This window comes from Anastrepha ludens, chromosome X, assembly GCF_028408465.1.
Source record: "Anastrepha ludens isolate Willacy chromosome X, idAnaLude1.1, whole genome shotgun sequence".
Classification (NCBI taxonomy): Eukaryota; Metazoa; Arthropoda; class Insecta; order Diptera; family Tephritidae; genus Anastrepha; species Anastrepha ludens.
The window spans coordinates 9,031,147-9,175,325 of NC_071503.1; the positions used below are offsets into that span (position 1 = coordinate 9,031,147).

General features: G+C 39.4%; 1 protein-coding gene across 2 annotated transcripts; it reads left to right on the forward strand.

Annotated features, from left to right (window-relative positions):
* The first annotated feature begins 4,575 nt into the window (after positions 1-4,575).
* On the forward strand, positions 4,576-119,243 carry LOC128869398 (inactive rhomboid protein 1-like). Of its 2 annotated transcripts, none has more exons than XM_054111948.1 (4): positions 4,576-4,817; positions 86,811-90,645; positions 97,693-98,034; positions 118,829-119,243. In XM_054111948.1, the coding sequence occupies exons 2-4, from the start codon at positions 86,905-86,907 to the stop codon at positions 118,829-118,831; spliced, it is 4,086 nt and encodes a 1,361-aa protein (XP_053967923.1). In that variant the 5' UTR covers positions 4,576-4,817; positions 86,811-86,904; the 3' UTR covers positions 118,832-119,243. The 2 variants fall into 2 exon arrangements, with proteins under 2 accessions (XP_053967923.1, XP_053967924.1); XM_054111949.1 differs by lacking the exon at positions 4,576-4,817 and adding an exon at positions 13,917-13,983.
* The last annotated feature ends 24,936 nt before the right edge of the window (positions 119,244-144,179 follow it).

The following is a 144,179-nucleotide window of genomic DNA, read 5'->3' on the forward strand; positions in this document are numbered from 1 at the left end:
TTTATTATTTAGAAAAAAAATACGGCGGCCGCCGTAGCCAAATGATTTTGGTGCGTGACTACCATTCGGAGTACGTATGTTCGAAGCTCCGTGCTGGAAACACCAAAATGAAAAAAAAGTTTTTTCTAATACCGGTCGCCCTCGGCAGGTAATGGCAAACTTTCGAGTATATTTCAAGAGCTAACAGAAGTGTACGCACCAATTACTTATTATTTTTTGTTTTTTTATGATACGAGGGCGGGTCAATAAGTCCGTGACCTTTTGTATTTTTGACCTCTTTACTGAAAAACAAATACTGCTCCTGTCAACAGGCATCTGTCAGTTGACTCCTGTAAAAATTTGAACGTGCTGCGTCAGTTAGTTTGTGTTTTACAGCTACCTTCATCAGACTACCCAGTAATTCACAGTCGACCACAAACGCAATCGTGTAACAACTCCACAGGAAGGTTTGGCGTTGTTTAATCGCAATATCCTCCTCGCCGTTTTGTAACCGTGGACGAAACATGGATCCATCACCACACACCAGAGACCAAACAACAGTCGAAACAGTGGGTTTCTAAGGGTGAATCGGCTTAATAAGCACACGAAATTCAGTTTTTTCCATTTTCTCCTCCTGACCCGCCCTCGTATAATATAAAGTGGATATATTTGAAAGAGATTTTACTTCACTAAATTCTAATGCTTCAATCATATTGACGTAGGACATACCTAGCTTTTCAAAATATGTTCTTGTTATATAATATTTATCTCATAGTTTGATAGTATAAATGAATTAACTTTACCCGATTTTGCCCATTGTGCTGCATAGTAAAGCATTTGTATTAAATGTATGTATAATATTATTCACTTTCTATTTAACTGCTTTATATAGAATTTCGCAAGATTGTACTACAGTAAAATTACAATTATATATATATATATATACATACATAATTGGCGCGTACACCCTTTTTGGGTGTTTGGCCGAGCTTCTCCTAATATTTGTGGTGTGCATCTTCATGTTGATCCACAAATGGAGGAACCTGCAGTTTCAAGCCGACTCCGAACGACAGATATTTTTTATGAGGAGCTTTTTCATGACAGAAATACACTCGGAGGTTTGCCATTGCCTGCCGAGGGGCGACCGCTATTAGAAACAACTTTTTCTTAATTTTGATTTTTCACCGCGATTCGAACCGACGTTCTCTCTGAATTCCGAATGGTAGTCACGCACCAATCATTCGGCCACGGCGGCCGCCAATTGCAATTACTATAAATTATTAGTAATTTTTGAAATTCCCTCTAGTCTCTGAATCGTCATATATTATTACTTGTTTGTTATAGTTTTTATGTTTATTTGATTGTCCTGTCGTCTATATATTTCCAATGGGTTCCTAATATGTTTAAAGATGTTTTTATATTTTTTCGTTTAAGTACGTATAGAATGTCTTTTATTTGGTCAATAGTATGCGCCAAGAAGGAGTAACTGCTATTTTTTTATGATATATAATACTATTTGATTTTGTGACATAATGTTTGTTTTTATTGATTATATTATTTCTGTCATAGTGTCGAGATTAATTACGTGTACTAATTGCAAAGTTCCGTCTTGTAGTCTTCCAGTTCCCATTTTTATGGCTATTATTTGTGAGTTGGTATAGTCCAAAATTCGTGTATCCGTAAGAGAAGTCCAAAGCTGCGCTCATCGCCTTAGACAGCCCTCCAACCACTTCAAGGGTAATTGAGTTCTGTGAATCCAGGCTGAACTATATCGGTCGGTATGATACCCTGATACAAACATGGTTCCCCAGACACGTGGGTATCGCGGGTAATTGTATCTCTGACTCTTTAACTAGGATGTGGACCTCAGAGCCCGTTCTGACATTCCCTTCTGCAGCTAACAAAGCCACGGCTAGCAAACGGGTCACTTTAACCCACAAGCGAGCCTTGCAGGCTGAGAGAGGCTGCAGATGGACAAAACTTATGTTACTTGTCATGTCCGATCGACTGTCGCAGATCCGTCTGTCATTAAACAGAGGGAACTGTACACAGCTGGTTGGACTGATGACGGGCCCCTTTCTATGAGCGAAGCACATGGGGAAGGTAGGCATCTCAGACATTGCATTCTGCCCAGCATGTGGGGAGGAGGATGTTATGTTTTTTTATATAATATTATATTATTTCCTTATGAGCCCTTTGTGAACAATACTACCAGATCTTGCCGTAACAGTATCTTTTTTCATTTTCTGCTTTTATTTCTTCTTTATATCTGTTTGACAGCTTCTTTCCTATCTTCTAGTTGGTTTTGACAATTTAGTGCCTCCTGGGTTATAATTTTTGAAAGTGTGTATATTTTTATTATGACGATTAGGGGAGTTGTATGGGGACCTGGATAGTCCGTAACGTGAATATTCCCTAATTTGGTTTTTTTAAGCACATTGGGTAAGGATAGCTTTTCGAATACACGGTATTATCTGAGTTTGTTCGGATTTCTCCTTTAAATATTGTTACGGATAACGGTCTTGTAGATTGTAATTGAATCTTGGTTGGAAGGGTTGACTATGGGTGAAGATAATTTGCTAATGGCTCATTCTGCGTGGTGGCAAAATTGAATTTGCTTAATGGATTTTCTTGGGTTATGTCCATAAGCAAAATTATTAAGATAAGTTCGGTGTTCTAATTTGAGATGCTTGGGGCAAATCTGTCGGCCGAGAGGTTTAGGCAAATCTTCATTTAAGCCTCTGACGAAAGTGTTGAATGCTTTATTTCGATAGGTTTGTTTCAATAAGTGCCACGATAATGTGTTCACAAACAGCGTGAAATCGCACTTCAATTCTGCGAAGTGTTATAGGACGCTTACCCTATAATGCCATACAATTTAGGCGATTCACGGATCGGCTGGTAAATTTGTATGATCCCTTCAACACATTTTTTCCAGGATCCAAATTTACTTGGTTGGCTTGAAAACTCACGTAAATTCCTCACCACTGTAAAACTTTCATGGACGTGTATCGGACAGCAGAAAATATATATTTTTGAGCATGCAGAAACCAGAAAAAGATTTAAAGAGCGACCCCTTGTATAAGAATAGTTTAGTTTTATCAGTATTAGCGCTGAGTATGTTTTACTTTGGGTAGTCGTTGCCACGCTGTTAGTTGCACCTGCATTTTGCATGCATCCGTTTTGAGTTCAAGAAACTCAAGGCGTACACTATCATCAACTGACTTTCTCGGACTCCCAATAGCAGTTAATCTTTTTTTTTTTTTAATTGGTTATTTATTTTTGGCCAAAGACCTCGCTTAACATCGACGATGGTGTGGCCAAGATCAGACCGTTAACCGGCTACCAGCCAATTTGAAATATTCAGCCGATTAGCTGAGGTCACATGGGTCATCACAGGGGTTTGCTTGCAAGAAAACGGAGATTGGGTTAATAATATACCAAAGAAATCAACGCAGTCTTAACTCATTTTGCTTCGCTGCCGTCCGAGCAACCATGGTGAAAGGATTTTTAAAGGTGTGGCAAAGATCATTCATCGTTAATCGGCTCTCAGCGAATTTGAAAGATTCAGCTGACTGGCTGACGTCGCATTGGTCATCCTAGCGGTTTGTTTACGAAAAGCTGAGAATTGTGATATGCGAAAGAAACCAGCACAGTCTTAGCCCATGTCGCTTCGCTGCCGTTAATAATTATTTTCGACAAATTGCCATGAATGCCAGGGGAAAATAGCTTGCATAGCTTCCATTTTATCGCAAAACAAATTGCATATAAAAAGGAACAGCTGACTTGCGGTATTACTATTTTACGCAGTAAGCATCAAATATCAGTAGTTTGCTCTTTCTGAGAATAATGTCGACAACCATGAAAATAAGAGCGAAATTGCAAAAACAACAATAGAACTTATATGTCGCAAACTAACGGATATTATTGCATACTTCGTGAAACAGCAATGTCGCCAGTGAGATGTTCCTTTTTATATGCAATTTTTTTGCGATTAAACGAAAACTATCCTGGCCTTTTGTCAGTGTCATTCATGGCAATTTGTCGCCATTTGTAACATTAGTAATTGGTACTTCCGTACCTAAATTCCACGTTCAGCGTTTCGCTTGTATGCTTTTCTCGCTCAAGCTCACGAAAGTTATATACGCCTTGCCATGGGTGCGCCCATTTAATCGTAATAGCAACTTTGTAACTTTCCCTTTATTCCATAAATACCACGTTAAATGGATACCGTGATTATGTCAGCAACTGCAACTACGGGCCAAATAAAGTTAAATTCAGACGCAGTAAAGCCGATGGCATTTTCAACCACCAAAAATCTTGCAGTTTTGATAAATCTTTGATAAATTTGATAATCTATGTTTGGTGTTATGCAAACTTTTTGATTAAAGAGAATCAGAAAACATGCCACAGGAATCAGTTAGCAATTACCAATGTTTGTTGAATGCAATTTACTAGTTGGAGTGTAGGACTGTATACTAAAACACATTGGGCACTCTTTCCCAAAAGTATTACACACGTTTAGTGGTTTTCAATGTCTTGGCAGCCCTGCTGATGCTGTTGTGAGCTTGAATGCATATTTTTTTGGTCAAAAGCTAATGTGTTTGCTGACAGTGGAATCTGTGAAAAATCTGAAAAGTGAAAATAAGCTTTTCTAAGACTAAAGACAAATAAACATAATCCAAATCAAATATATTACTGGAAAATGCAATAAATGTGTGAAAAATAGTTAGTTATAGTGAGTGAAGCAAGAAAAGTGCGAAAAAATAATCAATACTAACGCTCATACTCAACCACCCTGCTTTCTGTACATACGGAAATTTAGGCTGAAAATATAGGTATGTCCCACCAAACATACAGACATACATATTCCTTCAACATATGTACACTAAACTAATTTTGGCCTTATAAAGTGGAGTAATTGGTACATAAATGTACGAGCAAAGATTACCAAAGGGCCCATTTCTGTTTAGGAACAATCTGAAACCAAATGAAACAAAGAAATTTCACGCAATTGCAGCGGTTACACTCTATGTATAAGTTTTTTGATTGAAGAATGATAGAATACAATCACTCAAAACAGCCGATTCTGTAAAATTCGCCAAGAACAAAGTAGTGGTGCTGGGATAGCGTCACCTTTGTTTTCCCTTCATTGTGATATCGAACTTGGTCATATTCGATGACGGATTCGGCGATAGTGACTATTTACGCCAATGCCTATTAATGTATCTGTTTCGGCGAACGGTTGCCACTTTGTTTGTTCTTATCCAAAATTCGTTTTTTTTATTTTAATTTAACATAGAAGCAAAAATTAATACCAAATGCACTAAAATCAAATCGACTAATTGGAAATTATTGTTTTTCTAAAGCAATCGTTTCAAGTTTAGAAAACGGTAAAGAGTATATCTATAAAACGGATTGGGATAATGTTGTTGTACTAATTATTGTACCTTCCGCACTGCTCAGCAACAGCCGAAAAGAAATTGCAAAAGTTTATTAAAATTTTTTTTTTGCAATTTGGAAGTTCCACGATAGATTTGGATGGGGGCGTGTCACCGCGCGCCATGCCCAATAAAAAGAGCAAGGTCATACCATTATAACGATGGAAGAAAAGGTTGTATTATCGTAATTAGAGCTGTGATAGACATGCAAATGCATGTTGTATGCATATTTTGCATGTTTCGTCCATAAAAGCATATTTCGATTTAAAATGCATGCTTGCATATTTTTTGAGTAATTTTAAGAAATGTAAATCATTCTTCTAACCAAAACATAAAGAAAAACAATTCGCAGCTAAACTTTCGTTTCTGTTTCAAAATTTTTTTTATTGGCTTTCTCCAATGAGGCGACAAATTTGTTTATAAAAATGAGACTCGAAAATTTCCACGAAATGAGTTTGGAGCAATTATTGGTTACTATGATTTCTGAAGAGAGCACAACGACAAGTGCTTTGCGTCACGTATTAGTATGAAATGCATAGTAAAATCAGTCCCCGCAGTCCCTTACCGTGCACAAAAACTCACCCCCGAGAACAACTGCGTTCTTTTAATTACATATTTACACAATACATCGGTTTGTGTGTGTATGTGTTTGGTTGTATCTACACAATGTTGCCGTCACACATCCGCGTTATCAGTTAAAATTTTTCATTGTTTAATAAACCAAAGCCAAAAACCAACAAATGCAAATAGTTCATTTATCTATAATTAGCATTAATGAACAGTATTTTTAAGCTATTTTAACAAAAACTATCATTTTTCTAGGTTTATTTTGTAATATATGAATAAGTTCGTGCGGTTTTTTTTCGAAATTTGAAACTTTATTGACGTAAAATGGTTACAAATTTAATATTCAAAATATTGTCCATCGCTTACTACTACTTTTTCCCATCTTTCTGGCAATTCACGGATTCCCTTTGTGAAAAATTCGGTCGGTTTTGCCGCAATCCACGAATCGATCCATTTTTTGACTTCATCGTAATTACGGAAGTGCTGGTCAGCCAGGCCATGTTGCATCGATCGGAAGAGATAGTAATCGGATGGCGCAAGGTCTGGACTATACGGCGGGTGGGGTAGGACATCCCATTTGAGCGTTTCTAAGTATGTTTTGACCACTTGTGCAACATGTGGCCGAGCATTGTCATGTTGCAAAATAACTTTGTCGTGTCTATCGGCGTATTGCGGCCGTTTTTCTCGCAGTGCTCGGCTCAAACGCATCAATTGTCGTCGGTAGACATCCCCCGTAATCGTTTCATTCGGTTTCAGTAGCTCATAATACACAACACCCAGCTGGTCCCACCAGATACACAGCATAACCTTCAGGCCATGAATATTCTGCGCCGACGTCGATGTTGAAGCATGGCCAGGGTATCCATACGTTGCCCGACGTTTTGGATTGTCGTAATGGACCCACTTTTCATCGCCAGTCACAATTCGATGCAAAAAACCCTTTCTTTTGTGCCGTTGAAGCAGTTGTTCGCATGCCATAAAACGGCGTTCAACGTCTCTTGGCTTCAATTCATACGGCACCCAATGGCTTACCTTTCGGATCATTCCCATGGCTTTTAAACGTTTGGAAATGGTTGATTGATCAACTCCCAAAGTTTTTGCAACCTCTTCTTGCGTTTGAGCCGGATCTTGATCGAGCAATTCCTCCAATTCGGTATCCATGAACTTTGGCGGCGCACCCTCGCGTTCTTCGTCTTCCAAGCCAAAATCACCACTTTTAAAGCGTGCAAACCACTTCTGGCACGTTCGCTCAGATAGAGCATGCTCACCATAAACTTCCACCAAGATACGATGACTTTCGGCTGCTTTTTCTTCATATTAAAATAATGAAGAAGAATTCCCCGCAAAAACACATTATTTGGCACGAAATTCGACATTTTCAAGTGTGGTAAAAATATTGTTGTTTACGCTTCAAATAAAAAACTTATATTGACGTTTGTGCCTTACGACAGTAGCTCTCCAATGAATGTTTGGAAATGTGGATCGATGGAATAATAATCAAGTTACGCCATCTGTTGTAAAACCGAAACGAACTTATTCATAGTCCTATTAAATGATTTCGATATGTACTGCTTGGCAACACTGTGTGGTGAGAGAGCAATCAATTGAGTCGGTATTACGGGATTTTTTTTAATAATCGTGAAATAAAATCTACGGTACAACGATGCGGAAGGAAGGAACTTTTCGTTTACATGGGGTTCTCATTAGTTTGATCGGAACAGCTGAGTCGGGACTGCGTTTACGGTGTTCACTGTTTTCAGCATAAGTTCCATTATATTCTTCTCAGTTATTGCATGAAGTAATCGGTTGATTGAAAATTGGGTTAAGATGCCAAAAGATGGAAAATAAACGCCGGGTGAATTTACTGTGCATATGAAAAACCAATTTCCCAATGTTTTTCGGTCGGACAAATCAGTTTTATTTTGTTCACAATGCAATTTTTTGATCAAAGTACACTTCTTCGTAATTATGTGCGTTTAAAAGCTGATGGAAAATATATTTGGGTTACTCTGGCTGAAACAACCGATATTGAAAAAAGATCAGTTGCGAAGTTTGTTTTTGGCATATTGGATGATGAAAATGATCGCGGAAAATCTTATTTTTTGAACAATTAAGAATTAGACAAATGCAACGCTAAAACGATAGCAACATTTTTTACCGAATCATTGTTACTTTTATGGCCTAAAGGTATGTAAGTGTTTACCTTAACACCTTTTTTTTTTGCGTTTCTTTTGTATTGAAGGAATTCAATATGAAAATCTTATGCCCGTTACTATCCATGCCGCTGCATATATGATTTCGGTAAAGAAGTCTCTTTAAGTTTTATTTCCAAAAATGCTACACGTTACATGTTTTGCCCATGGATTGTATCGATTGATAGAATTTATTCGTTCAGAGTTCCATGAAGTAAATGTGTTGACATCAAAAGTAAAGCCTACCTTCGTCAAAGTACGTACTGCCATTTTTATCTATAGTTCAAATTCTTATATGAAAACAACCATTAAATTCCTTTACAGTCAGCAGCTCGACGACAGCTGTTTAAGCAAGCGAATCCGAACATTCCTTGGCTACAAGCATGTGATTACTATGCTGACAATATTAGATAAGATTTGGCATTTGGTTTTAGAATCGAAAGGACTTGATTGAAAAAGTGTATAGAACTGTATGAAGAAGTTCATTCTATCTTAGGCACAATGATCGACGACCGTTTTTTGAAGAAGTTCGAAGAGGTGTTATCTCGGAATGTTAGATATAGTTCTTTGCTTGAAATTAATGATATTTTGAATGGAGATTCACGAGCTAGCTCATCAAATGAATATATAACTGCATTGACACCATGTGAAATAACATTTTTTTAAATTTCCTGTAGCCCAGGAGAAAAATCTACATTTTTTGCATTTTTCGTATTTTTTGAGAGATTTCGGAATAAATTTTATAAAATATTTTGTTTTTTTTAACATGTATGTATTTGGAAATAAAAATTCGGAATAAAAATCCCGCGATTTTTAGTATTTGTAAGAATATATATTTAAAATTAAAAAAGCGCCATTTTATAAAAATTTTCTTTTTTTGCAACAAGTATGTACATTTCAAACAAAAAAGCGTCGGAGGCGAAAATTTTGACTAAAAATCGCGCGATTTTTATTCCAAAGTTTCAGTATTTGTAAAAATATGTATTTAAAATTAAAGAAGCGACTTTTTACAAATTTGTTTTTGTAGCATGTATATATGAATATTTTTTATAATTTACTAATTTTTTTGGGTGTTTGGCCGAGCTCCTGCTCCTATTTGTGGTGTGCGTCTTGATGTTGTTCCATATATGAAGGGGCCTACAGTTTCAAGCCGACTCCGAACGGCAGATACTTTTTATGAGGAGCTTTTTCATGGCAGAAATACACTCGCAGGTTTGTCCTTGCCTGCCGAGGGGCGATCGCTATTAGAAAAATGTATTTCTTAATTTTTGGTGCTTCACCGAGATTCAAACCTACGTTCTCTCTGTGAATTCCGAATGGTAGTTACGCACCAACCCATTCGGCTACGTCGGCCGCATCTATGATATATACATATGCACATTTTTAAACAAAAAAGCGCCGCAGGCTAAAAAATCGCGCGTTTAGAAGAACATTTGTAATAATATAATTTTCATAAAATTCGTGGTATTATTGAGTAAAAATAGCTTTAACTCAAATCTTGAATTAGTAAAGAATGTTTACGAGCATAAGTGAATATTATTTCTTTTCTGTGTTTGTATTTAAATAAAAAAAGCGTCTGTAATACGGCATTTTTCACGATTTTGCATTTTCGCAAAAGCATTTTTAACGTTAAATATTGCTACTAATTCTTAACGATAATTTATAAAAAGTACTGTAAATCAAAAGGCTGATATAGTGACTGCATTTGTTTGTTATAACTTTCAAATTCGGTCCACGCACTTAGCCATTATAAGTAAATTTATCATGTTAGCAATGGAAAGCCAACCCCGAAGATTTACCATTCATATGAAAATTTATTGGGTTGGCTTTGCAGTACTATCACGAAAGTTTTGCTACTAATGACTAAATCCGTGGACCTAATTTAAAAACTATTGCACATAAATGTAGTCAATATATCAGCTTTTTGATTTATGATACTTTTTACGAATTATCGTTAAGAATCAATAGGAATATTTTACGTTAAAAATGTTTATTTTTGCTCGAGCTATCGTGCGCGTGGACAGATGGACGAACATACAGGGGTAAATCGACTCCTCTATGTCTACCTCCAATCGTTTTGGGCTGTTACCTACAACTGATATGTAAACAAAATTAGAATGCCATTGTGTAAATTACAGTTTCTCTTATTAAAAGTGAGTAAAAAAATATTTTTTAAGTAGGTTGAACTACTGATTTGGTTTATTGCTCAGATGCAACTCTACATAAAGACTACAATTATTAAAAAAAAAAACATAATTCTAGCTGCAAGAGAGCTGCGTAGGTGCTTCTCACGAGAAATCTCTTTAAGGTAATTTAACCACATCAATTTACTGGTTTAATAATTGATATATTACTATAGTCTTACAACTATTCCTAAGTCCTAGTATTTTCTCATTGCAAAATAAAATATATTCATATGACAATTTTATGTTCGTATATCTATTTTGGTTTAAGATTTCATTAATATTTTCTTGGATAAATTTTTTTATTTAGCAAAGATATACGGCGGCCGCCGTAGCCAAATGATTTGGGTGCGTGACTACCATTCGGAGTACGTAGGTTCGAAGCTCCGTGCTGGAAAGAGCAAAATGAAAGGATAGACCTCTCTACTCCAGCCAGGACCTGTCTTGCCTGCTGTCTTGGTCCTACAATTTTCGCCATTATTCTAACCAGGACTGCTGTCGCAGTCGCACCTTTGTTGCTAGCGTACTCCAAGTGCTCTCGGAAGCTAATTCGGTGGTCTACCAAGACGCCTAAACTTTGACTCGATAATGCTGTCCCCAACTTTAGTGTTGACCTTTTTAACTCTCTTTCGGCTGCTGATGAGTACGGCTTCTGTTTTATGCGTAGCGAGCTTTAAACCGTTCGCGCCTAGCCATCCCTGAGCCGCACCTATAGCGTGTTACGCGATATTTACAATTCCCGCGAGCGTTTTCGCGGTTACAACGATTGATATATCGTCCGCGAAGCCAACGAATGATGCTCTCTTGTGTACCTTTAACCGCAAAATGCCGTCGGACATAATGTTCCACAGGAGATGCCCTAGTACGGATCCTTGTGGCACACCAGCTCTGACCTTGTAGTCAACGATTCCGGCGTCGCTGTCGTAACGTAACACCCTATCAGACGGATAGCTGGATATGATATGCTGTAGATAGGTAGGCGCTCACATCTCGCGGAGGGCGTGTAGTATGTCTATCCATCTGGCACTGTTGAACGCATTTTTGACATCTAATGTTACTACCAGGCAATATTCTGTTGCGCCACCTAACCATCGCTTGCCTTCGCGTCTGTGGTATATCGCTTCCTCCTAAAGCCAAACAATTAAGAATTAGACAAATGCAACGCTAAAACGATGGCAACATTTTTTACCGAATCATTGTTACTTTTATGGCCTAAAGGTATGTAAGTGTTTACCTTAACACCTTTTTTTTTTGCGTTTCTTTTGTATTGAAGGAATTCAATATGAAAATCTTATGCCCGTTACTATCCATGCCGCTGCATATATGATTTCGGTAAAGAAGTCTCTTTAAGTTTTATTTCCAAAAATGCTACACGTTACATGTTTTGCCCATGGATTGTATCGATTGATAGAATTTATTCGTTCAGAGTTCCATGAAGTAAATGTGTTGATATCAAAAGTAAAGCCTACCTTCGTCAAAGTACGTACTGCCATTTTTATCTATAGTTCAAATTCTTATATGAAAAAAACCATTAAATTCCTTTACAGTCAGCAGCTCGACGACAGCTGTTTAAGCAAGCGAATCCGAACATTCCTTGGCTACAAGCATGTGATTACTATGCTGACAAATTTGACGCTTTAAAATCGGTTGTTGATTATTTAAATGATGCAGATTCGGAATGTATTCGAGATGCAAAAAAAGCGTTTAGAGCGTCCAATATTAGATAAGATTTGGCATTTGGTTTCAGAATCGAAAGGACTTGATTGAAAAAGTGTATAGAACTGTATGAAGAAGTTCATTCTATCTTAGGCACAATGATCGACGACCGTTTTTTGAAGAAGTTCGAAGAGGTGTTATCTCGGAATGTTAGATATAGTTCTTTGCTTGAAATTAATGATATTTTGAATGGAGATTCACGAGCTAGCTCATCAAATGAATATATAACTGCATTGACACCATGTGAAATAACATTTTTTTAAATTTCCTGTAGCCCAGGAGAAAAATCTACCTTTTTTGCATTTTTCGTATTTTTTGAGAGATTTCGGAATAAATTTTATAAAATATTTTGTTTTTTTTAACATGTATGTATTTGGAAATAAAAATTCGGAATAAAAATCCCGCGATTTTTAGTATTTGTAAGAATATATATTTAAAATTAAAAAAGCGCCATTTTATAAAAATTTTCTTTTTTTGCAACAAGTATGTACATTTCAAACAAAAAAGCGTCGGAGGCGAAAATTTTGACTAAAAATCGCGCGATTTTTATTCCAAAGTTTCAGTATTTGTAAAAATATGTATTTAAAATTAAAGAAGCGACTTTTTACAAATTTGTTTTTGTAGCATGTATATATGAATATTTTTTATAATTTACTAATTTTTTTGGGTGTTTGGCCGAGCTCCTGCTCCTATTTGTGGTGTGCGTCTTGATGTTGTTCCATATATGAAGGGGCCTACAGTTTCAAGCCGACTCCGAACGGCAGATACTTTTTATGAGGAGCTTTTTCATGGCAGAAATACACTCGCAGGTTTGTCCTTGCCTGCCGAGGGGCGATCGCTATTAGAAAAATGTATTTCTTAATTTTTGGTGCTTCACCGAGATTCAAACCTACGTTCTCTCTGTGAATTCCGAATGGTAGTTACGCACCAACCCATTCGGCTACGTCGGCCGCATCTATGATATATACATATGCACATTTTTAAACAAAAAAGCGCCGCAGGCTAAAAAATCGCGCGTTTAGAAGAACATTTGTAATAATATAATTTTCATAAAATTCGTGGTATTATTGAGTAAAAATAGCTTTAACTCAAATCTTGAATTAGTAAAGAATGTTTACGAGCATAAGTGAATATTATTTCTTTTCTGTGTTTGTATTTAAATAAAAAAAGCGTCTGTAATACGGCATTTTTCACGATTTTGCATTTTCGCAAAAGCATTTTTAACGTTAAATATTGCTACTAATTCTTAACGATAATTTATAAAAAGTACTGTAAATCAAAAGGCTGATATAGTGACTGCATTTGTTTGTTATAACTTTCAAATTCGGTCCACGCACTTAGCCATTATAAGTAAATTTATCATGTTAGCAATGGAAAGCCAACCCCGAAGATTTACCATTCATATGAAAATTTATTGGGTTGGCTTTGCAGTACTATCACGAAAGTTTTGCTACTAATGACTAAATCCGTGGACCTAATTTAAAAACTATTGCACATAAATGTAGTCAATATATCAGCTTTTTGATTTATGATACTTTTTACGAATTATCGTTAAGAATCAATAGGAATATTTTACGTTAAAAATGTTTATTTTTGCTCGAGCTATCGTGCGCGTGGACAGATGGACGAACATACAGGGGTAAATCGACTCCTCTATGTCTACCTCCAATCGTTTTGGGCTGTTACCTACAACTGATATGTAAACAAAATTAGAATGCCATTGTGTAAATTACAGTTTCTCTTATTAAAAGTGAGTAAAAAAATATTTTTTAAGTAGGTTGAACTACTGATTTGGTTTATTGCTCAGATGCAACTCTACATAAAGACTACAATTATTAAAAAAAAAAACATAATTCTAGCTGCAAGAGAGCTGCGTAGGTGCTTCTCACGAGAAATCTCTTTAAGGTAATTTAACCACATCAATTTACTGGTTTAATAATTGATATATTACTATAGTCTTACAACTATTCCTAAGTCCTAGTATTTTCTCATTGCAAAATAAAATATATTCATATGACAATTTTATGTTCGTATATCTATTTTGGTTTAAGATTTCATTAATATTTTCTTGGATAAATTTTTTTATTTAGCAAAGATATACGGCGGCCGCCGTAGCCAAATGATTTGGGTGCGTGACTACCATTCGGAGTACGTAGGTTCGAAGCTCCGTGCTGGAAAGAGCAAAATGAAAGGATAGACCTCTCTACTCCAGCCAGGACCTGTCTTGCCTGCTGTCTTGGTCCTACAATTTTCGCCATTATTCTAACCAGGACTGCTGTCGCAGTCGCACCTTTGTTGCTAGCGTACTCCAAGTGCTCTCGGAAGCTAATTCGGTGGTCTACCAAGACGCCTAAACTTTGACTCGATAATGCTGTCCCCAACTTTAGTGTTGACCTTTTTAACTCTCTTTCGGCTGCTGATGAGTACGGCTTCTGTTTTATGCGTAGCGAGCTTTAAACCGTTCGCGCCTAGCCATCCCTGAGCCGCACCTATAGCGTGTTACGCGATATTTACAATTCCCGCGAGCGTTTTCGCGGTTACAACGATTGATATATCGTCCGCGAAGCCAACGAATGATGCTCTCTTGTGTACCTTTAACCGCAAAATGCCGTCGGACATAATGTTCCACAGGAGATGCCCTAGTACGGATCCTTGTGGCACACCAGCTCTGACCTTGTAGTCAACGATTCCGGCGTCGCTGTCGTAACGTAACACCCTATCAGACGGATAGCTGGATATGATATGCTGTAGATAGGTAGGCGCTCACATCTCGCGGAGGGCGTGTAGTATGTCTATCCATCTGGCACTGTTGAACGCATTTTTGACATCTAATGTTACTACCAGGCAATATTCTGTTGCGCCACCTAACCATCGCTTGCCTTCGCGTCTGTGGTATATCGCTTCCTCCTAAAGCCAAACTGGTAGCTTGGCAGCTGTCCATCTACGTATGTTTCCAGCCGGTTTTTAATCACAATCTCAAACAACTAACCAATGGAGTGCAGCATGCACAGTAGACGGTATTCATTTGGAGAGCAAGTACCTGGCTTTTTTGGTACAAGTACCAATTTTTGTAATTTCCAGATATTTGGAAAGACGCCTTCTTGCAGGTACACATTAAAAACTCTCTCAAACAAGCATGGGTTTTGCGACAATGCTTTTTTCAACGCAATGTTTGGAATTCCATCTGGCCCGGGCGCTTTTCGGGGCGATAAATTGCTACTTAGTTTGATCACTTCGTCTGAATTTACCGCCGGGATGTTGGTGGTTGGTTCGCTACGTAACGTTCTAGCGAAGTCAGGCTGCGAAGGGAAGAGTTCTCGTACAATCTGGTCCAAGAGAGTTGGGCATGTTGCTTGTACCGTCTGCTTCATCTTGCTCAGCACTATTTTATAGGCCGAGCCCGATGGGTTATTATTGACGTCGTCACATAGCTCTTTGAACGTATTGCGCTTTCTATCGCGGATGGCCAGTTTAAGCGCTTTACGCTTAGCTTTGTAGTTAAGCCTGAGTTCTACGGTGTTGGTTACATTCCGTGAGCGCTGACATAGCCTTCTGGCCCGATTGTATTGTGCTCGCAACACCGCAATCTGACCGTTCCCCCAGTATGCTGGCTTACGTGTTTGGCGTTTTCTTTGTCGGACTATCACCTCGGTGTCGTCGAATGATATCTCCAAGCACTCTCAAAGTCTTTTATTGGAATGTTGATATGCCCCTGCATTTCCATCATACTAGCGAGCTCTTTTATTTTTTCTCCCATCACACGTCGCGGCTCACCGTTTGAGTCTCGCTTTGTCGGTTGCTCCCTTTCCTCTTCCTTCTGCTGTTGCGTGTCGCTTTTTTCCATGTCTGAAGTTTTATGCTCGCATTGGTGCTTTTAACCCTGCTACTACGTTAGGGTCTTTTGATGACCCAAATTGCATATAACATCACCGTTTTTCTAACTGGTGGAATATATTTGAAAGTTCTTACTACTCAGTGCATCAATTGTTGAAATATATTGAATTTATTTAGTTTTATCACCATTTTGGGCTTAGAAAATTGTTTATTGCAAGTGCTTACGCATATCATGTTCTTGTCATTTTATGACCCCTATCATATTTGTAAAACGAATAGTAAATATATAATGTAATATCCCCTGTTGCAGAGTCATCGTCTGGAACACCTCTCTGTTGTGAATGCTGGAATGCGTTTCCAGTTATAATTTTTGTATTCAATAACAACGAAACCAAATACTTTCAGTTCTGTGCTAAATATTGTAGTGATCAGTTGCTATTGTAAATCTAAGTTTATAGACGATAGATTTTGATAAAACGTGGAATCTAGACATACTGTAAATATATACATATAAACTATATTTTTTTCTAAATTCGTACTAGTATTTATACGGTAAAATTCCTCGTTGTATTTACTTGGCCATAATGTCAGCGTGGACAAATGACTGAGCATGACATTGGTGCATTCTTGAGTGACCTTGAAGACGATGCAAGTGATGATTGTGATGCTAATTTTGTACATGAGGAAGACGAATGTTTATCTTCAGAACAAACCATTTCCAGTGGCACAGAAGCCTTCATTTCATTGACCGTAACTAATAGCACAGAAGTTTTTGATAAAGATCGGATGATAAAGTGGACAATAATACCTTCTTTGCAATGCCTAAGTCGTGCAGCAAGTGAAAATATTCTTCACGGAAAACCTGGAGTGACTTCTTATGTTATTCATCGTATTTCGAAAATTCGTGATACTTTTGATGTATGCCTTACAGAAGCTATGAAAAGGGATATAATTCACTACAGCAATTTGCAAGGAAGTGCTGTTTTCGAAAATTTTCAAGCTATAGATACTACTGAGTTCGATGCTTACCTGGGACTTCTTATACTTGTTGGTATTTATTTACAATATTTTTTTCCTATTATAATTGTATAACGGACATATTATTCTTTTAGGAGTCTACCGGTCATACGGTGAAAGTCTTAACTCCCTGGACGAGTTTCATGGACGTCCGTTTTTGAGAGCAATCATGTCTTTGGAGCGATTTAGCAATATTTCTCGTGTACTAGCATTTGACGATAGGCAAAGAAGAAGATCAGAACAAAGAGGAGATAAACTTGCTCCTATTCGCACATTTTATGAGCAATGGACTCAAAACTTGCAGCTGCTTTACGTTCCATAACGATTGACGAACAGCTTATTCCGTTCCAATGTAGATGTCCTTTCAAAGTATACATTCCAAGTAAACCTGGGAAATATGGCATGAAAGCGTGGATAGCAGCGGATTCTGACACCGCATTTTGCTTACAGTTCCAAATATACTTGGGCAAAGTAGGAGACAACGCTGAAAGGAATCAAGGCGAACGGGTTGTTTTAGACTTAGTGTCTTCATATCGTGGACGAAATGTGACTACCGATAATTTTTTTACGAGTCATAACCTTGCATTAGAACTGCTAAAGCAGAAAATTACTATTGTTGGCACAGTAAGGAACAACAAACGTTTTCTGCCAGTTCATGCAACATCACAAGAACTGCGTAAGCTTCCAATACACTCAAGTAATTTTTTTTTTCATGAAAAAGAAACTGTAGTTTTGTATGTGCCTAAAAAATACAGAATGATTTATTTGCTTAGCACCCTTCACCATAATAGCAACATTTGGAAGATCATCCGAAAAAAATTCCGGAAATAATTGAATACTACAACTCGACAAAAGGTGGAGTCGCCACATTGGACCAAATGGTTCGTACATATTCGTGCAAAAGGAAAACCAATCGGTGGCCAGTTGCCCTGTTTTCTCATTTATTAGATACTAGCGACCCGCCCCGGCTTCGCACGGGTGCACAGCCGATACTAAATATATCTCTGTTAGAACTAACTAAAGGACCGCCCGCAAAGCGCTAACTAAGTCTTGCTCCCGGCAAAAGTGTTCACTTCTGCCTGCAGTCCCGCAATGCAACCTCTTGTTTTAGGATACATAACTAAATTATTGTAGAGCTTCTCTATAAACAATATTTGACGTTAAATTATTTTCAGCTAACAAAATATACTGATGGACGGGAGCCCCGACCCGTGATAGGGCAACGTAAAGTTGCCCATGCGTAAAACATTCTTTTCGTAAATCAGCGACCCGCCCCGGCTTCGCACGGGTGCACAGCCGATACTAAATTTATCTCTATTAGAACTAACTAAAGGACCGCCCGCAAAGCGCTAACTAAGTCTTGCTCCCGGCAAAAGTGTTCACTTCTGCCTGCAGTCCCGCAGTGCAACCTGTTGTTTTAGGATACATAACTAAATTATTGTAGAGCTTCTCTATAAACAACATTTGACGTTAAATTATTTACAGCTAACAAAATATACTGATGGTCGGGAGCCCCGACCCGTGATAGGGCAACGTAAAGTTGCCCATGCGTAAAACATTCTTTTCGTAAATCAATTCCTACTAATTTGAATGTTTGGCCTTGTGATTTGTTTATCGTTAGTGCGAAAGAAATTTTTACTGGAAATTGGAGCCTTTTGAAAGGTATTGGCAAATCAGTAGGGATCATGGGTATTCTTGGTATATGAGCTAATTCACCAGCTGCAGGGCCGGTGATAATCTTCGCTACTTTTAAATTATCGTTTAGCTCCTTGATAAGAAGTCTCGTACCATTGCACATGTTGGGGGGGCTCAAATTTCTGAGAAGCATTATCGGCGTGCCAACTTTTATCGATAGTTCATGAGGTGGTAGCCCAGCGGGGTTCAGGGAATTTAAAAATTCCTGGGGGTAGTGCACTGCGTCCTCGATGTTAGTGACGGTGCCTATGGATTTATAGCACTTACCTTCTCCCGGTACTTTCTGCATAATTAAATTGTTTATTTCGTTGACTGTTTCATTCCTGGGAGAAACTATTGCTCTACCACACAGCCAACGAAAATCATTTTGATCTAAGTTTTCGATGTCAGGATATATAGCATCTATCAGACTATCTAAATTATGGACTATTTGGCCTAGAGACTCATCCAAAGTAACCGCATAATCGGTGCCCAAATTTAAAGATGGAAAAATTCCTTCTCCAAGTTTCAGCAGCTGTTGTGGAAAGTTGCTATGCATATTTCCATGTAGATGAGCTCTCATATTGGTGCGCAAATTCAAATGTTGTACAGATGTCCAAAGGTGAGATGATTTTAAACATGCCTTCATAATATCTGCTCGCGTACCTCTGTTGACGCATATTGAATTTGAATTTGAAGAGGTCGAGCCAAGGAGCACCAGGAGATTTGGTGGCTCCTAAAACACTCAGGCTAAAAAGCCCATTGTATTTAAAGCTCTGGAAAGGGGGTAGATAGTTAAGGAGGGAGGGAGAAAAGTATCAGAGAAAGAGATAGGAAAGAATAGAGACAGAGATAGAGATAGTTAGTCCTGTGAGAATTTTCCAGATTCTTTGGCGAATCTGTAAATATCCTCCAGTTTTAGAGAACGAATATTACTCATTCCCATGACATCGGAACCCAATACCCGTAGTCGCGCTCTAGCAAAGGCAGGACACTCACAGAGAAAGTGCTCAGTGCTATCCGCCTCCTCCAAACAGGACAGGCATACCGGGTCCTCGATGATTCCAATGGTGGTCATATGCTGACCCCATGGGTTGTGTCCTGTAATGATGCCGACCATCAACCGAATGTCTTTCCTTCTAAGTTTTAGTAGAAAGTTTGACAGTTTTTTGTTCGGACTCGTCACAAAACACTTTGCAGTTCTGCAGCGTTCTAGACCGGACCATCGCTCTTTATGTAGATTGCCTACATAATCGTTGATCCAGTTCTTGATTCCTGCGGGACTGATTCCGATTATTGGCTCTGGCCCCTGTGGGGGCACCGCTGATCCACGGTTGGCCAATTCGTCGGCAATTTCGTTTCCTTGAACACCGGAGTGTCCCGGAACCCATATAAGTACAAGCCTGTTTTGTCTTGCGACAGAATTAAGCTTCTTCTTACATTCTTGAACAATCTTCGAGGTTTGCTTCGCGTTCTCCAGGGCCTTCAATGCAGCCTGACTGTCACTGAAGACTCCAATCTGTTTCCCGCTCCATCTCCTCTCGATTATCCATTCGGCTACTTTTAGGATGGCAAAAACTTCTGTTTGAAAAACAGTTGCCATTCCCCCCATAGCATAGTGATACTTATTACTATCGTTTAAGTACCATCCGGCTCCTGACCCTATTTCAATCTTGGACCCATCGGTAAAGAAAATATCCGTCAAACCTCCCTGCATGCATTCTGGATTGCTCCATTGCTCACGCAATGGAAATCTGACATCAAATTTCCTTCCGAACGAAACTGTGGGTATCAGGTCATCTTTAGGTGCCAAAAACAGTGGATACTGCTCCGACAGCAACTTAAAGATTTCTCTGTGTCCCGAAGTTCCATCTTCGTGCCAGAAACCATATTTATGGAGTCTACACATTGCTTTTATTGCTTCCTGTTGTATCTTAAGATCCAGGGGGAGCAAATTAAGCATAGCATTTAGGGCATCACCAGAGGTTGTACTCATGGCACCCGTGATGCATAAACATACACTTCTTTGCAGCCTGTATAGTTCCCGGATTGTGGACTTAACCATGCTCCGTCGCCACCAGACCACAGAAGCGTAAGTGATGATTGGTCTGATAAGTGCCGTGTATATCCATAGGACCACAGCAGGTTTCAGACCCCAAGTTTTGCCAAAGGCTCTACGGCATTGCTGAAAAATCTTCAATGCACGATTCACCTTCAGTGAAACGTGTGTCTCCCAGGTCAGCTTCTTATCCAAGATTACTCCTAGATATTTAACTTCGTTGGAAAGACCAAGTGTCACACCTTTCAGTGTTGGAAGACTGAGTCCATCCAATTTCCGTTTTCTCGTAAACAAGACTATGGTTGTTTTGTTCGGATTAACGGAAAGACCTTGTCTCATGCACCAATCATCGATTTTGTCAAGGATACTCTGCACTTTCGTGCAAAGCCTCCTTAAGGATGTATCCGATGTTAGCGCACAGACGTCGTCCGCATATGCTTGGACGTGAAAGCCGAGTTCCTGCATCTCCGCTAATAGGGAGTCTACGACGAAGCACCACAGCAGCGGAGAAAGAACACCCCCTTGGGGACATCCTTGCTTGGCCCTGACTGTGATTTGCTCGTCGTCGCTCCCACCAGCGGTTAACAGCCTCTCAGAGAGCATGGAGTATATCCATTTTATAATGGCTTGATTAACTCCGTGTCGCTCGGCAGAAGAACATATCGAGCCGAAAGTGGCATTATCAAAAGCCCCCTCAATGTCCACGAACACGCCCATTGTGTATTCGTCAGCTTCCAGCCCAGCTTCAATCTTGCTAACAAGATCGTGTAAGGCTGATTCACATGATTTTCCACTCTGGTAAGCGTGTTGATTTCTACTAAGTGGACTTCTCGGCAATACCCCCACTCGAATATGTTTCTCCACCACTCGTTCCAGACTTTTCAACATGAACGATGTCAAACTGATTGGTCTGAAACTTTTTGCTAGGGAATAGTCATCTTTTCCTGGTTTTGGAATAAATACTACTCTTACGCGTCGCCATTGGGATGGTATATAACCAAATGCAAGACAGGCTGTGAAGATCCTTTTCAGGGCCTCAATCAGCCTGTCTCCTCCTTTTTTAATCACTGCTGGATATATTCCGTCAGGTCCAGGGGGCTTAAAGTTCCCAAAGGGAGATAAGGAAAACCTTATCGATTCCCTTGTCACTATCCGACTAGCAATATACCAGCTGTACCTAGAGGTTCCACCGTTGCTACCGTTATTGTTCATGCCACTCTCAACTTCAGAGAGAGTTCTACTACCCGGAAAATGGGTTTCGAGTAGAGCATTAAACGGTTTCGATTTGGAAATGGTGTATGAACCATCAGGTTTTCGAACGGAATCCAGCCTTACTGAGTGGTCTAAATGAAGGACCTTACAAAGTCTCGCTGTTCCCCTCATTTCTTCGACGTTACTGCAGAAATTTCTATAGGATTCAAGTTTGGCTTGCCGTACTTTTTTCTTATATTCTCTCTGTGTAAGTCGATGATTGGCCCAGTCCTCTTCTGTTTTGGTCTTCAAGGCCTTATTAAGAAGTTTCCTGGACCGTACACGAAGCTTCGACAGTTCAGGGTTCCACCAAGGAACCGCTTTCCCCTGTCTGCTTTGCCTGAGTGGACACAGTTCCTCAAAGCAGTTGATTAAAGTACCTTCTAATTTCTTAGTAGCATCTTCAATCATTTCTGCTGATTTGAGTTTTTTCAGGTTTGGTAATCGCTCTGTTACAAGCTCACCATACCTGTCCCAGTCCACATTTCGAGGATTCCTACCGGAAGGTATTGATATTGTGTCAATTCCCAGTCGGAATTCGATAAGACGATGATCAGAAAGAGAGTCCTCTTCCAAAACTCGCCATCGGTTGATTTGATTTCCAACTGACCTATTGGTAAGTGTTAAATCAATCACCTCTTGTCTCCTTCTGGTCACAAAAGTTGGTTTGTTACCAGTGTTTTGGATGACCAAATCGGATGACAAGATAAAATCCAGTAATTTGAGACCTCTGGGGTTGCATTTGCTGCTTCCCCACACAATGTTCTGTGAATTTGCGTCACAGCCCACTAATAGCCCCAGATTATTGGATTCTGCGTACTTGACCACTTCTCTTAGCTCCCTCGAAGGAGGTGGCTGTACAGAGTCATAGGGTAGGTAGGCCGAAACTATGATAGCTTCGACACTGTTCCCACTTTTCCAGTACTTTATTTTTGCAGCAACGATATCTCCAGAGCATAGCTCTTTTAACATCGTGTGTTCGATCAACCTCGGCATGATAATACATGCTCGCGGTCTCACATTCCCTTCACAATGAAGTATTTGTCCCCACGACATAGCACTTAGACCACAGATACGCTTGTGACATACCCATGGTTCTTGTATAAGTATTATGAGTGGGTTTGTTTGCAGTTTTGCATGCCTACGGCACAAGAGAGTCGTAGACGCTTTGCTATGCTGCAGATTAATCTGTGTAAATATTACTTCAGTCATGAGACTGAGTATATTTACGCTTTGTCCTCCACCTTATCCTGGACGCGGAACTGGATCCGCCCCAGATGTAGGTGAGGACGGCAACCGTACTTCGACTTAAGCACCTTGAGGGACCCAAGATCGATACCCAGTACCAGGTGGGAACCCGCCTCCGAAGTGGTAGCGGATTTCTGCCTGGTGCACGAGTATACTCTCCAGAGAGTCGTGTCAAGATCCTTATTCTGAACACGGATGCGTTTGAGGAGTTCTGCTGAATTACAGGAAGGACCCGGAATCCAGACACTCGCTCGTACCAGCCTTTCTTTGCTACTCTCAACAAGAATAAACTTGCTGTTTTCGCAGGCTGGAATCTTTGCTATAACTTTTTCTAGCCATTCTCGGGAAAAAGCATTGGAACAGTGCACCTTTACGATGCCGTCTACCACGCTTTTCCCCTCGAACGTCGGCGCGTCTTTCGACTCACCGATAGCTTTCCAAAGATAGCTGTCAAGATAGTCTTGTTGCCCTTTGGACAGTAGACCATCTTGTTTGTCGGTATGTATCTCCACCGTCATTGCCTTTGCTGCCATTCTCGCGAATGATTCGCCAGACGTTGACGGAAGAGTGTCATTCGACATTTGAGGTCCCTTAGACTCTGCCTTGTCAGGCAAAGGTTTGTCTGCCTTGGATTGGGTCGAGGATGCAGGCATTTCCGAATTCCGTCTCTCGACTTTCCTCTTCTTTGCCTTTCTCCTCTTCCCGGTCGTTGACACAGATCCCGTTTCGTTTTCGGAAGAGCGCAGCGCTACAGAGGAATCCTCTGTTCTGCCACGCTTTCCCGTTTCCGTTACAGGTGTCGAAGTTGACGGAGCTTGAGTCCTTGCCTTAGCTAGTGCTTCGGCTTGCCTCGCCTTCTGTCTCCTTCGTTTGATCTGCCTTGCGGTTAGACCAACACCTGCGTTCGAATCTCCAATAACTTCGGTCTTTTTACCGGTACTTACCTGATTCGCACCAGGTTTAACCGTTGTCAAAGGCTTACTCGGTACCAGAGATCCGTCTGAGTCTACTGAGAGATTGTCCGCCATCTCCACATCCTCCACAACTTGTTCAGTTGCTTCAGATCGTTTCGACGGCGGTGTATCACTCACACTCACTCGGCTCTCCATTGGCATAGCCAATGTGCCATGTTTCACCACTAGTAGTTCGCTTCCTCCGGAACCCTGGGTGTCAGTTCCGGTCATAGGGGAGTGTGGGGTTCGGGCCTGCACATCCGATGCCCGAGCCGTCGATTGCTCGACGGGAGGATTTCCCAGAAGTGGGTTACCTCGTGCAGAAAGATCCTTGTTAAGCCTCCACATTGTAAGAAAATGCATTTTATACCTCCTGCCAGGTTGTCGGTACGGTACTCTCCGCATAGTACTTGGGTGGCCACCAATTCCGCCGTTCCGCGGTTGAGTGGATACCCAATTCCTATATGGAGCTGCCCTGTTAGTTCGTGGTAAGTTAGTCTCCATAGAATGGGGTTAACTCGCCACTTAAGCCTCATCCCCGCGGCAAGGAGACCGACATGACAAGGTCCCATATTACCAACGACGCGTCTTGCAGCAACTTACCAAGAGGCCCATTTTTCGTAATAGAGCATGTAGACCGTTGATCTAAAGATACGGATAGCGGGAGTTTAAACGTAGAGTGAGCAGTTTTTCCTTCGTTTAAGAGAGTTGCAGCAATTCCTGACGAAGCAACTGCAATCGCTATCTTCCCTGATTGCCGTATCTTAGCAAGTATCAAATTTGCGAGAAAAGTCTTTCCAGTGCCTCCTGGTGTGTCCAAAAAAAATAATCTCCCCATGTTATTGTTCACGCTGTCCACAATAGTCTCATAAGCATGTCTTTAATCCGGTACTAATTTGGGCACATTGTCATTAACAAACGCTGTTAGATCATTTCTGTTATACTGCTGTACCATTGTGTCAATAGTATTATTCTTGGTACGAACGGGAGAAGGTAATCCAAAATCACTTAAATTCCTCCGATGGTTGACAAAATAAAAGTATGACTACAAACAACTCCCTTAGTTTTTTTGGACACTGTGACAACGAAGCTTCGCTTAAAGTGTTTCCCCAATTGTCATCGTTTTCAAGTAAACCTCGGCCACGGCATGCTGCTTGATACGTCTCTTTGACAATACCGTTTACAGTTTTAAGGTATGCAAATGAGGTCGGACCGCGTACGTGGTGCAGTAGAATCCTAAGATAAAAACACTCTGATTGGGATGGATTTATCCCGTATACTCTACCTAAAGCGGCATCTTTTTTGATCCCCGGATGTCCAACTACATCTTCACCACGCCTCCTTCTAGTGAATTTATTATTTGCCCATGTATAGTATTGCGGGACTTCATGATACAGAAGAGTTTTCGCAAATTCATCTTCATCACAGAGAGAAAAAAATGCCAGTAATGTGCAGCCTGTACGGCAAGGCCCTCGACCGACTCGGCGAGGTATGGCCCGGAGCGAATCTCCAACTCATCAAAAAGAGTGAAATTCCCAACAAACCCCGCATCAGAGCAAGAATACCTGTAGAGCCATCCGATCCGGAAACCATCCTGGAGCTACTGAAGATCGGAAACCCGAACCTACCCACAGAAAACTGGAGGGTAGTTAAGGTGGAAGAGCCTTCAGGAAACTCCAGACATGTCACGCTGCTCCTGGACCAGGAAAGCGTTCAAGCACTGGACGACCGCAAGGGGATTGTGGCATTCGGGTTCACTACCACTACCATTTGGACCTATCAGCCGAAAAATCTCCTCGCACCCAGCGAAGAGAGTACGGCGGCCCCCGAGATGGATGTCGATAAGCCTCTCTCACAAGATTCGACGATTGAGTCCGACTCGGAATCAAACAGCGAACTTGTGGGAAACTTATTTAACATTCAACTCGGGGACGAGGATAGTCTTTTAGATAGCGGTGATGACGCGAACGCCACAGTCATCGAATGTCCGTCTAAAAGTGCTGCAGATTAATCTGCACCACTCTAAGGCTGCCTCGGCAGCCCTCATTCTTCGTCTCTCTGACCTCAGAGAAGACATCATTCTCATCCAAGAACCTTGGATATCAAACAACAAGATATGCGGCCTGAAAGATAGGCACTACACCTTGTTTCAAGGTGAGGCTAATGTTAGATCGCGCTCTTGTATTCTCATTCGAAAACATATTAATGCTTTTCTTCTTCCCTTTAGCAATGCTGACACCACTGCCATAGAGGTTGAAGCAGTCCACGGCCCGATTTGGATTGCGTCGGCTTACATGCCTTACGACGCAGCGGAGACGCCTCCTCCTGAAGCAGTGAGGAGGCTCGTCAATACGGCGCATCTGATCCAGAAACGCGTCATTATTGGAGCAGACGCTAATGCACATAATACTGTTTGGGGCAGTACAAACAACAACACACGAGGTGAGCAACTTTTTGATTATATTCTAGCGAATAAGCTTGATATATGTAATAGAGGTGATGTCCCTACGTTTCTTAACTCGTCTAGAAGAGAGGTACTCGATATTACTCTTGCTAGCGAATCATGTACACAACTGGTGCAGGACTGGAGCGTTGATAAACAGCACTCTTTTTCCGACCACCAATATATAACATTCACTTTAAAAGCCGAAACGGCAAAACCCATGAAATACCTTAACAAAAAGCGTATGAATTGGATCAAATATAAAGAACATCTTGCCAATGGACTTCCTGATATCAGGCAGTTTGAAATGGCAAATAAAAACGATATCGAAAACGCTGTCAACATGATAACGAAGACGTGTCAAAGCGCAGCACGACAATCTTGTCCCCTGACAAAAACAGGAGGTAAGCATAAACCTTTTTGGTGAACTCCAGAAATCTCAGAACTTCGCAATCGAACTCGTAAACTCTTTAACCAATCTAAAATAACAGACGAATGGGAAGAATATCGACAATGTCTCAAAGACTTTAAGAAAGCTGTCAGAAGTGCAAAACGCACATCCTGGCGATCATACACTCAAGAATTAGAAAACACCTCAGAAGTAAGCAGACTACGCAAGATTCTTGCATCAAACCCAGTCTCTCCCAGTTTTATCATGACTCAAGATGGAACTTGGACTACTTCAACTGACCACACTCTTAGAATACTTCTAGAATCTCACTTTCCAGGCTGTGTTGCCAACTTACCTGCACTTCCCAGCACTTTTCAGAGTAATTATGGGAATAGATCAGATCTAATCAGCTCTAATAGCATCTCTACAGCAATACTAAGCTTTAAAAAATTTAAATCACCAGGTCCTGACAACATCATTCCAGCAGAACTTCGAGAAGGACTAGAAATTCTACTGCCTTGGTTAACCAGGATCTTTAACAAGTGTTTAAATCTGTCTTATCTTCCGACAATTTGGAAGAAATCGAAGGTAGTATTCATTCCGAAAACGGGAAAGCCTTCACACTGTAAACCAAACGACTTCCGGCCCATTAGCCTAACCTCTTTTTGCTTAAAGGCTTTTGAAAAAGTCTTAGATGAGCAAATCAAAACCCAACTTGATACTAAGTTGATCTCAGAGGCACAACATGCCTACACTAAAGGGAAATCGACTGAAACGGCACTTCATTCACTGGTGCAAACAGTGGAAACTTCCCTTCACAATAAGGAGTACTCTCTTGTCGCATTTATGGACATAGAAGGTGCTTTTAATAATATTGAACCCAACGCTATTTTGTCTGAAATTGTCAAATTGGGTATTAATTACTCCATCCGAAAGATGATCGAACAAATGCTCCAAAATAGAATAATCACTTCAGAGCTTGGGTTAAGCCGCATGAGAATGTACGCCGTCAAAGGCACACCTCAAGGCGGAGTACTTTCACCCCTTCTCTGGAATCTCGCTGTAAACAGTTTGCTCCGAAATCTCGAAAAAGCAGGCTGCAAGGTTGTAGCCTATGCAGATGATATTGCTCTCTGCGTGTCAGGCAAACACCTGAATACTCTTACTGAGCTCATGCAACGCTCAATCAATATTCTGTCAAAATGGTGCACCGAATGCGGACTAAATGCGAATCCAGCAAAGACAGACCTTGTTCTCTTCAATAGGAAACAACAATCTCCTCCACTGCAAACAATAACCTTAAAAGGGGAATCATTACTCCTATCTGATTCAGCTAAATATCTAGGAGTTATTCTAGATAGGAAGTTGAGTTGGAAATTGAACATCGAAAACAGATGCAAAAAAGCTTTCATAGCTCTTTATACTTGCAAGAAAGCTATAGGCAAAACCTGGGGTTTTTCACCTCGGATCATTTATTGGATATATACCTCGATCATCAAACCGATACTCTTCTACGGTGTGGTTGTATGGTGGACAGCACTCGAAAAACGGTGTAGAGTAGCCACAATTGATCGAGTTCAAAGAACAGCCTGCCTCCTGATAACAGGATGCTTAAGTACAACACCTACTAAGGCTCTAAATACGTTGCTTCACTTGTTCCCTATCGATCTGGCTGGCAAAGCGATTGCAGCGAAAGCAGCGACACGCATGAATGCTATATCGAAATGGAATAAGTATCTTGGCCATTCGGCCATACTGAACAGGAACACTGTTATCTCTTCTGACATAGACTATCATGTAAGTCTTCCATCACCACCCTTGCTATTCTCCTGTTCACTCCCAACTAGGGAAGAATGGAAGACAAATCTAACCGAAATCAATGGCCCTCTGACTATATATACAGATGGTTCAAAACAAGACGGCAAAGTGGGATTTGGAATCTTTTCCAATTCCCCTCACATCAATCTATCATTTAGATTACCCGACTACTGTAGCGTATTCCAAGCGGAAGTATGCGCTATCTGGTATGCTGCGAAAACTCTCTTAGAAAATGGAATATCACTAGAGGATATCCGCTTTTTCACCGACAGTCAAGCGGCCGTTCGAGCACTCAGCTCCTCTTATACCCACTCAGATGTGGTTCGATCCTGTCTCTTATCTCTTAACGAGATAAGTGTTCAGAATTCTGTCCAAGTTATCTGGATACCGGGTCACAGTGGATTCGAAGGTAACTGCAAAGCTGATGAGCTCGCAAGAGCTGGAGCTGCGTAATCAAATGTTAGTAACTTACCCACAATCCACATTCCGCTCTCAACATGTAAATTACTCATTGATCGAGAATTTCACAGCATTGCTGATCGGAGGTGGCGAGTGGAAACTACTTGCGTTACGACCAGACAAATCTGGCCATCCTACAATCTGAAACAGACAAAAACCCTTATAAGTCTTTCGAAACACGAACTAAGGCATATAATATCCCTTATCACCGGCCACTGCCTGTTGGGCACTCACGCACGTCGGCTTGGGGTTCCTCAAAACGACCTGTGCAGATACTGCGAGGACGAAGATGAGGAAGTATCGAGTAGACATTTGCTGAGCAGTTGTCCCGGTCTAGCCAGAAGTCGACTCGCTCTTCTTGGCTCTCCAACAATTGACAATCTTTCAGTACTCTCGAACCTGAAAATCGAATCTCTCATCAAATTCTCGAAACGAATTAATATCTTTGACCAAAATCCACAATAAAAATCTCGGTTAGGTGGGGAAATCATATAACATAATGAGCTCTAGGGCAACACAACGGACCCAACTTGCGGTCTATGTGGCACTCCGATGCGGGGTCACCCTTAAACCAACCAACCAATGTGGTATTGCGTGGGTTTTGGACAATTTGATGAGCTGTCCCTGATGTAAAATACACCCTTTGACCGTTCTCTAGATGAACGGTCAAATGCACTACAGTAGGATGCCGCTCGTGAATAGGAAATTCAAATAAGCGCCAGACAGCTTCAGATGTGCTTATGTACCTTCCATTTAAATAGTTTTCGACCTCATCGTGAGGGTTTCTAAGGCTAAAAGTTGCCTGATCTGAACCTTTATTTATATACTAGCGACCCGCCCCGGCTTCGCATCGGTGCACAGCCGATACTAAATATATCTCTATTAGAACTAACTAAAGGACCGCCCGCAAAGCGCTAACTAAGTCTTGCTCCCGGCAAAAGTGTTCACTTCTGCCTGCAGTCCCGCAGTGCAACCTGTTGTTTTAGGATACATAACTAAATTATTGTAGAGCTTCTCTATAAACAACATTTGACGTTAAATTATTTACAGCTAACAAAATATACTGATGGTCGGGAGCCCCGACCCGTGATAGGGCAACGTAAAGTTGCCCATGCGTAAAACATTCTTTTCGTAAATCAATTCCTACTAATTTGAATGTTTGGCCTTGTGATTTGTTTATCGTTAGTGCGAAAGAAATTTTTACTGGAAATTGGAGCCTTTTGAAAGGTATTGGCAAATCAGTAGGGATCATGGGTATTCTTGGTATATGAGCTAATTCACCAGCTGCAGGGCCGGTGATAATCTTCGCTACTTTTAAATTATCGTTTAGCTCCTTGATAAGAAGTCTCGTACCATTGCACATGTTGGGGGGGCTCAAATTTCTGAGAAGCATTATCGGCGTGCCAACTTTTATCGATAGTTCATGAGGTGGTAGCCCAGCGGGGTTCAGGGAATTTAAAAATTCCTGGGGGTAGCGCACTGCGTCCTCGATGTTAGTGACGGTGCCTATGGATTTATAGCACTTACCTTCTCCCGGTACTTTCTGCATAATTAAATTGTTTATTTCGTTGACTGTTTCATTCCTGGGAGAAACTATTGCTCTACCACACAGCCAACGAAAATCATTTTGATCTAAGTTTTCGATGTCAGGATATATAGCATCTATCAGACTATCTAAATTATGGACTATTTGGCCTAGAGACTCATCCAAAGTAACCGCATAATCGGTGCCCAAATTTAAAGATGGAAAAATTCCTTCTCCAAGTTTCAGCAGCTGTTGTGGAAAGTTGCTATGCATATTTCCATGTAGATGAGCTCTCATATTGGTGCGCAAATTCAAATGTTGTACAGATGTCCAAAGGTGAGATGATTTTAAACATGCCTTCATAATATCTGCTCGCGTACCTCTGTTGACGACTGGAAGTGTTTGTCGGAAATCTCCAGCAAATACAAAAGTGATACCACCCATGACATCAGCAGAGCTTCGGAGGTCTCTTAAAGTACGGTCCACGGCCTCCACATGAGCTCTATGACTCATGGTGCATTCATCCCATATTACCAACGACGCGTCTTGCAGCAACTTACCAAGAGGCCCATTTTTCGTAATAGAGCATGTAGACCGTTGATCTAAAGATACGGATAGCGGGAGTTTAAACGTAGAGTGAGCAGTTTTTCCTTCGTTCAAGAGAGTTTAATTCTAGAAGTTTGTTTTCAATTTCAATTAATCCTTCGTTATAAATGACTTCAGTGAAGGGTAAAGTGTTATCCTGATTCTGTTGTCTGATCCGATGTCTAATATCTTCACAGAACTGATCTTTGAAAGTATCCCATAACTTCAATGGTTCCGATGGTTGACAAAATAAAAGTATGACTACAAAAAACTCCCTTAGTTTTTTGGACACTGTGACAACGAAGCTTCGCTTAAAGTGTTTCCCCAATGGTCATCGTTTTCAAGTAAACCTCGGTCACGGCATGCTGCTTGATACGTCTCTTTGACAATACCGTTTACAGTTTTAAGGTATGCAAATGAGGTCGGACCGCGTACGTGGTGCAGTAGAATCCTAAGATAAAAACACTCTGATTGGGATGGATGTATCCCGTAGACTCTACCTAAAGCGGCATCGTCCTTCTAGTGAATTTATTATTTGCCCATGTATAGTATTGCGGGACTTCATGATACAGAAGAGTTTTCGCAAATTCATCTTCATTACAGAGAGAAAAAAATGCCAGTAATGTGGTATTGCGTGGGTTTTGGACAATTTGATGAGCTGTCCCTGGTGTAAAATATACCCTTTGACCGTTCTCTAGATGAACGGTCAAATGCACTACAGTAGGATGCCGCTCGTGAATAGGAAATTCAAATAAGCGCCAGACACCTTCAGATGTGCTTATGTATATTACCTTCCATTTAAATAGTTTTCGACCTCATCGTGAGGGTTTCTAAGGCTAAAAGTTGCCTGATCTGAACCTTTATTTATATATTTAAATATATATTTAATGGCTTGGACAGAGTGGCAATACTCCACGTTTATATGAGCATTAAAATTCTTACATAGTAGCGGGGAGTATGGAACAATCCACCTATGATCTATCGTCACCATGTTGCCCCTAAGTTGTAACGTAGTGCTCCGACCGCCATTTTCTGTATCGCGCCTACGATAAACTGGATACCCATCCTCTCCGGTCTGGGTGTCGTTAATGAAACGGCGAGGGTATTTTTTTGTGCAGACACCGTTCTTCATGCATGGTGCAGCTAAATTATGTTTTCCGCAGGGTCCATGTACCATATTTTTAGTTATAATGTCGTGTAGTACCGGATCAATTTGTTGATCGAGTAGCTCCGCAACTATGACACTGTCGATCTCATCTGGTTGTATTTTAGTTTCTAGCCAGAACAGCAAATGACAATGAGGTAAACCGCGCTTCTGCCACTCTACACTTGCCATATAACATTTTACTTTACCGAATATCTGTTCTTTGACAAATAATTTGATGAATTTCTTCATTTTTAAATGAAACACACGTGAAATTATGTCATGACGGTCGAAAAACCGTTGTCCTGGTAGCAGCTCTGCTTTAATTTCAGGCCATTCGGGGTTGCATGTTAAAGTGACAAATAAGTCAGGTCTACCATAATTTCGGACGTACGTCATCCCGTCCTGCGTTTTCTCGTGCATGAAACGCGGAGAACCCGTAAATGATGATGGCAATATGACATGTTGACCGATATTTGATGGGTCAACATTTGCGTCATGATTTAGGGCATCTCTGAGATGGATGTTGTCATCAGCCCTCAGTCTTTGTTGATTCCGCGAAATATAATTTAATCTTTCCGATATTATTTTCGCCATCATGTCAACACAATATTGACTAAATAAGTCTCTGTAATAATGTAACGGATTAAAAGAGTTAGTTCTAAACATTAATCTAAATGCATAAAATTGCATACACGAAACAGTTTTATTACGCGCAGGACCCTGCTGAAGAATAGTCAAATAATAACCGTCTTCACCTGTCACAAACATTACAGGATACTGTAGTGGATCATAGGACCGATGTAGCTCAGAAACTCTTTTGAGCTGTCCGTCTCTACCGTGTAAGACTATATCCCTGGGACCTTTGTCTTCATCGACCAAGAGAACGGCTACCTCGTTTACAGTAGGAGCATTGTATCTGCCTCTGTGTGCTGTCTGTGGAGTGCGATCAGAATGAATAATTAGCTTTAAATTATGTGATGAGTTAAGTTCTAAGTTTTGTTTAAAACTTCGTATATACACGTTATGATTATTCAAAGTGGTCTGTAATTCGCGAATTAAATCCATATTTAAGGTTGGTGCGATGCTTGATCGCAATGATAACTGGTCTGCATCCGAAATAAAATATTGTATATTTGCAGGAACTGTGGGTTTTGGCCTGATGATGGTAAAAGGCTACCAATGAGATGATACACCTGTCCTTCAATTTTAAAAGTGGGCATAAAATTTCCGTACGTATTTTTGCTGCTCGTGCTTGAGAACTATGTTTAGAAAGTTGAGACCTGGCTCTCTTAGGCATTTTCAAATTTTTAAGAAAATGTTAATAGCGTGTAATATTCTAGCTCTGAAAAGAACTGTTGGTTAGCCCTGAAAAGAACTATTGTATAGCTCTGAGAAGGACTGATGTTTTGCTCTGTGAAGAACTTTTGCGTAGGTGTGGTTTTAAGAACAAAATCTAAAAAAAATCTCACGAAAATTATTAGACTTCGCGCACGACCGCTGCGTAGGGTGCCGACCTCGCGTGAGCCGCGCGGGTACCTTACTCATAGATCTAAACACCCCTCTCCCGCACGCGCACCCCTGGCCTTGGTGACGCCCACTTCGCAACGGGCCGTGCAGCAGAAATCGTAATATTTCAATTTCACCACAACTTCAAAACCAAACGTCCAATTTTAATCATTCAAAGACCAAATATTATCAACATAAACTGTACTTATTGATGAAACAATTTATTTTGATAAGGATTAATAGCATGAGTAAAATAAACGCGTTTAAATGTAGTCCAAAAAAAATTCCAGATTTTTAAATAAAGATGTGGTTGTTGTGCCTCACTCGACATAGATAGGTATAGTGTGGCGGACTTTTTTGTAGATATTTATAAGATCTACAATTAATTATAACATTTTATGGTTCTATCTTTTGTAGTTTAGGCAGCGTACGCAAAATAACTAACTTCTTTGGTTGATTTTTTTCAGTTTGTGTCCGAAAAATCCAAATATCTTACGGAACCCTATTTTTTCCAAAATAAAATATAGTCTATGATACTCGTGGATAATGTAGCTTTCGAATGGTGAAAGAATTTTTAAAATCGGTCCAGTAGTTTTTGAGCCTATTCATTACAACCTAACAAACAAACAAACCAAGTTTTCCTCTTTATAATATTAGTGTAGATTTCTGCTCTAAACGCTTTTATAATATGGACCGAAATATATCCTGAATGGCAAAAAAATAAATTACACAAAAGGCGCCTATTTTTAGAACAACTCGGTGAAGTTTTAGCTCAAGAACATATCAAGAGGCGTAGTCGGCTTCCTCGCGCAGAAGCCTCTGCATCATTGGTACGAAGAATTCGAGAAGAAGACAGTGCATCACCATCTACGAATTAGCCTTCTCCAAAACGAAAATGCGCTAGTGAACGGAAAAGGTGCAAATTTTGCCCGTCGAAAAAGGAAAAAAAGACCTTTACTGAGAGCATAACTTGCAAAAAACCTGTTTGTCCGTCACACCGACACACAACCACTCTAACGACGACATATTGCATTGATCACAAGCCATAAAAATATTTTTGAACTGTACAAATTTGAATTTTCTCAATAAAAAAAACGTGGGGTCAAAATAAGACCCGAACATAACATGTGTATTTTTTTTCTAACATAGTAGCAGGGTTAAGCGTGCTTTTGCTCAGGAGTGAGTATTTGTTTTTTCACAGGTGAGCGTCTCAGAAACGGATTGATCGTATCGCTCTTTTCCTTCGATTCTTCGCATATGCCCGGAGACTCATTCGGCATGTTGTTGGGTGGTTTGCTAATACCTGTGTGAGTCAGATGTCATTCACCTCTTACCGTAGCTGTCTGAGCAGATGTGCAGATGATAATCAGCTATTCTCTCTCTTCCCATCAACCCTTTGCACCGTTCGCTAAATATCTTCTTAATTTATATATATATATATGCCTATGAATATTTTTTCTTTTATTATTATTACTTTTTTTTGTGTGATTGGAAAAAAAGGAAAGATACGCAGTTGTCTGAGCTGATGTGCTTATAATAAGCAACTGTACTCTCTCATCGGTTTGTGTTTGTATGTGTTTGGTTGTATCTACACAATGTTTCCATTGATATTTTTGCTTACACACTTTTTCACACATCCGCGTTGTCAGTTACAATTTTTCATTCTTTAATAAACTACAGCAAAAAACCAAAAACAAATAGTTAAATTGTCTATAATCAACATTATTCAACATTGTTTTTAAGCTAGTTTAACAAAACTTTAAATTTTTCAAAGTTTATTTTGTAAATGATTTCGAAATATACTGCTTGCCAACACTGTGTGGTGGGAGAGCAATCAGCTGATACGGTTCTACGGGAATTTTCAAAAGTCCTGGGGTAAAATCTACGATACTACGATACGGAAGGGAAGTAATTTCTCATTTACATGGGTCTCTCATTTGTTTGATCGTAACAGCTGACAGGGGACTGCGTTTACGTCGGTGACTGTTTGCAGCATCAATCAGGCACCGACGTACGTAGTCCCTTACCGCAGCCCCTAGAGAGCACATAGTTGAGGAAAACTCATCCCGTAGAGAACAACTGCGTTCTTTTAGTTACATATTTACACAATGCATCGGTTTGTGTGTGTATGTGTTTGGTTGTATCTACACAATGTTGCTAATGATATTTTTGCACTTTTTCACACATCCGCGTTATCAGTTACAATTTTTCATTGTTTAATAAACCAAAGCCAAAAACCAACAAATGCGAATAGTTCATTTATCTATAATTAACATTATTCAACATTGGTTTTAAGTTATTTTGACAAAAATTAAAATTTTTTCAAATTTATTTTGTAAATGATTTCGAAATGTACTGTTTGGCAACACTGTGTGTTGAGAGAGCAATCCTGAGAGGAATTTCGAAAAATCCTGCGAGATCTACGATAGTACGATACGGAAGGGAAGTAATTTTTCATTTACATGGGGCTCTCAGTAGTTTGATCGTAACAGCTGACAGGGGACTACGTTTACGGTGGTGACTGTTTCCAGCACGAGACTTCTCTATGAATTTACGTTCTCTGACTTAAGTTCAACAAGCTGCTAAGTTTCAAAGCTAAATGCTCGGGATTGACAGTGTCGAAAGCTTTAGAGTAACCCAGAAGTGTTAATAAAGTTACGCGATCATTGTCAATGTTGGGTGTGATGTCATTCGATACCCTAATTAGCGCCGTTATACAGATTTGGTTGGATCTAAAACCAGATTGATACCGATTAACCAGCAAATTTCGCCTCAGAAAAAAATTTAACTGGGCATGCATTATGCGCTCAAGTAAATTGGACATAAAAGGTAAAAGTAATCGCAATACGATGGCTCTAAAGTCCCACTTCCAACAGTGAGGAAAAAATATGCAGTTAAAATGCTGTTTAAGACATACCTAAGATACATAAGGCAAAATTTCAGCCAATAAACATTGAAAAAATTTGGGATGAATGCCAATCACATTAGGTTTCACACGGATTTTACAACTACACAGTCATCTATACGACGGGGGTTCAATAAGAACCCGGGTTAGAAATAAAGACACCCTTTTTACAAACAATTTTTTTTATTTTTATCATAATGCCCTTTTAGAAAGATACACTTCTCCCAACGCTGCAGCCATTTTTTCACCCCTCCAAAAAATAGGATTTTTCGCCAAGTGCGGCCATGCCTCCTTCAAGCTTTTGTGAAAGTGGTCCAATAACTCACTGTAGTAGAACGAGATTGCTCTTTTTCCATTTCTGCAAAAATCGCGAAATACGTCTTACTCAAATAGCTGCCAAATCCAAACTAATCTATCAATTAGCTTGAAATTTGTTGCCGTCCTTTGATAGATGGCAGCACACGATGCTAGCCCCAACTTCCCTCAGGAACGCCCTGTCATCAAACACGGGTACTTATTGAACCGCTCTCGTATTAGAGAAGGCATTATCGCGCCCTCCTTCAGTTCCCACCCATTGTTCAGTACGCCTTGTTGAATGGCTGTAGCTTTATGCCCATTAGGGTGGTCACACAAATTCACAAAATACTGTATGTTGTAGCACAAAGTGCAACTCCTGTGGGAACTAGCAATTACACTATATTATGTCCTCTGGACTGCTAATACATAATGTATTTAACAGATCTTCTTTTCCATCAAGTGATGGTTCTAACCTTAACCAACGAAGTTGTAGTGGAACACGTCCAATGGATGGCTGGTCTTAGAACGGAAATCTCTATTTTTCAAGTTTCAAAAGGTTAGAATCCCAGAAAGGCGGACTGTGAAATGTTTGGAATGGTTCTTGAAGCGAGAATACCATATCTCTATAAACTCAAAAATCTCAAATAAATTGAAGAGGCGAGTACGTTGCGGAAGCGAGTATTTTGATTGGTTATTTTGATGAAGTATGTCAGCTAAGAGGAATTAGGCAGGTAAAACCGCTTCCATGAGGTAATGCCGACCTTAACAAACATCGGAAAGGGTCCAGGACACTTCTCAATAAAGCATTAAAGACTCGAAAAATAGAGAATTGGTCAAAATATCTTGCGGCGTAGAGGAAATATAAGAAGTAAATTTGTTCGTCGAAATTAAACTCTTATGGAGAACTACTACCTGTGCAGTAATATTAACAACATAAAAGAGTCTACCAGGCTGTGCAAGGTATTTCAAAAGACCAAACGGTTAGGGTGGATTCTCTCTCTTCTATAGCATCACGGGTGGGGACTGAGGGGTCGGTATCTTTTGATGATTTTAAGTCACTGGGCCTGGATGGTGTGAATCCGAAAATGCGTAAGCGTGGAGTAGACAAGTTTATGTGAGCTTTTATAAGAATTTTTCTGGCTTATCTGCGACTTGGCCATGTTTCCACTATTTTGGAAAGTACGAGTAGTCTTCATTCCGAAACCGGGGAAGGCTAACGAAGTAACGAAACAACTGTAAAAGACTGATTTTCTTGCTAGCTTGCTGACTTTAGGGAAGAATATCAGCCACTGTACTATGGCCAAACAACATTGCTTCATAAACGTGGAAAATAAAACCAATGATTCAATCCAGTGCTTAGGGGCGTGAACCTAAAAGTACGTCCACATATGCAGTGATTAGCAATAAATCCACCAAATTAATCTACCCGTTCACATATGGCCGATTCGCTGTAAAATTGACATGAGTAGGCCAAAGCGTGTATGGACACTCGTATGAAATGGAGAGTGTAGCAGCTTTTTTTACAATATTAAAAAAAAAACAAAAAAAGTAACCTCTCGTGATTGAGCTAACGTGAGAAGGCGAAGCATTCCAAGATAGCTGGTTGTGCGCTGGATTTGGGACCACTTAAAAATCTCCCCCAGTGAAAAGATATACAAAGCCTCGGATGAGAACTTCCTATACTGATGACGACCACTGCAAACTAAATAAGGAAAACGATTTGAGGGCATGCACCTGGAATGTCCGGTCCCTTAATGGGGAAGGTGCCTCTGCCCGGCTGGTTGATGTTCTCGTGAGAGTAAAGGCTGACATCACTGCTATTCAAGAAATGCGATGGACGGACAAGAAAACATAGGACCTTGCGACGTCTACTTCAACTGCTATGTAAAGGAGCGCAAATTCGGTGTCGGATTTATTGTGGGAGAGAGACTTCGTCGCCAAGTACTATCGTTCACGCCGGTGCACAAGCGTCTCGGAATAATCCGCATCAAAGCGTGATTTTTCAACATGTCGGTCATTTGCGCCCACGCCCCGGCGGAAGAGAAGAACGATGCGACCAAAGATTCCTTCTATGAGCGCCTGGACTGTTCCTATGAGCGCTGCCCCCGCCACGACATAAAAATCGTGCTTGGCGACTTCAACGCCAGAGTGGGCAAGGAGAGAATTTTTGGCCCCGCAGTCGGAAAATTCAGCCTCCACATTGAAACATCGGGAAACGGACAGAGGCAGACGACTTCCCCGGACCCGAATGGTCATCTACACCACCATATTCCAGCATGAGAAGATACACCAAGCTACCTGGCTATCTCCTGATCAAAAAACGCGAAACCATATCGATCATGTTGTGAGAGATGGAAGACACGCTTCTAGTGTATTAGATGTACGTACGATCCGAGGACCCAATCATTACCTCGTTGCAGCCAAACTGCGCAAACGTCTGTGTGCACCAAGAAACGTACATCCATCTACCCAAAGGATGCCCAACATCGAAAAGCTGCAATCACAATAAACAAACCGGCATACACGAGCAATGCTGGTAAGGTGCATGCATCTGCTTCTATGCAAAATATGGTCGGATGAAAGCATGCCTGCCGACTGGGACTTAAATGTGGTCTGCCCCATCCATAAGAAGGAAGATCCTGCAATTTGTGCTAATTACCGCGGGATTAGTCTTCTAAATATCGCCTATAGGGTTCTAGCGAGCGTATTGTGTGACAGGCTGAAGCGCACCGTCAACCAACTGATTGGACCTTATCAGTGTGGCTTTAGACCTGGAAAGTCTACCATCGACCAAATATTTACAATACATCAAATCTTGGAAAAGACCCATTAAAGGAGAATCGACACACACCATCTTTTCGTCGATTTCAAAGTTGCATTCGACAGTACGAAGAGGAGTTATCTGTATCCCGCGATGCCTGAATTTGGTATACCCACAAAACTAATACGGCTTTGCAAGATGACGTGGCTCAACACCACCAGCGCCGTCAGAATTGGGAAAGACCTCCCCGAGCCGTTTGATACCAAACGAGGTTTCAGATAGGGTGACTCGCTGTCGTGTGACTTCTTTAACCTGATGTAGGAGAGCATCGTACGAGCCGCAGAACTTAATCGCTCAGGCACAATATTTTATAAGAGCGTACAATTGTTGGCGTATGCCGATGATATTGACATCATAGGCCTTAACAAACGCGCTGTTAGTTCTGCCTTCTCCAAACTGGATAAAGAGGTAAGGCGAATGGGTCTGGTGGTGAGGGAGGACAAAACGAAGTACTTCCTGTCTTCAAACAAACAGTCGGTGCACTCGCGTATCGGCACCCACGTCATTGTTGACAGTTATAATTTTGAGGTTGTAAAAGACTTCGTGTATTTAGGAACCAGCATTAACACCGATAACAATGTCAGCCTTGAAATCCAACGTAGAATCTCTCTTGCCAACAAGTGCTACTTTGGACTAAGTAGGCAACTGAGCAGTAAAGTCCTCTCTCGACGAACAAAACTAACACTCTACAAGGCGCTCATCATGCCCGTCCTAACGTATGGCCAGAAGCCTGGACGATGACCACATCCGATTAAGGGACGCTTGGAGTGTTAGAGAGAAAGATTGTGCGTAAGATTTTTGGACCTTTGCACGTTTGCAACGGCCAATACCGCAGACGATGGAACGATGAGCTGTATGAGCTTTACGACGACATAGACATAGCGCAGCGAATAAAGATCCAGCGAATGGATACAAACGCTCCGGCTTTGAAAGTATTCGATGCGGTACCAGCTGGTGGTGGCCTATTAAGTTTTATTAAGATTTTGCTAATCACACATAACCAAAGAAGAGCAGATAATACTCCCACCTGTGGAGTACCCCCATGGATTCTCTTATTTATGTTGATATTACCCATGCTAGCTTTGATGATCCTGGTTTCTAGCATAGAGATGATCCAATTGCTGATACAATTTTCCACTCCTAAGTCTATTAACGCTCTTTGGATAGCATCAGTGCTAACGTTATTAAATGCGCCTTCTATGTCAAGAAAAGCTGCCATGGTGTACTGTTTGCTTGCTAGAGACCCCTCTATTGTTCGGATTACCTCGTGAAGCGCTGTCTCCGTCGATTTGCCTTTGAGGTAAGCATGTTGTGCAATTGATATACTAGAACTCTCCAGCAAACTTCTAATATGCATAACGAAAAGCCTGACTGGCCTAAAGTTCTTCGCTGATTCATGTCCTCTTCTACCTGCCTTTGGTATGAAGACGACTCTAACAAGTTTCCAGCTGTTTGGAATATAACCTATGTTTAGACACGCTTTGAAAGTTTCCATTAGCCATGGTAGAATACTATGAAGAGTTTCCTGTAACATCATAGGAAAGATTCCATCAGGGCCTGGAGATTTGAAAGGTGAGAATGATTTAATTGCCCATGAAACCTTCTCTTTCGTGGCTATTACATCGACAAGATGCTATGGGTCACATAGGCTCCGCCGGATTCTCCCAACATCTCTGTAATGGGCGATACATCCCGGAAAATGAGTCTCTAAAAGAAGTTCCAGAAACGTTTCTGCCGTAGAAGTCCAACCACCATCTGGACTCTTGACCCAAGAAGCCATTGAATGTTCTAACGTGCTGCCTTACGATATAAATTTGTTCATACAAGTTGCATGAGTACTGCGCTGTGACTTGTAACTACATGTTTTTTTCGTCATTTCATACGTTATTCTTGAGATTATTAGTGCGTAAACATTTCGGTGGAATTATGGAGTGACAAACAAACTATTGTCCTTATCTGGTTGCCTATCAAATAAATGGTGCAAATTACCATCTAATTGACAAGTTCCATCAAGTTAAGTTCAGACCTGTTTTACAATATTCGTCAGGTTAAACTGATTGTTAGTGAAAGTGCAAATCTTGTGATTAGGGGGTGCATCATATATTGAAAAGAAAAACAAGAATTCCAACAAGGGCATTTTCTAACTGCGTAAAGAAACTTGTTGATTTATATCATGTTTGGACAATCACGAAAAATTGTAAGAAACCTCAGGTTATGTTCAAGAGCCGTAAGAACAATTTCAAAATTGATGTTGATAATTTGTTTGGTATTGCTGATGCTTGAGAATCATTGCCTGTTGCATGATCTTGGTCTGAGTAGCGATGATTTCCCTAATAACAAATCCTCGATTCACCGAATTCGTACTGAAACTAGAAAATCAAGGGCAGAAGCAATAAAATCTGACTTCAAAAACGATACATTGTAGTCACAGTCCATTGAGATGGAATACTATTACCCGGGTTGGATGTACAAAGTTCAAAAGAAGAACGCTTGCCAAATACTGATTCTTCTGCAAAACATCAAGCCAAGACCGTCTCAACAGCTCTGTTTGACTGGAACCTTCACAATAAAGTACAAATAATGTGTTGCTACACAACAGCTTCCAAGACTGCCCGTTGCAATAGAGCTTGTGCTTCCTTGGAGCAAACTTTAGGAAGAGAATTGGTACTTTTCGCCTGTCGTAATCATGTTTATGATTAGTCCTTAAAGCTGTTTTTGAAACCAAGATTAAGCAAGTTACTAGTAGTCCAGATATTTTGATGTTCAAAATGTTCAGGGAAATTTGGAAAACATCGATTTTAGTAACATTGAACCATCTCTTAATTTCATAAAAGAACGTGCCGCGGAGACAGACTTTTAGGCTTTGTTAAGGCTCTACAAGATGTTTGCTTATTTGTCGTGTTGTTGTATGTTACAGCTTGACTTTTATGCACAGTGCCGACCAAAGCACTTAACCAAGATTTACGTTTCTTGAAGATGTGAAAGAGTATGAAAAAGTAGACGCAACAATTTCTAATTGCAAGTTTAGTCATCTCTTGTGGTATTTATGTAAAGAGACAGTCATTCTATTACTGTTTGTTGATGAAGCTGATAAATTAACTAACAAGAAAATGATTGCCAACTTCAACACGGGCAAAACCTCAGATTTTATCAAACGTTACGACGCGTCGAAGGAAGAACTGACTCAAAAGTTGTATGGTAAGTTAAATTAACGAGCAAACCACTCTATCCCTAATGCAGATCGACGACAATCTTCTAAAGGTAGATGTATCTTCTTGGGATAATAATGCTGCTTTGCTGGAAGCCAAAAGAAGAATACGTGATTTGAGAGTTGTGAATGATGCTGAAAGGGCTGTTAAACTAATGCAAGATATTAACGGACTTATCTCGGCTGAAGAAGAACACAAACAGTTTTTTCTGTGTGTCCAGGAGTATAAAAAACTGTATCCAGACTGTAAAAAACTACTCTAAAAAGAAGTTACTCTGACTGACTGTTATTACTTTATGTTTTTAATTAAATATTAATGTTTATCTCATTTAATTCTTACTTCTATTCATTTAATTTATTCCATTTATAGTGATTTTATAGCAGAAGGAAATATCAGGACAAAGCACGATTTTTACAAAACTTTAAAGCTCGGTCGGCACTGGCTGCGATTGTGCTGGAATTTTTTTTTTGTCATATAAGGGACGCTCTAATATATATGTATGTGTATGTCGAACTTTTATATCTTGATATAATAAGAATATCGATACCAATATTTCAAGATACCTAAACAAATATTGCTATTGGTATTGTAAAGCCAGATAACGATAGCACTAATAATCATGAGTCAGAATTTTATACAGTTTCGGAAGGAAATCCTCATATTGGTATTAATAGTATCGCCATAAAGTTATTGAATAGCTACATACGCAGTATCACCTCGTGCAATACACGGCCCCTTTCGAGTTTTCTCAACTGCATTTTTATTTATACGAAATCTTTTTAGTTGGAACATTGTAAAATCAAACAAGAAATTTAAAAAAGAAGCCTATTTAACTTTTTTAGCGTATAGAGGCAGCGAATAAGTTGATTTAAGGCATTTTCTTAATTTTTGTCCAATAATCTTCTTTTTTTTGTCGAAAGTGCAATGAGTGCTTTATACCGATGTTTTTTTAATGAAAAGTTATGCGATGAAATATTCACGTAATAAATATATCCGCGATAATTGTTCCGCATTCCATGAAATTCACAGTTCGCTTCCGATAACTCATCGCAAATGGAGATGTGCGGTAAGAATGGAAACCTTTTTCAAAATGGAAAATACACAATTCAGGAAAATAGCAAATTCATCCTCAAACGTTCTTACCTACTAGATGATAATTGCTATGATAGCTAATAGGGTGACGATATGTTACAGAGACATATGTATGTAAGAAATAAGATATTCCTTCTTTAGGTTGAAATTCATAACGTTTATTTATTCGGAACAATATATTGTACAAATGCAGTGTATTTTAATTAAGAGTTAAAAATAGTTTGTGAAAAATAAAGTATCGATGGTGCACACGACTGATCACGACCGCTTCTTCCTCTTTAGTGCCGGTTCGCCGGGGCTGCCTTTTGGATAGAGTTACCACCCTTCACACTCGGTCATCCTGATTATCATCTGACTCAGATGGTTCTTCTTCGTCGACTTCAAAGTGAGCCCATAGCTTTATGTTATCTACGTTGGTGGATGTAACCTGGGGACCTTTAAAGTCCGCTGCTTTTTCGACGTCGTATCTTCCGTTGCGTTTAACTCGTGTACTTTTGTACGGACCGATGAATTTGTTGAACAGTTTTTTGTTCGAAAATTGCGTGAATTTGATTGCAACTAAATCTCCGTGTTGATACCCATAACAACTTTTGCGCTTTTTGTTAAAATTTCTCTTGTAAATTTCTTGTGCTTTCTGAATGTTGACTCTCGCCTCTTCCCTCAACTTAGTACGTTCCTCTTGCAATGCAGTAATCAATTCTTCTTCCAACAGCTTTATAATCTCAGTAATCGACCCGGTTCTCATTCTTACCCCAAACATGGTCTCAAATGGTGTGAATTTCGTAGACGAGTGAACGTGTCCATTTATTGCTTTTTGCACCTGTGCTATATGTTTGTACCATTTGCTTGGTTCGTTCGAAGACAGCTTTGTTAGTATCGAGAGAATAACTCGGTTAACCCTCTCAATTTGTCCATTTCCCCTTGGAACCCCTGTTGTAATTTCAATGTGTTCAATATTGTTTGCTTTGCAAAAATCTTTAAATATATTTGCTACGAACGCCGGCCCCTTGTCGCTAACGATTCGCTGTGGATTTCCGAAAACTACAACCCATGATTCCATATGCTTAAGAATATCATTAGCATCCGTAGACTTTGTTGGGAACAGCCACACAAATTTGGAAAAACCATCAACAATAGGGAAAACATATTTATAATTTTTAGCAGTTGCATCTAAAATACCTAGATGGTCGACGTGTATAGTTACAAGCGGAGAACCACCTTTATCAGTGCAATGTAAAAAATCGTCTTGTTTGCCTAACTTGTGATTATGAATTATACAATCAACACAGTTGGCAATGTGCTCTTTAACTTTCTTTTCTAAATGTGGAATGAAAAAATCTTGACGTATGGCATGCATAGTTTTCATTGCACCCATATGCCCTACATCGTGCGCTTTTCCAATTATTTCTTTTTCCATACTTCTTGGAACTGCTAGTAAGTCTTGACCATTAATTTGTTTAAACAAGACCCCACCTTTCACTACATAATCTGCATACGGTTTTTGCTGAAGAACTGAAGCAACTGCCTTAAGATGGTCATCCTCTTGTTGCGCTTTACAAATACGCGCACGTATTTCTGACGTAACTAACATGACTGGAAAACGACTCAACCCATCTACATGCTTCATTCTTTCGCCTGCACGATGCTCGATGTTGAAAACAAAATCCTGCAAATACATAAGCCATTGAACAACTTCACGTGGAATTTCTTTTTTGGATGCTGTTTGTTTAAAAGCTGCACAGTCGGTAATTAAATCAAATTCAAGGCCCATCAAATAGTGTCGTAGTCTTTTCGTGGCTAAATATGCTGCTTTTACCTCTAAAAAATAACTATGGAGCTTTCCTCTTGAGGTGATGTCTTTTGACTCCAGAAAAACACGGGATGCCACTTACCATCACGTTGTTGCATTAACGTTGCGCCAAATCCAAACTTAGATGCGTCTACATGCAGTTGGGTTTTTGCATTTTGCTTGTATATTCTCAAAACAGGCCCTTTGGTTAATGATGCTTTCAATTCTTTAATTGCTTGCTGATGTTCAACGTCAATTTTAAATTCGACATTTTTTTTTTAATAACTGTGTCAAAGGCTTAGCAATTGTAGCATACCCCTGAATAAATTTTCTAAAATAACCCGTAATGCCTAGAAAAGCTTGCACCCCCTTTATGTTTTTAGGCACTGGAAAATTTTTGACTGCTTTGATTTTATCTGCTCCAGGCCAGACATTGCCATTTTCCACTTCATGGTCCAGAAAACTTATCTTTTCTTTCAAAAATTTGCATTTTGCCCATTTAATTTCAAGACCATAATTTTCAGCTTTCTGCAACACCTTTTTGACGTTCTTTAAACATTCGTCTGCTGTCCGTCCGAAAACCACAATATCGTCCACATATATTTCCATAGTGCCTTCGTTTATCAACTGTTGAAAAATGTATGTTACATACCTCACAAAAATCGCTGGTGAGTTACAAAAACCAAATGGAGCTTTGTTAAACTCATATAAACCCTCCTTGGTTACAAACGCAGTATATTTACGGCTGCTTTCTTCCACGGGAACGTAAAAAAATCCATTCTTAAGATTCATCACCGAAAAGAACTTGGCTGCCTGCATTTTTTCCAAAACTTCATCGATTATTGGTACCAGAAAACGATCTTTTAGCTCGGCCGCATTCAGTTTGCGATAATCGATGCACACTCGGTAACTTCCATCTTTTTTCTTTGCCAAGACTACTTTACTTGCAACGTTTGAAGAAGATTCGCGGATCACGCCCTGCTGCAACCACTCATCCACCTGCCTTTTTACAACAGCTCGTTCCATAGCCGACAATCGAGCTGGATTTCCATTAAAAGCGATGTGTTCTTCTTTCGGAATTACTTTCAGCTGGATAGGATGCTGAGTCGGCGTCTTCGTAGGCTTGTAGCTTTGAATCAATTTATTAATTTCTTGTTTATACTGTGGCATATATCAACTTCACCTTCAACGACGTTGTATAAACAATTGTATTTCTCTTCAGCTTTGGTGAAAAAATAGCCATTCGCATTAAATTCTAATTGAAATTTCTGAATAAAGTCGTAACCAATAATAACCTCAAAACTTATGTCTGCATCTGATACCACGAGTAAAGTGTGCTCTGTCTGCACGTCGTCAACTTTGACATCTGTTATAAGTGTGCCTTTCACTCTTGTCAAAGTGTTGCCCAAACCAAATAATTTCGCTGCACTCTTCTGAAGAGCAATGTTACTGAAATAATTTTTGTAGAAACATTCTCGCATGAGAGAAACGTCTGCTCCAGTGTCAATTAAACAAGTCGCGGCTTTGTTTCCAATGACCCGATTTACACGAGGAGACATCTGGAAAGGAGACACTGGAAATTCTCTTTTCATGTCTCATTCGCGGCCACACGGGCAAAATTGTTTTCGGCAACATTTTGACATTTAATGCTTTAGCATCGTCTGGTTCGGATGTATTCTCGCACGGGCTTACATGTGAAGCGGAAAACGTTCGTCAACAATTTCTTAAATATATGAATGAAAAATGCAAACTGGTTAAATAATAAATAATTTGTTGTTTTTTTATTTAAATCTATATATATAAAAATGAAATGATGTTCGTTTGTACGCATTTTTTTGGGCCGATACAAGGCCAATTTTATTCGTTCTTTTTTTCATATTATAGGGATCCACTAGGGGAAGGTTTTTAGCAAAAAAAATTTCTTTTAAATATTTTCTTCATATAAAAAAAGAAAAAATCAAAATATTGTACAAAACAAAACTTGCTTGATTCTTAGATTAAAGTAAGTTTCGAATCGACATTCATTTTATGTGTACAACTTTTTTTGAATTTTTCGTTATTGTATACAGAAATTTCAAATGATTCGAATGAAATTTTTTTTTTTTTTTTTATTTCTTCCATAAAATATTACACCTGTCGTTAGACAATAAGTAATTTGATTTACAAAAAGATGGAATGAGAGTGATATTGAAGGGCCAATGCCCCCAAGCTCATTTAGAAGAAATATACAATATACATATTATTTAAAAACAAGTGGTTAACAAACAATGACATATACGATTAGTTGACAATTGATTACAAGGATTTTGCAAGATCTGTTGATGTTTGACGGTTAAGCCGACTTTGGGTAGATTTTTCTTTATTTGGTAGCCTTCTCATCATAGGATTTGTATGCGTTAATAGTCTATTTATGTGTCTTCTGCTAGCGCTTTGTATTGTTTCATCAATAGTATCGATGTCAAGGTCGCGATGAATATCTGCGTTAGGTATGTACCAAGGTGCATTAGTTAAGGTCCTAAGTATTTATGAAAATAATGTTTCAATTCAATTGAGCAATATTTTCTTTGACCAATTCTATATGGAAATGAATGCGTTTGCAAACGATGTTTTCTGCTATGAACAAATGTTGGAATCGAATGAAAAAGGAAAGAAACGCGAAATGATAAAACAAATTCTTGGAAAATTTAAAATGAATGGTGCTTCATTGGAAAAATTCAAAGGTAATAAGAACATACACAAGATAAAGTTAGAATTCGAATTTTTAGATTTATTTTGTTTATTTCTCATTTTTTCAGAAGTACACCACACAACAACTCTTTCCAACTCTGATTTTGAAATCCTGTTGGAATTGGTGATCGATAATTTTGTCACTATAATGGAAATTTGCGTGTATCAGACCCTGCATATTATTTACCATATCAACTTTTTATGGAACATATGGGCCAAATGAACACAAAAAAATAATTTAGTTTTGTTTTGATTTTTTGCAACATTTTGGTTTTCAGTTAATACAATAAAAACAATACTGTTTTTTCGTGAACACAAAATTCTAAATTTATTACGTTGTTTGTTTAGAATTTTTTTAGAAAAAAAGTAAATTTTTTGGTTTTGAGGAAATTTGTTTATTGTTGCTATTTGTGAAAGCGTAGATATTTGTAAGTATTTGACTATAATCCTAAAAGTTAGTGGAATACCACTATGACACATAGAAAACATTTTTTCAAAGGGGTGTTTTTCGAAAATTATAAAAAAAATTGTTTTCAAAAATTTTGAAGAAATAATGTAAAATAAAAAAACTTCGAAAGCATGAAATTTTTTCAAAACCAAATTTTCCTCAAAAAGATAAAAGAAATTTCTTCGAAGAGGTGTTTTTCTAAAATTACAAAAAAAAAATTTCAAAAATTTTAAACAAATAAAATAAAATAAAACTTTTTCAAGGGTATGAAATTTTTTCAAAACAAAATTTTCTGAAAACCAAACAAAATTTAAAAAAAAAATGGTGTTTTCAAAGCATTTCATATTCCACTATTAATAGAGAATACATTTTTTCGAGGGGGTGTTTTTCAAAGCGGAAAAAAATCTTTTTCAACAAATCAATTTAAACTTTTACAAAAGTATGAAATTTTTTCAAGAACAAAATTTTCTCAAAAACGTTAAATTAAAAAAAAATAGTTTTTTCAAAATATTTAATTTTCAGCAATTAACTGAGAAGAAATTTGTTAGAGCGAAGTGTTTTTCAAAACTTCAAAAAACACTTTTTAACCAAAAAAAATAAACCTTTTTTCAAAAACAACAGGAATGATAACATTGCCTAACAATTTCTGCACTTTTGCACAGTCTAAAGAGGCATTGATACAGAGTGTATTTCCAAACATAGTTCAACATTACAAAAACCATGATTGACTCAGCGAAAGAGCAATTTTAGCTGGGAAAAATAAGGACGTCAATGATATAAATTCAGCTATTTTAGATCAAATACCTGGTGACATAGTTGCGTATAAGTCAATGGACACTATTACTGATCAAGATGAGGTCGTAAATTATCCAACTGAATTCTTAAACTCACTCGATTTGCCAGGCTTACCACCTCATAATTTACGATTAAAAATTGGAGCACCGATTATTATGCTGCGCAATAGTAATGTGCCCCGACTTTGCAACGGTACCAGACTCGCTGTGAAGAAGCTAATGGGTAACGTTATCGAAGCAACAATTTTGAAAGGAAAGTACAAAGGAGAAGACATTTTGATACCCAGAATTCCACTGATTCCGGCGGATTTACCATTCGATTTCAAACGTTTGCAGTTTCCTATTCGCCTTGCCTTCGCTATGAGAATTAATAAGGCGCAAGGACAGTCTCTACAAATGTGCGGTATTAATTTAGAATACCCAATTTTTTCTCATGGACAACTGTATGTAGCTTGCTCACGAGTTGGCAAACCATCGTCATTATTCACGCGAAAGATGAAAAAACCAAAAACGTTGTCTACCAAAAAGTGTTACAATAAAGTTCGAATGAAATTGTATAAAAGAATTTGCTTTGTTTCGTATTAATTTTATTCTCTTTCAGCAAATCATTGAATTTATCGTCTAGCGAAGCGGGCGAGGGTACGCTAGTATATTTATAAATTGTTGTACTTGAATAAAAAAAATTAAATTAAAAATACTCATACATAAATAATTAACTTAAAATTAACTTGAGTATCTAGAAATGCGGGAAAATTAGAATTCAACATAAACATGCCCCTAATATATTTTAAATTATACCTACTTTACTAGCAAAAATAATCGTGCATTTCCCAAGCAGTGTTCGGATGTTTGTCATCTTTGTTATCTTCCGTTTGCTTGAAAACCAACACATAACTCAGAACCTTCTCCCACAAAAGAAGAAAACAAATGAATCAACTGTCAAAAATTACTTTAAGATTGGAAATACGGATAAGAAGAGCAAAGCGTGTCGCCAGTACAGGAGACAAATTCCCTTCTCTCTTCCACGGCCGTCCTTCACCTCCGAACAAAATGTTTCCCTTCCAGATGTCTCCTCGTGTAAATGGGCACAATCAGCATCTGCTTACTTCGTTTATTGTCTCTAAGACCCGATTTACACACGGAGACATCTGGAAGGGAGACACTGGAAATTCTCTTTTCATGTCTCATTCGCGGCCACACGGGCAAAATTGGTTTCGGCAACATTTTGACATTTAATGCTTTAGCATCGTCTGGTTCGGATGTATTCTCGCATGCGCTTACATGTAAAGCGGAAAACGTTCGTCAACAATTTCTTAAATATATGAATGAAAAATGTAAACTGGCTAAATAATAAATAATTTGTTGTTTTTTTATTGAAATATATTTATAAATTATTGTACTTGAATAAAAAAAATTAAATTTAAAATCTTTCATACATAAATAATTAACTTAAAATTAACTTGAGTATCTAGAAATACGGGAAAAATTAGAATTCAACATAAACATGCCCCTAATATATTTTAAATTATACCTACTTTACTAGCAAAAATAATCGTGCATTTCCCAAGCAGTGTTCGGATGTTTGTCATCTTTGTTATCTTCCGTTTGCTTGAAAACCAACACATAACTCAGAACCTTCTCCCACAAAAGAAAAAAACGAATGAAGCAACTGTCAAAAATTGGAAAGATTGGAAATACGAATAAGAAGAGCAAAGCGTGTCGCCGAGTACGGGAGACAAAATCCCTTCTCTCTTCCCCGACCGTCCTTCGCCCCCGAACAAAATGTTTCCCTTCCAGATGTCTCCTCGTGTAAATCGGGTCTTGTCATAGCAAGTATGCAGCATGACGCTTATCGTGCAGCAGAGCCGTCAAATATCATACGCTTGTAATTTGATTTTTTCAGTGTTAGTATTTTGTTTTTGAATAGTCGACTTCAAGCTCCTTAAAAACATTTTAGGCATTCTGTAAAATGTCTGAAATGTATAATAATTGTAATCATTTGTGTAAGCAGAAGTCAGAAGTTTGTAATCAGCCTCTTGTAACTCCCTCGTGGCAATGAATAATCTGCTGCTTAAGTTATTCCTAATATACGGATGCACCAAGAGAAGATAATACAATAAAATAAATTCCTCTTCATCGCTCGATATATTGACTACTCGTACAGAGATCGTTAATGTATAGAGAAGTCTCAATGACAGGAACGTATGGAATTTCCAGGGGTACTCGTCTCGCGAAGACAATTTCACCATAGATACATTTTTCAACAAAAATTAACAGTGAGGGGCTGAATTATGAAATTTAGCAGCAGTCGATAAGAATTTGTTGGTGATTAGAAGCAAAGAATGTTAGGTAGCTTTTTAATATGACCTATATATTTGAATTTTTCCAAATCATCTAAAATTATATACATACACATAGTAGAAAAAGTCTGCGTTCACCTATACAAATATTCTTTGCATTAGAAAAAGTTCAAAACAATAAATATTTCAGACATTTTTTTTAATGAGTTTTATTTAGTTCACTTAAACGTAACTATCACACATATTTCGCTACCAATAACAAAATCAAATTTAAAATGAGATCACATAAAATTAAAAAGGCCATTCAAACTAAACGGAAAAAGTTTGCGTTCACTTCAATAATAATAAAATAAAAGGCTTAAGATCATAGGAATATTTTAAAATGAATAGCTAGTTGGATATCCACGCCTTTTTATGACTTCTAGAAGGCGTCTTTTCATTGATCCAACTAGTTTGGCTATTATTTCTGGACTTATGGCTTCCCATTCCTCTTTAAGCGCGTTCTTAAGCATTTCCTTGCTAGTTATTATACGCTCTCGTTTTTTTTTCCTAGAACGTCCCATAAGTGCTCAATGGGGTTAAGGTCAGGTGATTGTGGGGGTGTGCGAAGTTGTTTTGGAACATTATACAACAACCACAACCTAACAATCTCTGCTGTGTGTTTCGGGTCGTTGTCCTGTTGGAAAACAAATCTTTCACCGAGTCCCAGTTTGATTGCACTTTCTTTCCAATTCGTTTTTAAAATATCGAGATAATCATGTCTGTTCATTATCGACTCAATAAACTGTATATTTCCAACGCCCGAACTAGCCATACACCCCCATATCCACATTCACACATTGTTCAATCTTATCAGCGGCTGTGCAACAATATTAGACACTATAAAATGTGTAGATCCACGACTTGGTTGAACAATTTAATATGATTTGCAAAATATTTAAGATTTTTCCCACCATTTTTTTCAAAATACTAAATTTTATGAGAATCAACTAATTTTCATTAGTACTAAAATCTTCTCAGAGTGACCTTTTATAACATTCTTTCTTTAATAATACAGTTTTTTTTAACTTACACTTTAGGTAGCTTTAAATTAAACGCAAAAACAAACACGAAACTTCAAAATTTTCGCATTTTCGGTATAAAAAAGCACTAAATTTATTGCGAAGAGCAAATGGTTGGCAATACTGCACAACTCAGCAAACGTGACGTCACGTACGCTCTGATGGGCGCAATCTTGTTTCTATCATTCTTGAGTTCTAAGAGCAAGTACTTTCATTCATAAAACGAGCCGCCCATATGCCAATTTTCTCGACAATTCGAAAATAGTCAATATTGGAATATTTCGCGTAGAATTATTTGCCAATATTTGATAAATCTTCAATTTTTGTCAAGTCGAGTGCCCGCGGCTTCGTACATATGTATGCATCAATATATGTACGTAAATATGTGTATATGTACAATGCTGTGCCTATGAATATGCGCTGCGTCATGAGTGCGCGCTGGATTTCTTGAGAAGTTTACCGTTTTATTTTGAGCTGTCGCTAGTGAGCATACATACACACAGCATATACATATGCGCATATGTACATATATAAATTCACAAATTCACAAATTTACATTTGCATATGCCATCTTACTGTGCGCCTGGTAATGAAGCGTTTTCTATAGAGGATTTTGATTCAGTTGAAGGGATTCAACAAAGTTTTACGGACACCAGACAGACAGACATAACATATGTACATATATAATTTTAGATGATTTGGAAAAATTCAAATATATAGGTCATATTAAAAAGCTACCTAACATTCTTTGCTTCTAATCACCAACAAATTCTTATCGACTGCTGCTAAATTTACATAATTCAGCCCCTCACTGTTAATTTTTGTTGAAAAATGTGTCTATGGTGAAATTGTCTTCGCGAGACGAGTACCCCTCGAAATTCCATACGTTCCTGTCATTGAGACTTCTCTATACATTAACGTTCTCTGGAATCTGCCTTAATACTATTATTAAAGATATTCAGGTGTCAATTTCCTAGAAAGAGTTCACAGTGGACAATTTGTTTGGCAGCCTGCCATTTCGCCTCTCGCCCGTTCATCATCTAAGAGTTTCGCATCTTATTATCTATAGTCTCTACTGATTTGATGCATGTATAAGTATGTTTATGAGTACATATGTAGGCATACATGGTGAAACGATTTTTATGGTGTGGCCAATTTCAGACCGTTAGTCGGCTCTCAGCGAATTTGACAAAATCAGCGGATGGGCTGACGTAGCAAGAATTATAAATCGGTTCGTTTACGAAAAATCTAGGAATGTGTTAGTGATATACGAAAAAAATGAATACAATGGCACTTCGCTACTGTCTGATTAACGACAGATTTGACGAGCGTGTGAAATTATCATGCAAATTTAAGATGCCAATAAGATTGTGTTAGTGGTATCTGAATAAAAATCAACATAGGCTTTGCTCCTGTTGCATCGTCGCTATCTGAACAACGACTGATTGAACGAGTGTGTGAAATTATCGTGCAGATTTCGGCTGGCGAATCACCCCCGTTACGCGGCAGCCAAAGTTCCCTTTACAATTTTCTTTTTCACCATAACCGAATAATCTATCATCCTTGGTAACCATGTATATTTCATTGTTTTTGGAATTATTACCATTTTGAAAGGACAATAACGTGTTCTGTCATCTGGGTAATATCATTCAAGTTGCCATGTTGGAATTCATGAGCAGTACCATCGAATCTTAGCATACATAACTTTTATTTTTCGGTGAGTTGAACCGCAGCAGACAATATCTTCATCACTGGTTCGATTATATGGTAAAGATGTGATTTTTTCCGCCATCCGTTTAAAGTGTGTAGAGATGGAAGAAGGAAATCCTCTTTGCAGTATAGTGTAGTATATCTAAGTGGGCTATATCGTCTTCAGACCAGTGAACTCTTCTTAGGTTAGATTATACTGGCTGGACAAAGCTAGTTAAAGACTTGGCTAAGCATTTGCCTGACTTGGGAAAAATATAAAATTTAATTTTTTAAATTTAATTTTAGGGTAGTTCTTAGCACTACATATGTTAATACTGGACTGACTGCCAACATATTTGACAGTCGAATTTATACTTATACCTCATCTTACTGTTAGAAACATGTTTATCCCTTGTTATTCTTAAAACACATATGTTTATCTTTTTTTCTTTCTTAAAATATATTTATCATTTGTTATTCTTAAAATACATATGTTTATCTTTTTTTCTCTCTTAAAATATATTTATCTTTTGTTATTCTTTAAACACATATGTTTATCTTTTGTTATTCTTAAAATACATATGTATGGTTATCCTTTGTTATTCTTAAAATACATATGTAAATTTTGGTATTCTTAAAATATGTTTGGATTTGTTCAGCCCTGCATGATTATACTTAGAATTTACTTAACTATTTTTATTTATTATTTGTGAATGAAATCATTCCTTAACTCTCCCCTTCCTAAATTAAATCGTCCCGATTTATACCGAATTAATGTTAGTTCCTTGTTCTTGCCTAAATAACTTTTACAGTTATTCACTCTAGGGTAAATATTGTTGCAAAGGGCAATTTCCTTATCGGGAAAATTTTTACATGCTTAGTTCTAAGTGGTGTGAATTTAAATAGTTTACAATGATTAATTATGATAGAATATTTGTAAATAGCAATTATAGAATTTTTAGTTCCTATTAAATATTTGTTCGTATGATGTGGTATTTTTTTGTGAACTAGTTACGTAGAATAAAAATGTGATTTCGTGAAATAAATATGCATCGACGGTTCTAGTTAGAATATATTTCCATTTTAGTTATGGTTGTTATTTTTGGTGTCTCCTTCTGCTTGAATAGCGATTATGATGGCCATGGATAGTAATATCAGGTAATTCATTGTCGTTTTCTGTAACTGTGTAATTTTTTACGTTGTCTTTGTGAATAACTTTTTTCTCCTTAGTCAAAATCGTGTCCTCACGATCTTCCTGCACTACGTACTTTTTGTAACGACTGTTGCTTTTACTTCTGATGTTAGTCCTTAACACCAATATCTGGTCTCCTTGTTTGAAAGTTCGGTGTCTAGTTCCATGGTTTAGACGTTGTAATGTTTTCTCCGATGCGTCCTTTAATTTTTTGACTATGTTTTCCTTGCTGTATGTTATTAGTTTAAAATGTATATCCTTTGTTTACTTTTCTGTGACGGTATGGGTAGCTTCCGAACACCCGTTCAGGAGTGAGCTAAAGTGAGAAGGCGAAACATTCCAGGATAGCTGGTTGTGTGCTGGGTTTCGGAACCGCCTCTTAAAAACGGTCGGCGCACTCACGTAGCGGCACCCACGGCACTGTTGACAGTTATGATTTCGAGGTTGTAAAGGACTTCGCATACTTAGGAACCAGCATTAACTCCGATAACAATGTCAGACTTGAAATCCAACGTAGAATCTCTCTTGCCAACAAGTACTACTTTGGACTAAGTAGGCAATTGAGTAGTAAAGTCCTCTTTCGACGAACAAAACTGACACTCTACAAAACTCTCATCATGCCCGTCCTAACATATGGCGCAGAAGCGTGGACGATGACAACATCCGTTGAAGCGACTCTTGAAGTGTTTAAGAGAAAGATTGTGCGTAAGATTTTTGGACCTTTGCACGTTGGCAATGGCGAATATCGCAGACGATGGAACGATGAACTGTATGAGCTTTACGACGACATAGACATAGTTCAGCGAATAAAGATTCAGCGGCTACGCTGGCTGGGTCATGTCGTCCGAATGGATAAAAACGCTCCGACTCTTAAAGTATTTGATGCGGTACCAGCTGGTGGTATTAGAGGAAGTGGAAGGCCTCCTCTGCGTTGGAAAGATCAGGTGGAGAAGGACTTGGCCTTACTTGGTGTGTCCGATTGGCGCCGGTCAGCACGTGAAAGAAACGACTGGCGCGCTTTATTAAACTCGGCCAAAATCTTCGTATTTGCCGAAAAGACAAGCTGTGCACTTTTTGATGTATGTCTTATATTGTTGTTTTATGTTCAGCATATAGTATTGTTCTAATAGTTCTTTTACTTTTTTTTTGGTATCCCCTGTTTTTTTTTTTTTTTTTTTTTTTTTTTTTGGAGGTGGCAAAAAGCATTGAAAGCCGAAAAGTGTGAGACTTGTCTTTCGACTCACCCACTAAAAACCCCACCCCTGCTCCGTTTCCCCCCCGCGGGACGACCGTTAGGTAATACTTCACGGGAGGGGGAGCGGCCTATTGCCTCTTCATGAAAATCTGCGCTGATGTTCAGCACATCGCAGTTTGGTATTTACTTATCGTTAAGTATTAGTTCTGGGAGGGGAGCGGCCTATTGCCTCTACTTGAAAATCTGCGCTGCTGTTCAGCGTGACGCAGTTGGTGATTCCTAATACCGTTAAATATTATTAGGTACTACTTCACGGGAGGGGGTGTGGCCTATTGCCTCTACGTAAGAATCTGCGCTGTTGTTCATTGTGACGCAGCTTGGTAATTACTATCCTTGCCATGTTACTGACAGCGGACCAATGTTCTTCTGAGTCAAGCATGATATCTACTAGGTTGCTAACCATTATTGGCTTCCCCACCCTATCACTCAATTCTACTCTTTCCAGCTCGAAACGAGGGCAGACAAAGAAAACATGTTCTGCATCTTCAACTAGACTGTTGCAAAAGGTGCAGTACGGGTCATCTTCGTGCTTAAATCTATGCAGATAAGCCTTAAAGCATCCATGCCCACTAAGTACTTGGGTCAGGTAGAAATCTATCTGGCCATGCTTTCGATTTATCCATCTTGTGATATTCGGGATCAATCGATATGTCCATCGTCCGTTCATGGAGTTCTTCCATTCCTCCTGCCAAGTACGGATGCTTCGCTCCCGTTCAGTCCTTCGGTTAGTCAGCTGTGCCGGATCCGCTCGATGCTTTTTTATTTCGGCGAATTCTAGTGCAGTCAGCTTAACTGGTAGCATACCCGCGAGGACTAATACAGCATCTTCCGATACTGTGCGGAATGCACAGCACACCCTGAGGGCACATAACCGGTATACCGATTTAATGCCTTTCATGTATGTGCTGCAGTTAGTTGCTTCGACCCAGGCTGGTACCGCATATAGCAGGATAGACGATACCACACTGCTAAGCAACTTCCTAGAAGCCTGCTTAGGTCCTCTCGTATTCATCATAATACGTGTCAATGCAGTTACAGCCTTCGCTGCTTTATCGCTGGCGTATGTTAGATGCTGTTTAAAGCTTAACCTGTGGTCAATCATTACCCCAAGATATTTTATGTACAGCTTAGATTCTAGTGCGTGGTCACCTACTCTGAGATTTGCTGTTTCAACTATTTTCCTGCTACTGATGAGGACTGCCTCTGTTTTATGGTTTGCAAGGCTTAAACCACTAATGCGCAGCCAATCCTTGGTAATTTCGACCGCTTGGTTGCAAATCGATTCGGCCTGGTTTAGGAATTTAGCAACGACTACGATTGCAATGTCATCAGCAAACCCTATGATTTGGGATCCTGGAGGTAGTTGGAGACGCAAAACTCCATCGTACATTATATTCCAGAGGAGTGGGCCCAACACTGACCCCTGTGGTACTCCTCCGGTTACTCTGTACCTTTTCATTCCTTCGTCGGTTTTGTATTGCAGCACTCTGTTAGTGAAGTAGCTTGCAACAATTTTCCGAATGTAGGCTGGGACTCGGAAATTCTCCAGTGCATTTAGGATTTTGCCCCAGTTCGCTGTATTAAATGCATTTTTAACATCTAACGTTGTGACTAGGCAATACTCTTTATCTCCGTAGAGCCAGCGAGAACCTTCAATCGCTTTGCGAGCAATGCGCTTAACCGCTATAACAGCATCTGTGGTAGAGCGTGTTTTACGGAAGCCATATTGGTGCGGCGATAACCCTCCGGCACTATCGATGGAAGATTCCAGGCGATTTACGATTAGCCTCTCTAGTATTTTCCCTGCCGTGTCCAGTAAGCATAGTGGGCGGTATCCTGAGGGATCTTCCGCCGGCTTAGACCCTTTTGGTATTAGCACTAGCTTTTGCAGTTTCCACTCTTTCGGGAATGTGCATTCTTCTAAGCAGGAGTTGTAAACATTCACAAAGATTTCTGAGTGCTTTTGGATTGCCAACTTAAGAGCTTCATTCGGGATCGCATCGGGCCCGGGGGCCTTATTGCCTTTGATCTGTTTGCAAATGTGCAAAATTTCGTCAGCGTTGGCCAGGCATCGATTTCCATCGTCCTCCATACAGCTGGCAGCGTTGGCTGCGATGCCTTGCTGTTGGGGGAATAATGTTTTGACCACATTGCGCAGAATAACCGGGCACGTCGTGGGAAGCGCTTTGAAGGCTTTTGTTTTTTTCATCACCAGCTGGTATGCAAATCCCCATGGATTGCTGTCAGCATCCTCGCATAGTTTTTGGAAGCATTGGCGTTTGCTGCTCTTAATTGCATTTTTTAGCGTTTTCCTTCTTTGTTTAAATAGGAGTCTGTTCCTTTCAAAGCTGGTCGTACCTCTCGACCGCTGATATGCTCTTCTTGCTCTATTGCATTCTTCGCGTGCTGCAGAGATTTCTTCCGTCCACCAGTAAACGGGCTCTCTGTGGTTTTTATTAGGCCTTGTTTTACTCATAGCTGCATCACATGCTTTAGTGAGTTGCCTCATGACTTGGTTAGCTTTTTCAGCCGCATTTCCAGTAGGTGTAAAATTTGCCATCATTATTTCGAACACTTCCGGGTCCAGTGTTCCAACCCGGTATCTGACCTCGTGCGAGTTACATGACTTCGGCCTATCATGTTTGCCTATAACGCAAAGTATTGCAAAGTGATCACTACCAGTGTAGTACTGGCTAAGGGACCATCTCGTACTACTCACAAGGCTAGAGCTAACAAATGTCAGGTCGATTATTGACCCTTTCCCTGCTCTTTGGAATGTTTGCTGGTTCCCGGTATTCATAAGCGCTATGTCAAGCATAGCGAACGCTTCTAAAAGGGCTTTACCTCTAGGGGTGGTTCGAGGGCATCCCCAGTTCAGTGCCCAAGCGTTAAAGTCGCCAGCTACAATGACCGGACTATGATGTTTAATGTCATGTGCAAGTTCTTCCAGTGCGTGTATGGCTTCCGCTAGGGTTAAGCTAGGTGGAAGATAGCAGCTGTAAACAAACAGCTTACCAACTCGGGCTCGTACATAGCCACGTGTTTCGTTTATGTTTGTCATTCGTGACCTAATCATTCCACAATTCCATATAGCCGATTTGCCTGTTGTGTCGGACACCCAATCATTCCCATTTCCGTATTTATAGGGTTCGCTGAGTATTGCAATATCTATTTTGTGCTCTCGTACAGACTGTTCGAGCAGGCTTTGGGCCTTCTCGCAGTGATTTAAATTCAGTTGGAGAAACCTCATTTATGTCGCATTTCTTTGAGTGCTCTTTGATATAAAGGGCACTTGTTGCTAGTCATCGCGTGTGCGGTGTCGCTTATTTGCTTCTTTTTGCAAATTAAGCAGCTTGCTGTTTGGGTACAACTCTTCGCCTGGTGGTCTTTACTGCCGCATTTAAAGCAGGACTTGGTGAAGTCGTCCGTACTTTTGCATCTCGCTGCGACATGCCCGTACTCCATGCACTTGAAGCACCTTTTCGGGTCAAGTTTTTCTCTAATACGGCAGATAACTAGGCCAATCCGTATTTTGCCTGCTGCTGTAAGCTTAGTGGCGATCTCTGGTGTAACTTTAAGGGTCGCCGTTTGCGTCCCACCATAAGCTTTTCGCAAGTTAGCAACTGCAGACAAAGGCACATTTAGTTCCCTGAATTGGCTAGTTATAGCTTCATGGACTTCGGCTTTCGTCGTGATTTCGTCGAGATCACGAATTTCGATTTGGCGTAGTTCAGTTAGTGCCCTTACTTCCACTACATCTCCTAAGGCAGCTTTAACTGCTTCGTTGATCTTCTGGGTGTTTGGATCAGAAGATCGCTCAAGCACCAGTAGCAAGTCCCCATTTGCAGTTTTCTTAACACCGTATACTTTCGAGTTAAGCTCCTGTAAACATGGCTCTGTTTTCACACGTTTCAGGATGTCAGCGTATGAGACATTGCCAACGCTTTTCACAACGATCGCGTCTTTACGGGGCGGTCTCTGTCGCCTGCGATTTCCCCTCGTGTTTGCTTCGTCTTTTTGCTTCCCGTCTATTTTTGGACTTTTATTGTTTCCTTTACGGTTTTTCTTATTTATTACCGTGTTCCATCCTTCGGAGCTGGTTTGCTCTTTTGTTGATACCGGCGTTGCCTTCAGTGTTCCATCGCGGTCACTTTTGCTCTTTTTTGCCGGGCTTTTCCGTGCAGCGACTGTGTCTATACATCTCTTTGGCGTACCATCCGTGACGCGCTTTATAAGAGGCGATGTTTGTGTGCATTTATTTTTTGCTTCGAGAACCACACTTTTTGACCCTTTTAGCATCCTTATTCTAGAAGTCAGAATCGACCTTTCTAGCTTCTTATGGAGCTCAGAAATGCTCGAAACCAGATCACGCATTGGCTGGTTAATGTTACGCTTTGGGAGTTCCATCATCTCCGTTAGCTCTTTAATTTTGGCACTGATGCTGCGGTTGAGCTCTTCTGTTGTGGCCTCCTTTGCGACACTGCTGTACTGCATGCATGGTGACGCAGATCGGGTTCTTCCAATCAACGGAGGCGAATGAGCCAATCTCGAGCTCCTTTGAAAGGGGTTTTTTACCAGCTCCCCACTGCTGTTACTGTCGTGTGCAGTCTCCTTTGGCAAATCCAATGATGGATTGATTGTTGCTCTTTTAGCTTCTTCTAGGATATTTATATTTATATTTTGGTTGCTAGAATTCATGGTTGTTGGACCCCAACTCGTAAGCCGTTATCCCTATCCCGGTGCGTAGTCACTTATTCATGATTCCATGGTTATCTTTGCAAGCAGGGAGGCCATGCGAGGGTTGACGAAGGCTCCTTATGAGAGCCCAAGTTCAGAGCCGAATCAGTGCTAACTAGGAATGTTACATCTAGACCTACGCCGACACTTAATGGCGACGGGATATGGAGCGTTCTTAGAGATTTGCCATAGTTTTAACGGGGTGGAGGCGGCTGCACCATTAACCTGAATGCCATTTCAGCTAGATTTCACTCTGCTTACTAAAGAAACAGAATAGTGCAGCCGTCAGCTCGTGGCAGTATGTTCCAAACATTTTCCAGTATATCGTAATTAAGACCTTACTGGGCTCGGTCTTAATGTAGATCATATTAAATTAGCAGCCGCCCCTAACATGGGGGACAGACGCTGACCAGGGAGCCGCCCAATATGAGTCAGTCGCTTCTGGATTTTTGTAATTTCACCATGCCTTTGCATGCCTTTGCATGGTGAGGGGGACACTTATTTTATTAAAGGCGGTGTCGTTTCGCCTTTGTCACAGAAACCTCTTCGGATTAGCTAGCTTTTAGACCGCTTCCTCCGTTTCTGCCGCTCATTGTCGGGGGCTGCTTATTTGTTAGAACTTATTCGCAACTAACCTGCTACTACAGGCCGTCCGGCTATCCGCAACCTGCCGACCCCCACGGTAGCTTAGAGCCCAGCTTAGTCGCCCGATCCCCGGGGAGCGCGACCTCCATACATATGTATCTACGTGCGTTCGCTGTGTGTTCGCTCATGTGTTTGTTTAACTAATTCTGACAGTCTATCTGTTCTTCGTGTTTATTTGGTGTATATACGAATTTTATATCTGCGAACTTGTTTTTTATAATTTGTCTGTATCTAAATAAATCCTCAGCTGTTGTATGTATTGCTGTGATTTTTTTGAATGCAAAAACCTTTTTAATTCGGATATCAGATAATTTTCCTAAGTAAAGGTTATTGTGTGACATATTTTACTTTGAAATTAAATACGCGAACTTTTCTCATTCCTTTGTGTATTTGGTGTGAATTCTATTTGGATACCGTAGGCATTTAGCGGTTGGCGTACTGCCTTGATTATGTCGTTTTATGAACTATCAGATGAGTGTACAGTACCCATAGAAGATGTCTTAATTATTTGTCGCGACGAGGCGTCAGCTACAACATTCTGTGCGCCTGGTTTATACACGATTTTTTATTATTCCATCTCTTTAGTTTATGATTCGGACTCTTATCCGATATGGCGTAAGTAATGCCGTATATGTAATTTCGTAATTTTTGTAGCGACCATATAATAGCGAGTAACTCTTTCTCGTTGGTACTATAATTTTGTTCCGTGGTATTGAGTGTGCGTGGTAAAAAATATATTGGATTTTTATTTTGAATTCGAATATATTGGATTCAATATAGCCAATGGAGCTATATTGAAAGCGAATTGTTCCTTTAAGCAGTTTTTCAGTTTATTTATGGCTTCTATGGCTGTTTGGCCTAAACTAATTTTTATGTTCTTACTTCTATTTTTTCGATATGAGAACTAATATATCTCCTTTAAGATGTAAAGTTAAGGGTTTAGCTAGAGCTGGATGTCATCCACACATCTTTGGAAAATAGATGGGGCGTTCTTCAATCCGAAGGGTATTCGAATGAACTCATATCTACCTCCATTCACACAAATCGCTGATTTCTCTTTGTCACTTTCTTTTATCTTAATTGGATGAAAGCCGGACTACAAATGAAGTGTAGTGAAAAATTTGGCTTTCCCGAAGTTTTGCAGCGAAATATTTATGTCTGGTATTATGTATCTGTCCCTAATTGTATGTTGGTTTAATTTCCTAAAATCTATAACCATACGTCTTTTCGGTTCTCCGCTCTCATCTATACCTTTCTTATGTACGGTTAACATGGATGAAATGTATGTGCTCTAGCTTTTTTGTATTATTCCCGCTTTCAATAATTTGTCAATTTAATTATTTACGAATTCTACGTCATTTATATTACTTGTATATTGTTTGGTCCATATAGGATCCTTTGTATCTGTTCGTATGCTAGCTTCAATCCTTGTAGTGACGGGTAACGGTCCTACGACATTATTGTCTTTCATTAACCTATCGATTTCTGTTCTATACGTGTCTATTCGTATAGTGTAATTTGCATAATTTTTTCACTAATTTCCGACTTTCTTAACACGTCCAATGTCATCTTGTTCAAATTTATAACTTTATACTTTTATATATTATATTATTTATATTTATACTTTTTTGGTTATATAAAATTTTAAAGTTTTCTTAGCATAGTAATGGGTTGCACCTGTATCTACTAAAACATTATAATTTACTTTCCCATCATTCATTACTATACTGGGCAACCCGTTAGTTTAAATACTTATATAGGGTGGAACGAATATATGAGTTATTTATTCCATCCTTAAACATTAATTTGGTCACTTCTTGGCTATGACCAGACATAGATATTTTTGACGTGATTAGCGTCAGTTCTCTATTCACGTTGTAATGGAATTCATTTAAATTGTGTTTACCTTGTGTGAGTCTCCTCATCTCGTCCTGCAACGCATATAGAGGTCGTCGATCAGTATAGGTATATACATATGTATATACGTATATATAATTGGCGCGTACACCATTTTTGGGTGTTTGGCCGAGCTCCTCCCCCTATTTATGGTGTGCGTCTTTATGTTGTTCCGCAAATGGAGGGACCTACAGTTTCAAGCCGACTCCGAACGGCAGATATTTTTATGAGGAGCTTTTTCATGGCAGAAATACACTCGGAGGCTTGCCATTGCCTGCCGAGGGGCGACCGCTATTAGAAAAATGTTTTTCTTAGTTTTGGTGTTTCACCGAGATTCGAACCTACGTTCTACGTTCTACATTAAATATCGTGCTATGGTTGGTAAACACGTCAGCTGCTGCACCTTGTATTTTAGTTTTTATAATTGATAGAGCTTCTACGTATCTGTTGGAATTGCTATAATTACTAATTCCATCGATAAGTATAGATACATCTTCCCTCCATACACCGTATTTGGAAATGTTGCCGTCAAATACCGGTAGTGCTTTAAAAACTTCCAGGTTGATATCGGTTGGATTGGTATAAGTTATGTTGACTAGTTTCAATCGTTCTGCTGCTTGTGGAATCATTGCTGGGTTAACTTGGATCTGATCTATCCGGGCTCTTAATGTTGCATTTTCTACTTGGATACTCTGAAGCATTACTTGCAAATTATCCATTTGCTGAATCATGGTGTTCACGTCCATTTGTTCCATAACTTCAATGGTGTCCAAATTTCTTCGTGTATTAAGTTTATTAAGTTTCTCCATAGATTTTCTCATCTGCTCCTTTCTATGAGAATTTGATCACTGCTTTTATTTGTTAATGGAAGGAACATGAATAGTTTTTCTATCACAAAATTTTTTATTTCTTTGTTCAATGTATTTTCACTTCTTTTCCTTACAGCCTTTATTTTTTTACATAAGATTTTGTCCTTTATTATGAAGGATTATGTATGTATGTCCTTGCTGCGACAAGGATGCCTATTTTTTGGTCCGCTCACAGCAGCATCAATGTATTTGATACTCCTGACAGGATCGCCAGTTAAAGACTTGGAAGATAGTTGCTTGATTTTGGAAATATATAAACATTTTTTTTTTGGATTAAATTTTAGGGTAGTTCTATCACTATGTTAATACTGGACTGACTGCCAACATATTTGACAGTCGTTATACATACATACTCATACCTCATCTTTGTTTTAGGTACACGACTTGTACCTATATTAGTTTCTTTGTTTGCTGTTTAGGAAAAACATGTTTATCTCTTGTTATTCTTAAAATACATAGGTTTATTTTTTGTTATTCTTAAAATACATATGTTTATCTTTTGTTTTTCTTAAAATATATTAATCTTTTGTTATTCTTAAAATATATTACATAAGTATGTTTATCTTTGGGTACTCTTAGAATATGTTTTGTTTTGTTCAGCTCTGCATGATTATACTTAGAATTTACTTAACTATTTGTATTTATTATTATTATTTGTTAATGAAATTATTCTTTAACTAGCTTCGCGGAGACCATTGTAGTCCATATCGATACCAGATGAGAGTCCTTTTTTTTGTTTTTTTTTTTAGCGAAAATATGTATCACTCAAAATGCGCATGCTGTTCGCAAATTTTACGAATCGCTGAAGCTCTGGTTCAGGGATAGATTCCAGTTTTACAAAGCTGTGAGCACCCTGGTAAAATAGTCTAATTTTCTAGAGAGCCGGTCAGTGACATAGAAGATGCTCCAGGGCTTCTCTTGTTCCCGGCTCATTACATCTCTTGCAAGCATCGTTAAGAGTTAGATTTAGCTTGTAAGCATGCGCTGCAACTAGGTAGTGCCCTGTTAGTACACAGCTAGAGTTCTCCAGTTCCTTCTATCGAAAGATCTAACCGATTTAGTATAACTGTTATCATTAGCGTGTTTACACATGACCTTGGCAATTTTGCAGTTGGTTCGACTAAGCCATCAATCATTCGTCTTTCTCACCACGTGTTCCTCTAGTTCTTTTTGAATTCTACGTAGGGGGAAGCTACGCACCTTTTTCAGCTATTCCATCCACTTTCTCACATCCCTCTATGCCCTTATGACCCCGAACCCATATACACAGAGCCTGCGGTCACGAACGGGCTTGTTAATTGCTTCCTTGCATTCATGGTAATTTTTGGATGATAGAGAGTATCATTTTATCGCTTTTACAGCCGGTTGGCTATCCACGTACATATAAATTACTTTCTTTACTTTATAGCAACTTGAAACACAGTACGAAAGTTAGGGAGTTTAAATGACGTTTCGATGCTTAATTCCGCTCAATATATGCCAGCGCTAAATTCCTCTTACATTTTTGATCCATCGGTTAAGACATTGGTGGTGTGACTACTCGGAACTAAGCCTTTGCAGTCTCCAGCGGTTTTCTAAAACTCATAACTGGAACCATATAGCCTGAAGTGACCAGGGCATTCCCAGTAATAGAGCTATGTGCGAAGGTTCTAGAAGTAAGCCGATATGTTTGTAGCTTCACAGATGAATTTGCAGCCCGATTTTCTGCCTAGAGATCAATCGGTGTTAGGTTGAGGATAGCCTCGAAAGCTGCCGTTGGAGTTGATTTCATAGCGTAATGCATAGTGCGGAGAATTGTTGAACTTTTACCAATGGCTTGAGATATGTTTCCTTCCGCACCGTCTTCCACCACACCGGTATGACATACAATAATATAGGTATAACGATTGCAGTGTAACACCAGTGCATAAAAGTGGGTAAGAGACCCCATGTGCTTCCAAAAATCCTTTCAAAGGTGTATAAAGCAAAACGTTGTCTTCTGCACGCCGTCGAGCGAGGGTAATGTCCACGCTGGAAGCTTGTACTTCTTTGTAAAGAGTTGGTTGATTTAAGTGGTGATTCTTCCAGAATCCAACTAGCGCTTCCGCACCTTTGTGTTGCCACATCCTCGTTACCACATGAAAGCCTTCCGTCGCTCAATTTGTCATCTTTTGACAGCGCGCTTGAAGGAACTTGAACTCGACAGGAATTTGTACTCTATTATGAAAATATTATTTTCACTGATGAGGAAGTTTTCACTGTGGAAGAAGTTTTTAATAAGAAAAACAACAAAATCTATGCTAAAACTTTTAAAGACGCAAAAAATGTTGTTCCAATGGTTCAGAGTGGCCACCATCCGGCCTCCGTAATGGTGTGGTGGAGAGGGGCTTGTAAAGACGTTACATCTCTTCATTTCTGCGAAAAAGGTGTTAAGACTGGGGCAATAGTGTGTCAGGAGGATGTCTTAGGCGTGGTGAAGCCGTTGAGCAGTACTCTCTTCCATGGTCAAAATTGGAGAACATGGCCTGTCGAAGACCTCACAGACGTTTGGAGAGTCTCTAACAATATTTAGTTCGAGCACCGACGTCAATATCCATGGAAAGCGTGCGTGCTGCAGTAGTTGAATGACTTATTCTTTTGAAAGCTTGTGTAAAAGCAAATGGTGGCAATTTCGAATGAAAACTAACTTCATTAAGAAAAGTATTATAATTTCATATCTATATCTGACTTAACTTGTAACAGAACTTATGGCAGGATCAAGTATAATATATACGAAAGGATCAATTATAATATATCAAAATTCGAGAGCTGAGGTTTTGTTAACCTTCGAAGCTTCCTCGAGCACTTATCTACCCGCAGTCAGAACGATCCCTTGACCTTAAAAGCTTGTGTACCTGAGTTTGTGTGAATTCCATATAGTAGTAGTTTACTAAGAAAATAACGATTTAAGAGGTGTGACTAAGATCCCATATGGACATGTAAAATCAGCACCAGAAGAATTGAAAAGCAAATTTAAATCTGCACATATCTGCACACATCGGAGCATTGTCGAGAAAGTGAAAAAGAATCAATAATTCCAGTAATTATACGAATATTTAATGAGTACAATAGAATCAAGTGTTGTTAAGTAAATCAATAAACATCGAGGGCGGTATGATGGTAAAGGCTCAGAATGATTATAGATCGGACCGTAAGACGAAGAAAAACTTTTTGAACTCTCTCAACCCGGTTAGAAAAAACTATTTGGTACGGTCTCCAAATAATAGCGGCATATTCTTGGTTCTTGGAACCTTATCAGGTTGTTGACATCTAAGCCAGACAGCTGTTCCAGACTCTCGAACAGCGGTTTACCCAGGGTTAACATTCTGTCCTTCCATAGGGCAGGGAATTCACTGAGGAAAGGGAAGATTATTTCCGTTTGACAGTGTGGGTTGTGAGGGATGCCCATTTTGGCTGCTTGTTCTCCCACAGACCAAAAGCCAGTTATGACTGCCGTTATTCTCCAGGCGTCCCGTCGTTTCATGTTTATCAATGTTGACGATTCCGTAAGGTTGTAGGTGGGCCGTAACGTTCTGCTAATTTAGCATTTTGTCTAGTCTCTTCATCTAAAATCTGCGATTCGGAGGTGTTTTAGGGAAATTGCACTCTTGACTGGATATAATGGTGACAATGCCGATTCTGCAAGAGCGTTATTCATGGCAGATCACCTTCCTGCCAGTTCGTCGGCTTTTTCATTACCTTCGATGTTCTGTAACTTTATGGTTTTCGCTCAAGGTAGTGAGGCTAGTCCTGCTTTGCTCCACCACTTTAGAGGTTGTTGTAGCTGAGCCCAGTGGCTGAATTGCAGCTTGATTATCCATAAGAATAGCGATATTGCACTTTAAAGAGGGATCTGCGATTAGTAGTCTACAAGCTTCCCCAATTGCCAGTACTTCCGCCTGAAAGACACTGCAAGCATTAGGGAGACGCACAGATCTTTCAATTTTAAGTCTATGAGAATATATACCAGCTTCAACACCGCAATCCATTTTACTGCCGTCTGTATAGACTGTAGTGTCGAACTTGTTTAGTGAGAATCCCCTATTCCGAGATGGAAAGAGATTGACCAAAATTTTTACTGAATGTCACCGTCGGGACGATGTAGTCAGTTCTCTTCGAGGTATACTGGGTTTGTCGTAGTAATAGACTGGCATGACCATGAGCTTTTTCCTTCCAGCGACCCGCTTCTTTTAACCTAAACTGGCTCATTGTTGCCATCTTCTTGATATGTAGATCTACCGGAAGAACGTGTGTCAGAGCGTTCAGGGCCTCCCTAGGACATGGTCTGATCGCACCGACTGTTATTGCACAGGCTGATCTTTGTATTCTGCTAAGTAATTTGATGTTGTATTCTCTGTCTAGAGCTTTGGTCCAAACTTCCGAGCCATACGTTAAAATTGGTCTTATAACCGCCTTATACAACCATAATGTATACTTGGGTTGAAGACCCCATCTACTTCTTTACAGGCATATAAAGCGATTTCTGCTTTCTTTACCCGTTCTTCCACCGTTACCACTAAGTACTTTGCACTGGGTGAAAGTGAGAGGATTTGTCAGTTAATGCTTGGTAGAGTAAAAATTGGTACCTTATATCTGGTCGTTAATAGCATGAGTTCTGTTTTACGCGCGTTAAAACTTAGGCCACAGCGTGTAGCCCAAGAGTTAAGCTCGCCTAGCGCCTTTTGAATGATCCCACTGATCGTATTGGGACACAGTCCTGATGCCATTAACATCACATCATCGGCGTACGCCACCGCTTTTACCCCTCCTCCATTAAGTTTTGTGATGAAGATAATACTCCTCCTTGCGGAGTGCACCTGTGGACTCTTTTTGTTATGTTGATATTACCCATATTAGCTCTAATTATCCTGGTTTCTAGCATAGAGATGATCCAATTGCTAATACAATTTTCCACCCTTAAGTCTATTAACGTCTGTTGGATAGCATCAGTGCAAGCGTTATTAAATGCGCCTTCTATGTCAAGCAAAGCTGTTTGCTTGCTAGAGACCCCTCTATTGTTCGGATTCCCTCGTGAAGCGCTGTCTCCGTCGATTTGCCTTTGAGGTAAGCATGTTGTGCAATTGATATACTAGAGCTCTCCAGCGAGCTTCTAATGTGTGTGTCTGAAAGCCGTTAAAATATTTTTAGAAGGAAGGACGACAGACTAATTGGCCTAAAGTCCTTCGCTGATTCAAGTACCCTTCTGCCTACCTTTGGTATGTAGATGACTCTAACAGGTTTCCAGCTATTTGGAATATAACCTAGGCTTAGACACGCTTTGAAAATTTCCATTAGCCATGGCAGAATATTATTAAGAGTTTCCTGTAACATCTAGAGAAAAATCCCGTCAGGGACTGGAGATTTGAAAGGTGAAAACGAATTGATTGCCCATGCAACCTTCTCTTTTGTGACTATTACATCCGCAAGAATTCTCCCAACATTGCTATGGCGAGCGCTACATCCCTGAAAATGAGTATTTAAGAGAAGTTCAAGAGAGTCTTCTGCTGTAGAAGTCCAAGTGCCATCTGGTTTCTTGAGCCAAGAACTTTGGACAAGATACGGCTGAGCCTCGCAGAATCTCTGGTAAATTCGATCGAAGAACAAAAATCTCTCCAGTTCTCCTTCTTGGCGGCCCCAGTTGCCTTTTTGTACTGTCTCTGACTATCTCTGTACAGTTGCCAATTACCTGTTGAGTAGCTGAGATTAAAATTTTTTCTGGCTTCTTCTTTTAATTTCGAGAGCTCATTGCTCCACCAGGGAGGATGTGTTTTTTTGCTATATTTAATTGAACATGACGTGTTGTAGGCCCTACTGAATGTCTTCTCCAATGTTGTAATCCTACTCTCAAGGTTTTCCGTGAGAGTAATTTGGCTGATCGGAATTCCTCCCAACTTATTGTTCAATACATTTTTGAACTTTTTCCAATTAGTGCTTAGTGGGTTTCGATACGGTAAGGGTGTATCCACCCTCAGACCCAGCTCATAAAGGATCAAGCTGTAATCCGAGAAAGATTTTTTGTTGAAAACCCTCCATTTGTCTACCCTTACCGAACTGTTTTCGGACAGTAAAGTAACATCAATTACTTCCGCCCATCCCCTAAAGTACTCCGTACTAGGAAAGGTGAAAGTGGGGGTGTTAACTCTGTTGCATACCGTCAGGTTAGTATTGATAATAAAGTCGTAAAAAGTCTAACCTCGTTCGTTCGTCTCCGAGCTACCCCATAGAGAGTGCCTTGCGTTGGCATCGCATTCGAGTAGCTAGTTCTTATTTCTAGCTTCACGCGCAAGCCGATGAGCCTCCTCGGGTGGTGCTCGCCGATCATGTGCCATGTAGATGGAAGCCAGTATGACGCCGACACCGTCAGCGGCTTCTACCTCCACAGCCGTCACATCCTGTAAACAATATGATGGGATTAAAAATATGTTCAAATGTTTCTTAGCTACAATACAAGATATGGGGTTACCTTTAGTCCGTTTGTAGAAAAGGTTATGGTTGTTTCCAGTAAACCCCTTCACCTTGGTGCTCCGCACCCAGGGTTCCTGGATTAATGCGATGTCGACGTCCTGATCCGCCAGGAGAACGGTTAGGTTGTCCGTTGCAGTCCGCTAGTGGTGCAGGTTTATTTGGACAACCTTGAGACCCATGCTGCTGGTGGCTTTACAATTTGACGGCGTCGCCAAGCTGCACTCCCGGGTGCTGCTCGTTAGCGCCATCATTTTTGGTAGATGCGGCGCCGTCAAGTTGCATGCCCGTGAGCAACTCGTTGGCGCCGTCAACCTCGTCCTGTTCATCCTCGTCCTGTTCATCCTCCGGATTGCAGAGCGGAATATCTTCGGTTGCGTTTTCTTCACACCGAAGTTTGTTGTCCACTTTTCCCAGTCACTCGATGCTTTCCTCCGATGTTTGGAGAAGGAAAGACACACTGTTCTTTTGCGGAGCCTTCGTTTTGATGATGCTCCAGTCATCCATCGGAACAGTGCGGTTGTGTGCTTGCAAGTATGGAATTAGTTGCTTAGCTTCGAGCTTCATGTTCGGTATCCAGATGAGAGCTCTCGGCCGTCGAGGGATTTCGCTGGCCGAGATTAGTTTGAGCCTCAAACCTTCCAAGCCGTTCTGAATCTTGCCCACAACTGTTTGCAGGGAGAGTTGATCATCGCACATGATCACCCTATATCCGCGGACCATCTCCATTGTAAAGAGTAGTAGGTCCGTTTTTTCAGCATTCCAAGCCCAGTTATGTATTTCCTTGAGAGCGTTGCTCATTAGAGTGCTTAGCGTAGAAAGGTAATGACTGTAATGACTATAGCAGTGCCATCTGTATATGCAATTAGTCTTGGAGCTCTACCTTCAAATCGAGTGAGTATTTGCAATGTTCAGAAATTCTCCTAGGGCATATTCCTTATACTCCAAAGCTTTTTCAACGTTAAAGACTAGAGTATGTAGTACAGTCTCCGTGGATCTGCCCTAAGTGTACGCGTGTTGTGATTTTGATAGCCCTTCGGGACCTAATCTGCCTCCTATATGGTTCGCCAAAAGTGTTTCAAAGATTTCGAGAATGAATGATATAAAACTAATAGGCCTGTAATCTTTCGATTACAGATGGCCACTTTTACCTGCTTTGAGTATAAAGACGACCCTTGCAACTGTTTATTTTGCCGGTACATAATTTAACTTCAAACATTCCTCGTAAATATTCTTCGGCCATGGGATTACTAAGCGTGCAGCTTTTTGTATCATGGTCAGAATGATACAATCCGGTCCAGGCGATTTGAGAGATTCTAATGAATTGATTGTCTAATCTAGCTTTTCGTAGGGAATTACGTTTATTTTACAGAAGGATACTTTGACAATAGCTTTGTAAGTCTCAACCGTTTTGTGTATACCTGCACTGAATTCCTGCAGGGAGTTTCTCTTGGCAGCACGGATTTCCTTTATAAAGAGCTTAAGTATATCCATGTATTCTTCGCAAAAAACCTTACATTCTGCAAACTTCGCTAGCTTGAGGGTTTCACGAACATATTGTCTTCTAGCGCCCAGCTCTTTGTACCACCGAGGATGCTGAGTTTTGCCTTTTATTCGTGTTGGGGGACAAGAAATATTGCATGCTTTAAAGCCTGCTGAGTAAAACTTCGACGTCTTCGTGAGAATTTATCGGTGCATTTTCCCCCATTTCCTTAGTCAGAAGCTTTCCATAGATATCCCAGTTAGTGTTTCTGGGATTCTTCAGAACTTTGCTAATTTTTGTGAAATGGAGATCAATATTAAAGCTGATGTAGATATGGTCTGAGAATGAGGGTTCTTCCAGAACCTTCCAGTCCTTAATCATAATTTTATTATCAGTCGGTTAGGTTAGGTTAAGTTGACCTGGCTGGCTGAAAGCCATCACATAGACCTATTGGCCCTTAGTGTTACCAGATAGAGCTAGACCTTTACGTTTCTTTGTAGTAAACATCTTGTTATACGTCTGCGTCTTTTGCGCATCTAAGTAAACTTTCAAGCTCTATCGCCGAGAAGCATTCTAACTTCTCATATTGTAAAGCGCCTAAGCATTCTAGCTAACGCAGGGCAAGAACATAAAGGGTGTTCTACCGTTTCCCTCTGTTCCAGTTCATTGCAAAATCTGCAGCTATCTTTGTTTTTAATTCCTATATTGTATGCGTGCGCCGCTAGCAAATTGTGGTCTGTCAGCATACCTACGATAGCTTTGCTTTCTTTTCTGACCAGAGCTAGTACGAAACGAGTTTTGCAAGTATCTAGATTATTCCACCACCTCTCTATCCGTATTTTCATGTCCGCAGCGATGCCCTTGTATATCGTATTTAAAGGTTTCAGTATGCCGTTTCCTTGTTCAAATGGTATGTAAACAGCGCTTTTGGCAATATCATCTACAATTTCGTTTCCTGCAATGCCCTTATGTCCGGGTACCCAATAGATATGCAACCGTCTGTCTGCGACTATTCTCTCTATGGCTTCCCTGCTTTTTAGAAGATTTCTAGATGAAATTCATATGAGTTTACTGCTTTTATCGCCGCTTGGCTGTCAACGTATATACCTATTTATATTTCCGTTACTTCTGCTTGAAAGATACTGCTGTAGTCACGGAGCTTAAATGGCTGTCTGATACCCAGCTCTGCGCAATAGATCCCTGCCCCTACTTCGTCTAATATTCTCGAGCCATCAGTAAATATATTGAGAGTATTTGGGTAAGGCCGCCGTAGCCGACAGGTAAGGGCGGCAATATTTTGTCGCCGATACTATCGCCATATCTCTTTTTCTATTGTTGAATAATTGCATCCAGATTCCGTGAGGGTTCGACTAGCGTAGCATATAGGTTTATCGTTTCCTATGCGACCTTGAGATAGAACAGCTCCTAACGCAAAGTTGCTTGCGTCCGTGGTTAGTATAAAGGGTTTTACAAAATCAGGATGGTGCAGAATGGGGTCGTTAGTTAAGATAGATTTACATGTTTCAAAAGCGTTCATGTATCTCTCATTAAAGTTTATGTTTTTACCCTTCTTGATTCATTCAGTTAGGGGTTTTGTTAATTATGAAAAATCCTTAATGAATTTTCGGTAATATCCAACGAGGCCAACGAAGCTTTTAACTTGCTTCTGAGTTCGAGGGATTGGAAAGTTTTTTATAACATCAATTTTTATCGGATTGAGTTTTATTCCCTCTGTTGATATAATATGCCCGAGGAACTTTGTTTCTTTTTTAAGAACTTCGGATTTATCTGTTTGAATTTTAAGGTTGGATGATCGAAGCTTATTGAAAACCAACTGGAGGGCTTGTATGTGTCCTCGTAGAGATGTGGAATAAATAATAATATCGTCTAGATATACTAGGCATATTTTACCTACTAGTTCACCTAAAACGTTATCCATGACCCTTTGAAAGTGAATGGTGCGTTTTTGAGCCCAAAAGGCATTCTAATATACTCAAAATGTCCGTCTTCTACTGTGAATGCAGTTTTTGGTAGGTCTTTATCATGCATCTCAATTTGGTGAAACCCACTTACCAAATCAAGTATGGTAAAGTGCATACACATATCTAATTTGTCTAGAATTTCGCTTATATTGGGGAGGGGATACCTATCGGATATGGGTTTCTCATTAAGTTTCCTGTAATCTATTACCAGCCGCCATTTTTGTTCGAGTCGAGTTTTTTTGGAACTATCCATACAGGAGAACTCCAGGGAGAATAACTTGGGCATACTATTCCCTGTTCTAACATATCTGCTATTGGTTTTTTTATTTCAGATTTGTGTACTTGAGGGTATCTATAGGATTTTGTATGTATAGGGATATCGTCTGTTGTTGCTAGTTTATGCTTGACTTGATGGGTGAAAGCCAATTTTGGGTTTTCTTTAAAAAAGATATTTTTATAATTTCGGCAGAGTTTTAATAGGTGTAATTTTTCTTCACTGTTTAAATGGTCTGTTCTAAGTGTTTCTAAAATATAGCATTCACAGTTTCCTGTTTGAATTAATTCGAAGTTAAGGGCTTCGATGAACTCACGACAGTTGTATTTATTAACTTTAATGGCTGCTCTATGTATAATATCTTCTACTTCTATACCTTCTGGAATATAAAGTGAAGCAGTAATAAAAGTTTTTTCTATGCAGATATCTCCGTCCCTCATGTATACTGGAATTTTTCTTATAAAATTAGAACTAACAGGAATAATATGCTTCCTTGATGAGAAATTGGGCTTAAATTCTAAAGGAATTATTGAGTTTTTTGATACAACTTAATTTTTCTCCAAATCTATTTTGGCTTCTAATTGTGAAAGGATGTCAAGGCCTATCCGTCCATTAAAAGAATTATGAAAATTAAATAAAAGAAATCTTAATTCCCCTGGTTCAAAAAACTCAACAAAGTTTCGAAGTCTAACCTCTTTGTTCAGTTCATAGCTGTTGAGGATCGTTGTTATAGTAATTGGTTTACATGTTATTTGATCTGAAAGATTTATAAATGATGAGGAGGCTCCCGTGTCAATTAGGAATTTAAGCGGTCGTCCGAATTGGGAGGAGATATTAATGTATCCTAACTCGCTACCATGCTTATTTATACTAGATATCCCGTCTGCTGTTTCAGGCAAAGTCGCAAAAATTTGTGTCGTCCTCAATGTTTGAATGATCTTCTTTTGTTTCTTGGTACTGGTCTAAGTTTTGCTGGTAACCTGCGATTGGTGGTAATGAATCTAGATAGTTGTCCCTTCTCTTATATTGATTTCCGGATGCAAGAGTACGCATCGTATGGTCAGTTTTAAAGGATCTTGGTACTTGAGTTTTCACATAGCTGGAACTTACATCCATAGGCTCTGGCTTACTGTATCCTTGAAACGTGTTACCTCAAAATGGATTCTGGTTGTAGTTTTAGTTCGGGAAGTTGGAGTTTATCCTACGTTGAGAGGCTTGGGCATTATAATTAACTATTTCTTTTGAATGTTGGGGACGTGTATATTGATTGTTGTATGTAAACGGATTTTGTTGGGGAAAAGGTATAAATCGATTATTATACCTGTTTCCCCTATAAAACGAATTGTGTGGCCTTGGCTGCAATTTATTTTGGGTTGTAATGAGATCTGCTTTCATATAAAAAATGTTTTGTTCTTTAATGCATAATGAAAATGCTTCTGCTAGTGAGTCTGGCTTGGATGCCCTTGTGGTCGAGGTGGTTCCCTCAATTTTTTATACATTATTGAATTTTTGGCGAATATTGGAGGTCTCTAATTAGAGAAGTTTCGGTCCTTTTATCTGAGTAGTGTAGGATAAGGTTTTGTTTAATGTCGTCCCAAACAAGAGGTGTTCCGTACATATTTAACACCTCATTAGCTTTTCCGATGATTTTGTTGCGGATGGCTCGCAATAATATCTGACCTTGTGGTGTTGCATCACAGGCTGTTATGTGAAACAAAATTTCTTCCACTTTGTTAATAAATTCATTTAGAAGTCTTGTGTTGCCTTCGTATGTTGGCAAATCCTCTATAGCGTCTGAAATACAAAGAGATTTAAAGAGAATCTAAGGGGAAATTTGGGGCAGGGTTCCCTACAGAGTTTGGCTGTTCGCTTGGAGGAATTGCCATATTATTTGTTTCTAATCGAAAAGATGTATCTGTCAAAGGAGAATCTTCGGATATTGAACTTGAACTTCTACTTTTAAAAAGTGTATTAGGGTATGGTATAATGAAATAGTTTTACCTGTTTTTCACTTGTTCACCTACTAGCTGTATAGTTACTGTTTTCTTATTTCTATTATAAGCTCTTCAAATATAGTTTTATGTACTTCTATGCATGAATACATATGTATTTTTATTTATTATTGTATTTTTCCCCTAACTCCTATTTTTCCTTTAATGTTTTCAAAAAATTATTTTTATTTTACATATACATTTTTCTTTTTTTTCAAGATTTGGTTTTATTAAAAGTTTCCACTGTTTCAGTTTTCCCTTATTAGTTTATTGTTGCATTCATTTAGTTATTTTTTATAAGCTCTTCTAACCTGGAGGGTCCGGCTTTAAGGCTACGGAATCGCAGATTTGAGTTTCTGTTATACTGTAGGGTCCTTCGATAGGAATATCAGTTGTATTGTAATTATTGTATTTTGCTAAGGCTTTACAAGCCTGTTTGTAATAATTTTTTTATTTTTATTATATATTTATTTATACGCATCACAATTTTTACTCACCAAATCAAGAGTATGGTTCTACACATTGTTGTTCCTGGTAAAAAAGAGTTGAAACCCTCCGATTTCTCATCCAGATTCCTCCGATATTATCTCGGAGTTTGAGTTTTGTTTTGCGGCCTTTTTTCCTGTGATATTCCTTCACAGTTCTTCAGTAAGCACTTTCAATGGAATTTGAAATCGTCCACCCGGCCTAAGCCGACTGCGCCAGTTATAATTTGAACTCCAAAAGATGGAAAAAAAAGAGGTTGTCTGTAAAGTCGGTTTGCTGACGATAGTTTAACGTGACAACGTCATAACAAAATATTGATGGAATGGTTGCAATTTTCAAAACAAAATTTTAATTTTATTTGTTTGATAGATATTTTGTATGGATATAGAGAAGGAGGTAAATGGAATTGCAAAGGAATAGCTCAAGTTACATTTACACAAACGTGAAAAATGACGAAACATTTATCAAATTCATGAAAGATATTTTCAATTTCGATTGTGCACCAGACGTTAATAAGTCAACAACACTAAGAGGCACCATCATCGATTTGCCTTTTTCAAGACACTTTACACTCGAAACACGCCCTTTCATTTCCTACTTTTTCAATCATCGTCCTATTCTCAACAGAGAAATGGTTCATTACCATGCACTCAGGAAGAAGGCATATGCAAATACAAGTATGTGAATGTATATACAAATGCGCATATACATACATATATATGCTCACTCAAGTAGGACAGAGCCAGAGGTCGATCGTTGCCGAACGCGGGGGCCGATTGTGCTCTTTGTCGTTCGTTCCGCGCTCTCGCTTGAAGTTCAAGCACATTAGCTTACATTTGCTTGCGTACGGAATAGATTCGTACATTTGATATGTCCATATGATTTGTATGCATCTTTACATACAGATTTGTTCTTTTTGAAAATTGCGCGAAATTGTATATGTATATGCATGTTTATATGCATATTATATATTAGTATACAACATATCTTATAAGGTATGTGGTAAATATTACCATACATTTTTTCCTTCATATATAATAATAACATTAAAACAACAGGTATTATTAACAAACTTGGTTATATTTTAAATTCTTCAAGTAAATAAAATTTATAATAATCAATAAGAAGGCATATGCAAATATGTGAATTTATATATGTACACATGCGCATATACACACATATAGTCGTATACACTCACTTAAGTAGGAGAAAGCAAGATGTCGAACGTTGCCGTTCGTTTGCTTTGTTTGCTTTGTCGTTCGTTCCGCGCTTTCGCTTGCAGTTCATTCAAGGTAACGACAATGAACAAGGTAACGGCAAATGAGCAAGGTAACGACAAATGAGCAAAGTAACGACACATTTTTTCGTGCGTGCAGCCGGCTAAATCGAATTATAAGACGGTATCATGTCAATAAAAACAATGTTCTTGGTTCTTTCACCACTGAATTACAATTGATTTTTTACTGTTCAAAATGTTTAAATGAAACTTATAAAGTAATTACAAAATTGCTTATTCAGTATTTTAATTATAAACCAATTTCTTAATAATTTTGTTTTCCTTTTTGTCTAAATGTTCTTCTTCTTCTTCCTTGGCGTGAAAACCACTAACGCGGTTTTGGCCGAGTTGAACAAAGCGCGCCAGTCGTTTCTTTCTCGTGCTAACCGGCGCCAATTGGACACACCAAGTGAAGCCAAGTCCTTCTCCACCTGATCTTTCCAACGCAGAGGGGGCCTTCCTCTTCCTCTACTACCACCAGCTGGTACCACATCGAATACTTTCAGAGCCGGAGCGTTTGTATCCATTCGGAGCTCATACAGCTCGTCGTTCCATCGTCTGTGATATTCGCCTTTGCCAACGTGCAAAGGTCCAAAAATCTTCCGGAGAATCTTTCTCTCAAAGCGTCGCTTCATCGGATGTTGTCATCGTCCACGCTTCTGCCCCATACGTTAAGAGGGGCATGATGAGAGTTTTGCAGAGTGTTAATTTTGTTCGTCGCGAGAGGACTTTACTACTCAATTGCCTACTTAGTCCAAAGTAGTACTTGTTGGCAAGAGAGATTCTACGTTGGATTTGTCTAAATGTTAGTATTGCTTAATTAGGATTTTGCAAGTTTTTTGTTAGTTCGGCAATAGGTAATAATTCTTAAGAACTTATTTTGTTTTTTACATTTTAATTAAGTTTCTTAATAATTTTAGTTTCTTTATTTAAATGTTAGTAATGCTTCATTAGAATTTTGCAAGTTTTTTGTTAGTTAGTTTGACAATTCTTATGAATTCTACCTTTAGTTCATTGACTTAGCTATTTACGTTTAACCTTGTTGGTTTGGTTGGTGGTTGTGTTGTTGTAAGTGTTCTGGGGGTTTCCATAACTCGCGTGATGCTCGATGGCCAGCGAGATGCTGAGAAGCAATTTGAAGGCGACTTTCTTTGTTTTTTTCGTTGAGCTCGTGAGGCACGCTGGCTCCCAATTTTTCGGTAAAACTCATTGAATGAAGGTGATTGAGAATCGTTTTATGATCGCAGTTTATTTTTTTCAACAAATCACTACTGGTTTGGCAACCGTTCTCCTTCAAAAGGATTTGAGACGTTCTTCAATGAATTCAGATGGTTTCTGCTGCGGGACGTGTCATCGAGGTCAAAGTAGCCATTTTTGAACATTGCAAACTATTTTCATGCTGTAGACTCGCCTATGGTACCTTCTTCATACTTCGGCAGCTTTTTGATCTTGATGAAATGCAAAAAAGAGCCGGTGGTGAAAAGGTTCATTATGCCTCCTGGGTATTCCATTTCTAAGCCCCGAAACTAATAAAAGATTGAATAACTCAAAAATAAAATTAACACAGTTTTGTAGACTAGAGAGAGATTGAACGAACAAAAAGAAAACAAATCGTTGTAAAATAGAAAATATTAAAACGCTATGAACTTATTCCCCAACCCAATATTTCGTCTTGAAAGTTGAAAATAAGGTTTGAAAAACTGATGGATAATTTATGGGCTAAAGGTAATATAATATTTCTACGAGAAACTTAACATGTTGAATATTTTAAGACATATGTGTGTCAATGCTCTTAATAATCGGGCTCTTTTATTCGCCAAGACTTATCAAGTGGCGAATAGATGGAGCAAATGAACATATGTCGGCAACGCGGGAAGAGAACTGCCTTAAAATACATGTGTTTGTAAGATAGTGAGTTATACCAGTTTAATGAAGTATAACCATACTCGCTAGCGGCAAGTCTTACTCGATAACTTATATATTGCTTTCGCATGTAAATTTTTCTTCAAGCAAATCGAGCATAGAGATAGCGTGCGGGGAAACAGTGAATAGATGAGGCCTAATATTACTTAGCTTGTAATATATTCCCGCAAACAAAAAGGTATAATTGTTTTAAATCAATCATGTCATAACCGACCGCACAAAAACTTCTGCCGTTTAATATTCTGACCGAAGACTTCATCAATGATTGCATTCATCTTTTGCTGTAACGACTTTTTGCATAACATGAAAATGAGTCCCTCGAGTTAGATATTGCTGTCTTCTTGTTATTGCTTATGTTTTTCGGCTTTAGGTTAGCTGGTTAGGTTAGGTTAGATTGGTACGGTTGTCCAATGAATGAGTACGCTTGGACGAAGAAAAACGGATTCGTCCTTTGTGATACCGTCACCGACCCGAGGGCCCGCATTGCCACTTGGCTCTCGGAGAAATATTTACTTTCTTGACTGTTAGTACGCATGTGAGCAGCCAATCAGCTGCCTCCTTGATTGCGCCTATCTCTGCCTGGAACACGCTGCAACGGTCCGGTAACCAGAACTTGAGTCTGATGGGGAGCTCCTCGCAAAAAACTCCTCCGCCAACCTTTCCTTCCAACTTTGATCCAACCGTGAACAAGTTCACCAGGCCATGTCCCCAAGTGTACCCCCGACCACTCGTTCCCTGATGGAACATGAGTGGAGAAGGTTCCGTTTGGACTAAACGAGGGTATACACTGATCCGTTGGCAGGGGGATGGACTCGAAGTTTCTAAGGATGTTAGAGTGCCCATAACTGAGGTTGAGCTTATAGCCCGAGCCCCTCAGTCTGTAGCGGCAATTCTGCCTGCGATGTCTATGGGTATTACACATAACATTGCGTTATGCGCCAGAGTAGGAGTCGTTCGAAACGCCCCACTGATTCAAATGAGTGCCGACCTCTGAACTCTCTGCAGCTTCTTCACCAATGTCATCCTCCTAGTGAGTTCCACCAGACTATGACTCCATATAACAAGATAGGCTTTACAATAGAATTATATAGTCAAAAAACAACTCTAAGCAAAAGGCCTCATCTTTTGCCAATCGCGCCCTTGCGCCCATACAAGGCGATTGTTGCCTTCCTCACTCTTTCCTCAATATTAGGCTTCCATGTAAGCTTACTGTCAAGGATAATACCTAGGTACATCACCTTGTCAGAAAGCATCAGAGGAGCGCTCCCTAGTGAGGGAACTTGGGGCTGTGGGTATTTTAAATTTCCTCGCAAATAGGACGAGCTCCGTCTTAAAAGGATTCACCGACAGGCCGCAATCCGTTGCCCACCTAACAACTACGTTCAGATATCCATGCATCAAGTTGTATAGAGTATCCACACACTTTCCTCCAACGATTAGTGCCACGTCATCCACGTAGGCAATTACCCTTTCACCAGCTCCTCCAGCAAGTCATTTACAACAACAACCCAGAGGAAAGACGGGAGAACACCACCTTGCGGAGTGTCCCTACACACCTGCCGGTAGATGGAGATGAAGCATGTTGGGTATGCGACAACCGACCCCGGTGCCGAATGCAAGTTTAAATACTTTCCACGCCGGTGCTGGGCTCGTTGGAAAATGGGCGTCGAGAAGTTACTTTAGTGACTCCTCGCCGCTCATCGCCCGACTTCCCAATTTGTCTCTTAAGTACCCGGGAGAAAATCTAGATCTATCGGAAGAAACGATCGGCGAACTGGTGGAGACATTCTCCTCAGTTTGCAACAATTCCCTGGAAACCTCCTGTCCAAAAGGTTTTTCCAGAAGGGAAAAACCACCTTGGTGGACAACGGAGCTCTCTGAGCTAAGGGCCTAATGTAAACGCCTTTTTAACAGGGCCAAAATAATTAGGTTTCCCTCGGGATGGAAGCTGTATAAAGTAGGGCTAGGATTATATAAGTCCGAAATTAGGAAGGCTAAGAAGGACTCTTGGAGAAGCTTCTGCGAGAGCGTAGAGGGCTACCATGAGTCCTCCAGGTTTAGACGAGTACCGCGTGCTTTGGGGAATAGGTTCAGCAAATTTCTGTAATATGCATCTCAGTTCATCCTCCTCTTGTTTCTGTAGGGGGATCTTGAACAAGCTTCAGCGAGAGAGAACTGAATATACGTATGGTCCGGGAAGGAGTGAGCATTTAGCACTTTCCAATCGGAGATTCGGTTTATCAGTAAAGAAGAAACCAGAGTGAGGTAAAGCACCTCTTCTCTGGCTGCGATAATAAAAGTGGGGTCCTTACCCCTGTTACAGATAAAGAAGTCCTCGTTTAAAATATAATCAAAAAGTGACTCACCTCTTGCACACCAGCAGGTGTGATGGGAGTTCGCGTCTATAATCATAATAATAACGCCTATAATAACGCCGATTTTCCTGTGGTTTTGCTTCAGCCAGGGTTTCCCTTAGCAGCACCAGAGGTTTCTCCACCTCGTCGTCATGTGCCATTTAGACCGACATCAGCCATAGCTTACCCGAAGGGTCATCCAGGCTGACCGTACAATGTCTTCACTGCAGAAATTAGGCAAAATAAATGCGTTAAGTTCCTTACTGATGAGTATACATGAACTTGGTATACCTGTCCTGCTATACGCCATCAGCTTGTAGCTTTTCGTCCTGAGCCCAGAAATGCCGTTGCTGCTCAGCCACAGCTTCTGGATCAGGACTATACCAGCTCCACCTTGCTCAAGGTGACTAGTAGGTTGGCGGACACCGCCTTAGAGTGCTGAAGATTTACCTGAAGAACAATCATCCTCCAAGACGGTGTCCTCGCTCTCTGAGGCCAGAAGCCAGCTGGTAGACTAAATCAAATGATAATATCACGGACATGTAAGCGAATAAATAACAATGCTTTTTATATTTGCATGTTCTTAAATATGAGCAAAATAGTTGATCCCGCGTTTTGCGCTACCTGCTCCACTACTTATCTGTTTATGTTCAGAGCAGTATCGAAAACAGAACAATGTTTTCATTAGTCAACGCAAACCCTGAGTCCACTTATTTATTACATACGTATTTACATACTTATGTATCATATATGTATATCAGAGAAAAGCAACGTTAGAAAAGTGTCTTATTTCTGATTTTCAGCAATTTGGTATTTGATGTCGTCATTATTTACGTACTTAAAATTAGTAAAATTGCATTAAATATCAGTTTTATTTAGTGTTTATACATTAGGGTGTCCGTTATTTACCAATTTGATTATTTTTTTGCGACGCCCTCTAAATTTTTAGTTTTCCGTCTAAGAAAAATTATCAGATCAAAATCAGCTCTTAATATTCAGAATAAACCTTGCCCCAAACACGATATATTTCCCATATAAATTACATGGGATTTTGCTACTTTTTGGAATAAACTTTTTTTTTCTCTAGTATGCTAATATACAGCTATGAAAAACACATATTCTGATGACAATTTTAACTCTCTACATCTTCCAAAATTTTTCGATAAATTGACTCCTTTAAAAGTTAATCGAAGTTAAAGTTCAAGTCGTATAAAATGAGAAAACCCTAATATTTTCAAAACCCAATATAGCATAAGTGTTTATAAAACAAAAACGCAAAAATTAAAATAAAGGTGCATAGAAAATTCAATCCATAAGTACAAAACATATATAAATTTAAATTGAAATCAGTCTTGCAACTATTCATCGCTACTTGATAAGAAGTGTGGACGTTTATTACGGACTGAACCAAAAATGCTATCATCAGTTGATATGTCCAGCCCATTTGTCGGACTTTAAGACCTCTTCGATTCACCAAGCAATTGGAGAATAGATGATGCTACTGTTATAAAGAAACATATGTTGGTAGAGCTGGAAAAGAGCTGCCAAAGATTTCATTTGTTTGGAAGCATTGAATGAGTATTAGTACGACCGCGTTCATAGAGGGAAACTTTTGTTGCTTCAACTCGTTGACGCTTTGTCAAAACCCTTTGTGTTCTCGTTTTTCTCAATGTTGTGGCAGACTGTAGACTAAAAATCAACAAATACAAGGTATGTGAGCACGACAGGAACATCAAAAGAGAATTAAAAAAGTAAAAGAATCAAATTCCCTCCAATGCTATTTTTTTTTTAAGAGAGTTGGCAGCATTGATAATAGAGAGGTATAACCAAGAATGATGGAATAAGAGATTGCGACTTCCGATTTCGCTGTGTCGTTAGGCCCCGAGAATATATTATATAAACAAAAGGAAGGGGAGCAATAGAAACTACCGAACACAAGAAATTATACACAAAGCGCACACTTTCTTGCCACGGCGTCTTCCGCAAAAAAACTGTATTTGGAGATTTTATATTAATTTATGCTTTCACAATTTAACACGCAGTACTTCGCTTTCATTAGTTAAAAGTTTAGTTATAAGGTCGCAAATCACAATATTACCAAGCCATTCACTTAATTTTCACAAACATGTAACAAAATGTGTCCTCCTTTGGTTTCTAAAAATTTATAATTTTTGCAAGCAAAGATTTCCATCACTAAAAATTATTTTTTTATGCATTAAAAAAAGGGTTAAAAACAATATTGGGTGAGTAATTTTGCACCACTTAGTACAATACTTGTTATCCAGCTACAATCAACCTAATGAGTACGTTGAAATTTGGACTTGGCTAGTTCTAAAATGTACTTATTGCTTTTATCTTACTCGAAAAATATTTACTTGATAAGGCATTCTTTTAGGAATTATGTTTTGTGTAGAAAAAATTTTTTTTTGAGATTCGTGCAAGAACGTAAGTTTATTACTGAACCGTGTTAGTTCAAAATCGTGTAAAACAAGACCATGCAAAAAGAGAGTTGGGTGTACTTAATGGAAAAATGTAGGCCGAATCGGTCCGTAAATGGAACTCTAAGCATCATTTCGACGCCAGCAAATAAAATGTAACCTATGACCGTCACATGTCAGTTAGTTTCTCATATAGTTCGGTCTATCCCCTCTGGAAATAACGGCATTTGTGCAGACGGATAAAATTGTTAAAAATTGCTGTATTGCGTTGTGTTGTCCTTGCACTCTACAGTTATTTTGCTAATAATATTTTCAATTGTTTTTATTTAACCGATTTCAACTTATAAGACGCTTATTACGCAATGTCGAGAAGCATAGAAATACAAATATATTTGTCTATGACTTATAGATTACTACTGTTGTACTAACGCGCACAATACTCAGCGCTAGCGGCCACTCGGTATTGACGCTGTGGCAACAACTACCGCGTCCGATATCGAAACATGATCACACCTAATGCTTCAAATTGCTGTGAATGCGACCACCATATTCATCACCATGCGCACCACACAGCAACAGCCGCTTCGCAAACTAACGGGCATGGTGGCGGTAGCAATCGCTGCGGCATAGTCAGCAGTAATGTGTGCAGCACGCGCTGTAGGTCAATGTTGGGCTATCACCCCCAGTTGGCCCTTACCGACGATGGTGACGCTATGATTGGAGTTAGCTGCAGCGAAACCAGCTCGGCCAGCGGCCGTTATAGCCCACATCCGAACGAATTGTTTCAACAGCATCACGGAAAACTGTCAGTCCAGCCGATCACCGGCTATGATGATACATCAAATTGTTGTTTGCCGCCTCCGTCTCCAGCACCGAATAGTGATCGTTACATAATGAGTCTGACATCACCACAAACACAGGTTTCTGGTCTCCCTAATAATGTTAATTGCCTGGAAATGCACACGGCATATACTAATTATGATGGTGACGTCGGCTGTAATAAAGGAAATGCGAACGGACACATTCATCAGACGACACAATCGTTTTCATCATCTTCACCAACATCGCCGCTGGATGTTAATGGCATTAGTAAAACAACTTTGACACCAAAGTACGTAAGTAGCTTGCAAGAGTGTTCCATTTCACCGAATACGCGTTTTCGTTTACCGGAGCGAATCCGTGAGGTGCCTATGCCTAAATCTCTGATAATGACTAGCCCATCCAGCGTTGGTAGCCAACCAGCATATGCATCGACCGCAGTTACATCGCAACCTTCCAGTACCACACGATATGTTTCTTCCACGCACTTTTTAAAACAAAATACGCCACTGGTGACGAGCGACACATACACATACCTTTCATCTACAGTGCACACTCCAGTGAAACGATATGTACCAACACCTCCCCCGCCAAATGAATTATATTCGGACGTATCAATGCAGCCAACTCCGGTACAGCAAACATCAATCAAATGCGGAGCGAATATCAATATGGTTGGCGTTAGCGGTGGAGGAGGGCGTGCATCAACACACCATGGTAGTACGCTACCTTATCGCTTTCGAATGAAATGTTGCACTAACGAAAGTCAACCAATACAGACAACCAATACAGCGTCCTCAAATTTGACGCATAATCTTGAGCATCGACCACTATCGTTAAGCGATTATTACGGCTCCTCGCCACAAACGCGATCAATCTTCGTCAAAAGCAGCCACAATAGTCACAGTGGCCGTAACAGCAGCGGTTCCAATAGTGGTAATAATGTTAATGACAATACCAACGGTGCAGGTAGTTCTAAAACCACTACTGCTTCGGGCAAAGATTCTTCGACCATCATTTTGCATGATCAACAAATGCAAATAAACGGCCATTCGTCAGCCGCTAAGGTGCATGGCACTACGTCATGGATTTTCTCCTCAACGTTGGCAGGTTCCGCTGCTATGGCAACATCAGTCAGAACGTCCACTGCATCATCGGTAGCAGTTGCTAGCGACAATGGTAATGGAACATATGTTGTTGGAGGCAATAGGTTAAGTTCGACCAATACTGCACGCATAAATAAGGCACATGTAATAAACGATTACATTCAACGTACACCAAGTATTGAATATATAAATGCCACTGCAACGGCCGCGGTCGGTCGCCTTTGCACAACAACCACAACGCAAATGGAGCCTTCCTCCGGAAGGGGTACTAACAGCAGTACCGGCATGAGTTCAGGCACTGGATCAGCTACCACCTGCTTACACTGCAACACAGTTCGCCGCACAACAGGCGTTCACCAAACCACACAGACAACGGGCCCAATTAGTCCTATACCACTACCGCAAATGATGGATGGCAGCAGCAGTGGCATTGTCGGCATGAACAGTTGCAATAGTGGTTTTTTGAAAAATGTACTAGATCAAACGTCGCTTACACTAACGCCATCCACCAGCGCGTCGCACATCTCCCCACTCTCACCATCAGGTACATACCATTCACGTATTCTGTTTCCTAATAAACTCGATGATGACAACTTAAATGGCATCGAACAGATGCAACACCAACAGGGTGACCAAATATACTTAGCGCCAAAGTCACAACCACAACCAAAAAATTTTGTAACACAAGGTATAATCACGGAGCATGTTGCAGTTGTTGGCAACAGTGTAGGCGGCCAGCAGCAACAACATCAAGCGGGGGATAGTGGTCGTCAGCTACTTCAACAATCGCTTATACAGTCGCAGCAAACATCACTACATCAGCCGCCACCGCCGTCGCCGTTACAAAAACTATCCATGCGGCGCTTTCCTCGTAAAAAGCGTTTCAGTCAATATATTCGTAAGGAGATAGCACGCTTCTTTGGCATAGATGCCCGCACGGAAGCTGAGGAGTTTGCTGTATGGCAAGGTCGGCAACGACGTTTGGCCCTCCGACGCTTTGGTGCGTTGAAATGCGAAAGTGAGCTGCATGCAGAAATCATCAATAACAATCCAGGTGAGGCTAGCAACCGATTGAACTGCTATGGTGCCACCGGTGGGACTAATCAACAGAACCATAATTATCATTATCATCATTCGGAAAGACCTGACATACTACCCACTCACGATACGGAAAATAATGGCCTGCCAATTGAATATTCCACACGTCGATGCCACTTCGTGTATGCCGACTTTCAAATAGCCGATAATGTCGAGCGCAAAGCGTCTGTGTCTGCTATGATTATATCCAGTTTAAACTATATTGTTTATTCTCTAAATAGACGGCAGCCGCGTAATTATCGACAATGGTCTCGCAGCTTCGCGCCAGCTCATTTAAACAATATCAATGACATCGTCAACTCAAGCGATGTTTTTGAAGGTTTATCAGCACTACAAGAAGACGAAATGTTTTTCGACTCTACTGGTACTGAGCAAATCGTAGCCAATGAAAACTCAAATGGTGGAAACAGCTATATTGGCGCAGTTGGCGGAGTCATGAGAACCGAGGGCCCCAACAAGCCTGCTAACAATGGTGTGAAAATGATCGAATATCATCGGCAGATATACATGGGTGAACGCGTACATGGTTGGCGCACGTCGGCTGTAATGAGCGGTAACACACATTGCACCACTAATAATGAACAAGGAATTGCAGCAGTATTGCTAAAGCCAGCATCGAAAATCAGTGGCACATTTGGGGGTCAACAGCCAAGCAACGACGGTTCATACCAATCCAAAAAGTCGGGAAATGTAGCAGCCTCACTGCCAAACGTACAATTCATGAACGGGACGCGAGGGGATCGCATATCACCACAGCTACTCGATGGTGTACTTGAGAATTCCCGACGTCCCATTCAGAGAAAAGTGAAATTACTTTCTGTTAATGATCTCGATGATCGTGCCGATCACCGACTATTTTTTACTTATTGGATCAACACAGTGCAGATAGTAGTGCTCTTATTGTCTCTCATCTGTTATGGTATTGGGCCTGTGGGTATTGGAGTGGAGTTAAAGACTGGGCAGGTATTGGTTACTAGCCTTAGTTTGCAAACGGTGCAACACATGGAACAACGTAACGTATGGATCGGGCCTAGAAATAATGATTTGGTGCATATGGGGGCGAAGTTCGCTATCTGTATGCGAAGCGATGTTCGCATTATGGATGTGGTGCTAAAAATGCGACGCCAAGAACGTGAAACAGCTTGCTGCATTCGTAATGATGATTCTGGGTGCGTACAAAGCTCACAGGCGGACTGTTCCGTGCGCGGACTTTTTCCAACAGTAAGTAAAAGATATGATAGTAGTAAATAACACTGTGCTACAAAAAAAAATGAAATACACCTGACAAATTAAACACTGTAGGTTGTTTATATGGTCGAATAATGCATAAAAATATTTTTGTTATATTTTTTGTACCCTCCAATTTTTATTTATTTATAAAAAACCGTTTTTCAGACTTTGCGCGGTAATCTACGGATATCTCAGCCATTTTTTCACCGATTTTCAATATTTTATATGTTTTGAAAATGATATTGTCAGACCTTTCAAATGATGTTCAACAAGTAATTATTCAAACTAGTTAGTTGTGATTTTTATTTGATTAAACCTGGAGAAAGTGCTTTTTTTTATAATTTTTTTAACTTTAACAATTTTTTATTGCATAATTTTACAACAAAATTAAAGATGTTTGTTAATATTCTTTGAGTGCATTTATTAACGAAGAAATTAATGTATTACTTTCAATAATCGGATAAAAGTTGCGTAAACTACGCTAGTTTTCCGTAAATATAAAAAAAAATGCCTTGAATATCTATCCATTTGTGGAACCATAGTTTTTGTCTTTAATGATTACTTACTTGGAAAAATCACTGCAGTATTTATGTATTGACAATAAATGTTTGACAATGACAATTTATCATAAATTACAAATGAACGGCTTAGGTGTTTCTACATAATTTTCGCGCGATTTCTGAGGCGCAGAGACCCTCCTCCACCCACGCAGTAATTTTACCTCTCTCTAATTCGGTAAGTTTTGAACCGCGTGGCATATTGATATTTATTTACTTAAAAAACGCTTTAAATTAAAAGTTGTACTCAGCGAACACATAAATGCACTTTAAAGCTTCAGTTCCTAATGCGTTCTATTGTTACGAAACGGCTAAAGTAGTAACGAATTGCTCTGACTCGTGCTCAAAGTAACGGTCCAAACAAACACAAAAACACCACGATGAAAAGTTGTTGTTTATTGATACTAAGAAGAATAACGGTATTATTCCATATATTCATTTATTTTTACAGACTACCTACATATTTTTGGAGTAAAGATTAAATATTCATGTTATGTGTCCTATAGTTATGAAACGCACCTTAGTCTGAAACAGCTATTAGACCAGTCTCTGGTTGGCAGTGCCTTTTTATCTCTTCTTCTTCTTAATTGGCGCTATAACCGCTTACGCGATTTTGGCCGAGTTTAACAAAGCGCGCCAGTCGTTTCTTTCTCGTGCTAACCGACGCCAGTTGGACACACCAAGTGAAGCCAAGTCCTTCTCCACCTGATCTTTCCAACGCAGAGGAGGCCGCCCTCTTCCTCTGCTACCACCAACTGGTACCGCATCGAATACTTTCAAAGCCGGAGCGTTTGTATCCATTCGGACGACATGACCCAGCCAACGTAGCCGCTGGATCTTTATTCGCTGCGCTATGTCTATGTCGTCGTAAAGCTCATACAGCTCATCGTTCCATCGTCTGCGATATTCGCCATTGCCAACGTGCAAAGGTCCAAAAATCTTACGCAGAATCTTTCTCTCAAACACTCCAAGCGCCGCTTCATCGCATGTTGTCATCGTCCAAGCTTCTGCGCCATACGTTAGGACGGGCATGATGAGAGTCTTGTAGAGTGTTAGTTTTGTTCGTCGAGAGAGGACTTTACTGCTCAGTTGCCTACTTAGTCCAAAGTAGCACTTGTTGGCAAGAGAGATTCTACGTTGGATTTCAAGGCTGACATTGTTATCGGTGTTAATGCTGGTTCCTAAATAGACGAAGTCTTTTACAACCTCGAAATTATAACTGTCTACAGTGACGTGGGTGCCGATACGCAAGTGCGCCGACTGTTTGTTTGAAGACAGGAGGTACTTCGTTTTGTCCTCGTTCACCACCAGACCCATTCGCTTTGCCTCTTCATCCAGTTTGGAGAAGGCAGAACTAACAGCGCGGTTGTTAAGGCCGATGATGTCAATATCATCGGCATACGCCAGCAATTGTACGCTCTTATAAAAAATTGTGCCTGAGCGATTAAGTTCTGCGGCTCATACGATGCTCTCCTACATCAGGTTAAAGAAGTCACACGACAGCGAGTCACCCTGTCTGAAACCTCGTTTGGTATCAAACGGCTCGGAGAGGCCCTTCCCAATTCTGACGGCGCTGCTGGTGTTGAGCAACGTCATCTTACATAGCCGTATTAGTTTTGCGGGGATACCAAATTCAGACATCGCGGCATACAGGTATCTCCTTTCCGTACTGTCGAATGCAGCTTTGAAGTCGACGAAAAGATGGTGTGTGTCGATTCTCCTTTCATGGGTCTTTTCCAAGATTTGGCGTATTGAGAATATTTGGTCGATGGTAGACTTTCCAGGTCTGAAGCCACACTGATAAGGTCCAATCAGTTGGTTGACGGTGGGCTTCAGCCTTTCACACAATGCGCTCGCTAGAACCTTATAGGCGATATTTAGAAGACTAATCCCGCGGTAATTGGCACAAATTGCAGGATCGCCCTTCTTATGGATTGGGCAGAGCACACTTAAATTCCAATCGGCAGCCATGCTTTCATCCGACCATATTTTGCATAGAAGCTGATGCATGCACCTTACCAGCTCCTCGCCGCCATATTTGAATAGCTCACCCGGCAGTCCGTCGGCGCCCGCGGCTTTGTTGTTCTTTAGCCGCGTTATCGCTATTCTCACCTCGTCATGATCGGGTAGCGGAACGACAATTCCGTCGTCAACGATTGGGGTATCGGGATCTTCACTTTCTCGGTGACATGCGCAGCTGTCACTGTTTAATAAGTTCGAGAAGTGTTCCCTCCATAATTTAAGATTGCTCTGTACGTCAGTCACCAGTTCGCCGTCTTTGTTCTTACAGGAAAACGCCCCGGTCTTAAAACCTTTTGTAAGCCGCCGAACTTTCTGGTAGAATTTTCGGGCGTTGTTCCTGTTGGCCAGCATCTCAAGCTCTTCGCACTCACGTATTTCGGCCTCTCGTTTCTTCTTTCGGATAATACGTCTCTCTTCCTTTTTCAGCTCTCTGTAGCGATCCCACATGGCTCGCTCTATAGGCGGCATCCTTTCTTTCTGTGGCAGCATGACATTCCTCGTCGTACCAATTGTTTTTTGGGGCTCGCCGGAATCCGATTTCTTCTTCGGCGGCGGTACGTAGAGAACGAGAAATGTTGCTCCATTGTTCGTGGATGCCGGTTTGTTGGGCAGTACTCTCTGAGAGCAGGAGCCAGAGACGGGTGGCGAATCTTCTGACCGTCTGTTGTGATTGCAGCTTTTCGATGTCGAACATTCCTTGTAGACAGATGCACGTTTTTTGCTGCACAGAGGCGTGTGCGCAGTTTGGCTGCAACAAGGTAGAGATCTGAGTAGATGTTGGGTCCTCGGATCGTACGTACATCTAATACACTAGAAGCATGTCTTCCATCTATCACAACATGATCGATCTGGTTTCGTGTTTTTCGATCAGGAGACAGCCAGGTGGCTTGGTGGATCTTCTTATGCTGGAATCTGGTGCTGCAGACTACCATGTTTCGGGCCCCGGCGAAGTCGATCAGCCTCTGTCCGTTACCGGATGTTTCGTTGTGCAGGCTGAATTTTCCGACTGTGGGACCAAAAATTCCCTCCTTGCCCATCCTGGCGTTGAAGTCGCCAAGCACGATTTTTATGTCGTGGCTGGGGCAGCGCTCATAGGAGCGTTCCAGGCGCTCATAGAAAGAATCTTTGGTCGCATCGTCCTTCTCTTCCGTCGGGGCGTGGGCGCAAATTAGCGATATGTTAAAAAAACGGGCTTTGATGCGGATTGTTGCGAGACGCTCGTCCACCGGAGTGAACGACAGTACTTGGCGACGAAGTCTCTCTCCCACAACAAATCCGACACCGAATTTGCGCTCCTTTACATGGCAGCTGTAGTAGACGTCGCAAGGTCCTATGGTTTTCTTACCTTGCCCCGTCCATCGCATCTCTTGGATGGCAGTGATGTCAGCCTTTACTCTCACGAGGACATCAACCAGCCGGGCAGAGGCACCTTCCCCATTAAGGGACCGGACATTCCAGGTGCATGCCCTCAAATCATATTCCTTATTTCGTTTGCAGGGGTCGTCATCAGTATAGGGAGGTCTCATCCGAGGTTTTGTACATCCTTTAATTGGAGGGGATTTTTAAGTGGAGGGTCCCAAACCCAACGCACAACCAGCTATCCTGGAATGTTTCGCCTTCTCACGTTAGCTCACTCCCGAACGGGTGTTCGGAAGCTACCCAGAGGATACGTGGGCTAATCCCGACCGTTGTGAGCTGCTTGAACCATATGCAGAAGAGTCGTCCTGGCCATTCCCAAGTGAATGGCGATCAGTAACTTTCCCCACTTGCGTGGACTTCTACACGTGGAACCATCCTCCATTTTATCTCCTTCTTCCAAAATTGCGTTTTTCTCAAGTGTGTTTTTTTGTTAAAATTGTTTATAAGTTAGTTAAAGATGTGTGACAAACGCAATAATTTCTGCTACATTTGCGGTTTATTTGTTGATAAACAACATCGCCGTGAATTAAAAACAAATATTATCGTGGTTGGAGCATACAATCTTCACTTTGAGCGCAATTATAGTGAAAGTCGCTGGTATGAACCAGAATATATATGTTCCACGTGCTCCATATCACTAAAAAAGTGGAAATCTAGTCAGTGTTTTCAAGATCGATTGCCATTCTCGAGCCCATTGGTTTGGCATCATCAAGTCATTCACAGACCAGAAGACTGATACTTTTGCCAAACCAACCTCCGAGGTCAGCGCTTCGAAACACGTAACAGTATAAAGTATCCCGAAGTGCTAACTGTTACGAAACCATCTTTAAGAGAAAATTAAAACAAGCTAACTGAAGTAAAAAAAGTAGATGATTCAAGAAGCGGTGATAACAGTTCATCTAATAGTTCACATAGTGATGAACCTTTTATCACAGCTGCGTTAGAATCAAAAGAGCGGCATTTTGTTTCGAATTCAGATATGAACGATTTAGTACGTGATCTAGAACTCTCATACAGACATGCTGAGGTTTTGGCATCACGATTAAAACAATGGAATCTTGTAGAAAATGATTTCAAAATAACATTAACAATGAAAAACTCTGAGCGGACTATTTTCAATAACAATTTTGAAATTGATGGCGATGACCAAAACCTTGCTTATTGTAAAGATGTTGAAAAATTGTTTCAATGCTTTAACACGGAACATCAATCGAAAAATTGGCGATTATTCATCGATGGATCGTGCAAAAGTGAGTATTTCATCGATTTTACGCTTTAAAAAAGAAAGATTTCTCTGTAAACATAAGTCCTGAATTTGATGTATGCTTTTTGTCAGGTTTAAAAGCTGTGTTATTACAACGAGTTGCCATCCGTGCCTTTGGCATATGCTACTGATATGAAAGAGACATACGAAACTTTGGCAAAAATCCTTAGGGTGATAAATTACCCAAAACATGAATGGGAAATCGTCTCTGACCTCAAAGTTTTAACGATTCTTTTCGGAATGCAAGGAGGTTACACCAAATATCCCTGTTATTTTTGTGAATGGGATAGTCGTGCAAGCAATCACTATGACCGAAAAGAGTGGCCATTGCGAAAGTTTTTCAAAATCGGAAAAAACAATGTTGTTAAAATTCAATTAGTAAAAGCTGATAAAATCATATTACCGCCCTGCACTTGAAACTCGGCTACATGAAGCAGTTTGTGAAACGTCTAGATAAACACAGTGAAGCTTTTTTACACTTAAAAACGACTTTCCCTAATCTGAGTGATACCAAAATTAAAGAAGGTATTACATTTCAAATAAAATGAAAGTAGCAAGTAATCGTCTGAAATAAAAACATTTTTTTAATTATTAGCAAATTTATGTGCATATTCCATGGAAATATAACCTATTGTATTATTGTATAAAAAATTTTTCGTTATTGTGCAGGGATATTCGTTAGACCGCAAATTCGCAAAATCATGAAGGATGGAAATTTCACTGAGAAACTGAATCCGGTGGAAAGAAGAGCATGGATGAGTTTCATTTCTCTTTGTGAAAACTTTTTGGGGAAAAAAAGAAGTGACAACTGCGTTGCCGTCGTGGATGAATTTTTACGGGCCTACGGAGACATGGGATGTAGAATGTCCATCAAAATTCACTTTTTGCATTCACATTTAGACTTCTTTCCGGAGAACCTTGGAAAATTCAGCGATGAACAATGGGAAAGGTTTCATCAAGAAATTGCGTCAATTGAAAAACGTTTCCTCGGAAAAAACAAAATACATATGTTGGCGGATTACTGTTGGTCGCTCAAACGCGAGACGAGCGATTCTTCTTTAAAACGACGAAGGTCGGGTAAACATTTTTAGAAAAAGTTAGGTATGTAAAATCAACAAAAAAATTTATATAAAAAACAGTATGATTGTTCTTTTTACTCCAAGTCAGAACAACTTCATCCCAATTTTCAAAGTTGACAAAAAATGTATGACCAATACATTGTACACACTGCAATACACATGATGGCCCATATTTTCTATTAACGAAAAACTAGCGTAGTTTACGCAATTTTTGTCCGATTATTGAAAGTAATACATTAATTTCTTCGTTAATAAATGCACTCAAAGAATATTAACAAACATCTTTAATTTTGTTGTAAAATTATGCAATAAAAAATTGTTAAAGTTAAGAAAAGGATAAAAAAAAGCACTTTCTCCAAGTTTAATCAAATAAAAATCACAACTAACTAGTTTGAATAATTACTTGTTGAACATCATTTGAAAGGTCTGACAATATCATTTTCAAAACATATAAAATATTGAAAATCGGTGAAAAAATGACTGAGATATCCGTAGATTACAGCGCAAAGTCTGAAAAACGGTTTTTTATAAATAAATAAAAATTGGAGGGTACAAAAAATATAACAAAAATATTTTTATGCATTATTCGACCATATAAACAACCTACAGTGTGTAATTTATCAGGTGTATTTTCAGTGTTGCACGGTGTAATGATTGTATGGATATTACAACAAAACCATTTCATACAATATTTCAGAAGTCCATATCAACATGGAAAAAGTGGTCACCTGGTGATTCAGGACCTGGTGGTCGCATTTCCGGATCGGTTTGTGGCCTGGATCCAAAGTACTGCGACTCACCAGCATCTATAGCACCCTACGAATGGCCAGACGATATCACTAAATGGCCCATCTGCCGCAAGACAAACACTTTTTCACAACGTTTCCGCTACAAAGATAATACTGCAGAGCACATGGCTTGTGAAGTGATTGGTCATCCGTGTTGTACCGGAGCCTATGGCGAGTGTCGCATTACTACCCGCGAATACTGTGATTTCGTCAATGGATTTTTTCACGAAGAGGCTTCGCTGTGTTCGCAGGTGAGTTAAAATATATTAATCCCAGGGGGGTTGGGCGTTATTCAAAAACGCAACACTCATTTTTAGAACCAATTAGACGCAACATGTCGTCGAAAGGTCACAGGCCCGGCGAAGTGTATTTTCTTTGACATCACATAAAATAAATTACAGCACAGTCCTACACAATTCACTTGTTTTATTGTGTTTATTTTATACAAGTATATATTTCTAAGCTAAAGTTTAGATCTTTAGCATAATGATTTCATATGCGAATGCATCTTGTGAGTGTCTTAATAAATTCATAATTAGTTGTGTGCACATTTTCAACGAACATACGATTTCTTCTTAATTCGCAGTATGGGGCTTGAAGCAAAAATAGATCAGCGATTTACGAACAGTTGCTATTATAATTTAAAAGATTATACACGAATAAAATTTACAAATATATTCTTCTATCTTCCAAACTCTGCAATACGAGTAGTTTATGCAAAGCAAATTTTGTAAAAATTCTTTGAAAGTTTTCAATTTTGTTATTATATAGTTGATAATACGGATTCCAGATTAGGCAACAGTAATCTAAGTGACTACGCACTAACCATAGATTCTGCGTTTTGAGAGTGGGCCTATATGCGATCCTTATGGTATCCCTGACTAAGCATTTATTTATATTTGCGATTTCAGTATAACTATTTGAACAAAAATTTTCTATTGGCTAGGCAGCTTGGAAAAAAATCATAGTAACTGTACCTAGAGTACCTGATATACGAAAAGCACATAGTTTTTCCCAAAGAATAGCTGAATTATAATTATCAAACGCTTTAGAGAAGTTCATATAGACATCCAATGGAATTTGATTTTCAAATGCGGTTATTATTTTATTGGTGATTAAAGCTAAATTTGTGCAAGCTGATGTTATGTGAACAAAATATTTTGATGAATGGATATGAAGCTATAATCGAAATTAAAGTGTAAGTCTTACAATATAATAACGAAATATGCATGTTCCAGAGGAGATACACTACTCTCAATAAAATGGTGTTAACTTTTTAAGGTCTAGTGATCAAGATTGAACTGTAATTTACTATGAGCTATGCTCATATAAATAACTCTTGGGGTTCTTGTGGTGGCTCATAAAAAATCCGATATCTGTACTTCGAAATTTAAAATCCCAAATTACCAAAATAAAATACCGAAATTTACCACCTTAAACAAAAGGTAATATGTGTACCAAATTTTATTGGCATATGCACTGACGGACGAACGGGCAAACATGGTTAAATCAACTCTTCTCAGCCTTTTGATATCTATATATCCTGTGATATATCACAAATAGTCTAAAGTTCTCAAACGGCAGTTCCGAGGTGGCCACGATTACCGAACTAACAAAAAATATCTATGTATTGTGGCATGGGCTGTGTGGCATTGTGCACTATCCTACTGAAACCAAAGATCGTATAAGTCTATGTCTCCAATTTCCGGCCACAATTGTTCATCATGCCTTTGTAGGGTTCACCGTTGACAGAAAATAATGAAACATATGCAACAATTTAACAAACGCAAAGAACCACTAGCTATTACATTAGACAACTTCATTCAAAAGCTCAAAGTCTACTCATACAGACTACGCAAATATACAGAAGCAGACACAAGATGGAAACAAAACACACAATTTAAATACAGTGAAAAAACTTTTTACAAACATCTAACACAAGACCAAAATCCACTATGTACAAACCCGCCAACAAAACAGAAAATACAAACATACTGGCAGGATATCTGGTCACATTCCACACAACACAACAACAATAGCACCTGGATAAAACAAGAAGAACAAACATAACAAAACCTAATACAACAGGAAAATATTACAATAACCCTTTCAGAATTGGAACAAACCCTCAGGAACACTCATAACTGGAAATTCCCAGGGATTGACCACATACATAACTTTTGGTATAAGTCAATAACATCTTTACATTGCAAACTTCTCACATTTATTAACAGCACACTGCAAAATTCGTTATACCTTCTATCTCACACAAGGCATAACATTCATTAAACCTAAAAACAGCCAAACCGATAACCCAGAAAACTACAGACCAATAACATGTCTTCCTACTCTCTATAAAATCATAACATCACTCATATCACACAAAATATACATACACCTCATAGACAATAACATACCAAAAAATGAACAAAAAGGTTGCAGGAAATATAGCCACGGATGCAAGGATCAACTCATAATAGACCAAATAATCATACAGCAAACAATAAGAGAACAAAGAAATCTCCACACATGCTATATAGATTAAAAAAAGCATTTGATAAAATACCGCACAGCTGGCTAATAAAAGTCTTAAAAATATACAAAATACATCCCAGTTACTTACTTTTTCTTCAAAAAAATATGACAAAGTGGGTAATCAACATTCACTTCCAAACTCACTCAAAAAATATCATCACAGATAAAATAGCAATAAAAACAGAAATCTTTCAGGGAGATTCCCTAAGTGCGTTATGGTAAAGTAAGTGCGTTAATATAAAAGATCACGAAACGAATCTACATAAAATAAATCACCGACTATATATGGACAATATAAAACTTTATGCAGCAACGGAGTCCGAATTACAAAGACTCATAAAAATCATTGAACAATTTACAACAGGCGTGTGTATGGAGTTTGGACATGATAAGTGCAAATCCCAACATATCGAAAAAAGAAGATGGAGCAATAAAAATACAATAGAAACACTAAATAACGAAATATTACAAAACATGGAAGAAAAAGAACTTTACAAATACCTAGGTTCTCTTCAAAGCATCAAAATAGACCACACCACAATCAAAAAATAAATTACAAATGCATATCTAACACGGCTTAAGAAAATCACAAAGACCTTTTTAAATTCAAAAAACCTTTTCAAAGCAATAAATACGTATGCTATACCACTACTAACATACTCATTTGGCATCATCATATGGAGTGACACATATATAGAAAATCTAAAAATAGCCACCAGAACAAAGCTTACAAAATATCAAAAACACCACGCACATGCATGCAAAGAAAGAATAAGAATACCCCGAAAAGATGGTGGGAGGGGGCTAATAGATATCCAGCAGTTACATATAAACCAAATACAAAATCTAAGAACATATTTTTACTCACAAACTACAACCCTTCACACAGCAATAACCCAGCAGACAATAACCTAACTCCTCTTAATCTACATCATCGCAACCACATCAGACGTACACCGACAATAGAATAAATTAAAGAAATATGAAAACAAAAACAACTCAGTGACACAGATATAGAAAATCTTAAAATAGCCACCAGAACAAAGCTTACAAAATATCAAAAACACCACCCACATGCATGCAAAGAAAGAATAACAATACCCGGAAAGAAAGAGGGAGGGGGCTAATAGATATTCAGCAGTTACATATTAACCAAATACAAAATCTAAGAACATATTTTTACACTAAAACCACAACCCTTCACACAGCAAAAACCCAGGCAGGCAATAACCTAACTCTAACCTAAGGAAACAAAAACAACTCCACGGAAGCACCCACACATAATTGAAAACAGCAATATTGACAAATCCAATAGTTATTCTTGGCTAACCCAGGGTGAATTGCAACCAAAAATATAAGGGCTTATTTTAGCAATACAAGATCAAATAATATCTACCAGAAATTATCATAGATATATAATAAAAGATCGAATTATTATATCCGATAAGTGCCGAAAATGCAATATACATGTTGAAACAATAGACCATATAACATCAGGTTGTCCAATATTGGCGGCAACATATACATGGAGCGGCATAACATAGTAGCTAAAATTATTCACAAAGAAATACTTCTAAATCTAAATATTCAAGAAAACACTCTGTCATACTATAAATACACGCCAGACACAATAGTTGAAAACGATACATACAAAATCTACTGGGATAGAACGATTTACTCTGACAAAACATTAGCATGCAATAGACCATTGCGTGGGATAATAATAATAATAATAATATATGTTAAGATCGCTGTTGATCAAATTTCGTGAAAGTGATGAGTCCAAAAAAGGAAAGACGTTGAAAAAAATATAGATCCGATGTAAGTAGCATTGAGATCAGACAAAAGCACGCCTCCAACTTAACTTAAATTATAATTTTTTCGACTTATTCATTTTCACCATCTAGGCTCACCTAAGACAAAAATTACCCTGTAAGGCGAGGTATTCGTAAATGAAAGTGTGTTTAACTAGTTACCCTGCACTGGATTGGATGCTATTTTGCAGGCCTCTTTTGTTCTTGACGTGCGAAGAAAAACGCCTGTATCCGCGCCCTGCCACTTGTGCATGTGATGCTCTTATTCTCTATGGGATACTTTTGACCTTGATTCCAGGTTACTTAAACCAGTAAAACCTTGTACCTTTTGGTTACCGCGACCGACTGCGTTTACTGCGGATTACTTTCCCCACTTAATTTTTTGGTTTTAAATCTTTCGTAAATAAAAGCAAAACTGCGCATCAAATAAGAAGCACACTGAGTTCTGTTCTCTCCTGTCACGTCTTTTTTCATGATTTGGCCTTACCAGGCTGTTGCATTTTCTCGATACCGACAATACAAAAGCATGTAGAAATAGTATATGAAAATAGTAATAGTATATGACTTTGGTTTCTGTTGACAAAAGCATACCTTTACATACGTTGCCACCTTGTTCTAACATTAACGCCACCCCAAAGCCTGTCTGCCGCTGTGCCAGTTCCCAAACTTGTGCACAAAGTTGCACAATTGTCATCGCATCGTCGCTAACTACATTGCTCTGGATTGGTAGATTAAAGGCACCAGTAGGCAGTTCCAGAATAAGCGTTCCCAACGAACCAAAGAATTCTTCACATGTCGCTTAAAATAAAAGATGCATTTCAAATGGGAGCAGATTGACTAGATATCGATTTATAAGGTGCAGGTGCTGAAATAGACCAGTCCATGACACATATTTTTAAACGATTCCCACGATTTAAATTATTTAAATACTAAGCTCCTAGTGTCGTATAATACGCAATTAAATGATCTGTTCTCACGTCATGTGTAATACATGGTTTTGCATTTATTCTTTCTGAAATTCACCGAATATAAATTAGTGGTTTCAAACTTTCATTCTGTGGCAATGTTGTGAAAGTGATTTCACTTTCCAGTAGTAACTTGCTGGATAACTGCTGGCGAGCCTTCTTGCTAATAGAGTTTAAAATGTATGTGCTTATAAACAAGCGATGGTAATATTACAGCGGCCACCGTAGCCGAATATGTTGGTGCGTGACAATCATTCGGATTCAAGAGAGAACGTAGGTTCGAATCTCGGTGAAACACCAAAATTAAGAAACATTTTTTTCTAATAGCGGTCGCCCCTCGGCAGGCAATGGCAAACCTCCGAGTGTATTTCTGCCATGAAAAAGTTTCTCATAAAAAATATCTGCCGTTCGGAGTCGGCTTGAAACTTTAGGTCCCTCCATTTGCGGAACAACATCAAGACGCACACCACAAATAGGAAGAGGAGCTCGGCCAAACACCCCAAACGGGTGTACGCCCCAAATATAATATGTATATTAATTTCATAATTAACATACTTAGCAGGAAAAATCGTGTCACTTACCTAGTGCATTTCATACGTTCCTTTCTTTCTCATCGCCAGATATCTTGGTTTATGTGCTTTATTATTTATTTATTAAAGAAATGAGTCTGTATCTGTAAGTCTGTTATAAAACATCGCTGGTGGAAGTTATAAAATTCGAGAACAATTACTTTTATACATCCAAAAATGATGAGTGTTGGAAAAATCTAGTCGCGTAATCGAAGAAAGTTATGGGTTATATTAGAGAAATATAACACTTATTAAATCTTTTTTTTTTTTATTCAGATACATTGAAAGATCAAATTGGATCAAAACACAGATTAGGAACAGAAAACCTCTTTACATACATACATATGTATCTCAGACTTGTTTATACAACCAATAAAAAATAGTACAAATTAAAAAATAAGAGTTTTTGTTTTTTTATTTTTATTTTTTTATTTTTTAAGACAACAACTAGTCATGACTGACCAACGAGTAACATAATATTTTAAAATCAATACATTCTATTGAATATTATTAAGCATGAGCTACCAGTTCAAAAGGTTTTGTACTCCTCAATCGTCTTCTTAGATTGCTAGTATTAAGCAAATTGCTTGCTCCTTGATTTGGGTGTAGGCGAAGTCTTTCCTGGTGAGACGCTGCCAATTTGTTAATTTCTGCGGTGATGGTCGGTACGTTTAAGTCACGATGAAGGTCACTGTTTCTTATGTACCATGGGGCATTTACTATAGTTCCGAGTATTTTATTTTGGAAGTGCTGTATGACTTCTATATTGCTTTTCTTTGCACAACCCCATAGTTGTGCACCATACATCCAGACCGGCTTTAGTATTTGATTGTATTCGGTCAGCTTGCAGTGAACAGACAGTTGCGAGTTTCTGCTCAGGAGCCATTGGTGGTTTCGTAATTTCATTTCTAATTCATCTTTTTTCATCTTGATGTGCTCCTTCCATTTAAGTTTCGCGTCCAGTGTCATACCGAGATATTTTGCTGTATTTGAGTACGATACTTGATTGCCGAATATGCATATTGGGGGACATGTAATTTTTTTGGTTGTAAAGTTAATATGTGTAGATTTTGAGTTATTCAACGACATTTTCCATTTAGTAGTCCAAGCCGCTATTTCATCGACAGCGTTTTGAACTTTTCAACAGTAAGGATTGCAGTGTCATCTGCAAATGTGGCTATGAATTAATCTCTAGGTGAAGGCATGTCGTATGTGTAAAGTAAGTATAGGGCAGGTCTAAGTATGCTGCCTTGTGGAACCCCTGCTTTGATTGGCTTTAGATCAGAAAATTATTTTCATATTTTTTTATGCTAGCGCTGCACTACTTTTAGTTTGTATAATAATTTTATTGTTATGTAAACCTTTATAAAATAAAATAAAAAAATAAATAAATTTTCATATTTTACTTGAAAAAATCTGTCTTGTAGGTATGACTCTATAATGTCACAGAAGTCAGGTGGAAGAATGCTTCTAAATTTTTTAACTAGACCTGCGTGCCAAACTTTGTCAAAAGCCTTAGCTACGTCAAGAAATATAGCAGAACAAACTTGTTGGTTTTCAAAGGATTTTTCAATTTTACTAGCTATTCGATGAATTTGCTCAGTGGTGGAATGTTGAGCGCGAAAGCCAAATTGGTGTTGCGGGATAAGATTCGATCTTTCAATAGAGAGCTGTAAGCGTTGCAGTAGTACTCTCTCAAAAACTTTTGAAATCGTCGGCAGTAACGATATTGGCCTGTACGACGTCGATTCGGGCGGTGGTTTGCCTGGTTTAGGTATCATTATGACTAATGCAACTTTCCAGCAGATGGGTACATATTTTAGTGCAAGGCAAGCATTAATTATGTCTGCTAATCTACATATAGCTTTGTAAGTCAGCTTTTTCAGAACCTCTGCAGTGATATTATCAAAGCCTGGTAATTTTTTTTTTAAGTTCACGTTGTATAATGTGTTTTATATCTTGCACTGTGACTTGAGACAATATTTCGTTGCTAGGCATATTGGAATTTTGATTCGTTAATGCGTCATCATGATCATGTGCATCATCTGTAGAGAAAGTTGCCATTAGAGTTTCTGCAAAAGCATTGGCTTTCTCGGAATCACTTCTAGCCCACTTGCCATCTGATTTTTTAATCGGCGGGATATGTTTTATTGGCCTTTTCAATCGTTTTGTGCATTTCCACAAAGAATATCCGGAACTCCGCTCCGTGCTTCGGCTGGTAACATACGAATTGATAGAATCATCTTTAAACGCTCTTAAAGATCGTTTTAAAGTTTGGCTTGCATTATTGAAGTTGTGTTTGTCAGCGGGTGATCGGGTAAGTTGCCATTTGTTCCTTAATCTACGCTTTTGGACTATTAGATCTCGCAAGTCGCGTGGGTAATTCATGCCGAATAATTTTCTCCTACTCTGAGGTGGGCTCTCCCATGCAGATTTCTGTATAGTCTTAGTAAACTTAAGCGATTCGATTTCTATGTCGTCGGTGGTGTATATATTTACCTTAGACTCAATGTGCTCATCTAATTTCTTGCGAAAGTGCACCCAATCAGTGCTGCCGTTGGTTAGAAAAGGAGTTTCTTCTTTGTACATAATATCGTCACTGAAGGTTAAATAAACTGGAGAGTGATCCGAGCTTAGATCTAAGCCTTCCTCTATATGTAAAAAGTTGGCTGATATTTTGTTAATTATAAAGGAATCCAATAAATTTGGAGTCTTATCACAATCAGTCGGCCAGTATGTTGGTTTTGCTGTAGATATTGCGTCCCATTTTTTCTCTTAGTGCGTTAGATAGCGCTCGGCCTTTCGTAGTTATCAATCTGGAGCCCTAGTCGGTATATTTTGCATTAAAGTCTCCACCAATAATACATTTATGTCGATAGCGTTCAAGAAGTTGCTTGTAGTCTTCTGTAGTAACTGTGAGCCTTGGTGGACTGTATAGTGCACTAACTATAAGAAAATCCGGTTTCGTTTTTACGCTTATATTTGTTATTTGAAATTAATCAGTACAAATGTGCTCTTCCTCATGGTGTTGGATATTTTTTCTTATAATAACTGCACTTCCGCCCCTTGCGTTGTTGCTGGGATGAATTGTGCGGTATAGAGTAAAATTCTTAAAGTTCATGTAAGATTCATTAGTAAAATGTGTTTCGGATATTAGACAAATGTCAATTTTTTCGGTTTCTAGAACAGCTTCAAGCTCATTTTTATGTTTTATCAACCCGTTTGCATTCCATGTCATGTTACGTAACGCCAGTGGCGGCGCTAGACCAAATGTGTACGTCGGCGACATCAACTTCGCGAGGCCTCTTTACTTCGGAGTGAAAAAAACCGTAAAATTAAGTGGGCCAAATTATAAAATAATTTATGAGTTTAACGAGTTTTATTGTTAATAAAATGATGTCAAAAAATAATTACACACAAAAATTAAAATACTCGAACTTTTCGGCTTTTAGCCACTATTTCAGCTTCGATTGAAAGAACTGATAACGCGGATAGTCTGTCTTGGCTCATTGTGCTTCTCAAATAGGTTTTTATCAATTTCAACTTTGAGAAACTTCTCTCAGCGGAAGCTGTGTTGACCGGAACTGTGAGCATGATTCTAATTGTAATATAATCATTTGGATATATTTCTTCTAAATTATTTTCTAAAATGTATGGGATGAGTTGTTTCGCGTCGTTGATAGAGTCTAGTGAATTAGTTTTTAAAAGCTGTACCTAAATCAGTAAAATGTTTGAGAAGATCCTCTTTTGGAATAGATTTCAAATAATTGATATCATAAATAAAACCAAATTGTTCAAAATATTCATTGAGCACTATAAATCGGCATTCGGTATCGACTATTATAGCATATTATACCACTGTGTTAAAATAAATAACTCTGAACTGCGTTTCAGGAGATTCAACTGGTTCATCAGTATGTTCGTAACTAATATAAGTATTCGTTTTTTCCTGGCTATTCTTTTTTCCTTAAATTGAGACTAAATTTCACAAGTACTTTTCTTCACAAATAATCTAGCTTCTGTTACGCTTTTTTCAAATCCTGTATTTCGAAATTCTTGAATCTAGCTACAAAATGAACGTAAAGTATCAATAGCGACTTGCAAGTTGACTTGAACCGATTGCCATAGTTTACTTATATTATTTACACGTAGCAAAACCTCATACCACACGTGTAATGCAACAATAAAATCAAAAGTTAACATTTCTTTCATTACTTCATTACATTACTGCTTCACAGTCGCTTAGAGTTTCGGAATCATCAGTTTTATTTTTCAGTTCATTCACACATTCGATGACATCATCAAATTGTAAAAATATTGCTTTTACTGCTCCGATTCTACTCTCCCACCTCGTTTCAGACAGAGTTTGTAAAGTCTATTTTAATTTACTTTTTACTATCTCCCAAAGCTTCCTTGACTTTGAAAACAGCACAAAGCAAAAGTAAATTCCAACTGTGGCATCCGCATGGTGTGAAGAATGCTCTTGGATTTATATTGAGTATTCTTGTTCTGATACCTTTTCTAATTCCGACCATATTGGCGCCATTATCATATACCTGTCCTCGACAGTTTTGGATATCTAGATAATTTCTTTCCAGTTCTTGTAATATTGATTTTGTTAAATACTCTCCTGTTGTTTCTGCGACGTCAATAAACCCAATGAAATGTTCTTCTACAGCTCCAGTTGACAAATTGCAAAATCTTAATATTATTGATATTTGTTCAACACGGCTTACGTCCCTGGTACAGTCGAGCAAGATGGCATAGTATTTTGCTTGTTTAACCCTGTGTATAATTTCGTTAATAACTTATTTAGACATTAAAGTAATTAATTCGTTTTGGATGTCGTGGCTCAGATAATGTTGATTAAGTTGTTTTTCATTAATACGTTGCATATGCTCCCGTAATGTCGGATCATATTTAGATAACAACTTAACTAAGTCTAGAAAGTTGCCAGAAATTTTACTATTGTTCAATTTCAAGAATTCTCGATAAGCTCTAAATGCCAAATTGTGTGAGGCCAAATAGTTTATTATATCTATCAATCTTTCAAACAAATTATACCAATGCTTTTGGGATTCCCTAATCAATCTCTCGTTATCCTTATATATTGTTGTACCGTGTTTGATTCCTTTAAAGAGTTCCGTCCATTTCATCATGCACTCCATGTGTCCTTGACTTTGTTCATGTCTTTGCAGTATCCGACTCAGATCCTTCCAATCACAACGTCCTTCTTTTACTATCTATGTCTGCAAATGTGAAAAAAGTGTACATGGAAAGCAATAAACTTTATCTTGAGGCATGGAGTAAGTCAACCATCTGCGATGTTGCGTTTCGCCGTTACTCAATTTTCTAGTATAACGAAATTTAGAAAAATGTCTTTTACTTTGGTCTTTTGGGTAATTTTCATCAGATTTCTCTAGGTCTTGATCGGGACCGTTTTTAATTAAGTAATGGCGCTACGTAACACATAGTGACAATACCCAGTTCCCCGGATCTAGGTCTATTAATGGCTCGCTTCAATGAACTTCTCGCTCTTGAGTTTCTGACTCACACATATACTCACTTTCTAACTCTTTATTGGATTCAGAAATTTGGGTCACAGCAGATTCACTCGATGTTGAAGGTAAAGTTGTATCAGAAATGTGACTAAAGGTTTCATTGAACTATGTAGCTGATTATGTTTCAGAAAATAAAAATTCATCACATGACTCTGAAGCAGTGGCACCTGAAGAGGGCTTTTTAAGAAATTTCATCATACTGGAACTCAGAGCTTGGTTGGATACAACCGTTTCAGTCTTTCTTTTTCTTTTTGACGCACCGGATTCCCATTTTCTCCCTACATCTCTGTCTCTAGAAGGTCCTCCAGACATGATAACCTTAAATATTTTTTAGTTAAGTTTGGTAAGAACGCAATGTTACAGGGTACAGATTATAAGAGTTGGTTGATGATTATTAAATGAAAAGAAAACGACTATACAAATTTTACGAGTCAGCTGCCAACTTTGTATCATCATCATCTGAACCGGTAGGCATCTACTGCTGGATATAGGCCTCACCTAAGAGCGCCACCTTGATCTGTCGCGGGCCTGTGGTCTCAATGGTATTTGCACTTTATCCATGACCACCCTGTATATGTATGCACGTACATGCCAGAGATTGAATATTTTTATTTTATAGGCACTATTAAGAAGGCAAAGGTAAGTAGTACCAACCTACTTATTTTGTTGAATACGTAATGCAGAAGCAACTTATTATAAGCAAGGTCTTTCTATGGAGAAGTGAAATAATTCGTTGTAGATACCTATTCATTCATATGATTTTGTACTTATTGTAGGAACACCGCAAGAGATGTAGGTATGTATGAAAAAAGAACTCTGTGAAAATAATTGTTACGAATTTTGACGCATACAAAATATACTCGAAGGCATTGGTCGGGAGGCGAAATATTTCTATTATTTCGAGAAAAACCACTAGCGCAGGTTTAAAAAAAAATAGGTAGATACTTCACTTATCTAGGTAAATATAAAATCGAATATATTTATTGATTAATATTACGAGTATTTACGACTTATAAAAGATATAGGTAACTATTGATTTTGACGAAATAATTTTTCTTGATCACTCTGCCGAAAGTACGGTGTTTCTGGCCGCATTTGACTCCAGGAAGACCGACTTTTGAGGCCTGTTCGAGCCGCAGCGCGCTCTAGCGGCTTACAAGACTTCCGTGGCCGGCTCGGCTTCGTCTCGGCCACCATCTCACATCCGCCAGGAAATCCAACTTTCTGGCCTTGGGTTGTAGAATACTATCGTTAAAGTCGTTAAAAAGTTGATGTTGACTTACCTTAACATTAGGTATGAAATTAATAACAAATAACGTAAAACTTTTACGCACTAGAACGTCGGGGTGATGACTTTACAATACAATAAAAAGAAACTTTGCGCTTGCGAGTCTGCAAGTTGTCGTATGAAGAAAACTACTCTCACAGACAAATGAAATATAATATAGATAAACTAGCGTACCATCGCCCGCTTCGCTAGACGATAAATTCAATGATTTGCTGAAAGAGAATAAAATTAATACGAAACAAAGCAAATTCTTTGATACAATTTCATTCGAACTTTATTGTAACACTTTTTGGTAGACAACGTTTTTGGTTTTTCCATCTTTCGCGTAAATGAATAATGACGATGGTTTGCTTACTCGTGAGCAAGCTACATACAATTGTCCATGAGAAAAAATTGGGTATTCTAAATTAATACCGCACATTTGTAGAGACTGTCCTTGCACCTTATTAATTCTCATAGCGAAGGCAAGGCGAATAGGGAACTGCAAACGTTTGAAATCGAATGGTAAATCCGCCGGAATCAGTGGAATTCAGGGTATCAAAATGTCTTCTCCTTTGTACTTTCCTTTCAAAATTGTTGCTTCGATAACGTTACCCATTAGCTTCTTCACAGCGAGTCTGGTACCGTTGCAAAGTCGGGTCACATTACTATTGCACAGCATAATAATCGGTGCTCCAATTTTTAATCGTAAACTATGAGGTGGTAAGCCTGGCAAATCGAGTGAGTTTAAGAATTCAGTTGGATAATTTACGACCTCATCTTGATCAGTAATAGTGTCCATTGACTTATACGCAACTATGTCACCAGGTATTTGATCTAAAATAGCTGAATTTATATCATTGACGTCCTTATTTTTCCCAGCTAAAATTGCTCTTTCGCTGAGTCAATCATGGTTTTTGTAATGTTGAACTATGTTTGGAAATACACTCTGTATCAATGCCTCTTTAGACTGTGCAAAAGTGCAGAAATTGTTAGGCAATGTTATCATTCCTGTTGTTTTTGAAAAAAGGTTTATTTTTTTTGGTTAAAAAGTGTTTTTTGAAGTTTTGAAAAACACTTCGCTCTAACAAATTTCTTCTCAGTTAATTGCTGAAAATTAAATATTTTGAAAAAACTATTTTTTTTTAATTTAACGTTTTTGAGAAAATTTTGTTCTTGAAAAAATTTCATACTTTTGTAAAAGTATAAATTGATTTGTTAAAAAAGATTTTTTCCGCTTTGAAGAACACCCCCTCGAAAAAATGTATTCTCTATTAATAGTGGAATATGAAATGCTTTGAAAACACCATTTTTTTTTTTTAATTTTGTTTGGTTTTCAGAAAATTTTGTTTTGAAAAAATTTCATACCCTTGAAAAAGTTTTATTTTATTTTATTTGTTTAAAATTTTTGAAATTTTTTTTTTTTGTAATTTTAGAAAAACACCTCTTCGAAGAAATTTCTTTTATCTTTTTGAGGAAAATTTGGTTTTGAAAAAATTTCATGCTTTCGAAATTTTTTTATTTTACTTTATTTCTTCAAAATTTTTGAAAACAATTTTTTTTATCATTTTCGAAAAACACCCCTTTGAAAAAATGTTTTCTATGTGTCATAGTGGTATTCCATTAACTTTTAGGATTATAGTCAAATACTTACAAATATCTACGCTTTCACAAATAGCAACAATAAACAAATTTCCTCAAAACCAAAAAATTTACTTTTTTTCTAAAAAAATTCTAAACAAACAACGTAATAAATTTAGAATTTTGTGTTCACGAAAAAACAGTATTGTTTTTATTGTATTAACTGAAAACCAAAATGTTGCAAAAAATCAAAACAAAACTAAATTATTTTTTTGTGTTCATTTGGTCCATATGTTCCATAAAAAGTTGATATGGTAAATAATATGCAGGGTCTGATACACGCAAATTTCCATTGACCATTTCCATTATAGTGACAAAATTATCGATCACCAATTCCAACAGGATTTCAAAATCAGAGATGGAATGAGTTGTTGTGTGGTGTACTTCTGAAAAAATGAGAAATAAACAAAATAAATCTAAAAATTCGAATACTAACTTTATCTTGTGTATGTTCTTATTACCTTTGAATTTTTCCAATGAAGCACCATTCATTTTAAATTTTCCAAGAATTTTTTTTATCATTTCGCGTTTCTTTTCTTTTTTATTCGATTCCAACATTTGTTCATAGCCGAAAACACCGTTTGCAAACGCATTCATTTCCATATAGAATTGGTCAAAGAAAGCATTGTTCAATTGAATTGAAACATTATTTTCATAAACACTTAGGACCTTAACTAATGCACCTTGGTACATACCTAACGCAGATATTCATCGCGACCTTGACATCGATACTATTGATGAAATGATGATGAATACAAAGCGCTAGACACATAAATAGACTATTAACGCATACAAATGCTATGATGACTACCAAATAAAGAAAAATCTACCCAAAGTCGGCTTAACCGTCAAACACCAACAGATCTTGCAAAATCCTTGTAATCAATTGTCAACTAATCGTATATGTCATTGTTTGTTAACCACTTGTTTTTAAATAATATGTATATATTTCTTCTAAATGAGCTTGGGGGCATTGGCCCTTCAATATCACTCTCATTCCATCTTTTTGTAAATCAAGTTACTTATTGTCTAACGACAGGTGTAATATTTTATGGAAGAAATAAACCAAAAAAATTTTCATTCGAATCATTTGAAATTTCTGTATACAATAACGAAAAATTCAAAAAAAGTTGTACACATAAAATGAATGTCGATTCGAAACTTACTTTAATCTAAGAATCGAGCAAGTTTTGTTTTGTACAATATTTTGATTTTTTCTTTTTTTTATATGAAGAAAATATTTAAAAGAAATTTTTTTTTGATAAAAACCTTCCCCTAGTGGATCCCTATAATATGAAAAAAGAACGAATAAAATTGGCCTCGTATCGGCCCAAAAAAATGCGTACAAACGAACATCATTTCATTTTTATATATATAGATAAACTAAACAACACGGGGATTCCCCGTCCAGAGTCTCGCGCGGCGTGCGCGAATTCGAGCGCTCGATATTGGCATTGGACGCTCATAATGAAGAGGACACACACACATTTTGTTTGTATATATGCTAAACTAAGACCTTTTGCACGTGTAACTGATTTATTTATTGCATTCATAGGTTTACCTGCACCCATGAATTCAATCAATAAATAAATGATAAATGCCACACAGATTACTTACAAACATTTTCACCCAATACAGATATCGTGTCGGGCAGTGTGTGTGAATATGCTCATTAAGGCGAAGTCAGGATGATTGGCGGAACGAAAATAAATAGGTAACTCGTTTATCTGCGAGGCCCCCTCAGGCGCGAGTCCGTCGGCGGTGGCCGACGCCTAGCGCCGCCACTGCGTAACGCTTTCATCATTGTTAATACAGACTTTTTTCATTATCGACAAGTCGGCGCTCTAGTTGCTTGTTAAAATCTTCTTCTTTTTGCATGAATGTTTGTAATAAATATAATATATTGGGTTTATTTCCACGTGAAACATTCTCGTTTGTATCTTTAGCGACTTCAGCAAATGTTCTTTCTCCATTCAGATTATGTGCTGCGGGTGGATGCTGAGGGGGTATTGTAGGGCGACTATTTTGGTTTTGGTTAAGTTCCTTCTTACGTTGATCACACATTTTCTGCAACTCTCTGGCGACAGCACAACCACGGTAATCGGCAGGGTGTTCTTCACCACAGTTGCAGCATTTCGGTTTTTGCGCTCACAATTTTCGGTTTTGTGTTTGACTTAAAGCTGAAGCAAACCGTATGTATTCGGTACTGAGTAACGGGTACACTCTCTAGTACCGAGTAACGAAACGTTACACACGAATATATTCCGTTACTCGCATTTTTTGTAGTATGAGTTCAGTTCAGTGTAATAAGTTTATACGTGTATATAAACACGTTTGCTGATGTACGTTTGTTTGCGCATGCGCTCATTCGGTGAATTTAAAAAGACTCGTTACAAAGACTGATGTTTGTTTGTTATTATAGTACCTAAATATATTAAAATTTGGAAGTTAATCGTCCGTAAAAGTTTTTCAGTGCTTTTGGTGCTTCAAGTTTTGTGTACGTAGACAAAGAATGAAATTGGAATAACGTAAGAAAATATTGTTTACACTTATTATTGTTATTATTTTAGAGCATAATTTTACTGGTACAATGGATAAGAAAAGGAGTAAACTATGGGGTTTTTTCACGGAGGCGAAAGACGATAAGGTAAAATGTGATCTTTGCAATTCGTTGTATTCCGTGAAAGGTGGCTCTACTACAAATTTGAAAAAGCATCTCATGAAGAAACACAGACCAACATATGAAACCATCATTTTGTATTCCGAGTCAAATGCGCTAGCCCTGGAAGGTCCTATACCACCAACTTCAACAAGCGCAGATTCTAATCCCGAAACTAGTCTTGTGATTAAAACAAATGAAACCAATTCGAAGCAGACTAATTTAAATGCCTTTATTAAACGTCCAATAAGTGTAGTAAGAGAAAAAAAAATTCATGATTTAATTTTTAAAATGATAGTTAAAGACATTCAGCCTTTTTCTGTAGTTGAAGACGCGGGTTTTAAAGATCTTATTAATTACTTAGAACCAAGTTATAAAATACCTTCAAGATATATATTAAGCAATACTTTGTTGGATTCTCACTACTCCGAAGTCCAAAAAAAATTAAAAGTAGAATTGGAGAATGCTAAATATGTATCGATTACCACCGATGGCTGGACTTCAAGAGCAACACCTTCTTACCAAGCTGTAACAGTCCATTATTTATTAAATTGGGAGATTAAGTCTGCATTACTAGGATGTTTTGAATGCCATGAGCGACATACGGCCGAATACATCAAAAATGAGTTGCATAAGTTGCTCTGCAATTGGGACATACAAAATAAAATATTTGTCTGCGTTACAGATAACGCAGCGAACACGAAGGCTGCTATACGACTGACAAATTATGAGCATTTACCGTGTTTTGCTCATACTCTTAATTTAGTCGTGCGTGCAGGACTCCAGGAATGTGGACTCGGGGAGCTGATAAAAAAAAATAAAAGCTATTGTGGAATATTTCCACACGAGTCCAATAGCTACCAAAAAACTAATTGCCATGTAGGAGCAACTGAGGTCTAATCAAAAACCATTAAAGCTTAAAATGGACGTAGTGACCAGATGGAACAGTACCCTAGATATGATTGAGCGGATTTATGCACTTCAAGAAACTTTAGAAGCGTCTCTGGGAATCTTACACAATCCAGTAGAAAATCTTTCAGAAGGCGAATGGCAGACACTGCCAGAAATAATAAAAATTCTGAAGCCATTCAAAACTGAAGAAATGTCTTCAGAAAAAAAGGTGACTGTTTCAATGGTCCTGGCTTCGACGGAAAGTATGACCAGAATTTTGGTCAGTTTAACTACGAATATAATAACAGATACAGGAAAGAAACTGGCAAATAAAATACTAACGGAATATAAAAGTAGGTTTAAGAATTGTCACATGCACCCTGTGTTATCTAAAGCAGCACAATTAGACCCGCGTTTTAAGAAGCTGGCATTTAGGTTTGATTTATCAAGTTATGAGTCTGCGAAAGATGCATTGAAAACTGAGCTGCAAAACGAGTTCAACTTTCATCAGCAATCTATAGAACCTACTGAATCAACGTTAGCTATAACTACTAGCAACACTGACGCTGATAACGATTCAATTTGGAAAGATTTTGACGCTGTGGCGTCGTCAGTGTGAGCTTCAAACTCTGTAGTTAGCAGCAGTATTATTACTATGAGGCAATATTTAGAGGAAAGAATTATATCTCGAAATGAGTGTCCTTTGAAATGGTGGCAAGCACGGGCAATTCTATACACGGAGCTCTCGAACTTGGCTGATAAATATTATCAGTTATGGCTTCTTCTGTACCATCTGAAAGGACTTTTTCGAAATCGGGCCAAATATTAAGCGAGAAGCGCAGCTCTATTCAGCCAAAGAGAATGGAAAAGATTTTATTTTTAAATATGAACCAAAGATTCTTGCAATAATTTTATTTAATATATTAATAATTTAGTTTATCACAAATTTTTTTTGATTTGTCTAAAATATCTTTTTATTTAATGTTTAATTTCAGTTCAGGAATGAAAGATTTTTGTTGTTTAAATGTTATTGTCAATAAATAATTTTTGACACCTATTTGTTGCTTTTTAATTATAATTTAGGAGATTCTGACAAATTCTTCATTTGCAGTTCTACACTTTCTTGTGACGTCGCAACGTCACACTGTACGCGTACCATACCGATACAACATATTCGATTCGTTGCGTTATGGATAAGGTATCAAAAGTAACCAGTAACGTAACGATACGAAAGTAACGAGTACTCATCGTTATAGTAACGAACATATACGGTTTGCTTTTTTTCGTTACTTTTACACCTCTAGTTTGCCTGCACATCTGACGCATCTCGGATCCTTGCCGCAATAATTTTTTGTGTGCCCACTTTTTGCACTGCGGTATAAGTTTGCTGTTTCTTACCGGCTCAATTTTGACTATAGAATGTAGAATGCCTCGAATGCCATGGATTTTGTTTACGTCTTCAGACGACTCGAACGGCAACATAAATAGGTTGAGAGGTTTTTTTGTTCTAGAGTGGCTTGTAAACTGCGTTTAGAACTTTAAACCCTTGGTTCTTAAGATCGCTAACAAAATCTACTGGCATACACGAGTGATGCAGGTTTTTAACTATTACGTTGATAGGACGCAATTGTTTATCTGGGTATGTGTACCATGACGCTTTACTCGAGGAAAAGAACGCAGGTAAGCTTCTGTAGTCAGTACTATCTGCAGTATCGGTTTTTTAGACTTCGTTGCTGAGTAATTTGATTGAAAACTCTGAGATCATAATTGGCGGAGGTTTTCTGATTGTTTTTGGCCTTTCATTCGCTATTTGCTGAGAAATTCGTTTCATTTGAGAACTTGAGGCTGCTTCATCATCATTATTGTCCTTTTCTGGTGAGGACTCTGCTTTGCGCTTTTTATTTCTATTTCTCTTTTTATGTTTTTGAACGATCCAATTTGTCTCATGGGCAAGTTCTTCTTCATCAGTACAATGAACGACTTTAGAAGTTGTTTGGTTTGCATTTGAATCCATCTTATTTTCGATCTGCGATTTTAGTATTTGGTTTTCATTCGTAAGCTGGGCTACCTCTGCCTGTAGTTTCCTGCATAAAGTCTCTAACTCTGACATTTTTTTAATAAAAACATTTTTATTTTCACCACCAATGTGGCTCGTGCTTGCATCTAAATCCATCAAAGATAGATTTTGTAGTATAGTTTTAGGCTGTTTCGGTTAAAGCTTCGACGCACCCAACAGCAGAGCGTTTGCTCCATATTTCGTTGCGTTCCTTTAACTTCAAATGATTTTGCCGCAAAACAGCTGTTTTACCAACAAATCATTTCCTAAACAAATAATTTGTTTGTTGATTCTTACTTGCTTTTATTCTTGGTTTATGTTGACAATAGCAGGCAACCTGTACCGACCACGCGTAGAGTTTTCACTGTTCTTTACAGCGATACGCTTATCGCTAGTTAAAGACAAGCTTAACGCCTTTTAATTTATATTTATATTTATATATATATTTATTATATAAGAATAAAACAAAAAAATACTTGGCTCTAGTTTTCTGCAGGATAATTTTTTTTTTGTAAAATGTAACGATGCAGGGTTTACAATTTTCATTCGTACTTTCATAAATTTCAGCAGCAGAAAGAAGTGATAATATAAGAACCACAGATCTTTTATTTTTAGGCACGTAAGATTAGCCATATCAGAAAAACCAAATTGACTTGAATTTTCAGGTTGGTTTTTATCTGTGAAGGATGGAGGTATTTCTATCTTATTTTTACGCATGGTACCTACTGCAGAAATATTATACAATAATTGGGTCAAATCAGTCGACAGAGGCACACTGATGTACCAATTAGTGTAATTAGCTTATTGAGGCCTAAAACATAGCAGCGTAAAGTTAAATTCCGTATTTATCGCGCTTTGATTTTACGTACTGTCAAAAATGGTATTTTCCCAGAAACTGTGCCTTCATCTCATCAATTAAGATGTCCGGTCCCTCAGAATATGGTAAAAGATAGTTTTTTTGTAAATATTTCTAAAACTGTTCTGATTGGTGCAGCTTTGCCCAGAATATGACAATATGTTCGTGTAGTAGCATTATCTAACAGTAATGAATTAAGCAAAAATTTTGTTCTTGTTTTTGTTCTTTCAGTGACATCTATACTATAAAGGTGAATGCCTGTACGTTGTCCGCGCATCACTACGAAACGACAACACCAAATGGCTTAAAAATTTTTATACATTCATATTTTCACCCAATGAAGGTTATAGGCATGTTTTTATGATGCAACTCCCTTCCCACAGCCCTCAGGCCGCGCCACCACTCTCATTCGTCACTAATAATCGAATATTTGCTTAAATTTAATCTAAAAAATCTTAGTTTTTCCTATTTCCCACTATTTATAGCACACTCTAGACTTTGTAATCCGCATAAGCTGTTCAACTATGACCCAAATGCAAAGTTCAAAAACGGTTTGAGATAGAAAATTAATAAAAATAATTTTGCTTGATATTTTTCTGATAGGTTGTTTTGATTTTATTCAACGAGGCATAGCAACGGATTCCGGGTATTGTATTAGTATGGTTATTAATAAAAAAATATTTTCTATGAAATTATTGTTTGTAATTCTTTCATATACATATCCTAAATCCCTCAAAACTACTCCTACGCGAGCGGCGCCGTCTATATACAATTGGTGGGTACGTATATATATATATATATGTATACTAGTTTTAACCCGCGGCTCCGCTCGCGCAGGAGTAGTTTTGAGGGATTTAGGATATGTATATAAAAGAATTACATATATAATTGGCGGGTACACCCTTTTTGGGTGTTTGGCCGAGCTCCTCCTCCTATTTGCGGTATGCGTCTTGATGTTGTTCCATAAATAGAGGGACCTACAGTTTCAAGCCGACTCCGAACGGCAGATATTTTTTATGAGGAGCTTTTTCATGGCAGAAATACACTCGGAGGATTGCCATTGCCTGCCTAGGGTCGATCGCTATTAGAAAAATGTTTTTCTTAATTTGGTGTTTCACCGAGATTCGAACCTACGTTCTCTTTGTGCATTCCGAATGGTAGTTACGCACCAACCCATTCGGCTACGGCGGCCGCCGTAGTATAGTATTAGGAAAAATAGTAACGCTTGTCCGATCACTTGAAATTAAATATTTTAAATTTGCGTGTGATATTTTCAAAGATCCAGTACTCCGAAAAGTGTTCGAATTTTTACAGCATCAGTCGGTTTGCAGAAACGAGGCTGCCATACGATGGCGTTTTCGTTTGAATAAATTCGTTGTTCTGTGTAACAACTTTTTGAATAATATATTCCGCAACGAATAAATTTCAGGCTTGCATAAACGCCATTCCTATTTCAGTGAGAATATTTTGAGCTTGGCGGCTCACCCTGTTTTTGTTATCACCCCTACGCCATTCGTACGGGTACCTAAGTCTTCAGTGAAAATATTTTGAGCTTGGCGGCTCGCTCTATTTTTGTTGGGTTTTTGCCACCTTGTTACCGTAACACGTCCCGTAAAAAGCTGTTTATTTCTGAAAGAGGTAAATTCTCCTCATCTCATTCCGAGTTGTTTGATTCCTCAGCAGATTGAGTTGCCACTGTAACGATGTGGTCGCATGCTTCTGAACTTTGGTTGCTGAATCGCTCTATTCATTTTCTCGTAGTAATTCCTCAAGTATTTCACTTGGTGTTATCGGTTGACGGCTCATTTTATAAAAAGAAAGACAATATTACAAGCTTGATTCGGTAATACTGGTTGATAGCCGAAGGCGGCATAAGTAGGATAGGTTAGTCAAGTGGCTTGTTTCACACAAGACACTCGGTGGCTCTGTGCCCCATTTTGATACTTTCATTTGTTTTCCTTCCCCTAACTAAGTTGCTTAAACCACTTAGATCTTTTTAAGAAGGTAACTAATCTCTCCAGTGAGACATTTTGCAAATTTCCCAGGTATTTAAAGAAATAATCGCCGACACAGAGAGCATTCTCAGAGGAGGTGTTGTACCGACTCAATTTCTTATTCATCTCCACAGCTACTGCAGAAGTCATTGTGAGATATACCCATTCTACTAGCTAGGGTGCCAATCGTGCAGTGGCCCATTATAATATCTGTGAGGACGCTGGTAGTTGATCTGTTGAATCAAAGCAGCCGTTTTGTCCTTTTAAGACAGAGACCACCTTCTATTGGTTTCCGCGATTACGCTCAGGTCAATCGCATTGTATAACTCATTCAGAGTGGCTTCTATTGCCCCCTACTACTCTCTGAAGGTCCAACTCAGAGCCTATCCTTCCACACTCATCCGCTCTCTCATTTCCCTCCACTTCAGAGTGGCCTGGAACACAACAAAGTGTGGTGTTATGTTGTTGGATGAGCGAGAGCGGCTTCCTGCATTATTTAACACATCTTGAATTCATGCGCGTTGAGGCCAGTGCCTTGATCGCTGCTTGAGGATATACAAAAATGGTAAGGTTTGCTGGAGGTAAGTCCATCAGTCTTATCGTTTTTGCTGCTTGGTCTATAGCGTAGATCTCAGCTTGCAGGACGCTGCACCAGTCTGGGAGTCTAAATGAGCAATTTAAAGATTATTGTTCCGAGTAAACCCCTGATCCAGAGCCATGGTGCATATTTAAATCGTTAATATATTAGGTGCGCAACTAAGTTCTCGCTGTTTGTCAATAGATGCCACTAGCAGTGTGTGCTCGTCGGAGGCATTGCTCAATGAGGATTCGTGTCAAACTCAAGAAGAGCGTGCTTCAGTATAAGGAGTTACCCACCAATCCATTTCCAAGCGATTGCATGCTTTCGGAATGATTCAGATATAGGGGACTTGGGTTCCTTATTAGTTAAAACCAAGGGATGTTGAACGTCGTTTTTTCGCCTGTTAACAACTGCTCCAACGGCAAAAAAGGAAGGATTTTGTTCATCGCTTAGTGACGGGAGATACAAAATGGATTCATTACAGCAATTCAAAGAAAATAAAGTTATGGGCACTGCCCGGTCATGCTTCTACGTCGTCGCCTCGGTCGAATATTCACGCTGCGATGGTTATGCTATGTCTTTGGTGTGACCAACTTGATGTTATTTATTATGATGATATATGTTAAAACCAAGCAATACTACCACTGGGGATCGGTATCGACTTTAATTGATGCGAATGAGCCGAGCACTGCGCGAGAAGCGGCCGCAATACGCGGAGAGGCATGGAAAAGTGATTATACATCATGACAACGCTCGGCCTCACGTTGCCAAACCCGTTAAAACCTATCTGAAAACACTGAAATGGGAAATCCTACCCCACCCGCCATATTCTCCAGAAATGCCCCGTCCGATTATCACCTGTTCCGATCGATGGCACATGGTCTAGCTGACCAGCAGTTCCATTCATATGAAGACATCAAAAAATGGCTTGATCCGTCGATAGCCTCAAAAGAGGAACAGTTTTCCCTCGACGGTGTGCGAGATCTACCAGAAAGATGGGAAAAAGTAGTATCCACCGATATGCAATACTTTTAATGATTCACTTGTAACCATTTTTTCAGAATAAAGTTGTATTTTCATCAAACAAAAAAACCACAAAACAGTGAGAACTTAGTTGCGCACCTAATAAATATGCTGACCACTATCATCTGATATAACTGGTCTGCCAATCCTTTTTGTCGAGTATTCGTATTTTATGCTCTTCTTTAAGATTCATCTTGGGAACCAGATAGTCTGTTTTCGATGCGTCGTGCAAGTGTTCCCCAGATAGTAGGACTGATGCAAGACCGTATGTGTTTTCTTTTAGCACGCCTGCTCCTGTCCTGGAAGCAGATTTGGCCGCTATCATTTCATCAATGGGTGGAATATATAGGATCACTTCCAGGGCCGCCTGAGGCGCTGAACGGAGCGCACCTGTTATTCGAACAGAACTAGTTCGGTCTTAGCTGGGTTAACGATTAGACTGTTTGAGGTCATCCACTTGGACAGTTCCCTTAACGCTAATCGCAGGAGCCCGCTAATAGTCGAGGGAAACTTCCCTGTCATCAGGATGAGTACATCGATATTCCGAAAAACTTCATGCAGTAGTGTTTCTACACATTTACCTTTCTGGTAAGCATGTTGTGCTTTGCTGAAGTTATGTATTAAGAGTGCTCTTGGTGTGTAGATCAATCAGCTTTTCTAATATTTTGAGTAAAAACGAAGAGAGACTATCTGGAATGAAATCTTTCGCAGTCTTCTGGCCCGGTTTCCTTGCTTTGGAAATAAGAGCCACCCTGACCTTCCTCCATAAATTAAGGATATACCCCGAAGGTCTTATATACACCATTCTTGGGTGTTTGGCCGAGCTTCTCGTCCTATGTGGGGTATGCATCTTGATGTTGTTCCGCAAATGGAGGGACCTAAAATTTTAAGCCGACTCCTAACGGCAGATATTTTTTGTGAGAAGCTTTTTCATGGCAGAAATACACTCGGAGGCTAGAACTTTGTACATTGTTCGTCCATTCTTGGCATCCAGGGAAGTGTGTTTGCATGAGATATTCAAGTGTTTCCTGCCCTGTTTCTGTGAAGCTGCCATCCGATCTTTGCAAAAAGCTTGGTTTGCAGGGTTCGCTCGAGAGACATTTTCTAAGTCTCGAGAACTTAGATGTGTCCTCCAGTTGTGCACAAAACCTCCCCTAGGATTCCTCCTTTGTTTCTTGTTTTGCCTCTTATAGGTATTGAGACTTTGTCGATAGCAGTCCCAACCCTCTGTCGTCTTTGACGTCTTTGCTGCATTGTGCAGCCTTCTTGTTTCTCTTCTTAGTAGTTTGAGCTCCCTGGTCCCCCATTAGCTTGTTTGGTTCTTTGGGGGCGTGATCAAGATCTACGAAAAGCTTCATCCTTTGCAGATGTCAACAAATTGACGTTATTTTCTAGGCTGGAGACGTTAGTTATTTCCCCTCTTCAGAGGGATCTAGCTTAGCCATATGTTTAGAGAACTTTGTTGAATTTGCCTTTCTTGAATTCCTATAGGGAAGTTGTTTAGATTGTTCTATGTTGACTGTAAATACGAATCTATATTGATTTGAAAAGGAGCACTCCGGTGAAACATGCCAGTTGTCAATCTTTATTGAGCCTGAATTTGATACTAGGATTATATCAGTAACCTCCTCCTTGATCCTATTATATTAGGTGCGGAACTACAATAAGTTCTCGCTGTTTTTTCGCTGAAATTACAACTCTATTCTAAAAAAAATGGTTACAAGTGAATCATTAAAAGTATTGCCCATCGATGGCTACTACTTTTTCCCATCTTTCTGGTAGATCTCGCACACCGTCGCGGTAAAACTCTTCCTCTTTTGAGACTTTCCACGGATCAAGCCATTTTTTGATGTCTTCATATGAATGGAACTGCTGGTCAGCTAGACCATGTGCCATCGATCGGAACAGGTGATAATCGGACGGGGCATTTCTGGAGAATATGGCGGGTGAGGGAGGATTTCCCATATCAGTGTTGCCAGATAGGTTTTAACGGGTTTGGCAACGTGAGGCCGAGCGTTGTCTTGCTGTAGAATCACTTTTCATGCCTCTCCGCGTATTGCGGCCGCTTCTCGCGCAGTGCTCGGCTCAATCGCATCAATTGAAGTCGATACCGATCCCCAGTGATGGTTTCGCTTGGTTTTAACATTTCATAATAAATAACACCAACTTGGTCCCACCAAATACATAGCATAACCTTCGCAGCGTGAATATTCGACCGAGGCGACGACGTAGAAGCATGACCGGGCAGTACCCATAACCTTATTTTCTTTGAATTGCTGTTGTTACGAACAGTCTGGCAGCACGGTCAGAATAGATCCCACTTTGGCTCAAAATCAACACTGAAATACGTGTCGATCGGTGATTGGTCGATGAAAAAAAAAAAAAAGGGAGAAATATAGGAAATCGAAAGCCGTGTAGGAAAAAAGGCAGTACGCGAACAGACAACAGGGCAGACAAAGCAACACATTTTTTTAATTCATTATATACAGCTTATTTAAATAAAGTTATTGAATTGCAAAAAATGTTTGCCAACAATTTAAAAATTTGTTCTGCCCAGAACGTACGTACGAAAAATTCCGATGTTGCAGGCTACTACATTGTCTTCGAACATAGCCGATGTGACCGCTGCGCAGGCTAATCACAACGCGGCGATGAGCTATCCCGTTGCATCCAATTTGATCGCTCCGGGCAACAATTTTCTGATGTTGGAAAAGTGTGCCGCTAATAGTGCAGCTGCCCCACAACAAGCCTCGGTAGCGCATCGCGAAAACCTGAATGCTGGTATTGTATATGGAGCTCCCTCCGCGCCTAATACAGCGCACGCCATGCCATCCGGTCGACTACTGCTCCAGGGCAACGCGCCGATTAGCCCCGCTGACTCCATTAACTCGGTTGGCTCGCAAGGGCTTCGCCGACGAGCTGAGCTAATACAGGAGCGAAGCGAAATTTTACGACAGAGGGAGGCTTTGTTAAGAGAAGAGCATAGTTTTCTGGATCGCATAGATGCAATGGGTTTTGACGATGACCTAGATGATGGGCAATGCGCTGTATCTAGGTTTTCAACTTCTGCACATGATTCAGGCCCACATTCAACTCAAATTATACAGCTACCCCCAAACTTTATTACACTATTCAACATAGCTGCTTCGGGTGCCAATAATTTTACCAATACTGGCTCTGCCCCGGGTGATGTCAATTTGATAAGTGGATAAAATGCTCAGCAGCCAGGAGGGGGTCTAACAGCATCTGTTCTTTAATGCCTATTAGACAGAATACAGCCACTCGAACAGCAAGTACACAAGTATTCGGCACTCAATCGAGGAAGTTCCCCGCCACAACCACAACCAGCACAAACTACTTTGCCAACAGCTGGGCACGTTAATAATTTACCTTTCGGTGTCTCGACTTCTCGACGCTTGAGTAGAGACCATATTGCTTCTCGTAACTGCCTAGCTAAAGAGTTGCCGAAATATGATGGCAAGCCAACTGAGTGGCCGTTATTTTATGCCGCATGTAACCAATCGACTGAGGTTTGTGGATTCTGGGACGATGAGAATCTTATAAGACTACGGCAGGCATTGGAACGGCCAGCGCGGAATGCAGTTAAAAATTTATTGTTGCATTCCTCTTGCGTGCCCCAAATTATTGCTACCCTTCAATTGCGATTTGGACGGCCAGAATAAATTATCAGTATTCTACAGCGACAAATTTGTGAGCTTCCATCACCGTCAGCTGGAATCGATCGTCGACTTCGTCGTAGAAGTACAGAACGTCTGCGCAACAATGTCTGCGTCAGGCCTGACCAGCCATTTGAATAATCCCGATCTCGAACAGAAGTTGGTTTCGAAATTGCCTGGGCTACTACCAGCTTATTGGGGAATGCATAAGCAAAATTTACCGATCTGTAATTTACAACATTTTAGTGATTGGCTTTTCCTACGAGCACAAGGCGCCAACTGTGTTATGGTGCCAAAGGTGTCAACCAAGGTGCGCAAATGGGGCGCAATTAATTATTATTTTAATGCGGGAATGACACGTAGTCAAAAATGGGGAATTGTTCGCAAGTTGAAACTTTGTCACCGATGCTTGAAGGGCCATTCTACAGCTGGTTTTAAATCGACTGCACCTTGCAATGTTAATAGTTGTACCCGTAATCATCATTGTCTGTTGCACAACGCAGAGTTAGGTGCTAAAGACGCTCCAAACAATGGCAAGGGCGTTACTACAATGCGGGCTGTCAACGTTAACATGCACAATGTTGGCCAAGGCAGTACTCTTTTCCGTGTCCTTCCCGTAGTTCTACACTCAAACGAACGGAATGTATCAACATACGCTTTCATAGACGATGGCTCGTCGCTCACTCTTATCGACGAAGAGCTGCTTAATAAGCTCTTAAAGGGCACACCACAACCACTGTGCCTGCGCTGGACTGGTGATACACATCGGTGATATCAGCTAAAAACGGTAATAAGAAATTCGGGCTTCGAGGCGTTCACAGAGTCAAAAAGCTTGACTTGCATCTTCAATCGATTAACGCTGCTAAACTGCAGTCCAAATTTTAATATTTGAAATTCAATTGCGGTACCACAACTTTTGATTGGTTTAAACAACGCTGCGCTTGGTTCTCCAATCAAATCTTTATATGGCCGTGAAAATGAGCCAATAGCAGAGAAGTTCAAACTCGATTGGACATTGAAAGGACAAGCATCAAGTACAACTCATGATGCAGCACACTCTGTCTTTCACATTTGCGACTGCTCCGCACAGGCTGAACTCGGTAAAATTACTAAGTCGCACATTTGCCTCGATAATTTAGGCGTGTCAGCCAAATCTTCTGCTTTAATGTCTGAAGAGGACGAACTTGCTATGGTGCAGCTACAACAACACATTGTGCGAGTTGGCAATCGATATCGAACCAGCTTATTGTGGAAGTATCCTAAAATGCAGCTACCCGATAGCCTACCAATGGCCTTATTTCGAGCGAAGTGTTTGCTGAAAAAGATGCAACGCGACCCTAACTTGGCTGAGGTGCTTCAGCAAAAAATTGATGATTATTTTCAAAAGGGTACTGGTATCTACCGGTTTTTGCAGTAATTAACCCCAACAAACCAAGCAAGGTGCGCTTAGTCTGGGACGCAGCCGCGAGGTAGATGGTGTGTCCTTGAATACCATGTTGCTTAAAGGCCCAGACCTAACGACCCCTTTGTTGTCGGTGTTATTTAAATTTCGACAAAAGCGAATTGCCATGTCAGCCGATATGGCTGAGATGTTTCACCAAGTTCAAGTCCGGGAACAAGACCAAAATTTCTTGCGTTTTCTTTGGTATGAACAGAATGCCAACCAGCCAACTACATTCGTGATGACTGTTTTGATCTTTGGGGCCACATGTTCGCCCAGCTGCGCTCAATATATCAAGAATAATAATGCAGCCGAATTTCGTGAAGAGTTCCCTGGTGCTTCGCAGTGCATAATAGAAAACCACTACGTCGACGATATGTTATATTAGTTAGCGTGGATACTGAAGAAGAAGCTATTAAGTTAGCGAGAGATGTGCGTCACGTACTTGCGATGGGAGGTTTTCACATAAGAAATTTTTTATCGAATTCAAGTCGTGTGCTAGCCGCCCAAATGGCACCTGCACCGATGCACTATGCCTTGATTTTTAGAACGAGCAGCCAACTGAGAAGGTATTAGGCATGTGGTGGATTTACATCTAGTGACCATTTCGCCTTTCGTGTATCATCCAAATATAAGAATTCTGATCTTTTACTTTCTCAGCGCCGACCTACCAAGCGCGAAGTTTTGAGCTTGGTTATGACGACACAATTGGGCTGATAGGCTTCTACATTGTATACGCCAAAGTTATCTTGCAGGAAATATGGCGAGCTGGATGCGACTGGGACGACCCAATTCCAGATGACCAATTGGCGAAATGGCTGCGGTGGATTAAGCTTATTCCAAAAATAGAAAACCTAAGGATTCCACGTTCTTATGCGCGAATCAAATTTGGCGATACACCAAAAATAGAGCTACATACCTTTGTAGATGCAAGCGAAAGTAGCTATGCAGCTGTATGCTACCTAAGATACTCACATGGTAATTCAATCGACTGTAGGGTGATCAGCAGTAAAACCAGAGTGGCTCCGCTTAAATTATTGTCCATACCTCGCCTGGAACTAAAGGCAGCACTGTTAGGAGCTCGCCTTGCTAAGCATATCATCGAGTCGCATTCTATCCACCTTGATAGCTCCGTATACTGGTCAGATTCACGAACGGTATTAGCCTGGCTGTATGCTGATCATCGCCGCTACAAGCAGTTTGTGGCTTTCCGAGTTAGTGAAATTCTAGAACTTACCGACGTCAGTGAGTGGCGCTGGGTTCCGACTGCAGCAAACGTTGCTGACGAAGCCACCAAATGGAACGATGACCCAGATTTTCCTAACGATAGTCGATGGTTTAGAGGACCATCCTTTTTATATCTTCCGTGGGATGAATGGCCCGTGTCTAACGGACCGCAAAGTATTTGTACAGAAGAACTCCGTCCTCAGTTTATTGGACCTCATTGTATAGTTTCAGAACAACTTCTTATGGTGCCCAAACCTGAGAGATTTTCTACATGGGACCGTCTCCTCCGAGCAACCGCCACGACCTTGTACTGCGCTCGTATTTGGTTAAGCGTAGTGCGAGATAATCAAGTCTTACGTAGCGTTGCTACTACCGACGATTTTCGTAAGGCAGAAAACTTTCTTTGGAGGAAAGCCCAGCAAGACGTTTTTAATGATTCAATAATATCTTTATCGGTTGGGAAGGCCGTTGACAAATCTGGTAAAATATTCAAATTATCACCCTATCTGAATGGCAATGGTGTTTTGCGAATAGATGGCCGAGTTAAATTAATAGGGCGCACTACCAAGTTTTGCTGCCTAACAATCATCACATTACGCACTTAATTATAAATCACTTTCATGTCAAATATCATCATGTGAACTCGGAGACAGTTGTCAATGAAATTCGGCAACACTTTTGGATTTTAAAACTTCGCATCGCAGTTAATCGAACTCGACGCAGCTGTCAGGTATGCAAAAACAGAAGCGCTCAACCACGTCCACCTAGAATGGCCTGCTTACCTACAGCCCGCATAGCACAATTTTGTCGTCCATTTTCCTATGTAGGGGTTGACTACTTTGGCCCACTTCTAGTCACGGTTAAAAGGAGCACCGAAAAGAGATATTAGGACGGGTATTAGGACGTCGTACAACAGATATTGACATCTAACTGTCCAAATGACGAGATTCTTCGTGCTGTTTTAATGGAGGTGGAGATGACAGTTAACTCGCGACCGTTGACTTATATTCCTATTGACCACGAACCCAACCACTTCCTATTAGGCAGCTCCAATGGTGTTAAGCCGATTGCAGAATCAGTTACTGAGAGCGTGCTAATGCGTCATAACTGGCGAACATCACAAAACCTAGCGGACGCGTTCTGGCGACGTTGGGTACCCGATATTTGTCCACCATCACTAGGAGAACTAAATGGTTCAAAGACGTAAAAGCAATAAAAGTCTGAGATATTGCATACATAGTTGATCCAAACAACCCAAGGAGCTCTTGGCCCAAGGGTAAGGTAATTGTCGTGCGAACGAGTGCCGACGGAAGGGTTCGAAGCGCTACTCTCCAGACAATCTGTGGAATCTATGAAAGACCTGCTGCTAAAATAGCCGTTCTAGATCTGAAAAGCTCGGTTAATCCTAATCGGCAGGATATACCAAGGGTAAGTGTTACGAACAGTCTGGCAACACGGTCAGAATAGATCCCACTGTGGCTCAAAAGCAACACTGAAATACGTGTCGATCGGTGATTGGTCGATGAAAAAAGAAAAAAACGGGAGAAACATAGGAAATCGAAAGCCGTGTAGGAAAAAAGGCAGGACGCGAACAGACAGCAGGGCAGACACAGCAACTAAATTTTTTAATTCATTTTGTACAGCTTATTTAAATAAAGTTATTGAATTGTAAATAAAGTTATTGAATTGCAAAAAATGTTTGCCAACAGCTGTAATGAATCCATTTTTCATCACCCGTCACTAAGCAATGAAGAAAACCCTTCCTTTTTTGCCGTTGGAGCAGTTGTTTACAGAGTACGCGTCGTTCAACATCCCTTGGTTTTAACTCATAAAGAACCCAAGTCTCCTGTTTCTGAATCATTCCCAAAGTTTTTGTTTCCAAAAATTGAAGAGGATGACATGGACGACATTTGGTTTCAACAGGACGGTGCAACTTGTCACACTGCCAAAGTTACACTCGTAATTTTGGCTACCGTTTTTGAAAACCGAATAATCAGCCGAAGTTCCGATATCAATTGGCCGCCTCGGATCTGTGATTTAAGCCCGTTGGACTATTTTTTGTGGGGAGCCGTTAAGGACAAATGGTATGCGTCCAGAGACGATTGATGCTTTAAAACACGAAATCGAAGTTGCCATTCATGAAATTGGAGCCCAAACAATCGAAAATGTGCTTAAATATTGGGTTGATCGAATGGCCTACTGTAAAACCAGTCGTTGCAGTCATTTGAACGATATTATTTTTCATTCATAAATGACACTGTTCAATCTTTAAAATAAAAGAAAAAGTTTGAAAAAATAAAATATTTTACATGGCCCACCCTATATAAGTTGCGCGTAGCGATATATATATGATACATTCCCGTACGCATTCACAAGTTGGTTCGAATTATTGAATCATATTTGTGGATGATTTTAGTAGAGGTGCAATATTACAACAGAAGTCCGATGCTGTGAAGTGTGTTAAGGATTTTTTGTTTTGTGTGGAAAACCAAACAGGTCGGGAATTAAAGTGCCTATGAACCAATAACGGAAAAGAATTTATTAACGATAATTTAAGAAATTTTTTGGGAGAAAACAAATTATTCACGAGACCACAGAGGCCTACAGTACCGAGCAAAACCGGATTGTGGAGAATATTAGTTGTTGATATGGTATGAAGCTGTTAATACAGCAGCATAAATATATTCGCTATTCTAGATTTTAGAAGATAAGACACTCTATGTATGTTGGTATGACAAACATTAGCATTAAACATTTGAATGTTTCCGGTTGCGAAGCAGTGGTGCTTAATAAACATCCTGATCTATCAAAATTTAATGATAAAAGTGTAAAACTTCCCTTTGTCGGTTGTGCAACTCACACTAAAGCTTGTAGGTTGTACAATACCAATACAAAACACAATTGTTGTACGAAGGGATGTAATATTTTTCGAAAAAAACTTTACTAGCTGAAACGGGAATATGAATGAAGACCGCGATTCTGAATATTCTAATAAAGAAAGCGTTGTGATCATTGTACCTGTAACCATTTATGTTCGACTTAAAAATTGTACAGGCGGTATCACCAATCGCTCACGGTGTTGAAGAAAGTGAAAGCGTAGATTGAGGTAGTGCTGAGGACGAAGTATAGTAGTTGCTCAAAAACTCCAAGGAGGTCGATGAATATTTCGTGAAGGTAAAGGCGTCAAGCCTCGTGTGGTATTTATTTCTGAAGCACGGGATCGCTCTCGCAGCGAGATATAATCTTTTTGTGAGGCAGATTGACCTGGGTGCTGCTTCTTTGAACGGAAATTTAAGAAAATAAGCGTAGATGTCAGCCTGAGAGATTGAAAGTCAGCAAGCATCCGGAACGTGTTTTCAATTTAAACAAATCGCTGTACCAACCTTGCAAATACTGGAATAATAAAATCCATGCAGTTTTGTGCAATATTGGACTTAAGCGATGCAAATCGGACAATTGCGTTTACATATGTATATCATGTACAAGAAGGAAGAATTGAATATCTTAAGCTTTTATGTTGATGAAATATTTTTAGCTTGCACCTCAGAGGTAACAATAAGTTAATTATTAAGAGGCTTAACCAAGAGGTAGAAACAGTACACAGAGGGCCTATAAAATACTGGCTTGACATTGAAGTTGAACGCGCAGATCCCTCCGGCGAAATTAAAATTCATCAAAACCGTTTTGTGTTCCAGGAACAATTGTAATGGCACCAACACCATATTGCAATGGATTTAACGAAGGGTAACGATAATGAGTATAAAGGTTTCAAAATGTCTAAATATAAATCTTGATTTGGTGGCCTATCAGCAACTATGTCAAGGCTAGACATTTCTTATAGTGTTTCGAAGTTATCCCACATTTTCAAGCAGCAAAGCTCCTGCTTAGATATTTAGAAGCTCTGAAGGTTGTTATAACCTACAAAATATTTTTTCACTGATTACTGCAAAAAAATTGCAGTAAAAATACTGATAATGTAATTTGATTTGCACTATCAGTAAAATATTTACTATTTATTGGTAGGCAATATGTAGTGCACTCTCAACAGGGAAATTAAATCATTTATGTTCTCAATAAATATTATCAATATATTTAATTATTTATTTATTTATTCATTTCATCAATTAAAGTATAACTTAAATAGATTACTAATACTAAAGCTTAAATATAATATATGGTAAACAATACTGTGAGATACATTAGTCACAATTCAAAAAGTGTGTCTCCAGATTAAGTTTTGATTTGAAAGTCTCTCGTGAGTTAGAGAATATATCCAAATGTTTGTATAACAGTGTGTGACAAAAAAAAAAAATTAAATATACTTTTATGGAGACCTAGCACAACTTGTGGCTATAAAAAAACTAAAAATATGGTATAGGAGAAATTTCCAATACACCCCCAAAATCTCATAAAACCGTTTTCAGTTATAGTAAATTTAATTTTGCGTCGAATGAGCTATATTTGACTGTAATTAAATTAAAATTAATAGAGTTGCGTGGGTTTTAACATTTTTGTTTTTTTTACTAATTTGGTATGTAGGTGTAACTTACGCTAAATGGGAATAAGGACGTGTAATTGCATGTACGCACTGTACAACGCGTTGATACAACAATCGCAGCGTGTGTGCTGCTCGTAGGGATTGTTGATACAAAAAGGCAGCGTGTATACGTTGCTTTAGTATTTTTGTTCCTCGCGTTCGTGCAGCTTGATAGAGTTAGTGGAAGTTTGATTGTATTCGATAGCAGTTGGTTGTTTGGTTGGTGCTATTTATCGTTCGTAGCTAAAAGAGACATTTCTATCATTTTATTAATATTTGATTGTGTAATAAATATTTGCATGTACATACACTTAAAATTTGCATATAATAATAAATAAAAATATTCCTTGGAAAAATCCAAATTGGTGACCCCGAACAAAGAACGTATTTATAAAAAAGTGTTTTCCGAGAAGATTGTGGACTTTTCTAATACGGAGAGCGTGCATCGACCATAACCTAAATTTCACCTGCACCTGCATACTAACATAACCGCACTTTCCACCACGTGTAACCAACGCTTGTGGTACTGCACCAAAGTTCGGAACTTAACGACAAAAATTAACACAAACATTAGAAAGGGGATTGTGTTGATGCAACGCGGTTGGTAGGAATTACCTTCCGCATTTAACTCACAATTCTATGCAACCATACAAACAATTGTACTATTAATGCAACTTTAAACGTAATTCAACGTGCAAATACAACATTTTGGATGCAATATTTTTTCGAATGAAAATATCATCAAACAAGGAGAAGCCTTATCTACGACCAAGAGAGCAAATACCAATCGAGGTTTTGGAAGCCATTCAAGGGAACTTACAATCAATGATCCATGGAGACTGCACACCTGGAACCTCATCAGGAGCCTCTCAACGGCAACTACAACAAGAATTTCGCGAAAATGTGAGTACCTTCACCGATCAGCCTTTACAAAGTAGTCATATTGCGGTTAAACCACCCGTTTTCTTGAAGAGTAGCCGTCATATATTTTTCATTCAAATAGAGACGTCTTTTGACGCGCTAACATTTCTCGCGATGATACAAAATACGACCACGTGGTCGGCGCATTAGACGCGCAAATTCTCGAACTGGTCAGTGATTTTCTTCGCAATCCTCCCGAAACGGACAAATACGAGTGTCTCAAAAATAGAATTATCGCGGAATTCGCGGACTCCGAATCGAAAAAAATTCGAAAGTTACTTAATGACGTTGAGCTTGGTGACCGTAAACCATCTCAGCTTTTGCGCCACATGCGTGACCTGGCCGGAAGCTCAGTTTCGGAAACAATTTTAAAAAGCTGGTGGATTGAAAGATTGGCTGTTACACTTCGAGCTTGCTTAATAATTGGTGATGAAGATTTAGACATATGCGCCAAGCGCGCCGATACGATAATGGACTTTGTTGGATCCACATCCTCACAAGTCATGGCAGTGAAAGCTGGTGCCAGTACACCACATAAAAATGAACAATTTGAGGAAATCCTCAACAATATTAAAGCTTTGACACAGGCAGTTGCTAATTTGGCAACCCAGTTGACCACCCCCGGTGATCGTTCACGGTCACGATCACGAAGTGGCAACAACCAGAATGCACGTTCAAGCTCCGGCGACAACGGTAATGCCAAACCGTTTTGCCGATACCACTGAAAGTTCGGTGGCGCAGCACTCAAATGTGCTCCCCCGTGCAAATGTAACCGGAAAACTAAAAGCCGCTTCCTTAGGGACGACAGACGAAGCGGAAGTCATGACCAGTCGTCGATTGTTCATTACGGACAAAAACACCTGCAGGAATTTTCTCATTGACACCGGCTCCGATATCTCAATTCTACCGCGTATTTTCGGTAACAAATCGGCCGGCCCGTCCTCATACCGTTTATTTGCCGCAAACGGCACTCCCATTAAGACTTTCGGCCAACATCAGCTGAGCCTGAACATTGGCCTCAGGCGCAATTTCACGTGGCCATTCATAATTGCCGAGGTAGATAAGCCAATCATCGGCATAGATTTTTTAAATTACTACGGTCTCATTATTGATGTCAAAAAGTGCAAAATTATTGACGAAAAAACCCAACTGGTGGTTAAATGCAATTCCATTATGACTCCATATGAACGTTTATCCACCATCAATGTCGGGAATAACAATATGGCTGATCTCATTAGCGAATTCAAGGCTCTGACGCGTCCACCGATTTTTAGCAATACGGATTTTGTCCCATCTCATGACATTACTCATCAAATCATTACCACGGGTCAGCCACGTCGGCAGCACGTCGTCTCAACCCGGAGCGACTTAAAATTGCCAAAACAGAATTCGAAGCCATGCTCAATGCTGGCATCTGCAGTCCAAGCAAGAGTGCATGGGCAAGTCCATTACACATGGTTCCCAAAAAAGATGGGCGCTGGCGATTCTGCGGTGACTATCGGCGTCTCAATGCCATTGCAGTATCAGATCGCTATCCCTTGCCTCATATCCATGACTTTACACAAAAGTTTGCTGGATGCAAAATTTTCTCGATCATTGATTTGGTTAGTGCTTACAACCAAATTCCAATTGATAGGGCTGACAAGGAAAAAACGGCCGTAATCACCCCATTTGGCCTATACGAATTTAACGTCATGACATTCGGTCTCAGAAATGCTTCTCAAACATTCCAAAGGTTCATGAACAAGCTGTACATGAATTTGGATTTCGTTTTCGTCTACATAGACGATATTTGCATGGCTTCTGTTAACGAAACCGAACACCGGAAGCATCTTCGCATAGTTTTCGAGAGATTAAGCGCTCACAATTTGAAGATTAATCTCGCCAAATGCACCCTCGGCCAGCCCGAAATAATTTTTCACGGCCACACGATTACGGCAGATGGCGTCGCGCCTCCTAAGGCCAAATACCGAGGCCATTTGTCAGTTCAAAAAGCCGACAGTAGCTCATGAGTTGCGCCGATTCTTTGCACTCCTCAATTATTATCGTCGTTTTTTGGCTAATGCTGCTTACACGCAGGGTAAACTAAAATCTCTCATTGTCGGAAATACAAAAAAAGACAGAACGCCATTGATCTGGACTGAAGAGGCGTCCCAGGCGTTTGAACAATGCAAGTCTGATCTGGCTAAGGCCACACTGCTGGCACATCCTCTGCCGAATGCCCAACTGATTTTAAATGTTGATGCCAGCAATTTTTCGGTTGGTGCAGTTTGACAACAGCGAGTGGGTAATGATTTACAACCCCTAAGTTTTTTTCCAAACGAATGTCTGAGACCCAAAAGAAATACAGTACCTACGATCGTGAATTATTGGCAATCTACTTGGCTGTCAAGCATAATAGATACATGATCGAGGGTCGCGAATGCATCATTCTCACCGACCACAAGTCCATTACGTTTGCTTTCAAGCAAAAACCGGAAAAAGCTTCGCCCAGACAGTTAAGGCATCTTGACTTGATTGGCCAATATTGCACAGACATCCGGTACATATCGGGCAAAGATAACGTTGTGGCAGACGCTCTATCAAGAATCGAATCCATTTCCAAAAGCGAAATTGGCCATCGTGATATCGCTCAGTTGCAAAGCAATGATAAGGAGCTGACATCATTGTTGAGTCCAGATTCCAACACTCATATCAAGCTTCACAAAATCACAATTCATGATTCCGAGTTACCCCTATTTTGCGACATTTCCCAGGAGAGGGTTCACCCTTTCATTCCACAAGCTTTACGAAAACAAATTTTCAATCTGGTACGCAATTTTTGTCATCCCGGCAAACATGCTACCAGCAAGCTTATCACAGAACGCTATTTCTGGCCAGACATGAAAAAAGACGCTACGCGTTGGACAAGTCAATGTCTCGATTGCCAAAAAAGTATAATTTCCTGACATAATCGAGCAACTCTTGCTGAGTTTAAAATTCCTGACGGTAGATTTCACCATGTCAACATCGATTTGATTGGTCCTCTGCCGGTCTCAAATGGTTTCCGTTATTGTCTCACTTGCATTGACAGATTCTCCCAATGGCCCACGGCCATTCCACTGCAGGATATGTCGGCGGAGGCTGTCGCAAATGCCCTCTTAAATGGATGGATCTCTCACTATGGTGTTCCACGAGTTATCACAACGGGTCAAGGTAGGCAGTTTGAATCCGCTTTGTTCAGGGAATTATCAAAAATTCTTGGATTCAAACACAATCACACGACTGCGTATCATCCACAAGCGAATGGCATGATCGAACGTTTTCACCGCACGCTTAAAGCTGCGATCATGTGCAAAAACGATGCCAGTTGGTCCAATTCACTTCCTCTCATTATGCTTGGCCTCTGCGCTTCACACAAGCCAGATTTAAACGCCTCGCCGGCCGAGCTCGTTTACGGTACAACCTTGCGTCTCCCCGGTGATTTTTTTGAGTATTCCAAAGAACCTGAGCGGATTGAGGAGTACCATTGAGCAGTTACGTCCGATCGCGTCGTCCAACCATGCCAATATTAAAGGCTACATTCAGAGTGGGCTTGCCAACTGCACTCACGTTTTCTTACGTGACGATTCAGTTCGCAAATCGTTAAAACGTCCCTATGACGGGCCTTACAAAATTTACCTCCTAGTATTAATAGAAATCAAGAGGCTCAACCAACAATTACTCATAAGCAAAATGTACAGCCATTAGATTTAAGTTACGAAAAACAACCTATTAGTAATAAGAATAGGGATGCCACACATCCAATGGGCACCAAAACCACTCGCGCTGGCAGACAGATTGTATGACCACAGCGCTTCGTTTCTTTTGTATCGTGATCGGTTGATCACTGGTGGGGGAGTGATGTGGGGCATTGCCTGTAATTGCATGTACGCACTGTACAACGCGTTGATACAACAATCGCAGCGTGTGTGCTGCTCGTAGGGATTGTTGATACAAAAAGGCAGCGTGTATACGTTGCTTTAGTATTTTTGTTCCTCGCGTTCGTGCAGCTTGATAGAGTTAGTGGAAGTTTGATTGTATTCGATAGCAGTTGGTTGTTTGGTTGGTGCTATTTATCGTTCGTAGCTAAAAGAGACATTTCTATCATTTTATTAATATTTGATTGTGTAATAAATATTTGCATGTACATACACTTAAAATTTGCCTATAATGCCTACACTTATGCCAGCGTTTTTCCCAATCCTCGAAGTAGTTCTGATATGCACTTTTTGGTATGTCATTGAGCTCTCCCAGCGGTTCGTTTTTTTTTCTCCTCAACCGTCGCAAAACGCCGTACTTTCAATCTTGGGAACAGAAAAAAGTAACAGTAGGCCAAATTTGGTAAATACTGTGGCTGAGGAATGATAACAGTGTAGTTTTTGACCAAATAATCGCTCACAAGCAAAGATTAGTGAGCAGGTGCATTGTGATGATGCAAACTCTATGCTTTTTTTTTCAAAATTCCGGGCGTTTATACATGTTGCTTCACGCAAACAGCGCATAACTTTAAGGTAACACTCCTTTTTTAACGTACGCCCTTGTGGTAAGAACTCCTGATGAACCATTGTTCGATCAGTTACGATACTCGCAGCCACCAACGTGCAAAGGTCCAAAAATCTTCCGCGGAATCTTTCTCTCCAACACGCAGGGACGCTTCATCGTATGCTGTCATCGTCCACACTTCTGCGCCATACGTTAGGATGGGCATAATGAGAGCCTTGTAGAGTGTTAGTTTTGTTCGTCGAGAGAGGATTTTACTACTCATTTGTCTATTTAGTCCAAAGCAGCACTTGTGGACAAGATAGATTCCACGTTGAATCTCAAAGCTGACATTATTATCGGTGTTCTTGAATAAAAGAAGTCTCTTTCAACCTCGAAATCATTACTGTCAACAGTGACGCGTGTGCCGATGCGCGAGTGCGTCGACCGTTTGTTTGGTCACAGGGGGTACTTCATTTTGTTCTCGTTCACCACCAGATCCATTCGCTTTGCCTCGTTATCCAGTTTGGAAAAGGCAGAACTAACAGCGAGATTGTTAAGGCCGATGATGTCAATATCGGTCCTTCGCAATTCTGACGGCGCTGCTCGTATTGAGCAACGTCATCTTGCATAGCCGTATTAGTTTTGCGGGGATACTAAATTCAGACATCGTGGCATATAGGCAACTTTCTTAAGTACTGTCGAATGCAGCTCTGAAGTCGACGAAAAGATGGTGTGTGTCGATTCTCCTTCCATGAGTCTTTTTCAAGATTTGGCGTATTGTGAATATTTTGTCAATGGTGGACTTTCCAGGACTAGAGCCACACTGATAAGGTCCTATCAGTTGATTGATGGTGGGCCTCAGCCTTTCACATAATACGCTCGCTAGAACCTTATAGGCGATATTTAGAAGACTAATCCCACGGTAATTGGCACAGATTGCAGAATCGCCCTTCTTATGGATTGGATTAAATTCCAATCGGCAGGTATGCTTTCATCTGACCATATTTTGCCTAGAAGCTGATGCATGCACCTTACCAGCTCCTCGCCGCCATGTTTGAATAGCGCAGCCGGCAGTCCGTCGGCACCCGCTGCTTTGTTGTTCTTAAGCCGCGTTATGGCTATTCTCACCTCGTCATGTTCGGGTAGCGGAACGACAATTCCGTCGACATCGATTGGGATTTCGTGATCTTCACATTCTCTGTGACATGCGCAGATATAACTATTTAACAGGTTCGAGAAGTTTTATCTCCATAATTTAAGTATCAGTCACAAGATCGCCGTTTTTTTCTTACAAGAAAATGCCCCGGCCTTAAAACCCTCTGTAAGTCGCCGACCGTTCTGGTAGAATTTTCGGGCGTTTTTCCTATTGCCCAGCACCTCACGCCCCTCGCACTCACCTGTTTCCGCCTCTCGTTTCTTCTTTCTGATAATCCGTCTCTCTTCATTTGTTAGTTCTCTGTAGCGATCCCACATGGCTCGCGTTGCGCCCGATCGCAGCGTGGATCTATTGGCGGCATCCTTTTTCTCCGGCAATATGACATTCCTCGTCGTACCAACTGTTTTTTCGGGCCCGCCGGAATACAATTTCTTCTTCGGCGGCGGTGTGTAGAGAACGAGAAATGTTGTTCCATTGCTCGTGCATATACGTTTGTTGGGCAGTACTCCATGAGAGCAGGAGTGAGGAGAAGTCGATCAGCCTCTCTCCGTTTCCGGATGTTTCGTTGTGCAGGCGTTGCGAGGGGCTCGTCCACCGGAGTTAACGACAGTACTTGGCGACGAAGTCTATCTCACACAAAAAATCTGACAGCGAATGTGTGCTCGTTTACATGACAGCTGTAGTAGGCGTCGCAAGGTCCTTAGTTTTTCTTGGCAGTGATATCAGCTTTTACTCTCACGAGGACATCAACCAACCGGGCAGAGGCACCTTCCCCATTAAGGGACCGGATATTCCAGGTACATGCCCTCAAGGGGTCGTCATCAGTATAGGAAGTTCTCATCCGAGGTTTTGTACATCCTTTAATTGGAGGGGATTTTTAAGTGGCGGGTCCCAAACCCAACGCACAACTAGCTATCCTGGGATGCTTCGCCTTCTCACGTTAGCTCACTCACGGGTGTTCGGTAGCTACCCAGTGGATACTTGGGCTAATCCTAGAAGTAATGTGCTCTTTGACTCATATGTAGAAGAATCGTCCTGGCCACTCTCAAGTGAATGGCGATCAGAAATTTTCTCCAATTGCATGGATTTCTACTCATAGAACCATCCTCCCTTGGCCCGCACTAGCACGGAAAAATTTTAACAGAAATGAAAATAACAGCGTTCAAGTAATGGCAATATGACCAAATGACGATGCTGACAATAATGTAAACGGATACGAGAAATTTGCAAATTACTACGTTCGGCTTGGGAACGTAGCTTACGAATTGATTTGCATTGGCGGTGGATCGCCACGAAATGTACAAAAAAAACGAATAACGACTTTTCGTTAAATCAAAAGACGAAGTCACCCAATACAATTGCTCTGCACCGATTAAGGTTCTAAATTGCGAAATAAACGCGCACTAAATATTTTACTTGTGCGCTTTTTTCGCAATAGTACTTATTTTGCAAACACATTTTTTTATTTTTTTAATTATTATACTTGCAAATATTCATTATTTTCGTAACTCTGTACTATCGAACCGAACACCGAAGGCATTAAATAAAATCCACAAAATCAAATGAACAAACAAATTGTTTCAGTGCTCTACTTAGGTTAGGTTTGGCAGCCGCATCGCACATAGAGACAACGATGCCACTTACACCACGAAATGGTTCCGTTGTGAGCCGCAGGGGCTTCGCTACATTTGACTTTTTATATTGAACCATCTTTGACAAAGCGTAAAAGGTTGTTGATACCTGAAGTGTATAGATAATCTACATGTATTCATTAAGAAGTAGGATCTTCAATATCGGTTCTTGCTTCTGGCTGGAGCCGGGTATGTGCAAAAAAGGTGTTGAATTGTTTCGAACTCTTCCTCATTTCTGCAGCTACGACAAAAATAATGCATGTAAACGCCTAATCTCCTTGCATGATTTCCTATGAGACAATGTTCTGTGAGGGCCCCTACTAAGGTCATAATTTGAAGTCTACTCAATTTTATAATATTCTTGGACAGACGTAGATTTAGCCTTGACCATGTTTGCCTAGCAATTTTACAGATATTGACACTAATCGATCTTCGATTTGCAGAACTGATTAGTGCGTCCTTAATGAGAAGCTTGCAAGTTGCGAGAGGTACCCCCAAAAAATTACCCAGTGCTCTACTTGCATTGAGAGGAAGAAGCGAATCAAGAAATCAGTATAACATTAACAGAAAGAAGGGAATCAAGGTGTAGATATTAAGATCTTATGTTTTATATACTTTTGAATTTATGAAAGATAAAAGCGAAGTTAGTAATGTTGTATACAAACCCAAATACTAAGTTTTGTGGTTCGAAAAAAAAACACATTTTTATGGTGTGAAGCACACTTTATTATTTGGTATAGCCTCCCAGAACACTTGTTCCAACGAGATCCAATTTATAAACTCCATCCCTCAAGTGAGAATCTGGAAGGGCTGCAAAATAAGCTTTCCCTGCTGTTATGACCGATTTCTGGCCACGAACTCGTTTCGGAGCCGAAGAACCAGGCTCACAACCCTCTTTAGCCTCTTATTTTCATTTAGAATCACGGTGATAGACCCAAGTCTCATCCGTAGTAATAAGTTGATGCACAAAGTTCACCTCATTTTTTCGACAACGCTCTAAATGTAGCTGGGAAAATCGCATTCGAATTGTTCCATTGTTAGTGAATGCATCATCCGCCGTGTACACAGACTTTTGGACCCCTATACTTCAGTCAGAATATTTAGAAACATTATTGAACAACTTAGTATGTACAGATGGATGTACGTTAAGTGTATGATTGGTCAGTGCTAAGGCAAAAACAAATCGACACCGTACTTGCTTCGAGTCACATTCTATTTGTGTATACGAGCAAAGCCATAAATCTCAGCCTCTGCAGCCACGAAGATTTACTCCTTCCCTTCTTTTCACCCGACCTACCGTATCAATGTGCCCGTTTGCCAAAAATCGAATGGTTGGGACTCTGTCTCATTACCTACCCAATGATTGATTGATTGTTTGGTTGGTTGGTTGGTTGGTTGAAGTGGCGATTCATTTATAATCCAACTAGCGCTTCCACACCATTTTGTTGCCACATCCTCGTTATCAGTTTTAATGATATTAACAGCATAACAATATCCAGTTTGTGAGTTTTAAGAACCTTATTAGCTTGCTGACGTCTAAGTCATCACAGCTGTTCGTTTCCTCTCTCTCTGATTGTATGCAATTATGACAGCGTGTGTTGTGAGGCATGCCCGTTTTGGCTGCTTGTTCCTCGACAGACCAAAAGCCAGTTATGACTGGTATGAATCTCCATGCCTCCCGTCGTTTCATGTTTATTCATTTTGACGTTGTTTGTGGTTGTAAGTGGGCCATAAGGTTTTGCTTATTTTGGATATCGACTGGTCGTTCCATCTAAAATCGGCGATTGGAAGGTGTATTGAGGAAATTGTATTCTTGATTACACCCAGTGGTGTGAATGCCGATTCTGCAAGAACGGAATTCATGGCGGATCTCCCTCTTGCCAGTGCATCTGCTTTTTCGTGACCTTCAATGTTCCAATGTCCCAGGACCGATCTGTACGATGAAATTGGTCATATAATCCCTAATACTACCACAATGATGTATACTTAGGTTGAAGACCACATATTCTTACCATACGTTTACAAGCACATAAGTCAATTTCAGCTCTCTTTACCCGTTCTTTGATGTTTAATTTCCACCTGAGTTTGGAGTCCAGAATAACCCCTAAGTAATTTGCACTGGGTATAAGTGAGACGGTTTATTCATTAATATTTGTTAGGATAAAAATGGGACCTTTTATTTGGTGGTTAATAGCATGAGTTCTGTTTTATGTGGGGATAAACTTAGGCTAAAACCTGTGACCCAAGAGTTCAGCTCGCCTAGCGACCCATATTAGCTTTGATAATCCTGTTTTTAGCATAGATATGACCCAATTACTAATGCAATTGTCCACCCCTAAGTAAATCAACATTCGTTGGATGACATCAGTACTAACACCATCAGTACTAACACCTCTGCATCCAAGAATGCCGCCATAGTATATTGTTTGTTCTGCTGTGAACCATTATTCCCGTAGATTTGCCTCTCAGTTACGCATGTACCAGAAATCTCCATAGAGTTTCTAAAGTGTATGTATATCCAAAAGCCTTTCAAAACTTGTTAACAGGAAAGGCGCAAAAGTCCTGGCCTAAAATCCTTTCCTAATTCTTGCTCCCTTCTGTCTACTTTTGGCATGAAGACGAACTTGACTAGTTTCCAACTATCTGGAATATGTTCTTAAACACGCTTTGAAAATTTTCACTAGCCATCTTAAGATACAGTCTAGGGTTTCCTGTAACATCTTTGGAATGATCCCATCAAGGCCCGGAGATTTAAAAGGTGAACAAAATTGAATTGCCCATGCTACTTCCTCATTAGTAATTATTTCATCTGCAAGATGCTCTCACTACCACTTTCATGGACGCAGAATCTGGAAAATTAGTGTTTACCAGAAGTTCTGGCCGTAGCAGTCC

What these genes read in the sequence shown, in the direction of transcription:
- LOC128869398 (XM_054111948.1), top strand. Translation starts at nt 86,905, where the DNA reads ATGATCACACCTAATGCTTCAAATTGCTGTGAATGCGACCACCATATT. An exon ending in TGCGCGGACTTTTTCCAACA is followed by an intron (nt 90,646 to 97,692) that starts GTAAGTAAAAGA and finishes ACAATATTTCAG; the next exon opens with AAGTCCATATCAACATGGAA.